The sequence below is a fragment of the Apium graveolens genome, unplaced genomic scaffold (genome assembly GCF_009905375.1).
Source record: "Apium graveolens cultivar Ventura unplaced genomic scaffold, ASM990537v1 ctg577, whole genome shotgun sequence".
NCBI classification, from domain to species: Eukaryota; Viridiplantae; Streptophyta; class Magnoliopsida; order Apiales; family Apiaceae; genus Apium; species Apium graveolens.
The window spans coordinates 1-116,043 of record NW_027419089.1 but is presented as its reverse complement, the minus strand read 5'-3'; the positions used below and the strand labels follow the sequence as shown (position 1 = coordinate 116,043).

At 35.2% G+C, this 116,043-nt stretch overlaps 4 protein-coding genes and 1 non-coding gene across 7 annotated transcripts; 3 read left to right on the top strand and 2 right to left on the bottom strand.

Moving 5' to 3' along the window:
• Positions 1 to 33,525: 33,525 nt before the first annotated feature.
• Positions 33,526 to 34,508, top strand: LOC141702822 (protein FAR1-RELATED SEQUENCE 5-like). The gene is made up of 5 exons (XM_074506431.1): positions 33,526 to 33,630; positions 33,825 to 33,880; positions 33,993 to 34,078; positions 34,154 to 34,269; positions 34,350 to 34,508. Exons 1-5 carry the CDS (start codon positions 33,526 to 33,528, stop codon positions 34,506 to 34,508), a joined length of 522 nt encoding a protein of 173 aa, XP_074362532.1.
• A 23,171-nt stretch (positions 34,509 to 57,679) lies between these two features.
• On the top strand, positions 57,680 to 63,097 carry LOC141702821 (uncharacterized). The gene is made up of 7 exons (XM_074506430.1): positions 57,680 to 58,805; positions 58,906 to 59,095; positions 60,583 to 60,686; positions 60,783 to 60,885; positions 60,971 to 61,269; positions 61,893 to 62,198; positions 62,333 to 63,097. Exons 1-7 carry the CDS (start codon positions 57,783 to 57,785, stop codon positions 62,690 to 62,692), a joined length of 2,385 nt encoding a protein of 794 aa, XP_074362531.1. The 5' UTR covers positions 57,680 to 57,782; the 3' UTR covers positions 62,693 to 63,097.
• A 1,068-nt stretch (positions 63,098 to 64,165) lies between these two features.
• On the top strand, positions 64,166 to 71,876 carry LOC141702823 (protein DETOXIFICATION 45, chloroplastic-like). 2 transcript variants are annotated; one of them, XM_074506433.1, is made up of 14 exons: positions 64,166 to 64,504; positions 64,601 to 64,713; positions 65,553 to 65,696; positions 65,801 to 65,925; positions 66,059 to 66,194; positions 67,287 to 67,383; positions 67,497 to 67,594; positions 69,084 to 69,247; positions 69,763 to 69,834; positions 70,069 to 70,185; positions 70,262 to 70,357; positions 70,451 to 70,526; positions 71,360 to 71,414; positions 71,549 to 71,876. In XM_074506433.1, the coding sequence occupies exons 2-14, from the start codon at positions 64,686 to 64,688 to the stop codon at positions 71,574 to 71,576; spliced, it is 1,236 nt and encodes a 411-aa protein (XP_074362534.1). In that variant the 5' UTR covers positions 64,166 to 64,504; positions 64,601 to 64,685; the 3' UTR covers positions 71,577 to 71,876. The 2 variants fall into 2 exon arrangements, with proteins under 2 accessions (XP_074362534.1, XP_074362533.1); XM_074506432.1 differs by having other exon boundaries at positions 64,169 to 64,504; positions 70,451 to 70,572.
• A 777-nt stretch (positions 71,877 to 72,653) lies between these two features.
• On the bottom strand, positions 72,654 to 90,075 carry LOC141702820 (protein GRIP). Of its 2 annotated transcripts, none has more exons than XM_074506428.1 (22): positions 89,835 to 90,075; positions 88,409 to 89,136; positions 88,184 to 88,299; positions 85,478 to 85,647; positions 84,111 to 84,204; positions 82,187 to 82,273; positions 81,985 to 82,065; positions 81,626 to 81,751; positions 81,045 to 81,153; positions 80,893 to 80,972; positions 76,543 to 76,701; positions 76,377 to 76,477; positions 76,004 to 76,137; positions 75,797 to 75,894; positions 75,610 to 75,729; positions 75,435 to 75,462; positions 75,235 to 75,293; positions 74,300 to 74,371; positions 74,192 to 74,239; positions 73,724 to 73,829; positions 73,544 to 73,602; positions 72,654 to 73,041 (listed from the first exon to the last, which is right to left on the bottom strand). In XM_074506428.1, the coding sequence occupies exons 2-22, from the start codon at positions 89,043 to 89,045 to the stop codon at positions 72,931 to 72,933; spliced, it is 2,595 nt and encodes an 864-aa protein (XP_074362529.1). In that variant the 5' UTR covers positions 89,046 to 89,136; positions 89,835 to 90,075; the 3' UTR covers positions 72,654 to 72,930. The 2 variants fall into 2 exon arrangements, with proteins under 2 accessions (XP_074362529.1, XP_074362530.1); XM_074506429.1 differs by having other exon boundaries at positions 76,573 to 76,701; positions 89,835 to 90,073.
• Positions 90,076 to 93,367: 3,292 nt separating this feature from the next.
• On the bottom strand, positions 93,368 to 93,474 carry LOC141702825 (small nucleolar RNA R71). Its single transcript, XR_012567271.1, has one exon. It is a non-coding gene; the product is annotated as a small nucleolar RNA R71 (small nucleolar RNA).
• Positions 93,475 to 116,043: the final 22,569 nt, after the last annotated feature.

The window sequence follows — 116,043 nt, the reverse complement described above, 5'->3', positions numbered from 1 at the left end:
TTATTGATCTTATGGGATATTATTAGTACTCTATGTGGTATATAAGTGTATGTAAAGATCGTCAGAATCCAATTCCGAACACTTTGATTTTTCCCGGAAATCCACAAGATACGGAGAGAATTGAGTATAAGGTAACAGGATAAAAAGGATTTAAATTAAAGGATTATAGGAGAGGATCATAAAAGGAATATAATATATTGAGAAAGGTTAAGGGAACCTAAGTAATAAGATCCCGGGTATGATCCCTTAAACGATAAACGAGAACGAAAGATAAGCGAACCGTAAAACAAATAAGTGACCAAGAGACAAGCTTGTACAAGAAGCCAGGGATTGTGACATCATCAAACCACAAGGTGTGGACAAGTGGGAGCATTATGACATGTGCAAGGTGACACAAGCATGACATGGGAAGGAAGGAGGTGTGGTGGCTTTTTAACCACACAAATTCAAGGGCAACAAGGTAATTAACTAAATCAAACACAAAAACAAGCCAACCAAGCCAAGCAAAATCATTTTCATCAAAATCAAAAAGAAACCAAGGCATGGTTCATCATGCTCTCGGCTTTTTACTATTGCAAATGGGCAAGAATTCAAAAACTCAAGATCCAAGCCTCCTAAATTGGTGAGTTAATTCCCTAATCATCTTCATGCTTAGTTAGGGCTATATCATGAGTTTAAGCCATCAATTCCTTCTCCATCTTCTTCATTTAATCAAAGAAGAAGACTATGAATAGTGTTTTCAAGTTTTTAACTTGAAGTTTTTCTTGTTTTTCTTGAAGATCCAAGCATTCTTAAGACTTCTCAAAGCTTCTTAAGGCTTCCTAGCTCCTCCCACCACTCAAAGGAAGGTATACCATCTCCAAACCCTAGATTCCTATATATTATAAGATGATTTTGATTAGTAGGGTGCTATTGTAGCTTGTTGTTGTGATTTAGAGTTTGGGATTTGAAATGGTAGTGAAATGGAATGGTGAATATTGTGGTTTTGATTAAAAGGACTTAAGTATGATTAAAGTTAAGCTTAGGCATAAGTATGAATGATTAAATTGAATTGGTTGGGGTTGTTATGATGTGATAAAGATGGATGTTGGTTGTATGTTGGATTTGAGGTTGAATTGGAATGGGTTTGAATGGTTTAAAATATTGGAAATCGCGTAAACATAGCTGTCGTAACGTCCAATTTTCTTTGGACTGTTTTTGTGCATAACATTAGGACCCGAGAACCCCCTGCTAGATTATTACCACTACCATGTTTAGATAGCTCATGTTACGAGCTTCGTTTTGATATGTAGTTCGTTCGATTCCGATGCACGGTTTAGGAGAAACGACCGTTTCAAGTAACGGCGTTTCGCGAACGAAACTTTTCCCCTCGCCTTACTTTGAAACATAGGTTAAAGACCAAAAAGGGTTAATTAATGTATGAAACATTTATGGTAAGTGTGCTAGGCAGTTAGTAAGACACTCGCGAAGGAATCGCCTTAAAACTCGTAAAGGTTAAATTATTAAAAATGGTGGAGCCGAGGGTACCCGAGTGACTTAAGCGAATCAGTGAGCGCAAAACAAGCGTTAGAGTCTAAGTTAGTTAAAGTATAGATTTACAAGTGACTTTGGTTTAATTCCAACTTACTTGTTGTTTATAGGTTACCAGACTCGTCCCGAGCCATTCGTAACCCCAGTCGCTCAGGCAAGTTTTCTACCCGTTATAACTGTTGTTGTGATGTAAATATATGTATATGCATTATCTTGTGATAAGTGCATGATTGTTATTAGCAAATTTTGCGATATATTGGAGCATGCTGATATGGTATATATGCATGTCTGTTTCGTAATCTGGTTATCTATCTGTTGATTTCGATGCTTATAGTTGCATAATACCTATGCTAGAGATAAGCAGTAGTTGCGTGTACCCTTAGTATAGGGACCCAAAGGTGAAAACATTTTCTAAAACCGGGAGTCGAGGATCCCGAGTAGATTTATATATATATATATATATATATATATATATATATATATTTATATATATATATGGTTATAGTTTTCAAAACTATTAATCGAATAAGGTTTATTCGATAACTTTATATTATTTATTGAATATTATCTTGAATATTCATTCGAGGACTTATGACTCCTTTATATTATTTATTGAATATTACTTGAATATTCATCCGAGGACTTATGACTCCTTTTATTTTATTAATCGAATATTATTTCGAATATTCATTCGAGGGCTTATGACTCAGTTTATTTTATTATTTGAATATTATTTGAATATTCATTCGAGGACTTATGACTCATTTTATTTTATTATTTGAATATTCATTCGAGGGCTTATGACTCGGTTTATTTTATTATTTGAATATCATTTGAGTATTCATTCGAGGGCTTATGACTCAGTTTATATTATTTAATGAATATTATTTGAATATTCATTTGAGGATCTATGACTCCGATTATTTACTAAGATATATTCTTATTTTATTAAAGAATAAGGTGTCAATAATCAAACTTATTTTTGATTATTCAAATAAAGATATTACTTTCGTATAAGTATATCCTTGATTAATTGCTATTCATTCAAGTATAAGTTTTCCAACTTCTACCTCAATTATTCTTTATGGGAATATTATTTAAATAATAATATTCAGATATTTCTTTCATATTGGGACTGATTTATTTTATTAAATCAGCATTACTCCAAACATTCTTAAAAATGTTTTCGAGTCTTCAAAATGAATTTAAAAGGTAGAGAGGATCCCAAAACTTGTTTCCAAATTCAAGATCTTCCATTTTAAGGGGACTTGAATACTCGCTCAAAAATCTAAGGGATCCGGCTCTGTGGTGTATTTTATATTCGAAACAAGGTTGCTGTTTTGATGAATGAATTGATTACTTGCCCAATGTTCGGGAAGTAAGCCCATCTAATTGAGTCGGCATAAGCGACAGGCCGGGGTACGGTCTATCAAAGTGTAAGTGGCTGGGTGGCAGTTCATCAACGCGTGAGTGGCCGGGTAACGGTCTAGCGCGAGGTCCTAATGCGGCCAGGGTGATGACCGGTGAGGAATTCATCCATCTACAGTAGAAAAGGTTACTTATTGGTATCTTTGCCTGATCAGCAAGATATCTGGTTTATGCCAAAATTCTCTTCCTTCCAAATTCATTGGATATTGCAACTCTGTTCATACTTTACATGACAGAGGTTTTCAGGAAATGTATGGGAGATATATATGAATATATTTATATATCGGGACTTAATGAAGTATCTCGTAACTTCATTATTTATAATGATATTCAAAGATTGAATCTATTCAAATCTTGTCTTGTAGTCTCATCTATATGATGAACCTTTGAAACTGATTATAACTTGAACGGGGGTAGTTCAAGTAGTATTTGGGAAAGATATAAGTATATTGGAGTACCTTATAACTTCATCTTTTAAACTTATATCTAGTAAATGATTATCTTATGCATGACAAAGATTTTCAGAAAAATGTTGAGACAAGGTTAGATATATGAGATCACCTTGCAACGATATTTTTATACAGTTATACACTGGAACTCTGTGTATATTATGCATGGAAGAGGACTTCCCATATTTTGAAAAGTATATATGTATATATACTGAATATTTTGTGACTTTATCGCATTAAGATATCAACTTGGTTCATTTCTTTTGACCAAGACTTTCATGAGTGCTATGAGAAGGCTCATATATTGTTAATCTTTATACATATTATTTTGGTGGGCTTGCTGCTCACCCTTGCTTTCTTCTTTCATCACACAACAACAGTTAGGAAAGATGGCCAGACTCCAGCAGACCCAGCGCAAGCGCGTGGGAAGCGTTCCGCGTCTTCCCGTTGATGTTGTAGCTGCTATAGCTGCAGAGGTAGACCTATTGTAGATCAGACCATCTACTTTTGAGAATTAATTATGTATAATTATAACTTGTGGCAGATAATGGCAATTAACTGTAAATTTATCAAGTAATCATTTTGGGTTGTAATAACTTTTAAATTGTGGATTCAAAGACTTGTACTTATTTAAATTTCATCTCTGAGACTATAACGGGTTGTGGTGTGTGTTAGTGTGGGGTCACAGCATAAGGTTATTTATTATTAATTAAGTGAAGTGATATTGTGGAAAGAAAGACCGTGACGACCTGGATCCCCGACCCCGGATCTGGGGGTGTTACAGAAATGGTATCAGAGCTAAGCGTTATAAACCTCAGAGATGATGGGACGTTAAGATAATAAGTTAACTAAGATAATAAGAACTCTTGCCAAGTTCATAGTCGGGCTACCTAACGTAGTACTAACAGTTAAAACCCTTATGGGAACCCTTATAAATATCGTGATAGGAGCGTAGTTCGTTATCGTATATGGTAGCGGGACTCCGAACCCTGAGGTTGAGGAGCAACATCGCGATGATATTTTATTACTAATTGGAGATCGGATTGTGGATCCGATAGAGTGTCCTAATGCAGGACCGGATGATGTTGATATTGAGGATTTAGCGGTTGAGGATGTTGTCCTAGAAGGGATAGTTGTTGAGGAGGATCCCATGGAGGATCCTGACAGGATTGGATAAAGGACCACTGATGAATTGATGACCATGGTTTGGTCGACTACCAGAGGTAGGATTGGCCGGTCACTACCGGAGGTTCGTTCAAGTTGTAAAGATAGTAGCCCCTTTAACGCGGCTTACTCGTAAGACTGAGAAGTTCGAATGGACAGAGAAATGCGAGAACAGCTTTCAAAAACTGAAGCAGAGGTTGGTGATGGCCCCTATGCTGGCGTTGCCGGATGGAAAAGGAGATTTTGTGAAGTGTAGTGACGCTTCGCACAAGGGCTTAGGGTGCGTGCTTATGCAGCACGGTAAGGTAATCGCGTACATGTCAAGACAATTAAGGTAGTATGAAATTCGATATCCCCGCTCATGAGCTTAGGCTCGTGGCAATAGTTTACCCTAAAGATTGGAGGCACTACTTGTATGGAGAGAAGTGCGAGAATTACCTAAGCCATAAGTGCTCTAGTACATTTTCACGTAGAAAGAGCTCAACATATGCCAGAGGAGGCAGTTAGAGCTAATCAAGAATAATGATTGGGAGATTCTTTATCATTCGGGGAAAGCCAATATGGTGGCTGATGCCCTTAGTAAAAAGGAGAGACTCAAGATGATAATGTCTTTTGGAGAGTTTATAAGAGATTTTGAGAAAATGGAAATAGAAGTGAAGGTAACCGGAGCCGGTACCGAAAAGCTGTTTGAGATTGCAATACAGCCCGAATTCTTGGAAAAGATCATATTGTGCCAGAAAAAGTTATGAATGAAGGCAGAGAGCCAATAATTAGATAAAAGATTAATATCGAGAAAGATGATAAGGGAATAATGAGGTATTCCTATAGAATTTGGGTTCCGAAAGTTCAAGAGCGTAAGGATGAGAACTTAGATGAGAGCCATAGTTTAAGGAATAAGATTTAGAGCAAACCCTGAACGTGATAGTCAGGGAGGTCGCCATCAAGATAGAAGGAACCCATGACATAATGGAGTGGAAAATGAGGATTTTAAATTAAAAGATGACCCCAATTATGGGGAGTAGGATGAAACATTTCATACTAAGGAAACAGAAAGTCGAGTAAGGAAAGGAGACCCGAGACGGTACTCCTATACGGCAATTCATGGACCTGTCTAAAAAGAACTTAGACTATTATCCCCAACCACCACCCTGAGGAGACAGTGCGGTGAGAAATTCTTTCAGGACCTTTAAGTTGCTAAGCTCTCAGAGTTCCATGGAACAAGCTGACCCAGCCGAGGCAAGAGCCTGGCTAAAGGAAATATAGGAATTATTTGAGATTCTAAATGATTGACGAATCACAAAAGACTGTTTTTGTCACTTACCCTCCTAAGAGAGAGACCACCCACTGGTGAAAGACCAAGAAAGGCACGGAGCCAGAGGTTAGAATAAACTGATTTAAGTTCAGCCAATTGTTTTCGGGAAAGTAATTCCCAAGGTTATGGAATAGTGTAAAAGCTTTAGAGCCAGAACAAAGGCAGACGAGTATGATGAATTATGAATCTAAGTTGTAAAAGTTGTCAAGATTCGTTCTGAGGACACGAATCCAGAATGACGGGATGTTTGAAATCAATGTTTATGTTGTGTTGGTCCATGAAATAACGATAAGAGAAAGGAAAATAAAAAGAAACTGAAGTGGAAAGGAATATAAAGGCAATAGAGTTTGAGGAATGATAAAGGAATTGGGTATGAGGAAACCCTAAAGACTCGTAGCAATAGAAATAGAAAAAGTATGTAATCGTCAGGATGAGGGTGATTCACCATGAGTTAAAATTGTTGGGTGAAGGCATAAGAGATACATATATTTTATCCCCTGTAAGTTGGGAGGATTTGAGGAAAACTTGAGATAGTTCGAAGGTTAAATATGAGACGTGGATAGACTGAGGAGACAAGGAAGTAAGAAATTAGGAAAATTGGATGAAGGAAGTGACCTTCAAGAATGTGAAGTGTAAGACCGGTGGCTTGATACCCAGAAAGGGAGACGCCAGGTATGAGAGATATCCCAACATTGAGGTGACTGTTGAGAAACAACAAAAGTAAATAAGGAATTATTAAGAAGAAGTTCACGTTGAACACGACCAATATCTTCCAGAACATCCTTGTTATCGTTACCGAATTAGGCAAGACAAGCGGATAACCGTTGTTATCTTTTGGAGGCCATATGGATTGACCTCAATATGAATAAGGATGCTATTATGAAGTTAGGTATAGACTATCGAGGTGGGAATGATGAATATGATAATCTATCAGGGATATATGACTTTATTTATCCATGGAAGGATGCTTGTACCTTTTTAAAGGTGGAATTAAGGATAGAACATCGGTAACTTAAAACGAATCCTAGGGGAATGCATAAAGGTTGGCATTTCACCCTTAATAGGGATAGTATGAGTTTTGACAGTATGAATTGGAAAGGATTAAGGTAATAATAACCTTTAAGGATCAGTGGAGAAATTTTTCAGAAGTATATAGACAATGGTTCTAGTATTAGTAAATGGTATTTTGATATGCCCTGTATATAGGGAATACAGGAGGAACGATTGAACGATAACCTTAGAGGTTTTACAAGGAGAAAGGAAATATTCGAAATTCTCAAGAATAAAAATGTTGATAAAAGAAATATGACATAATTATAATGATGCCAAGTGGGGCACGTGTTAAACCACGAGAAAGTATGGATCGAACCAGTAAAGGTCGAAATTGTTCAGGGCAAGTAGGACCTAAGATAAAAGATGTTCTAAGTATGATTGAGAGTCAGTCGTGACAGTGATTAACCTCTAAAGATTGAGGCAATAACTTATGGAAAAATGGTGATATTTTTTTTTACTCATCAGATTTTAAGGAATACATCTTCACATAAGCTGTGATTGAAATGAGGTAGAAAATTTAGTTGAAGGTGGTTAAAAGACATTGACTGTAAGGAACTATTACTATCAGGAAAGGCCAAAGAGGTGGCCGACACTTTAACGGTAAAAGGAAAAATTATAGGCGCGTGTGCCAAAAGAATACAGTGATGATGGTTAAAAATGTGAAGGTTGAATTATGGTTTGGAAGATTGACATTCCTTCTGATGACTGTGCAATACCCAACCGTAATAGTAGTTGGTAAAGGTTTAATTCGTGTAATCGCCATGAACGGGCTATCTATCTTAGAAGGTTCTATCTTGAGATAAGCCAGGACCATGTTTCAAAAAGGACTAGACGAACCTTTGAGTTAAGTCTTCTATTTAAGGCATATGATTAAGAATGGTATTAACCTGCTATCGTTGCTTTGATTGAAACTCTTCTGCAATTTTATCTACTTCATGTCATGAAAGTACGTCAGAGTTTGGAGTGTTCTTCATGAATTGTGATTGGTGGTTATGTTAACTCCTTAGGAGAATTAGATACGAGATGTATGGACTCCGTATGGTTAGCTATTAAGACTTCATGGAAAATAAATGACGACAGTAGGTCAGTGGTGGACCATAGTAAGGCAGCAATGATTCTGCGAGTATTGAGCTGATTACAACCGTGAGAGTTGTATTGGAATGGGTGTTGAGATTGAGTACCACTAATCGGGTCGTGGTAGTGTATAAGTTATCATTGATAGACTAATTAAGTAGAGTATCTACCTAGTGAATAATTATTCTTTCTTATCAATAGAGAGTCGTACTATTATACGAGGAAGGTTGCGGTGCAAGCATAGAATTCTAGTAACGATGATGTATAGAATGAGATCCCAGATTCGATTTTTTCGATGTCGAGGGAGTTTCAAAGGTGATTATGTATAAGCTCGAGGAAGAGTGTGGGTCCATAGAATGATGGACGGGATAGCGAAAATATTTAGGCATGGGAAATACGAGGCTATAATGCTTGATGCTGATATAAATACGTATATGTTTTGTTCTCCTATGACAAACCTCTATAGTTCAGAGGTAGGTTCCAAGCCAGATATTTTGTGGCAGTATTTTTTTTTTCATATATACAATTCTCTTCAGTTCGTTCTTTTCTCTCCTTTTCATTTTGTATAAGCCGAGAAGAACAACCCTTCCAGAAGGGGAGGTATTGCCGAATGACTATCTATCTTTGTGATAGAAGCCTAGTAGGATACCACATGTTGTTTAATTGCTTGTCAAGTACTAAAGGCTGGCCACCTTCTGTACTAACTATGCGATATAACAAGTGTTCATGATCATAGTGATCTCTCAACAAATTCCTTTACTTCTATATGATTAATCAAACTTTGGAAAATAGAAATAACTGAAAAAGGAGTAATAAAGTGGTGGTAGTATGCGGAATGGAAACACATTCGTGATACTAAGGTTGACGTGGTTATTAAAAGGTTATAGAACGCTAACGAGCAAAAGTATAACCAGTATAATATTAGGAACGGAAGGTAGTAGCGATTACGAACTGGAAAAGAATGGGTATTGAGAAGCAAGAGTTCGAATGATTAGGAGCTATGATGAGAGTCTGTGTAATAGACTTGAAAGAATTTGGAATGATCACTTAATTCGGATTGAGTTATCTTACGACAATAGATCATATGTCATTATCGAAATGTCGCCTTATGAGATCCTTGAGGGAGGACAATGTCGATCTCCCTTATGTTAGGATGAAGTTGTAGAGCGCAAGATGCTCGGACCCGCAGTAGTCCAAAGGACCAAGGATATGATAGATCTAATCAGAGGACAGCTGGTAGTAGCCCAAGATGGACATGATAAGTATGTTGATTTGACACGAAAGGATAAAGAGTATGAAATAGGGGACCTAGTAATGTTATAGGTATCCCTTGGAAAGGATTGATGAGGTTCGGAAAGAAAGGAAAGCTAAGTCTACAATTTGTTGGACCCTTGGATATATTAAGACGTTTGGGAAGTTAGCATATGAGCTAGCCCTAACCCAGAACATGTAGCGAGTCATAACGCGTTTCACGTATCAATGTTAAGGAAGTGTAATTCAGATGCCAGATAAATATAGGCATATGAGCGCATAGAAATGCAACCAGACTTAACCTATATGGAGCAACCAGGAAGGGTATAGATTAAGAAGGAACGAGTGTTTAGGAGAAGGGTTATCAAACTAGTAAGAGTTTGATGGTAGAACCACAATGTGGGAAAATTGACTTGAGAGTTAGAAAGTGCAATATTAAGAAGGTATCCCTATTCATTTCTATCTGATTCCGGGACGGAATCCTTTTAAGGAGGGGAGACTGTAATAACCCCAATTTTTGAGAAATTTTGAAACCCTTATGAATAGTGTTTTTGCTGAACGAGAAAACTTTTCATGCCACGCTATGTAGGGGTTCTGTTATTGATCTTATGGGATATTATTAGTACTCTATGTGGTATATAAGTATATGTAAAGATCGTCAGAATCCAATTCCGAACACTTTGATTTTTCCCGGAAATCCACAAGATACGGAGAGAATTGAGTATAAGGTAACAGGATAAAAAGGATTTAAATTAAAGGATTATAGGAGAGGATCATAAAAGGAATATAATATATTGAGAAAGGTTAAGGGAACCTAAGTAATAAGATCCCGGGTATGATCCCTCAAACGATAAACGAGAACGAAAGATAAGCGAACCGTAAAACAAATAAGTGACCAAGAGACAAGCTTGTACAAGAAGCCAAGGATTGTGACATCATCAAACCACAAGGTGTGGACAAGTGGGAGCATTATGACATGTGCAAGGTGACACAAGCATGACATGGGAAGGAAGGAGGTGTGGTGGCTTTTTAACCACACAAATTCAAGGGCAACAAGGTAATTAACTAAATCAAACACAAAAACAAGCCAACCAAGCCAAGCAAAATCATTTTCATCAAAATCAAAAAGAAACCAAGGCATGGTTCATCATGCTCTCGGCTTTTTACTATTGCAAATGGGCAAGAATTCAAAAACTCAAGATCCAAGCCTCCTAAATTGGTGAGTTAATTCCCTAATCATCTTCATGCTTAGTTAGGGCTATATCATGAGTTTAAGCCATCAATTCCTTCTCCATCTTCTTCATTTAATCAAAGAAGAAGACTATGAATAGTGTTTTCAAGTTTTTAACTTGAAGTTTTTCTTGTTTTTCTTGAAGATCCAAGCATTCTTAAGACTTCTCAAAGCTTCTTAAGGCTTCCTAGCTCCTCCCACCACTCAAAGGAAGGTATACCATCTCCAAACCCTAGATTCCTATATATTATAAGATGATTTTGATTAGTAGGGTGCTATTGTAGCTTGTTGTTGTGATTTAGAGTTTGGGATTTGAAATGGTAGTGAAATGGAATGGTGAATGTTGTGGTTTTGATTAAAAGGACTTAAGTATGATTAAAGTTAAGCTTAGGCATAAGTATGAATGATTAAATTGAATTGGTTGGGGTTGTTATGATGTGATAAGGATGGATGTTGGTTGTATGTTGGATTTGAGGTTGAATTGGAATGGGTTTGAATGGTTTAAAATATTGGAAATCGCGTAAACATAGCTGTCGTAACGTCCAATTTTCTTTGGACTGTTTTTGTGCATAACATTAGGACCCGAGAACCCCCTGCTAGATTATGACCACTGCCATGTTTAGATAGCTCATGTTACGAGCTTCGTTTTGATATGTAGTTCGTTCGATTCCGATGCACGGTTTAGGAGAAACGACCGTTTCAAGTAACGGCGTTTCGCGAACGAAACTTTTCCCCTCGCCTTACTTTGAAACATAGGTTAAAGACCAAAAAGGGTTAATTAATGTATGAAACATTTATGGTAAGTGTGCTAGGCAGTTAGTAAGACACTCGCGAAGGAATCGCCTTAAAACTCGTAAAGGTTAAATTATTAAAAATGGTGGAGCCGAGGGTACCCGAGTGACTTAAGCGAATCAGTGAGCGCAAAACAAGCGTTAGAGTCTAAGTTAGTTAAAGTATAGATTTACAAGTGACTTTGGTTTAATTCCAACTTACTTGTTGTTTATAGGTTACCAGACTCGTCCCGAGCCATTCGTAACCCCAGTCGCTCAGGCAAGTTTTCTACCCGTTATAACTGTTGTTGTGATGTAAATATATGTATATGCATTATCTTGTGATAAGTGCATGATTGTTATTAGCAAATTTTGCGATATATTGGAGCATGCTGATATGGTATATATGCATGTCTGTTTCGTAATCTGGTTATCTATCTGTTGATTTCGATGCTTATAGTTGCATAATACCTATGCTAGAGATAAGCAGTAGTTGCGTGTACCCTTAGTATAGGGACCCAAAGGTGAAAACATTTTCTAAAACCGGGAGTCGAGGATCCCGAGTAGATTTTATATATATATATATATATATATATATATATATATGGTTATAGTTTTCAAAACTATTAATCGAATAAGGTTTATTCGATAACTTTATATTATTTATTGAATATTATCTTGAATATTCATTCGAGGACTTATGACTCCTTTATATTATTTATTGAATATTACTTGAATATTCATCCGAGGACTTATGACTCCTTTTATTTTATTAATCGAATATTATTTCGAATATTCATTCGAGGGCTTATGACTCAGTTTATTTTATTATTTGAATATTATTTGAATATTCATTCGAGGACTTATGACTCATTTTATTTTATTATTTGAATATTCATTCGAGGGCTTATGACTCAGTTTATTTTATTATTTGAATATCATTTGAGTATTCATTCGAGGGCTTATGACTCAGTTTATATTATTTAATGAATATTATTTGAATATTCATTTGAGGATCTATGACTCCGATTATTTACTAAGATATATTCTTTATTTTATTAAAGAATAAGGTGTCAATAATCAAACTTATTTTTGATTATTCAAATAAAGATATTACTTTCGTATAAGTATATCCTTGATTAATTGCTATTCATTCAAGTATAAGTTTTCCAACTTCTACCTCAATTATTCTTTATGGGAATATTATTTAAATAATAATATTCAGATATTTCTTTCATATTGGGACTGATTTATTTTATTAAATCAGCATTACTCCAAACATTCTTAAAAATGTTTTCGAGTCTTCAAAATGAATTTAAAAGGTAGAGAGGATCCCAAAACTTGTTTCCAAATTCAAGATCTTCCATTTTAAGGGGACTTGAATACTCGCTCAAAAATCTAAGGGATCCGGCTCTGTGGTGTATTTTATATTCGAAACAAGGTTGCTGTTTTGATGAATGAATTGATTACTTGCCCAATGTTCGGGAAGTAAGCCCATCTAATTGAGTCGGCATAAGCGACAGGCCGGGGTACGGTCTATCAAAGTGTAAGTGGCTGGGTGGCAGTCCATCAACGCGTGAGTGGCTGGGTAACGGTCTAGCGCGAGGTCCTAATGCGGCCAGGGTGATGACCGGTGAGGAATTCATCCATCTACAGTAGAAAAGGTTACTTATTGGTATCTTTGCCTGATCAGCAAGATATCTGGTTTATGCCAAAATTCTTTTCCTTCCAAATTCATTGGATATTGCAACTCTGTTCATACTTTACATGACAGAGGTTTTCAGGAAATGTATGGGAGATATATATGAATATATTTATATATCGGGACTTAATGAAGTATCTCGTAACTTCATTATTTATAATGATATTCAAAGATTGAATCTATTCAAATCTTGTCTTGTAGTCTCATCTATGTGATGAACCTTTGAAACTGATTATAACTTGAACGGGGGTAGTTCAAGTAGTATTTGGGAAAGATATAAGTATATTGGAGTACCTTATAACTTCATCTTTTAAACTTATATCTAGTAAATGATTATCTTATGCATGACAAAGATTTTCAGAAAAACGTTGAGACAAGGTTAGATATATGAGATCACCTTGCAACGATATTTTTATACAGTTATACACTGGAACTCTGTGTATATTATGCATGGAAGAGGACTTCCCATATTTTGAAAAGTATATATGTATATATATATACTGAATATTTTGCGACTTCATCGCATTAAGATATCAACTTGGTTCATTTCTTTTGACCAAGACTTTCATGAGTGCTATGAGAAGGCTCATATATTGTTAATCTTTATACATATTATTTTGGTGGGCTTGCTGCTCACCCTTGCTTTCTTCTTTCATCACACAACAACAGTTAGGAAAGATGGCCAGACTCCAGCAGACCCAGCGCAAGCGCGTGGGAAGCGTTCCGCGTCTTCCCGTTGATGTTGTAGCTGCTATAGCTGCAGAGGTAGACCTATTGTAGATCAGACCATCTACTTTTGAGAATTAATTATGTATAATTATAACTTGTGGCAGATAATGGCAATTAACTGTAAATTTATCAAGTAATCATTTTGGGTTGTAATAACTTTTAAATTGTGGATTCAAAGACTTGTACTTATTTAAATTTCATCTCTGAGACTATAACGGGTTGTGGTGTGTGTTAGTGTGGGGTCACAGCATAAGGTTATTTATTATTAATTAAGTGAAGTGATATTGTGGAAAGAAAGACCGTGACGACCCGGATCCCCGACCCCGGATCTGGGGGTGTTACACATTTGAAAGACAGTAAACTTTTTGTGAGCAGCATAAGCCAAAAATATCCTTATGGCTTCTAACCTAGCAACTGGTGCAAATGTTTCATCATAATCAATTCCCTCCTGTTGAGAATATCCTTTTGCAACTAGCCTTGCCTTATTCCTTGTAATTATGCTATCACTGTCAGTTTTGTTTCTGAACACCCACTTTGTACCAACAACAGATCTATTCTTTGGTCTTGGCACTAGGGTCCAGAACTTGTTTCTTTCAAATTCATTTAACTCTTCCTGCATTGCTTGCACCCAATCAGCATCTTGAAGAGCTTCTTCCACTTTCTTTGGCTCAGTCTGAGAAAGAAAAGAATTGTAAAGACATTCATTTGAAGTACCTGTTCTAGTTCTGACACCTGCATCAGGATTTCCAATTATCAAATCAGGTGTATGTGACTTTGTCCACTTCCTTGCAGATGGAAGGTTTTCTCTAGAACTGGATGCTCCCCCATGATCCATGCTATCTTCATCTTCATTTTCTGATGCTCCCCCTGAAACTATGCTCTCTGAGTTGGATTCTTCAGAATTTAGATTTTCAGCACTATCAGAATTTGGCTTATCAGAACTTGACGAATCAGAACTTGAAGAGCCAGATGTATGTTCTGATGTTTCTTGAGATGTGGTAGGATCTTGAGTATGCTACCCCTGCATAGGTGCATCTTCCTTTGACGTAGTCACCACAGTTTCAATAACATCAGAGTCTAATCCATCAGAGTTTACAGTATCAGGACTTAGACTGTCAGGATTTTCAGTATCAGAATTTGAGTCTTCATTTTCAAATCTCAGCTGATCATGGTCAATGAAATCTTCAAGACCAGTAATCTTCTTGTCATCAAAAGAGACATTGATAGATTCCATGACCACTTTTGTTCTCAAATTATAGACTCTGAAGGCTTTTGTGGAAAGTGGATATCCAACAAAGATTCCTTCATCAGCTTTTAGATCAAACTTGGATAGTTGTTCAGGATGAGTCTTGAGAACAAAACACTTGCATCCAAATACATGAAAGTACTTCAGATTTGGCTTCTTTTTCTTCACCATCTCATATGATGTTTTTCCATGCTTGTTAATAATTGTTGCATTTTGAGTAAAACAAGCAGTCTGCACAACTTCAGCCCAGAAATAGGTTGGAAGCTTTGCTTCTTCAAGCATTGTACGTGCAGCTTCAATGAGAGTTCTATTCTTCCTTTCAACAACTCCATTTTACTGTGGAGTTCCAGGAGCAGAAAATTCCTGCTTTATTCCATGGTTTTTGCAGAACTCTTCCATCATCAAATTCTTGAACTCAGTGCCATTATCACTCCTTAAGATTTTCACAAAATCTTTGACCAATTTATCCAGATGTTTGATATGTTCAATCAAGATAGATGCAGTTTTACTTTTTGTGTGCAAGAAATACACCCATGTGTATCTGGTGAACTCATCCACTATGACCAACGCATACTTCTTCTTTGCAATAGACATGACATTCACTGGACCAAATAGATCAACATGTAGTAGATGATAAGGCTCAAGAATTGATGATTCAATCTTGCTCTTGAATAAAGATTTTATTTGTTTGGCCTTCTGACATGAATCACAAAGACCATCAGGAGCAAATACTGACTTTGGCAATCCTCTCACAAGATCTTTCTTGACCAGTTCATTCATATTATTGAAATTTAAATGAGAGAGTTTCTTGTGCCAATTCCAGCTTTCTTCAATTGATGCTCTACTCATCAGACAGATTGCAGAACCATCAGTACTTGTTGAAATCTTAGCTTCATAAATGTTACCGCGCCTGTATCCTTTCAGAACAACTTTGCCTTTAGATTTACTCACAATTTCACAGTGTTCTTCAAAGAAATTAACATGATAACCTCTGTCACAGATTTGACTTATACTCAGCAGATTATGTTTAAGTCCTCAGACCAGAGCTACTTCTTTAATTATGACATTTCCAAGATTGATATTTCCATATCTCAATGTTTTTCCAATGTTGCCATCTCCATAGGAAACACTTGGGCCAGCTTTCTCCACAAAGTCTGATTGCAGGGCCTTATTTCCAGTCATATGTCCTGAACATCCACTGTCCAGAACTAGAATATTTTTCCTTTTGCCCTGCAATCACAAAGACCACTAATTATTAGTTTTTTAAGGACCCAGACTTGCTTGGATCCTTTGGCCTTATTAAGTTTGTTAACATTTGCAGCGGATTTAACATCAGAGTTTATGTTAACATTTTTCTTATCAGAACTTACACTATCAGACTTTGAATCAGAATTTACACTAGAAGGAACAATGGAAACTTTCTTCAAAGAAGGTTTTATTTGATAATAATCATAGTACAAACTATGATATTCCTTACAAGTATAAATGGAATGCCATAAACTACCACAATGAAAACAAGGATTTTGTGGTTTGTATCTAACAGACTGACTCTTAACTCCTGATTTGGAAGGTAAGGAGTTAATATTTTTATTCTTCCTGCAAAAAGAAGCCAGATGGTTAGAACTTCCACAGTTATGACATGTTTTCCTAGGAGCATCAGGAACAGGTTTATAATCATTGCTTTTATTCACACCTTCCTTTCCATTCCTATTTTTCCTAGGTGATTTTACCTTGTTTGCATTCTTAACATCTTTCAGCTTATGCTTAAGCTGCTTCTTTGTCATTAAGCCTATGTTTACTTCAGCTGTCTTTTCCAGTTTTAGTTTGTCAGAAGTTAATTCCTCTTTATCTTCTGATTTCTCATTTTCAGACTTTACAGTTACAAACTTAACAGGTTTTAACTTTGGCTTTTGCTTAACAACAGGCTTAATTTTTACAGTTCCTTTATCATTCTTATCTTCTCCATAACCTAAGCCCTCTTTCCAGTTTCCACTACTTAGCAAATTTTGAGTTGTTTTGCTAGAGTTAGTCCAAGTCCTGATAATCTCTCTTTCCTTTTCTAACTCGGTTTTTAGAGATTCATTCATTTTTAGCACTTCATCCCTAACATAAAAAGCATCATCTCTATCCTTCTGAGTTTGATGGAACATGACTAACTCTTTTTCTAAGAAATCATTTCTTTTCTTAAAAGCAAGATTTTCATAAGTTAATCTTTCACATGTTAAACTTTGATCTCTATAACTAACAAACATGGTTTTAAGATATCTTCTCAACTCATTAATATCATCAGTATGAAAAGCATAAGTAGTCTGAGGTACCTTTGTTTCAGCAGCTTCAGAACTGCTCTCAGCACTTTATTTATCAGCATTTGCCATCAATGCATAGTTCTCCTCACTTTCAGAGTCTGAGGTGTCTGTCCAGCTTTTCTGCTTTGTAACAAGAGCCTTGCCTTTGTCACCCTTTGCCTTCTTGCAATCAGGAGATATGTGGCCTTTCTCACCACAGTTATAGCATTTAACATTGGTATAATCTCCTTTGTCAGACTTTCCTCCTCTGCCTTCAGATCTTCTGAAATTCTTTTTATCAGAACTTATGCCTTTCCTGGAAAACTTCTTTCCCTTCCTGAACTTCCTGTATGTAATCTTTGTGATTCCTTTCACCATAAGAGCACACAGCTTCATCATCTCCTCATCAGCATCAGTCTCAGGCAAGCTTTCAGAATCTGAGTCATCATCACTTTCAGAACTTGATGACTCAGTTTCAGACTTTATGAAAAGAGCTTTACCCTTGTCTTTCCTTGAGGAAACTGCTTTGGGGGATTCTTCTTCAGCCTTAAGAGCAACTGTCCTTGACTTTCCTCCTTTCCTCTTGCTTCTTTGTTCCATCTCAAGTTCATGAGTCTTGAGCATTCCATAGATTTCATCAAGAGTTGTTTCATCAAGATTGTAGTTGTCTCTTATTGTCGTTGCCTTCAAATCCCAGCATTTAGGAAGAGCTAACAGGAATTTAAGGTTTGAATCCTCAAGATCATACTCTTTATCAACCAATGACAAATCATTCAAAAGTTTGACAAATCTATCATATAAATCATTCAATGACTCATTAGTCTTTGAGTCAAAATGTTCATACTCTTGAGTGAGTATTGTCTTCCTGTTCTTCTTAATTTTGTCAGTTCCCTGACACCTTATTTCCAGAGCATCCCATATCTCCTTAGTAGTCTTGCAGTTGATTACCCTGTTTGACATTACATTATCAATGGCACTATGCAGTAAGTGTCGTACCTTAACATCCTTAGCAATTGATGCTATATCTTCAGCAGTATAATCACTATTCTCCTTTGGTACGGTCTTTGCTGCTTCACCTGCAACTGCAACAGCGAGCTTGGTTGGTTTGTGAGGCCCTTCCTTGATTCTATCAAGGTATTCTGGATCTGTTGCTTCCAGGAATATGGTCATCCTTACCTTCCATATGGGATATTCAGATGGTCTCAGTATGGGAACTCTGATAGTCTCATACCGACTTTGAATTTGTGTCTTTGGAGGTTCTTCAGTTTTGGTAGGCTTAGTTGGAGTTTCTGTGTCAGACATGATTGTGTTTGGATCTTTAAATGTATGTGTGTTAACAGATTAGCTCTGATACCACTTGTTAGGTCACACACACTGTAGAGGGGGGTGAATATAGTATATAATACAATCAAATCGAACTTTAATATATTAAGTAACAGAAAACAAACTTTATTGAAATAATAAACTCTGTTATAGTATGGAACTGTTACCTCTCAGTGATGAACAGATATCACGAGAGCTGCTAGGGTTACAATAAATAATCTTCTCGAATATGATAACACTTATAGTGTAAACCCTATGTCTGTGTTTATATCCTACACAGTTACAAGATAATCGCTAATTGATATGGAATATAATTCTGCTTCCTAAAATATATCAATCAGATATCTTTTCTTCCAAGTATTCCATTCTTCACGGAACTCCTTCTTCATGCATATCTCTTCTTATGTTTATCTCAATCTTATTTCCTTTAATCAGCTATTGTCCTTATCTGAACGTCCTTCAGCACTTAAGTTCTGATATCTAACTTCTGATGATTATCTCCTGATAATATAAGTACTGATATCCTTAAGTCCCGACTTCCAGTATAAGTACTGATTAATGGTTAAGTACTGACTTGTCCTGTTAAGTAAGATCTGAAATCTAAACATAAATTATATTAGCCATGACATTATCAAATATATCTAACAGATTATATAAAGAATGGGCACATTTAGCATATCCTGAAATTTGGATCAGAAGTTTATAAAGTTTGTACTTGGTGATTTAAGATCAAGTTGCACCCTACTTAGTAACAAGAGAATTAATCTTGGTTTTTAAGCTTTAAGTACTTAGCAATACCTTGATCACAGTCCAATTGTCATATGCACCAGGTGACCACAGATTTGGGCTGAAAATTCATCGGGGAATCCCTTTTGGAACACTTCCACTGGGTATATAGGAAATAGCTGTCCAAACTAAAACCATGAGTGGCACACCATAGTCTGCAATAAGACTTCCGATCCAACCTGTATCAAAATCCAAAAATGGCAGTTGAAAAGTGATCTGGATAATATATAACAAAAGTAGTAGGATCATAATGTAATTATTGATACAAAAAAGGTAAATAATTAATAACTTTTTGTGATTGCTTACCAGATCCATAACGCCATGACCTTGCTTTTCTGCTGCGTAATAAACTACAAATGTACTTACTTTGACAGCTTGTTGCATGAAAAATATAGCAATCGGCAAGCAAAATAATTCACCAGCCACACGTGTAAACCTGTTAATGATGGAACAAGCTCTCAAGATAGCTAAGAAGAACATCAAAACTGTTGTCCAAATGCATACCCTGAAGAATCGGATAATTTGGCAAATATCAATATTAGTAGATGAAAACATAAGTAGGAATGTCTAATGGAGATGCCACGGTCAGAAAGGTGGAAGCTTTATAAATTACCAGCCAGTCCATGCAAGAAAGAGCTTATGACCCAACTCTGGTCTCTATTTAGAAAAGTCATACAAGAAAGTGTACATTATCACTGTTGGTTCTGCAACACCTAATATAAGCAATGGGTGACCTCCGACGACTGAATGTATAATACCACACATGGCAGTAGATGCGAGGGTTTGAACGGCTGTCAGTGCTCCATCTGCAAGATAAATTAATATAAATTCCAACCATAAAAAATAATCAGTCCTTTTAATAGTATGGCATTGCTCTTTATGTTTTCACAACTACCAATATGAAAAACTCAAAATCATTATTCCAAAATTTTCATTGATCGCACAAATGTATGAGACTTGATATATGCTCCTGACTTCCAATATTTTAATGAGTCTTTTTGCGCAATGGAGTGTGGAAAAAAATTGTTTTATAGTGCACTGAACAGCGCTAAAATGGTAAGCATGAAAACTGATAGATGTCTATTTACATAACACTAAATTGCAGTAATATTAATAACACTCGTGCTAGTTTTTACCTGTGCTTCTTTCAAGTTGCTCCCCTTTACGCGTGCAGTATGTACTAAAGGTTTTAATAAGCTTTGATGTTTCGTTCTAAAATGATTCACCATTCGCTTCTGAATTAGTACCATCAACGAAGAACTTGAAATAGATTTCTGGAACCTGGGAACCCATGGTTGCAGTTTCAGAACAGTGGAAAATGCACATGTCATGTTTTAAAAAAAAAGATGCAACAAAATAAACACAATCAAGGGCATTTACCTTTAATGAGTTTTGCATCTCAGACAACATATTTGTAAACATTTCTATTTCCTTCGTGCCATTCTTACTTGTTGCTTTGTGACTGATTGATTTTCCAACAAGGTCATCAATCTGCAATTCAAAAATATCAATCATATGGGCATCTGTTACTGGATACATATTATAACTAATAACTTCTACATCCAAAAAGTACAATATGTTGCTAATCTATTGTATAGCTAGAAAAATGGGCATTTCAATGTGTACACCTGAAAATGGGTATTTCAATGTGCATACCAATTCCTTATGCGTAACTTAAATTCAGTTGGTTCTACAGACTAGAAAATTAAATTCAGTTGACTTAATCTGCTTTCCCCGGGAGGCAGAGAGCTAGAAACTTATAATAACCAATCAACAATTTAACGTATACATGAGTACCATCGAAAAACAAGAACAAATCTATAATATTTCAACAAAATTGAACTTCAAATTATTGATAAGTTTCCACGTAGAAAATACAAAAGCATACAAAAAAACTCAAATTTGTCTCTAAACTGTTTGACCTTCTCTTGCAAAGAACAATACATACGACTACACATAGTCACTTTCCAGAGTCGATAATTTCACAGTTATAGTGTTGACCTTCTCCAGAGTCGATAATTTCACTGAAGCATACTCAAATTAACACAATATAATCCAATAATCAACAAACACAATTAATCCAAAATTAAATACAAAAACAATCAAAGCATGATTTTCCCAAAACCAAATCTTCTACTCGTAACCCAAAACTCTTAAACCTCTTGATTTAAACCAGAATTGGATAATCAAATTTATTGATTGAAAAAATTTTGAACCCTAATTGAACTACTTGTCCCGTGAGGGAGAGAGAAAAAGAGAGAGAGAGAGAGAGAGAGAGAGAGAGAGATTAGAGAGATAGATAAGGGAGAATGAGATCTAGGGAGAATAAATTGAATTTTCCCCTTTTCCTTTTCCAAAAATTTGTCTTCCCGCTGTGTCCGATTTAAACCGCCCAGCTCAAAATTTCAGCCCAGCAAATTTCATTTACCTTACCATCTTTTTCCTTTATAATTTTTTAAATATTTAAATAATTTTTAATTAGACACATTATAATATTTACAATAAATTTATTACTTTAATTTAATTTCTAAAAATTCAGAAATAATATAGGCTCTCATTTTCTATACAAAAATGTGTTATATTTTTAGTCAAAACTTTTACCTTTGTTATAATTAATTATAAAAAAATTGTTTAATTTGATATCCTAATAAAATATTTTAATATTTATAAAATGAAAGTAAACATTTATTAGATATACTTTTAAATTCTAAGATAAATTGATGACTTATTTTATCCAAATTAGTAATTTTTTAAGATATATTTAGTTTATGATTAAAATTAAAATTTATTTATTCAGCGGTCTATGGCAACATGGCCTTATGGGTTGCAATATGGAAGCCATCTATGTCAACACTGAGCTATAGCAACATGTCTCTATGCGTATAGTGACACAAAAATCGGGGTGTTGTGATAGGGTCATAATCTCATACCAACTGCAACATTTTCTAAGGCAACACCATACAAAAGTGTGCAAATAGGCCATATATGGCGTAGTTCGAGTAATGATCATAGATTTTCAATTAAAAGACAACAGGGATTCCATCTGTAACCCTTTTCATATCCAACCCATGATAAAACTAAAATAAATATAAGTTTAATAACAAACTTGAAACAAATTAACTAAATCACCATGTCAAAAGAAAATATAGAGAGAAACGTTCTCCCATTTTTTACTCCTATACGAGAAAAGTTTAATAATATGAAAGTGGTTGAACTTAAAAATTAGTTATAAGAATGGATGGTACAAATTTGTTTTTAGTTTATATTTTAATTCTAGTTTTTATTTAATTATGAGCATATTTATAAAGGGGAATGATCAAATAGAAACCCAAATTAAAATAAAAACTAGAAACCAATCCTGGTTGTCCAATCCTTACTTCAGCTTTTAATCTGAGCCATCCAATTAATTTAATCAAAAAATATATAAAAAGACAAAAATTATATCAATTTAATATCATAACTGATTTCACTTCCTCTCTCATAAGCTATTATCTCTCCTCTGCTCTCTCTCTTTAATCGTTCTCTCTCTTCAATCGTTCTCGTCTCTCTCGATCGATTGCATCTGTTTTTCCGATTGAATATTGATATCATCTGTTCATGTGTGTGATATTTCACTTTGATTGATTGTTCTATCTTAGTTTTTCAGCTTATCGTTAAATTCTGTTACTTGATTAATGCTCGGAGATGATTATATCTGATTTAAATAAAATTAGAGACAATCAAGGTAAATAATCTCATTTTGAGCTTTTTTCAGCTAAAATTAGCTCTTGATATTATGTTTTATATGTTCATTTATTTACCTTTATTCTGATGAACTTTTTATCGACTATTATTGTTGTAAATTTATTTTTTGTTTTGTTTTACATTTGGTTTATGTGTTTTAGTAGATTTTGTATATGAATTTGTAAAATTTATATATTTTTATAGAGTGTTCAATTTTTCCGTTTGTTTGTGTACATTATTTGAATTATAGTTTAATTTCTGGTTTAGATTTTGTTCTAATTTTGTATTAGAGATTAGTATTGGATTTTGTCTAATTTTGTATTTTTTGTGTTTATTTTAGTGATCGTCTTTTAAACAATTAGTGGTTTTATTTGTTATTCTAATGTTACTTGTCTTTTATTTGTGTATTAAAATAATTGTTTTGTTATTAGTTAGTGAGAATTATTGATAATTACATTTTCGATATCTTACGTTGTTTGTCTGTCATAAATATGTTTATTTTTAGGTTCTACTTGTGGTGATTCGTCTCGGATTAGCAGTGATATTGGTACTGAAGTTATTAATGAAGTGACTTCAATTGAAAGTGAAAGTAGTGTAAGCATAACTCCCGGTGGTAGTTTGAATTACATACCTTGTTTTGTTGGTGATACTAGTATACCCATTACCAATCAGATTTTTGATTCTCTAGATAAAGGCTACAAGTTTTACAAGAATTATGGTCGATTAGGTAGTTTTACGGTACGTAAGACAACTGAGAATACAGATGATGATGGACGTATCCTGCTAAAGCATTTTATTTATAGTTATGAAGGTTTTAATGATCTTAAGGATTATGCAAATCCAGCAGTTAAGAAAAGGAGGATAGTTTCGAGGAGATGTGGACGCAAAGTGATGATGGTTTTGAAGTATATGTGATAGGGAAGAAAATAAGGCCTGGGTATCTAATTAATGTTGCATTAATCATATCATAATTGGGCCAACAGCTAGGCCCATTTGAGAATGCCCAAAACCCTGAATATTAATTAATTTCGTAATTAATTAATAAGGGATAAGTCAGCTGATAAGATGAGTCCTAGTGGAGAAATAAATCCTTGTAGATTGGCCTCCAAGAAACCTGGTGGGATAAGGAATCAGCTTCCTACTTCTTAGGACTCCAAAGTCCATTCTAATCCTGAGACTTGACCACCAAGTCTCCTAACCCAAGTCCAATTCAAGGACTCTCAACATCTATATAAGGGGCCTCACCCCACAAATCAGAACTACGTTTTTTGACTTGATCTTTGGCAATCAGCAAGGTACGTAGGCATCTTGTTAGGGCAGATTGAGTCACGAAACACAAGAGCAGTCAAATCAAGCCTCGAAGCTCACGAATCTTAGTAATAAATACAGCAGTTATATACCTTAGTTTTTAATCCATAACATTTGGCGCCGCCTGTAGGAAAGCACAACCACAACCATGGTGAGAACACAGAGAACAATCAGGGCCATTGAAGGGGGAACACCCGCGGGGACAACCCAAACGATTTCATCAACCGTGGAGGTACCTCCTCATTCAACCTATGCCACCGCCCAAGGAGGAGCCCAGGTAGGGATAACTGAACCTCAGCCCCAAGGGACGATTCCCTCGGCTACCCAAGGTACGAATCACCAACTTCAACAACTACATGCACATGTGAATTCTCGACCCATTGGGTATGAGTATTCAACTATTGTGATAACTAACCCCCCATATGGGATGCCCCTTTACCCCGAGGTAGGACGAAGTAGACATGCTGGATGGAGTGAAGCACGAGGGCGATCGCCCCCCTATATACAAGGTTTGGCTCCTATCCCTGAGGATCAGGAATTTTCTGGTCCTTACACTGAGAGAGGCTCTAAATTTTCAGATGATGAAGTGGCCCCAAGAAGGAGGCGTGCTGGTAAAGAGCCAATGGCTGATGGTCGCCAACGTCCTAGGAGCACCCAAGGGACGAATTCCCAAGAAGTGCAGGAAAGGATCAGGGCTCATGAGGCTGAGATTCAAAGGCTGAAGCGCGACCTGGAGGTGCACCAGAACACCAGATCCCCACTACCTCCAAGGGGGAGGAATCATCCCCCTATCATAGACCTGGATGGTCCAATACAGAAAAGGGCTGATGCCCCAAGGGCTGATCCGAGCAATCTTCTTCCCCTTGGATATCCTGATGATCCTACCCCACCATTCACTGAAGAAATAATGAATGCCCATATCTCAAGGAAGTTTAAGATGCCCATTATCAAAGCTTATGATGGCACTGGAGATCCCGCCAATCATGTCAGGACATTTTCTAATGCACTGTTGCTGCAGCCCATGAATGACGCTATTAAGTGTCGGGCCTTTCCTCAAACCCTGTCGGGTATGGCTCAAAGATGGTATAGTCGTTTGCCCCCGAACTCTATTGGGTCCTTCAGAGAATTAAGTCAGCCTTTTATTAAGCAGTTCATCGGTAGGAGAGTGCATGAGAAAAGTTTAGCATCCCTCATGAGCATTGTGCAGGGAGCGAAGGAATCCTTAAGAGACTACCTGAATCATTTCACGAAAGAAACTTTAAAAGTCCCGGACCTTGATGACAAGGTAGCCATGATAGCACTACAACAGGGAACTAGGGATGAGTTCTTCAAGATGTCCTTGGCCAAGCGCCCCCTTGAGAGCATGTTGCAGCTCTAAGATAGGGTCGGGAAGTACATCAAGGTGGAAGAGAGCATGAGGAAGACTGTAGTGAGCAACGAGCCCGCTGGAGGCAAGAAGCGGAAAACTGATCTAGAGTATATCGATAAGGACAAGTATCCTAGAACTGAGCAAAACCCTGATTCAACCCCTAAGAAGGGAGGACCTGGACAAAAATTCGCTGAATACGCTAAGTTGAACACTCCTAGAAGCCAGATCTTGATGGAAATCAAGAAAGACCAAGATATTCGTTGGCCTAAACCCTTGAAGGCAGATCCAACCAAGCTAGACAAGAGCAAATATTGTAGATTTCACAAAGATGTTGGTCATGACACCGATGAGTGTAGGCAACTGAAAGATGAAATAGAGTTCCTCATTCGGAAAGGAAGATCGAACAAGTACACTGAGGAAGGAAGAGATAGGAATAACAATGGGAGAAAGAACTTCGAAGATCGTAGGAGGGACCAGGATGATCAGGGGCGGAATCCCCAACCTAGGGGACCGGTGATAAATACAATCTTTGGAGGACCACGACCCCGAGGACCTGTGATAAACACGATTTTTGGAGGACCGACTGCTGCTGGACTATCCAATAACTCCAGGAAAGCATATGCCAGGGAGGTTATGTATATTATTGGAGAAGCCCCGTAGAGGGCCAGGATAGGAGTAACAATGGCTTTTGATGATTCTGACCTAGAGGGTGTGAAATTTCCTCATGACGACCCGTTGGTCATAACACCTATAATAGGAAACAGCCCAGTTAAGAGGGTCCTTGTGGATAATGGTGCTTCAGTGGATATCTTGCTCCATGACACCTTTTTAAGGATGGGATATAATGACTCCCAATTGACCCCAATCGACATGCCGATATATGGATTTGCGGGAGTGGAATGCCCCGTGGAAGGGATAATCAAGTTGCCAACAACTATAGGACATGAACCAAGGCAAGCAACACAGATGTTAGACTTTGTGGTGGTAAAAGCCAGTTCAACTTATAACACTATCATGGGAAGAACAGGGATACATGCCTTCAAAGCAGTCCCTTCTTCCTATCATTCAGTTATGAAGTTTCCCACTCGGAACGGTATTGGAGAAGAAAGAGGAGATCAAAAAATGGCTAGAAGTTGCTATATGGCCTCACTGAGGGCAGATAGAGTTGGGGGGGAAGTTCTGCCTATTGAAGATCTGGATATTTGAGAGAATGATGAGAAAAGAGGGAAGCCATCTGAAGACTTGGTTTCGATTCCTTTAGCTCCTGAGGATCCTGAGAAAGTTACTTTCGTTGGAGCCACACTAGAGGAGCCCCTTAGAGGGAAGTTAGTGAAATTTTTGCAAGAAACTAGTGATGTGTTTGCATGGTTGACGGCTGATATGCCAGGCATAGACCCAGAACTAATTACTCACAAGCTGAATGTGGATCCGAGTCGGAAGACGGTGAAGCAAAAGAAAAGAAGTTTTGCCCTAGAGAGGCAAGAAGCTATAAAACAGGAAGTAGAGAAGCTCTTAGAGGTTGGATTCATTGAGGAGATAAAATTTCCAGAATGGTTAGCAAACCTTATAATGGTGAAGAAGGCCAATGAGAAATGGAGGATGTGTGTGGACTTCACTGATCTGAATGACGCATGCCCTACGGACTGTTTCTCGTTGCCAAGGATAGATACTTTGATAGATGCCACTGCTGGACATGAGATGTTGAGCTTCATGGATGGATTTAGTGGATACAATCAGATCAAGATGCACAAGGACGACATCCCAAAGGTATCATTCATCACTGACTCTGGTGTTTATTGTTATCTTGTTATGGCATTTGGTCTCAAGAATGCAGGAGCCACCTATCAAAGGTTGGTAAATAAAATTTTTAAGGATCTTATTGGCAAGACCATGGAAGTTTATGTTGATGACATGTTAATCAAAAGTCTAGTGAAGACTGACCATATAACCCATTTGAGGGAAGCTTTTGAGGTCCTGAGATACCACAAGATGATGTTAAATCCTACAAAGTGTGCTTTCGGAGTAGGATCCGGAAAGTTTTTGGGATTGATGGTCTCCAAGAGAGGAATCGAGGCAAATCCCGATAAAATAAAGGCATGGAGCCCCCAAATACTATCAAAGATGTTCAAAAGCTCACTGGAAGGGTTGCACTTGAGTCAGCCGCCGGCGCCCGACAGCGTCTTGACCCCTATCCGATTTTTGGGCTGCATTGGGATGATTCATCTCAAAATCTGGAGACAAGTGTTTGTCGTTCTTCAAGTCTTTAAAGAAAGTTAAGGATTTTGTATGGAGTGAAGAAAGCCATAAGGCATTCGAGGAATTAAAGAAATATATGGCTTAGGCCCCGTTGCTGGCCAAGCCAGCTTCGAATGAAGTTTTATACTTATAGTTGGCCGTTTCAGAGAGTGCCTTAAGCGCTGTATTAGTTAAGGAGGAACTAAAAATCCAGAAACCCGTGTACTATGTCAGTAAAATTCTGCATGGAGCTGAGTTGAATTATTCAACTACTGAGAAGTTTGTTTTAGCCTTGGTAATGACTTCGAGAAAGTTGTGTCCTTACTTTCAGGCTCATAAGATTGAGGTGCTAACAAATCAACCCCTGAGAAATATCATTCATAGTCCCAAGGCTAGTGGGAGGTTGATCAAGTGGGCAATAGAGCTGGGAGAATTCGATATTAAGTATAAGCCACGAACGGCAATAAAAGCCCAAGCATTGGCTGACTTTATGGTGGAATGTACCATACCCAACCAAGAAATTGGGGGCAGGAGGATACCATACCTCAAGAAAAGGAAGTTGATAAGGGGGACAAGGAACATGATGATATAGAGAAAGAATATTGGGTTCTCTATTTTGATGGAGCATCAAAAACAAATTCAAGTGGAGCAGGTTTGGTTTTATAAAGCCCCGATGAGTTCTTTATTGAGTATGCCATGAAGTTAGACTTCCCGACCACAAACAATGAGGCAGAATATGAAGCTCTAATAGCTGGCCTCGGCCTAGCAGGAACACTGAGAGTCAAGAACTTGAAGGTCTGTGGAGACTCGAAGTTGGTTATATCCCAGGTGAAGGGAGAGTTTGAGGCAAGGGATGATACGATGGCTAAATATGTCCGCCTAGTAAGGGTTGTGATGACCCAATTCGATGAATGCCATGTTGAGCACATTCCAAGGGAGGAAAATGCTAAGGCAGATGCCTTATTAAAGTTTGCTTCATCTGAGATAGAGGAAAGTTCAGGAAGTGTATACTTCCGCATCCTGAAGACGCAGAGTATTGATGTTAAGCTTGTAGCTCCTATAGGTCTGGGGACGTCATGGATAGATCCCATTAAGACTCAAATTCAAACCGGTTGGTTTCCTAATGATGCTACTGAAGCGCGGAAGTTGGCTGTTCGAGCATTAAGATACTCCTTGATAGATGGGATTTTGTATAAAAGATCTTATGTAGTTCCTTACTTAAGATGTCTCGAGCCCGATGAGGCATGCTTGGCTCTTGAAGAAGTGCATGAAGGTATATGTGGGCAACACTTGGAGGCAGAGCGCTAGCTCATAAGATAACCCGTTTAGGCTTCTATTGGCCGGAAATGATGGCTGATGCCAAAGAGTATGTGAAGAAGTGTGACCGCTGTCATAAGCATGCACCTGTCATTAGGCAACCCCCCGAGATGCTGACCTCCATCAACTCACCCACCCCCTTTGCTATGTGGGGAATGGATATACTTGGGCCTTTCCCCATGGCCACATCACAAAGGAAGTTCCTGATTATAACCATTGATTATTTTACTAAATGGATTGAAGCCAAGCCTTTGGCCAAAATCACAACTAAGCAGGTTGCACAATTCCTGAGGGAAAATATCATGTGCCAGTATGGAATTCCCCGCATCCTAGTCACCGATAATGGAACACAGTTCAACAATGAGGAATTCAAGAAGTATTCTGAGGAGAATGAAATTGAATTACGATTCACCTCAGTGTCTCACCCGCAAGCCAATGGGCAAGTGGAAGTGGCGAATCAAATAATCCTGGATGGACTAAAGAAGCGGATCGAGAGGTCGAGGAATAATTGGATAGATGAAATACTCCCAATACTATGGGCCTATAGGACTACCTGTAGAGTCACGATTGGAGCAACTCCCTTCATGTTAGCATATGGGGCAGAAGCAGTTGTTCATGTGGAGATATCACATTCCTCCCCCAGGATTCAAGCTTTCATTGCTGAGGAAAACGAGGAAGGGCAAAGGTTAACCCTGGATCTAATTGATGAAGTGCGAGATGAGGCACATGTGAAGATAGTGGAATATCAGAAAAAGGCTTCGTTCTACTACAATCTAAGGGTTAAAGAAAGGTTCTTCAAACAGTGTGACTTAGTCTTGAGGAAGGTGAAAGCTTCTGGTGTATGGCAGAAAGGGAAACTTACCCCAAATTGGGAAGGGCCATACAAGGTCAAGAGTGTTCAAGGTAGAGGAACCTACAAGCTCGAGACTATGGATGGCTTTGAAGTCCCGAGAACTTGGCATGCACAAAACCTGAAGATTTACTATGTGTAAATTGGGTGAGCGTGATTCTCACTTGTCAAGATGACAATTAGGTTGAAAAGCACCTTGAAGTTTTGCTTGCTTAGGACTATATGTTCTAGTTTTATTTTGATGATTATTAAGACTTATGTAAGGGATGAATCCCAACAGTTTAAGAAATTTGTAAAGTTTTCGAAATATGTTGGCATGGCAAGTACACTAAGTGCACAAGATGAAAGCATAAAGTTCAACAAACAAAGATATAAGGCAAGTGAATGCTACAAGTAAAAAAAGAGAGAAGGCCCAACCCAAATTTTGCTAGGCATGGGATTATAAGAGCCCAATAAAAGATCCACGTCTGAAAAAATAATCAAGCCCAGTTAAGGGCCCAGTTTGAAAAAATAATCAAGCCCAGTTAAGGGCCCAAATGTTTGAAAGGCCCAGCAAAAAGGCCCAAGTTAGAAAATGTAAAGAAAAGCCCAGGAAATAAATGGCCCCCCTCCCAAAGAAAAAGAGAAATTATTCCTGACCCAATTCGATCAGGATTCATGCTATATTCCTGATCAAATATTCTTGGTCAAAAAAACCACGACCAGGAACAAAAGAAGTGGATAATTTGGTCAAAAACGTAATTCCTGGCCGAAAAGGTCAGAATTCTTGTCGAAAAATCGTGACCCTGAAGGAAGCCCAACACTAGGACCCAAAATATGAAAGATAACAAAATTCCTGGATGAATTGAATATTCAGGTATGTCATGGATCTTGGGCTTTGGAGCCCATAAATAAGAGCCCAGTAAGAGGTTTGACCAGAAGAAAGCCCAGTGAAAGGTTTGACCCAAAATAAAAACCCAGTTCAGGAAAAATAATGAAATTAAATATTGTTGGGCCTAAAAAATATATCAAGCCCAGATAAGGGCCCAAATATTCAAATCAAAACCTTGCACCAGGGTCCAAAATCTGGAAGAGTCTAGAAATTCCAGAATATTCTGGAAGCCCGGCTTAAAGATTAAGGCCCAACCTAAGTTTAATGGACTTGGGATGTTAAAAACCCTGTAAAGGCCCATGAAAGAAAATGTATCAAGCCTAGGGAAGGGCCCAAATGTTTGAATTGAAGGATAAAGGCCTATTTAGGTCAGGGAAAAGCCCAGCTTGAGGCCCAAATATTTTTCAAAATATAAGCCTAGAAAAAGGCCCGGCTAACCAAGAGAGAGCCCAATAAAGATAAGCCCAGAAATATAAGGGGCCCGAGACATTGTTTATTTTAAATAATATATAAAAAATAATAATAATCCTGATCCCATTCGATCAGAATTCTTATTGAATTTCTGGTCGAAAGGATGAGGTCAAAAATGCCTTCGACTAGGGCTGAAATAAAGGGATAATTCGACCAGGTTCTGACCCAATTCGACCAAGATCTACATCTAATTTCTGATCGAAATTAATGAGATCGAAAGAGTCTCGACCAGGGCTGAAAAGAGTGGTTAAATCAGTCAAAACAAAAATTCTGACTAAAAATTCCTGCTAAAAAAAAAGTGAAAATCCTGGCCGAAATTCGACCAGGATTCCTGCTCGAATTGGTCTTGCTCGAAAGAGCTTCGATCAGGGCAATTAGAAGCCTAATTCGACCAGATATTAATTCGGCAATCAATTGAACTAGTATGACAAACAGATTGTCATACTAGTTCAAACAGATTGTCATACCGATAGTCATACTAGTTCAAGCAGATTGTCATACTAGTTCAAACAGATTGTCATGCTGAAAGTCATACTAGTTCAAATAGATTGTCATACTAGTTCAAACAGATTGTCATACTGATTGTCATACTAGTTCAAACAGATTGTCATACTAATTCAAACAGATTGTCATACCGATTATCATACTAGTTCAAACAGATTGTCATACCAAAATTCATGCTAGTTCAAACAGATTGTCATACCGAAAGTCATGCTAGTTCAAATGGATTAGTTATGGAATTGTCGTGCCATTTCAAGGTAAATTGATTAGAGACATAAAGAACTAACGGAAAAATTCCTGAAATTAAGGAAAAATCCCAGAATTAAGGGAAAAATCCTGGAAATTAAGGAAAAATTCCAGGAAATTAAGGAAAAAATTCCTAAAAATTAAGGAAAAATTCTAGAATTAAGGGAAAAATTCCTAAAAATTAAGGAAAAATCCCAGAATTAAGGGAAAAATTCCTAGAAATTAAGGAAAAATCCCAGAATTAAGGGAAAAATTCTTGGAAATTAAGGAAAAATTCCAGAATTAAGGGAAAAATTCCTAAAAATTAAGGAAAAATCCCAGAATTAAGGAAAAAATTCCTGGAAATTAAGGAAAAATCTGAGAAATAAGGAAAAATTCCTGGAAATTAAGGAATTAAGGGAAAAATTCCTGGAAATTAAGGAAAAATCCCAAAATTAGGGGAAATATTCTTGGAAATTAAGGAAAAATCCCAGAATTAGGGGAAATATTCCTGGAAATAAAGGAAAAGTCCCAGAAATTCAGGGAAAATGCCCGGAAATTAAGATAATTCCTAAATAACAGGGATAAAAGCAAATCGTTATAAATGTGTAGGTCGCTCCACACCTTACGCAAAAATGATACCCTGTAAGGGAATGAATGAACTTAACTTCTGCAAAACCTAGTCACTGTTTCCCAAAAGTTGGGGGCAAATGATAGGGAAGAAAATAAGGCCTGGGTATGTAATTAATGTTGCATTAATCATATCAGAATTGGGCCAACAGCTAGGCCCATTTGAGAAGGCCCAAAACCCTATCTATTAATTAATTTCATAATTAATTAATAAGGGATAAGTCAGCTGATAAGATGAGTCCTAGTGGAGAAATAAATCCTTGTAGATTGGCCTCCAAGTAACCTGGTGGGATAAGAAATCAGCTTCCTACTTCTTAGGACTCCAAAGTCCATTCTAATCCTGAGACTTGACCACCAAGTCTCCTAACCCAAGTCCAATTCAAGGACTCTCAACATCTATATAAGGGGCCTCATCCCACAAATCAGAACTACGTTTTTTGACTTGATCCTTGGCAATCAGCAAGGTACGTAGGCATCTTATTAGGGCAGATTGAGTCACGAAACACAAGAGCAGTCAAAACGACCCTCGAAGCTCACATTCCTTAGTAATAAATACAGCAGTTATATACCTTAGTTTTTAATCCATAACAATATGTTTCCTGATAAGTATATTGTTAAGACTTTTGTTGAGCTACATAATCATCCTGTTAGCTAATAAAAATGGTCATCAGTTTTTGAGGTCTAATAGGGAGATGGATATTAGTTTAAGAAATCTTTGTTATAATGGTGCAAAAGTTAATATTGGTTCCATCAAGATGTTTAGCTTTGCTAAAGAAATATATGGTAGATATGCAAATGTAGGTGCGAACTTGCGAGATTTTTGAAATTTCAGTAGGGATCTGAAATTATTCATTGGAGATAATGATGCGCAAATGATTATTGATTAATTCAAACATATTCAGCAGAATTCTTAAGGCTTCTATTTTGCTTTTGATGTTGATTCTTCTGGACACCTAACCAAGTTATTTTGGTATGATGTTATTGGTCGAAGGACTTTGAGTTGTATGGTGATGCAGTGTCATTTGATGCAACCTTTGATACCAATAGGTAATTTTAATATTTTATATGCCAAAAATATTTTAACATCTGTATTGTTGATATAAGTTTTTAATACTCTGATTTTTATTGTATTATTTATTGTGATATTTTTTTAAAACAGGTATAATATGATTTTTGTGCCTTTCACTGGTGTGGATAAGCATTATAGATGTGTGACTTTTACGGCTTGTCTTTTATCACATGAGAGTATTGTTGATTATAGTTGGGCTTTTGATCATTTAGTGAAGGCAATGAGATGAAATCCGGTTGTCATTATTACAGATCAATGCCCTGCTATGAAAGTAGCTGTCCGTGATGTTTTTTCTGATGTGAATGGTTTAGTTGCTACTAAACACCGTTTATGCATGTGGCATATTATGGAAAAATTTCCAGTAAAGGTATGATTTTCATTTTTTTATAGTCTAGTATTAATACATTATATTATATAATTATTTTATTTGTTGTGTAACCTTTGCAGCTTGGTAATCAATTATGCAAAGAAACAAATTTTATGGAAAAGATGAAAATGTACATATGGTCACCTGTTATAAAAATTGAGGAGTTTGAGAGAGGATGGGAAACAGTTCTCAAGGAATTTAACTTAGAAATAAGTGGCTGGAAGATTTGTATGCTTTGAGGGCATCATGGATTCCAGCTTTTTTTAAAAATGAAGCAATATTTGGGTTAATGAGGACTACATCGAGATCTGAAAGTGAAAATTGTTTTTTTGCTCAATTTCACAAACAAGGAGATACATCATCTGCGTTTTGGTTATAATTTGAGAGTGCTATGGATAGACAAAGGAGTGAGGCTGCTAGATTGGATGAGGAATCAAAGTCAAGTGTTCCTACTACATTTTCCACATGGTTCATTGAAGATGATGCTGCTCGTTTATTCATACGTACTATTTTTTACCACGTTCAAGAGAAAATTTTTGCATCTTGTGTGGATATGCAAATTAAGCGTATGAGCAATAAAGTTGATGGTGTTACTTGTTTTGATATCAAGGATGTGAAAGTCAATGACAAACTTTTTAAGGTACTATTTTTAAATATTATTATTTTTATTCCCCCTGTCTACTATTCAAAATAATTTGCAAGCACTTTTGATATATTATTCAAATGATCAATTTCATAATTTTTCATATTATGTAATTGCAAAGAATGCAATTGTATTTCTTTTATGAATTTTTACTTTAATTGTATTACTTTCTGATTTATTAAATAGTTATTTATATTTTTTACACGTATTCTTTTAATGATTGGTAGATGATTTTTTTGTGATTGGTCCTACATATATTTATGATTTTTATTATGTATTTTTGTAATGTATGTTTTTTTCAGGTTTCTATGAGTATGAATCATGTTGTGTGTTCTTTCAAGAAATTTGTTATGTATGGTATTGTATGCAGATATTCATTTTGTGGGTTGAAACAAATTGGTGTAATAAAGTTCCCTAAAAGTCTCGTTCTTAATCGTTGGATGATAAATGCTGAGAGTAGAACTTCATCAAATTTAGATTTGGTAACCAATGCTTGTTTTAAGTTGGAGCGGGTATCTTTGAAACTAACAAATATCTGGTTTGCTTTTTGTCAAGCTGTTGACAAGGCTGGAGTTAATATGGACAAGTTGGATCATGTACACTCAAATATAAAGCAATTGAATACTGATCTTGATGATCAAGATGAATCTGTTGTTGCTTTTACCAAAAAAGATCACATGGCTGCTATGGTTGGTCAGCAACCTTCAGAAGAAGTAACTATTCTTGCCCCTAATATTTGCAAGAATAAAGGAAATTATTTTAAGAGGCTGATGAGTGATAGGAAAAAAGCAGTGATCAAATCAAAAAATGGATTCGGAAAGTGTGCACTATGTCAGGCAACAACTCATGATGCCGTAAAATGTGAAAAAAGGAAGAATGGGAAGGCCAAACAAAAAGTAAAAAATTAAAGAAGATGCTGAAAGAGCTTATTATGTTGCCTGTTAAGTCGTGATTCTAGAATTTGTTTCAATAGAATAAAGTAGTAGTTGTTGATGCAAACAAAGCTAGATGGCTATTTTTGATGATATTACTTTTTAATTTTCATATATTTTTTAAATTTTTGGTAATTTTACTGTTTGAATATTATGGTACATTTCAAGTGACTAGTTCTCCGATATTGTTTGTTATAATTGTTTTTTTATACTGATTGTCGTCTTTAAATTTCGAAGTTGCTATTATTGTTTTTCTGGTTTTAATTTTTAATATCGATTGTTATTTTATTATGATTTTTAGGAGAGATGGACCAAAATGTCACTATTTCAGTAAAAAATGCCCAAATTTTCACTTTTTAAAATTATGGCCCAAAATGTCACTTTATAACTGGGTATTGTGTAGCATTTTGAAAACAGGGAAAAACAATACACAAATATCGTTTTGCTATTTTTTTACATTCCAAGGTGGAAACCGTTAGATGAACTAATGTTTTGTGTGTATGTCTTTTTTTCTTTTTCTTTTTTCAATTTTTGATGTTACAAGTTACTTGAAGTAACGTTTTGGGTTTTTGTGTCTTTATTCTTATTTTTAAGTTTCTTTTGATGTATTGTTTAGGGGTCTGGAAACATCAATTAATATTACGTTTTCAATATTTATTTTTATTTAATATTTTTAAAATTTAAGATTATACCGTAATTTAACAATTTTTAATATTTAGGGTTCACCAATCCCCTTTTGGGTTTTAAAAATATTAAAAAAGAAATTAATAAATATTACACCGATTTAGGGTTTAGGGTTTAGGGTTTAGGGCCTACCTAAACCCTAGGAACCAAAAATATAAATTTTAAAATTTAAAATATAATTTTTCTATTGTAAAAATGTTATTTTTGATTTATATCAGGAGTAACAAGTGATACTTACGTTATATTTTAGTGATATGTTCTTTGAATGCTAGTGATTGACACGCGGTATGTTAGTGATCATTGTAGTTTATTTTAGTGATCATTGTAGTTTATTGTACTATACTTAAAAATTGACTTGTATTTTTGTAAAAAAAATCAGGTTTCTGTGACTAACAATCATAATGTATGTTCTTGCAAGAAGTTTATTATTTTTTGGACTCATCTAACATTATAAACATTATAATTATTTTGTTCAACCAATTCCAAATTAATGAACCTCTCTTTAAAAAAATCATTATAAAAATCTTTAAGACTGATACTTTACTTTTCAGAGCTTCTTTAGACATTAAACAACTAAACAGATATGTAATGCAATTGGAATCATGTGTAATTCGAAAAGAAGTGGCTTAAAATTTAAGTTATCAGAAATGTAATGCCATTGTAATTAAAGGATTAATTTCCAGAAGTAGCAAAAGAATAATCCATTTGAAGTATCACACCGATGGCTAACAATCATAATATCCAATTAAAAATAAGCATAATATTTCAATTATGCAATAATCATGTACTTCTCCAAAGTCACTACTAATATCAGTTGAAATTCCCAACTAAATCAGTTAAAGATTAATTTAATTATCCAGCTTCATTGAAAGGAGTCGTCAAATTCTGTACAAACGTGACACTCTTCCTTTTTGCAGATTGATCTTGTCTATATTCTGTATTTTTATCTTCTTGAGAGGATTTGGATGATTGGATCGCCAAATTCAGAATTTTTCTTGACGCAGCTTCAATGTAAAGCTATTTGCCTTCTTTCATTGTTTCTCTCCTTTTTTTATTGAGTTCTGAAGAAAGAATAACACTGTTATATTTGACTCTGAGGGTTGTAATCTATTTTTTTTTGCCGTTCTGCAAAGAAGATTTTGAACAAAAATTATTGATATCATATTCACAATGAATTGGTTATCCAACATAACTTTATAATTAATCTGGTAAGGAATATTTGTTTACCACTTCTTCTTTAAATCCGGCATTCCAATTCTTAACATCACCATTATAATTTTCCATGTGTCTACTGAGGAAGATTCCACAATCAATTGAGTTATTTTTTGTCTTCCATTTCATCTTCATGTAATGAGGCTTCAAGTTCTTCATTTTGCTTGACAGATTGTGATAGCCTTTTGCTTTCAAGTACTTTACAAAGTGAGAGTGTTGCAAACAAATTGATTAGTTTAACATTAAATAATTATAAAACAAATACTTAGTGATTGAACTACTGATAATGTGTGATTCATACCAATATTTTTGGTTTCTGCCCATATCATATCTTTGCATCGATTTCTCTGTCTGTGTTATCAATTATCTCATATGTTGGGTTTCGCATATTGTAGCAAATCAAGTAAAAATGCTCATATGCAATGGTGGGGAAAAAACCTAAAAAATTTAAAATATTAAACATAACAATTACATATATTTGGATTTGTCAAGATAATAAGTATATTTATTACCATGTCAATATTTTCAAGTTTTTCCCTATTGAACCTGTTGAGCATCTCATCCATATTTTCAACAAATAATGGATAGGTCAGAGTAACACTCTTCGAAGTATCCAAAGTTGGGTACTGTAAAGGATAGATTTTATAAATATTAGAAATTTTGAAGATAATATAAAAAATGGAGATTGAAGCAATTATTAAGATTGATATATTACCACAGAACCAATGGTACAAAATAGGCGCATATGAGACTCATCTGCCTTGTATTTCTCGTTGTCATTCAAGATAATCACCCATGTGTCTATAAGAGAAGTGGATATATTTTGGTTGACTTCTAATATCTGCATATCCTCCCTTAAGCAAAAGAAGCCTGTCCATTTGAATAATTGTTCCCTATCGATAACAAGTATATATATTTTTACTGTTAATATATAGTTTAATGTAAAATTAAATCAACAAAGTTGTAAATACTATACTTACAATGGATCTCTTTTTTGTATCATGAATCTCCAAAGTCATGTTTCTTGACTTGTAAAATAGCTGCCATTTATGTCTATAATTCTTTCCATGTATGGGGATTTCCCAAATCGAACCAATTTCAGAATTCTTGTACTTTTCTCTCTCAGTCCTGGTTTTGGAGTTACAAATCATCTTTTTCCGTTATTTCTTCAATCTGACCATATATGTCTTTATCTATTACAAGCGAGAAGGAAGGAATTACTTCATTAACATTAGGATCAAAGATGGTAGATATGTCAATATTATTCTGTACTAAGTGCAGATAATCAATAATGTCAATTTGATCAATGTCTTCAGGTGTCAACTGAAAATCATCCTCGAACACTGAGACATTTTCTGAAGTTGTTCATTGGCTTTCCTGCGAGTATTTTTTCATTTTGTTTTTGATTAAAAAATTCATTGATAGTTTCTTTAACCATTAGCAACTATGCATTTTGTGGATCTTCCTGCAATGCCAGTTTGAGGTATGTATCAAACAACATCTTTGTTTCAATTAAGTCATGTTCTCTGTCTAGCAATTCTTCCATTTTGTTATGTATAATAAATTTTGATTTATTATGAGAAATTTTGTAAGTGAAATGTTATACATTAGTGATCAGAGTTTTTGACAGTAGTGATCAAAATCATTTAAATTAGTGCTCAAAGTGTTTAATATAATAAAATAAGAGTGTCTTACTTTTGTTTTTATTGTTTTTTGTGCTTCATCTTGCATTTTCCCTGTTCCAATAGGATTATGTTCCTCTCGTTCAGCTTTATTTGTTGTTTCCACTTCATTTTGTCTTTGTGATTGTCTTTGTTCTTATTCAGGTTTATTTTGTCTCCCTATCTATTGTTCATTCCACAAACCTTTTTCCTGCTCCCAATCATTAACAATGGTCTCATTTTCTTGATCACATGAATGCCAATCAGTGGTGTTATAATTACCATGTTCATTGTCATTATTGTCTTGAGTGTACCTTTCTTGCTCCTTGACTGTTATTCCCTAACAATACAACAAGAATTACAGAAGAGGGGTTGAATGTAATTCTGGCTTCTTTTTCAAGATTTAAAAATAGTTCTTAACTCAACAGATATATATGTGTTTTGATTTGCAAAGTGCAGAATGAAAGGATTAAATAAATCAAACACAAAGTAATGAAAACACAAGTCTTTAAAAATTTCTGGTGGATCTGAATGTATCCACCATATATATATATATATATATATATATCGATTTGAGAACTCTGTGAAGCTCAAATTGGCTCACAGCTGCTTTACAAGTTGAATAAACAAACTACAGAGAAATTCTTGACAAGTACAATTTTTTCTATTTCTCTCCTAAAATGTGTTTGCTTAGTTGTTTCTTCTACTAGCTACACTTGGTTTATATATCACCAAGTTTACATGGAAATAAGACAGGATAATAAAACAAAACCTATCAAGTCTAACTCCATGCTGCTTTATTATTCTATTCCACCATCTTTGAAAATCTTCATAACTTGCATAGAAATGGTAATGCTTCTTTGTTCTCAATTTCCTGCTAAACAAGCAGCCACATTCCTTTTGCAAACACCCAACACATGTGACTGTGTTATCACTGTCAACAGATATTTGAATTGATCATTCGTCGGGTACATGCTTGTTATCCATCAGGTAGCTTGTTGATCATCCGTCGGGTAGCTTTATTGATCATCCGTCGGGTAGCTATTTCACACGAATCCATTTCACTTATGCAGAATTACAAGACATCTTATATTTATAATTAATCAACCTAATCTGCATATCTACTAGTAGTCAACATGACTCATAAGCTCCTACCGAATCTACACAAAGTTGTTTGCAGAAATGTTCTACAATACTTATTATTACATAAGCTACTCATTCGATGGATGTCAAATCATCATCCGTCGGGACTATATTGAATCATCCATCGGGACTATATTTGATCATCCATCGAGTGCTACAAAATTCACTAAGTTAAATCTACTAAGGTGTTTTGTATAATTTATCATCAAGTTCACAACACATTCCTAACAATCTCCCCCAATTTATGTCTACTGGAATTGTAGCCATAAATTAAGAGAAACTTGATGATAACAAAACACTTTAAGAATACAGATTGAAAATAGTAGATAACACTGAAAAGTGCTGTAATATTTACTGAAAATTGAACAATGCAAAGTATACAAAAAAATTGCTCACAATTATTATCAAGGTGCTCCTCTAGTCTGAGCAGATAAGTCTATTTCCTTGATTGTCTAGGTTTCTTCCCAAGCCTCCTGTTGTTCTCTTCTATCTGGTTTTGGAGTTGTCTGTGGAATTCAAGTTCATCAGATTCTGAGAGATCTAGCATTCCTTGCATTTCCAATAGAGTCTCATTGCTAGAGATACTCAACTGGTCCTCCAATCTGAAAAATCTTCTAACTCCCTTTTCATCCCTGAATTCCATCAACCAATAAGGCCTCAAATGCACTCTCTTTCCTGTGAAGGGAATTGATAAAGTTTTTGGAAGTGCATCTTTGGCTCTATTACTCCTTAGCTCCTCAATCTTCTTTAGAACTAATCTTCTAGCAGTCACATGGTACCCAAAGTTCTTTTTGAATGATGAGTAGATCTTTATTATAACAGATTGGCTTTCTAGAAGGATCCTGTGAAGTGGCCATATGATCTCTTTTCCTCCCTTGTATTTGAATACCAGTCTTTCAGGAAGATGTCTGTGAGCATCAATTCCTCTAACTTCTTTCAATTAATCTAAGTAGAGGTTAATCTCAGAAAACTCTTTGATGTCACAGATGTACAACATATCTCCTTTGTTGATTGTGGATTGAGATTTGACTAGGGTCTTGGATTTGAGAGTCATTGGTTTCACTTTCTTGCTAGCTCTAATCTTTGTCTTCTTTGGCTTGAAGATAGGAAAGTTCAGCTCAAGAATAGGCAAACTATCCCAGTCCACTGGCTCATCCTTTGGAATTATGGGCTCACCATGAATATTCCTAGTTGGATCCACCACTTTGAATTCTTCAAATACCACTGAGGGTTTTGATGTTTGAGTTGTAGTTGTGGACTTTTTAGGAGTATAGTCTTCCATTTCTTCATCATTAAAGTCCAATTTTCTCTTGGAATGGAGCATGTATCTGAATTTTCTTTTCTACTATGGTTCTTCTTGCACTTTCTGATCCTTAGGTTCAGCAATTACAGTTGGTTGTGCAGGAATTTTAGTTGTGGTTTTTACAGCTTGAAGCTTGGCCAAGATAACAGCTTGCTTCTTCTTTTGTTTAAGCTTTTTAGCATCCAGAGCAGCTTGCTTCTTTTCTTGCCTAATTCTTTCTTTCTCTTCCTTTTTAGCTTCCACAAACATGGGGTGTCCAGACACCACACAAATTTCCTTACCATTTCTGTAAATCTTGGCTAATCTTCTTTTGAGTGCTGAATCAGCTGGATCTTTGTAAAAGGCAATTGACCTAGCCAACAGCTTCTTCTTATCTGGCCTAGGTGTCTCATACACAGTATCCATAGGATTCTTGTCTGAAAATTTTGAGTAGTTTCTTTTAGGCTTCATGATGAAATCTGCTTTTGGAGATTTGATGCAAGATGTTTGGCCTTTTTCCAGATAATTCTTCTCATTTCATTCACAAAAATGTTCTTAACTTGAGAGTGATGAATGAATGTTTTGTTTGGCTTCTGAATTGGCCCAAATTTTTGTTGAATTTATGCATCTATCTTTCTCCATTTTTCTTTTAACTCCTTCTCAGCTGCTGCTACATCAATCTTTAGCAGTTGTCATCTGTGTTTAGTTTTGCTACTGCCAGATTTATGATGTCAATGTTGTCCATGACTAGTGGCTTTGTGAAAGTAATTATTGGCATAATCACTTTGCTGACTTGTATGTTGAGCTGTTTCTCCCCCTCACTTGAGCCTTCCTCCCCCTTACTTGAGCCTTTATCCCCCTTTTTGTTAGCATCAAGTTGTTGAGTGGGAGGGAGTTGAGCTGCCACCAATTGTTGGAGTAGAGCAGTATGAGTTTCTTGATTAGTGAGTATCTTGGCCATTGACTTCACTACATAAGATAATCTTGAGTCCATGGCCTCAACTTTTCTATTGAGATCAGCCTCTTTCCTTAGCTTGTGAGCTATTTCAGTCATGGTGGTTCCAGGAATTCTAGCATCCAACCTTGCTATGAAATCCTGTTTTACTTCAGAAATTTCTTGCTTGATTTCATCCACACTCTAACTGTGTTGGAGGGCTTGAATTTTGTGCAGTTGGAGTGCTTCAAGGTAAGCTGTGAGTAGCTTCTTTGTGCTGGCATTAGTAGATGCTTGAATGGCTGTTTGGGTGTCATGGATCAGCTTGAATAGTGTTGATTGGAGATGTGAGTAGGAACATTCTTTTGTTAGCATCCAGGTAGGAACATCTGCATCTCCCCTATGCTCATACTGTCTTCCTCATCATCCCCACTAACATCCCCAAATGAATCTTCAGTCAGTTCAAAATCACTGCTAGTGGTGGAAGGCATAGCAGTGATTACATCCTTTGCTCTTTGAAGAGATTATGTAGTGTGCACCAAATTTAGCATCCTTTCGGCCTCCTCATTGCCCTGCATAGCTAGAGTTTGGTAAGTTGTGACAGGATTAGTAAATGTCTCAGCATCCAGGGAAATAAAATCTATGACAGCTTGATATTTTTACTAAAATAACCTTTCCCTGTCTGCATCATTGACACTCATTGACTCACTTCCAACGGATTTCATCCTTATCACTCCTGTACCTGCTTTTCTCTCATGATCTCTCTCTTTTTGCATTAAGAGCTCCCCTTGGCTTACCACCCTCACACCCTCACCTTCACCATCTAAGGTGGGACTCCTCTCACTCACTTTTGTCAGTCCTGAAGAAATGGAATGCATGGATTCACTCTTATTCTCTCCTTTTGCCTGGGAGCAACCCAACCTCTCACTCAATTCACTCCCTTCCCTCAGCCCTAAGAGTGACTGTACTACTACTAAGTCTTCTGCACTTGTGAAAATTGAAGAAATTTGAAGTTGTGCAGAGACACCCGACGGATGAGGAATATCCATGGGGATAGTAGTTTGGCTATCCAACGGATGACTGCTGTTAGGCTTATCCGTCGGGATACAATCACTACTCGACGGATGATGAATATCCATCGGGATAGAAGAAATGAATGAGTTTGGAGTGGAGACTATTGTAGACTCTGTGCAGATTGATAAAATTTTTGGCACAGATGTCTCAACAGACTCATAAAGAAATGGTAAATGAGCCAATAAATCATCTAAAAGATGATACTCACTTGCTTGGATTTTTGGCTTTTCCACAAGAGTTAAAGATGGAGAATTTGGAAGTGATGTATTTATCATGTCAACACTCAGTGAGTGTGTGGGAGAATTTGGTGTATCAGGTGCTTCAATTATTAGAGATTTTGGCTGTGACTCCACATTTATTGGAGCCATATCAATCTGACTTTGAGATGGTGCAGTGACTGGGTCTTTAGCACCAGTTTGCACTGTGTGTGTGTGCCCTGTGCATCCCAATGGGTTTTTGATCTTTTCTTTCTAGCATAAGTTTGTGGTGAGATGGTATCTCTACCCCTCTTGGCCTGTGCTCCTGGTTGGGAGCTTGTTTTAATAGTAACATCCTTTTGGGAGGATGAAACTAGAGTTGAACTTATTTCCTTATTAACAACCACAGATAGTTGGCAAACTGTGGTGTGGCTAGGTTTGGTTACACTCTTCTCACCAGCCTTATCCTTAGGGTTTCTTTGATTTTTATCCTGTCCCTCACCTTGCTTACCCTCCTTCACACCCCCTATTTGGTTTTAGTGAATTTTGCAAATGATTTCTTTTGAAAGAAACCAGAGGGGGCTTTCTTAGACTTGGATTTTGAAGTTTGTGGTTTAGTAGCTTGGGTAGGCATCTGTTGGGTCATTGACACATATATCATTGCTACATTTGAAGGCAAAGAAGAGTGTGAGGTTGGAAGAGTGGAGACAGTAGAACTTACCTCACTTACCTGAGGTCCCTCCATGATTGGAAAATAAAAGAGAGGCACCTCTTTGTGGTGGTTTGTCCTATTGAGATCTGCAATAATCCTTCTTTCTTAAACCCAACAATTTAGCTTGTTGGTTGGGTTCTCAATCACAATGTTCTCAATGAGATGGTTAGCAAGCATCATAAAGAATCTAGCATAATAGACACATTTACCTCTCTTATTGAGTTCTCCTAACTTAAAGCCTAACTTAAACAAGACCAAGTCACTGAAATTAAAGTAATTATCAGTAACTAGCATGTATAGCATGTTAAGCACATAAATGTTAACAGAATCAAAGTTACTAATCTTACTAGAGAATACCTTAGTTACCACATCACACAAAAAGCTCCATTCATTTCTAAGACCTAACCTCCTAATTTCACTTAACTTAGAGGTAGTAAGTGCATATCCCATGGAATTTATCATGTTAACTATGTCAGTGTCTCTGTGTGGAGCAGTAGCAGTATTTTCAGGAATTCTAAAGCATGCTTTGATAATGTCACTGTTTATGCAAAACTGCTTACCTTTTAGAGTGAATGTAATGATCTTGTCAGTTGAGTTGTACACTGTAGTTGTCCATATCACTTCTACAACCTCACAGTAGATAGTGGGAGATTCCAGCATAGCATAGCTGAGTTTACAGCCTTTCACAAAATCCATCATTTTGTGGTAGTCTTCCGACTGTTAAATCTCCCTGTTCACTAGAGCTGTGAAGTTGTTCTTTTCGTAGATGTATCCAGTTTGAGACATGATTTTGACAACTGGTGCCATTATTAGAGATTGGGAAATTTACAGAGAAAGTATTTGCTTTTGAGAAGAAAGAAGTTAGAGTAGTTGAATCTTGAGAATGATAAAAGAGAAGAATAAAAATGAATTTTGCTTTTATACTATCTCAGAAATAAACTATCAAAAATAATAAAGTGAAATAAAGTAACCAATAAAAATTTCCCAAAGTAGCCGTTTAAAAAAAATAAACTGTAAAAATTCCTTCAATTATCTGTCGTGTTATGCTTACAAACTGTAAGTATACCCGATGGATAATGTTCAGAGTTTTAAAGGCTAGGAATAAGACAATTAGACGGATGAGGATAAATCAGTTATCCGTCGAGTTATAAAATACTCCAGAAAAATAATTGATTTTTATTAACAATTAATATTCCGACGGATGATCAAACTCGATGGATAATGAGCATCCGTCGGGATGTAAATTTTGACTTAGCCAAAATTTCATCCAAAACAGAAAAACCAATTAAATTTCTGGCTGCATTAAAACTTGCAAAAAAATATCCGAAATGATTCAGGAATAATTAAGCATACCTCCTAACTCACTTACAAACCTTGAAAAGGTGGATTCATCAAGTGGCTTGGTAAAGATATCTGCAAGCTATTTTTCACTTGGAACAAAATGCAGTTCCACAGTACCATTCATCACATGTTCCCTTATGAAGTGGTACTTGATGTCTATGTGCTTTATTCTTGAATGCTGCACTGGATTTTCAGTGATGGCAATTGCACTTGTGTTATTATGGGAAATAGGAATTCTATTCACTTGTAGACCATAGTCCAATAATTGGTTTTTCATCCATAAAATCTGTGCACAACAACTACCAGCAGCAATATATTCAGCTTCAGTTATAGAAGTAGAAACTGAATTTTGCTTTTTACTGAACCAGGACACAAGCTTGTTCCCTAGAAATTGACAGGTTCTTGATGTACTTTTTCTGTCTATTCTACAACCTGCATAATCTGCATCTAAATAACCAGTTAGATGAAAACTAGAATCTCTAGGTACCAGATGCCAAGTTTTGGTGTTCCCTTGAGATATCTGAAAATTCTCTTAATAGCTACTAGGTGAGATTCTCTAGGATCAGCCTGAAATCTAGTATAAAGACAAGTAGCAAACATTATATCTGGCCTACTAGCTGTTAAGTACAGAAGTGAGCCAACCATGCCCCTAAAGCTTGAAATATCCACAGACTTTTCAGTAGTGTTTAATTCAAGTTTGGTTGCAGTGGTCATGGGAGTTTTTGCAAATGTGCAATCCATTAGATCAAACTTCTTTAAAAGATCATGAATGTATTTGGTTTGATTAATGAATATTCCATCACTAACTTGCTTAACTTGCAAACCAAGAAAGTAAGTTAGTTCTCCCATCATGCTCATTTCATACTTACTTTGTATCAATTTGGAAAACTTTTTGCAAACTTTTTCATCTATAGAGCCAAATATAATATCATCTACATAAATTTGAACAAGTATGCTAGAGCCATTAACATTTCTAAAGAATAAAGTTTTATCAATAGTACATCTTGTGAAGTGATTTTCCAAAAGAAACTTTGATAAAGTGTCATACCAGGCTCTAGGTGCTTGCTTCAGTCCATAAAGTGCTTTCAAATGATAGTAGACATGATTTTTGAAATTTGGATCTTCAAAACTAGGAGGCTGACTAACATAGACTTCCTCCAAATCTCCATTCATAAAAGCACTTTTGATATCCATCTGATAGACCTTGAATTTGGCATAAGCTGCATAGGCTAAGAAGATTCTGATGGCTTCAAGTCTTACAACAGGAGCAAATGTTTCATCAAAATCTATTCCATCTTGTTGACAGTAGCCCTTAGCAACCAATCTAGCTTTATTCCTGATTACTATGCCATTTTCATCCATCTTGTTTCTGAATACCCACTTGGTGTCAATTGAATACTTTCCTTTAGGTTTGGGTACCAGCTTCCATACTTTATTCTTTTCAAATTGGTTTGGCTCCTGTTGCATAGCTAAAATCTAATCAGGATCCAACAAAGCTTCTTCTCCCTTCTTTGGTTCTTCCTTAGATAGGAAGCTTCTATATAGACATTCTTCTTGAGTTGCTTTCCTTGTTTGAACTCTAGAAGATGCATCACCAACGATGAGCTCAAAGGGGTGATCCTTAGTCCATTTTCTTTGTTGAGGTAGATTAGCTCTAGATGAAGAGGCCTCATTGTTGTCTTGATGTGTGACTGAGTTTTGATTATTTGAAACTCCCCCTGAGTTTGTTAATTTTTGATTTGAGAAAGGAGAACTTTATGTGAGTGACCTATTCTGACTTTCAGCTTCTTTTAATGACCCGACGGATGATGCACTTTGTGTCCCGATGGATGAAGTTGATTGTCTCTCGATGGATAAGGCAGATTATCTCCCGACGGATGAAACATTTTGCAACTCAACAGATGTTAAATCATGTGCTTCATTAGTTGTAGATTTTTCTGCATTATCCTTATTCACTGTTTCTTGATCACTTTCATCATCACTGTCACCACTAACCATCTCCACATTATCAAACTTGAGACTTTCATGGAAATCTCCATCTTGCAGTCCTTCAATCTTTTTGTCATCAAACACAACATGTATTGATTCCATAACAATGTTGGTTCTTAGATTGTAGACCCTATATGCCTTTCTCACAGCATATCCAACAAAAATTCCTTCATCTGCTTTAGCATCAAACTTCCCATGTTGATCAGTTTGATTCCTCAAGATAAAACATTTACAGCCAAAGACATGAAGAAAATTCAGAGTTGGTTTCTTGTTCTTGAACAATAGGTAGGGTGTCATACGCTTTGCTTGATTAATCAAAGAAATATTGTGAGTGCAGCAGGAAGTATTCATAGCTTCAGCCCAAAAATATGTTGGTAACTTTGATTCTTCAAGCATTGTCCTTGCAGCTTCAATAAGAGATCTTTTATTTCTTTTCACTACTCCATTTCTTTGTGGAGTTCTTGTTACAGAAAACTCATGCATAATCCCATTCTCTTCACAAAATAATCTCATCACAGAATTCATGAACTCAGTTCCATTGTCACTCCTGATTCTTCTTACCTTGAAATTAGGATGATTGTTGACTTGCCTTATGTGATTGATGATGATTTCACTAGCTTCATTTTTGGACTTAAGGAAATATGTCCAAGAGAACTTTGAAAAATCATCTATAATAACTAGGCAATATCTTTTCCTTGAAATGGACAATACATTGATTGGTTCAAATAAATCCATGTGTAGCAATTGCAAAGGTTCTTCAATTGTTGAATCAAGCTTCTTTCTGAATGATGCTTTAATCTGCTTTCCTTTCTGACAGGCATCACACAATCCATCCTTAGAAAAATCCACTTGAGGAATGCCTCTAACCAGTTCTTTCTTGACAAGCTCATTTATGGTCTTGAAGTTTAGATGGGACAGCTTCTTGTGTCATAGCCAACTTTCATCTTGACTTGCTTTACTGAGAAGATAAGTGATAGATTCTGCATTAGATGAGTTGAAGTTAGCTAGATACATATTTCCTTTTCTCACACCCATGAGAACCATTTTGTTGCTTCTTATGTTTGTCACAATATAGGCTTCTGAATTGAAGGTTACAGAATTGCCCTTATCACAAAGCTGGCTGATACTCAACAAATTATACTTGAGACCATCCACTAGGGCAACTTCTTCAATGATGACATTGTCTTTTGAAATCAAGCCATATCCCACAGTATAACCCTTGTTGTCATCTCCAAAAGTAATACTTGGGCCAGCTCTTTCCTTGAACTCTGTGAGTAAGGTAGAATCTCCAGTTATGTGCCTTGAACAACCATTATCTAGGTACCAAAGATTATTTATGTTTCCCTGCACACATCAAAACAAATCAAGTTAATTTTGGTACCCAAGTTTCCTTGGGTCCTGCCTTGTTAGCTTTCTTCTTTGGTTTCTTAGGTTTGATGTCATTTGACTTGGGAATTTCTGATTCATCCTTAGTCATTTGAGTTGGACCTTTGAAACCAGTCATTAAAACAGAATTATCATGCACATTTTGATTAGAAGGAAAAGGCATGTTGTTTGCAAACATGTTATTCCAGTAAGGCATGATAAATGGCATTTGAGGCATACTAAATGTTGCATAATAAGGATTAGGTGCAAATGGCATATTAGCAAATTATGCATTCATATTCTGAATAGACATAACATTCATAGGCATGGTAGGCATAACAGTCATGTTGGGAAAAGGGGGAGGCACAGACATAAGAGTAGGCATGGCAAGTTTGCAATTAACAGACAGGTGATTAACACTACCACACTTAACACAGATTTTTCTTGGTGCATATTTATCAGGTGTATAGTTGTTATGCTTGTTAATTCCTACTTTCCCATTTCTATTTTTTTTTTAGTTTCTGTTTTAACCTCAATCTTTTCTAATCTGTCATTCAATTGCTTGATGGACAGATGACCAACATTAACTTTCTTCTCCTTCTTAACTTGACTTGATTCTCCTGAAACAAAGTTTTTAGAAACTGATCCATATTTTTCATTCAGCTTGGCAAGCTTAGCTTTGCTCACAGGTTTACTCACAGCCGACGGATGTGGCTCTTTGTCACTCGACGGATAATCCTTTTGGTTATCTGACGGATGATTCTCATCATCCGTCGAGTCCACATCTGTCAACAATCCTTCAACTAAGTTGGATTCCAGTGTCTCCTTACTCTTTTTCCAGGCTGCATCACAAAAGGACTCAATACCTTGAACTTTGGTGATTTGAGCATGGACATCTCTGGATGATTTCCATGCTTTAATCACCTCGTGTTCTCGTTCAAGCTGCTTCTTTAAAATCTCTTCTTTCTTCAAGGACTCAGTTAATTCATCCTTAGCAATCTTACACTCAATTCTCAATTTTTCAAATTCAATAAACTGAGACTCTAGCACATTGTTCCTCTCACTTAAAAATAAATTGTTTTCTTTAATTTTAGCATTTTCCTTAGTGAGGGACTTAAGTGTAACACGCAAGTGATATAATTCTGTAGACATGTCATTGATTGCATCATTACACTCAGCTTTAGATAAATGTGCTAGGTTAGTGGTGATTACCTGATTACTTGAAGAACTTGTTTCTGTTTCATCAGACTTGGCCATCAGAGCTAGACTGACATAGCTTACATCTTCATCTTCATCTTCATCCAATCCATCAGCTACCCAGTCATTTTCTTGTGTAATGAAAGCCTTTTCCTTTTTCTTGAGCAACTCAAAATATTTATGTTTGTAATCAACAGGCTCAAACTTCTTTTTGCTGGAATCTGACTTTCTACACTCACTGGCAAAATTCCCTGCCAAACCATATTTGAAACATTTGAATTTGGATTTATCCATCATGTTTCTACTTGGCTTGGCTGCTCCAAAGTTCTTTTTGAACTTGAGCTTGGCAAATCTTCTGGAAAGGAATGCTAAATACGCATCAATATCATCCATGTCATCTTGGCTCAAATGATCTTCATTTCAGCTACCAGCCCTTTACCCTTGTTCTCACAGACCTTTGAAGTAGACTCAACAGCTTCTACCTTCATCTCTTTCTCCTTCTCTAACTCAGCAACCAGTGCTATGGACCCTCATTTCTTCCTTCCTTTATCCATCCTCTGATCTTGCTCTATTTCAAGCTCATAAGTTTTCAGGATGCCATACAGTCTCTCCTAGATAAACTCCTTGTAATCCTGAGAATTTCTCAATGAGACTGTCATTGGTTTCCACTCCTTTGGAAGAGATCTTAGGAACTTGAGGTTGGAGTCTTTTGTCTGATAGACTCTTTCATGCAACTTCAGAGCATTTAGTAGTTTTTGAAATCTACTAAAGATATTAGTGAGAGACTCACTATCTTCACAATGGACGTGCTCATATTGCTGAATTAGCAGTTGCATTTTATTCTCCCTTACTTGCTCAGTACCATCACAAATAATCTAGATAGTGTCCCAAACCTCCTTGGTTGTTTTGCAGTTAATGATGTTATCAAACATATCACCATCAACTCCATTGAACAATATATTCATGGCCTTCTTGTCTTTCCTGACTTGCTCAATATCAGGATCTGAACAGTCATGCCTAGGCTTGGGAACAGATGGTTCATTGCCTGTTGCAGCTCTCATTGGTACATGAGGACCTCTCTCTATGCAATCCACATAGGCCTCATCTTGAGAAAGAAGATGTAGATACATTTTCACCTTCCAGTGGTGATAATTGTCTTTGTCCAGAAAAGGAATTTTAACTCCAACATCCTTCTTGTTCATCTTGTTGTTTGTTGTGATCTTTACACTCTTTGTACTTCAAGAGCGTGCTCTGATACCAATTATTATTCCCTAACAATACAACAAGGATTATAGAAGGGGGGTTGAATGTAATTCTGGCTTCTTTTTCAAGATTTAAAAACAGTTTTTAACTCAACAGATATATATGTATTTTGATTTGCAAAGTGCGGAATGAAAGGATTACATAAATCAAACATAAAGTAATAAAAACACAAGTCTTTAAAATTTTCTAGTGGATTTGAATGTATCCACCGAATATATATATATATATATATATTGATTTGAGAACTCTGTGAAGCTCAAATTGGCTCACAGCTGCTTTACAAGTTGAACAAACAAACTATAGAGAAATTCTTGACAAGTACAGCTTTTTCTATTTCTCTCCTAAAATATGTTTGCTTAGTTGTTTGTTCTACTAACTACACTTGGTTTATATATCACCAAGTTTACATGGAAATAAGACAGGATAATAAAATAAAACCTATCAAGTCTAACTCCATGCTGCTTCATTACTCTATTCCAACATCTTTGAAAATCTTCATAACTTGCATAGAAATGGTAATGCTTCTTTGTTCTCAATTTCCTGCTAAACATGCTGCCATATTCCTTTTGCAAACACCCAACGCATGTGACTGTGTTGTCACTGTCAACAGATATTTGAATTGATCATCCGCCGGATACATAGTTGTTATCCGTCGGGTAGCTTTTTGATCATCCATCGGGTAACTTTGTTGATCATCCGTCGGGTAGCTATTTGACACTTGACTCCATTTCACTTATATAGAATTACAAGACATCTCATATTTATAATTAATCAACCTAATCTGCATATCTACTAGTAGTCAACATGACCTATAAGCTCTTGCAGAATCTACACAAAATTGTTTGCAGAAATGTGCTACAATACTTATTATTACATAAGCTACTCACTCGATGGATGTCAAATCATCATTCGTCGGTACTATATTGAATCATCCGTCGGGATTATATTTGATCATCCGTCGAGTGCTACAAAATTTACTAAGTTAAATCTACTAAGGTGTTTTGTATAATTTATCATCAAGTTCACAACACATTCCTAACATTGACATCCTTGTAGTTAAAGTTATAACAAGAATGTTATGTATAATCATTTTACATAATATGTTTTTAAATAAATTTAAAAGGTACTGAATTCATACATTTTTCACAATTTGTTTTGACAAATAATCTCTTAGTGGCATTTGAACAGCACCAACTCCAAAAACTCCATTTACCACTTCAATTGTTTGTCTTTGTTTCAAAATATCTTCACTCCAACCCTTGTAAGATGGAAACTTTCTATCTACCAATTTGATTCATGTTGGACTCGATCAAAGTATAACATCTGCGTATAAGTGACACAAGAATTTAATTAATGACTTATTTTTCTAGTAGAACTGCAAATAAGAAAAGTATCAATTTATGAAATTTAAAGTAATTGAATGGAGTTTACTTACAACAAGAAAGATCAATGAGCCTATGAAGAAAACTGATGCTGTGTTGTTCCAACTTTCGGTTGCAGCTACTAGGTAGTTTAACATATATCCTGGCCAATTATATTTGTAGCATTCATCAAGTTTACCATGTAATCTTAGTAGTTGTCTGTCAACATAGGAGTTTGTGGGTGTTCCACATAGAACATTTGACAGCAAAATTAAGAAATTGAGTTTTAAAATTTGTAGTCAAGTCTTGACCCTTCATAACCTGCACCACCATTCCAGTTGTAATCTGCTCCCATTTGTCAGCTGGGAATTATTGTAACCATTCATCTATTCTACTTTTGTACATGTCAATTGGTCCTAATATTATTGACTCTCCCCCAAATGGTAGGCCAAACACATCAAAAACATCTTCTTTTGTGATCTGTATATCCTTGTGTTTTAGTTTTAGACATACACTGTTGACGTCAAAAATTTGAAAGATGTTATAAGCCAACTTCGACGGAATCATCTCCAAAGAAATCTAGGAGTGGTTGAAATCCAGAATCTTCAACCCAATTCCTCTGATCTTGTGTAAGATAGTAAAGCATTTCACTCAACAACCTAGGAGAATTTCTATTTTGTATTTCTTGTTTTGGTTTGTTAATATGTTTGGCAAGTTCAATTTTCTTGATCAATTTAAAAATATATATTACAAATTATTCAGGACGGTATCATATATATGTTTTATTACACATACAAACAAGAGTATGATATGTTACCTCAGCCTGGAATTTTATAATTTTCTTTGTTGCAAATCTGACATTTGGCTTTTTTTTATCATTATTTCCTTATTTTCATTATTATCTTATTTGAAATAAAAAAATACATTCAACAAATAAGAAAAGACATTAAAAAGGAGCTAATATACCTAAAGTCCATTAAATATATTATGTATATTTGAATTTTACATTCAAATATAGAGAATACAATTTTAAAATGAAACAAATGAAATATTAAAAATATATGCCAGATAAGTATATAACAGTAAGTGACTGGTACGTATGATTTTAGTAAATAGGCATACATTTCTTAGTGATTATTGTATATTTATACCTGTTGAAATGCCTTCCGCTTTCACTTTGTAGTTTTTTATTTTTTGCTAGGTCCTTCCTCTTCAAATGGTCTTTCTTCTTCTTGAAAATAATCATCCACCATTTCATTTATTTGCTCTTCTTGATTTGTATTTTCTTGTTCTTCTTGAGGATGATCAACCTCCATTTCATGTGTTTCCTTGTTTCTTGATTGCTCTTCAACTGTTTCATCTTCTTTCTATTTGGAAAAAAAATCTTTAATACATATATTTATTAAGATATCTAGATTATGTCACTAATGGAGTACATACGTCATAATCATGTGGTTTTCCTGCAGTTTTTTTGAATTTGTTGTTTGCTCTTATATAGACCTTTCTAGAAATTGATCTTGGAGGAGTGTTTGGAGAAGTTCTTGTATGTTGTCCTGCATCGTCTTAAAATAGATAAAATAATTATTATGTCAGCAAAGAAGAAAAAAGTTTTTATCATTATACCTTATTTCATAGCGTTGTCACTAGAATCGTCTAAATTAATAAACTCAGGTGTGAGAGCCTTGTTTCTTATTTTTAGCTGACTTAATTGTTTAAGTCTTGAACTGCATATTGGTGTTACTGAAGATAATCCTGTAATATTTCAAAATAACAGAACATACCAGATAACAGAACAGGGCAACTAGTACTGATCAATTCATCGAAGATGCATAGAAACTTAGAGAATAAAGCTTAACTTAATCCTTGTTAATCCCAAACCATAGTGAATAAACAAGTTGCAATAACGCCTCTTATACTCACAAGCCCCATCTAATTAGTAATTCATAAATGGTTCATTTTTTATTAAACAAAGATGAGAATAGAAACATACAAACAATATTTATCCAAAATATAATAATCTCATTAAATTTAATATCCAGTAATACCAACAATACAAAATAACCAAGCAATTAATCCGGATACCTTACATTGTCTTACTACAAATTGTTTAAATTATTAGGACTAAATAATTTATATATCGAATAAAACTGATCCAGACATCTCCAAATTTTTAGCCCAACTACAGTTTGACCTCACAAAAACACAAGACACTCACTTAAACACTTTTTACTATCACATCTCCTTCCCAATTGATACATAACTAGCACCTAAATCATTCATAACACATCAATTAGATATTACTTCAAACCAAACAGTTATTTACACAGCAAAATCTTCACATATGTCTAGCATTTATACTATACTAATTCTCAACAAACACAACTACTAATCCCCATCATTTTAATCTAAATGAAGCTACAACTACTAATCCCGATGAAGTAATCAGGTTACCAAACATTATTACCCATCTTGACAAGGACACAAGACACTCAGTTCGTTCAACTCTTTTCAGTATCACACCTTCATTACCATTTTATACAAAACTAGCACGTAAATACTTTACATATAGCAACCAAACATTTCCGCAAAAAAAATAGTCGATCCAAAAATACTAGATAATCACCTGACTTAGTTATAAAAGAAATATCCAATACCAAAGTGCAAACTGACGACACGAAATTCAATATCTCAACATTATTTTTAATCATAAAATTACATTTGAATTTTCAAATACAAACACGTTGAGAATTAGTTTATAATAATATGTGATTGGTAAATATGATTTTAGGAAATATGAATACAAATTTTAGTGATTGTTTTAATTTTTATCCGTGATACCCTATCAATTGTGCATACATTTGATCAGCGGTGCTGATGCGAAATACTGTACAAGTTAGCGAGACTAACATTTATATTAAAATTCCTCGACAACTAAAAACTGTTAGCGTAACATGCTTAAAGACAAAATTATAACGTAACATGGTTAAATTATGCTTAAAGACTAAAAACCGATAGCGTAATCATTAAAATAGGCACAAAACTAAAAAATATATAAAAAACATCAAAATTGCAAAAAAAAATTACATAGGCATAAATATACAATTGACATTTGTAAAATAAATGAAATCATTAAAATTTCAACAAATTTTATCAGAAAAATCTAAAACCTTAAGTTCACATACCTCCACTAGTCCTAGCCATTTTATCTCTTCAGTAATGATAAAATTGCTAATTAAAAGCTGTGTGAAGAACATATGAAAATTATTAGTAAGTACCTAAACAGTAATTAGTAAAAAACACTAAAAACATGAAAATATCAACATGTATTAGTTAAACTATGTGTATATGTAACAATAAATTCGATTATAAGTAAAATATCACTACATTAACAAAAAAATACATTAATTTACCTTTTATGGTGTTTTTTGTTGTTTCCGTACACGATGAGTACACAATTTGAATAAACCTTGATCTCCTCTTCGTTTAGTAACAATCACTGGAATCTATATGTTTGTCAATTCGATTTGTGCTTAGAAATTTAGAAATGCTTTTCGATTTGGGCAGTTTAGAGAGATGAATTCGTTATAACTATTTTGTGTGTAATATGTATGTATAATTGCATTTCTTCTCACTTTTAAGACAAATTAATTACTCAACCGTTGCATGGAGCAGTTATATGGGCTGAATGTGTTTTATTTTGGTTTGGGCTGTTTTTATTTGGGCTAGACGTTAGGTTTCTAGTTTTTATTTTAAAAAGATTTCTATTAGAGTAGCCTCATATATATATATATATAATATTAAACACTTTAACCACTTATATCATCATGTACTATTTACAGATGTACACTAGGATTATACATTCTATTGCAATATAAAATATTATAAGTCACAAGTCTACTAACTCAAAGAATAGTTTATTTAAAATAAAAAATATCCCCTCCTTCAAAATTGCATTTTTTTAAAATTATTCATGAAATCAAATATAGATAAATTATACTACCTCCGTCCCATTTATTTTTCTACGTGTGCTTTTTGCACGCATTTCAATATTTAAATATCATATAGTTGCATAATATTTTTTTGAATTTTTATTTTTTCTGAATAAAATTTTAATGTTTAAATTTTTATTGAGAAAAAAAAATTTAAAAAAAATATTATGCAACTAACTATATGATATATGAATATTGAATTACGTGCAAAAAATAGACGTAGAGAAATGAATAGGGACTCGGGGAGTAATATTTTAACGGAACTAAGTGCTTGGTCCGGTTATGGTGGGTTTCATTAGAAAGGCGTGTTTTCAAAGAGACAAGGTGAAAGGGGCCTAGGTAAGTTCTTTAGGAGTACGAGAGCGGCCCAATCCAATTAAAGTATTATAAGTATTGTTTTCGAAATCGAATAGTCGAGGAGTCAACAATATAATATTTAAAGTTGGACACACTTGACCAAAAAAAAAACAAACAGGAAATCGTAAATAGAGATTTGGGGGTTTAGGGTTGGATCTCAAAAAACAAAATAATCAAATGGGGCGTCGTCATTACAGAAGCAGCGATTCTTCAAGTGATGACGATGATAAGATTATTAATAATAAGAAGAGAGGCAGAGATGAACAACAACATGTCGAAGTTGATTCCGATTCGAAATTAACTAAGAAGAATGTATCAGTGAGAGATGAAGATGATAAGGTTGTTGAGAGGGATCGAAAGCGAGATGAGGATGATGAGGAGATTGATAGGAGAGGAAAATCAACGAGAGGAGATAGGTATCGAGATAGAGATAGAGATCGAAAACGTGTTTATGGCCGCGATGGTCGTCGCTATGATGAGGATAGGTTTCGGAGTAGTAGGGGGGAAGATGATAAGAATGGACGACATAGAAGTAGTAGAAGAAGAGATGAATTTGATGGTAGAGACGGTGGACGGAGTAGGTATTCGGATGGTGATGAGCTGGAGGAAGGTCAGATTCGAAAGACGAGTGAGGAGGAGGATGATCGGAGGAGTGAATTACGGAATAAGAGGGATAGGAGAGATAAGGATGATGTTAGGAGTTTTACTAAAGATAAGGGAGCTGATTATTCCAAAGACGATGGAAGACTAGGGAAAGGAGGAGGGGCTACTAATGTCGAAGCTCCTCTTCCTCCTCCTCCCCCTCCTCCTCAGGATAATTTAAGTGTAGGGAGGACGGGCGGGGTTTATATTCCGCCTTTTAAGTTAGCGAGAATGCTCAAGCAAGTTGAGGATAAGAGTAGTGTGGAGTACCAGAGATTGACATGGGATGCTTTGAGGAAGAGTATTAATGGACTTGTCAATAAGGTTAATGCTACCAACATCAAGAATATCATTCCTGAGCTGTTTGCGGAGAATCTCATTAGAGGCAGAGGCTTGTTTTGTCGTTCTTGTATCAAGTCTCAGATGGCTTCTCCCGGGTTCACTGATGTCTTTGCTGCACTTGTGGCTGTTGTCAACACTAAGTTCCCCCAAGTTGGTGATCTTCTTTTGAGGAGAATTGTTCTTCAATTACAGCGAGCATACAAAAGGAATGACAAGGTACCTTAATTGATTCTCCCCTCTCCTTGTTTGTTTCACATACATGATTTACTACGTTTTATTGCAAACTCATTACTTTTTCTTTTTGTCTTGTTTCTAGCCCCAATTACTAGCTGCTGTCAAATTCATAGCACATCTTGTCAATCAACAAATAGTTCATGAGCTTGTAGCTCTCGAACTACTCACAACATTGTTGGAGAATCCTACCGACGATAGTGTCGAGGTTGCTGTTGGCTTTGTTACCCAATGCGGGTCAATCCTACAAGACCTCTGTCCCCGAGGTTTGCATGGTTAGTATCTATTTACCCTTCCCCTTCCCCTTCCTTTCACTATGTTGTAAATTATAAATAGTACATCAGGTTTCTGCTTCATCAATTATTTTCATAGATTTTTCATCCAATTTTTTTAGGTCAACTTTTAAATTAAAATTACATGATACGTCAGAGTCTTTTTGAATCTAATTTGTAGTGCTAATACAATCAACAGATAAATAAACAAATTATAGTGTGTAAATTTTGTAGAGTTTATTTTGGGCCTACCATACCACCTTAGTTTTGGGGAATTTGAGTAAAACTTGTGTAAGGATATCAGTTGATATTTGCTGAAATTAACTTAATTTTTTTTTATATCATTTGAGGTTTATATGATAGCCTTGTACCAGACAAAGAGAACTGAATTGGGGTAGATTTACTTTCAGAAGCTCTTTTACTTTAGTTTGATATCAGTTGATATTTGCTGGAATAGATTATATGAAATCAGCGAAGCTTATGATTTTTAAAATTAGTCAACTACAAATAGATTATATGAATTAAAAGCACCATAAATAGGGGTATTCTGAAAAGAGGAGAAGCATATTTTGGAATAAAAAAAGGACTTTAGAACCACAGTTAAAACAAAATAGAGAAAGTTTTGTGATATAGGATGAGATATTGGAACAAATTTTTGGAATGGGAAATTGATAATTTCTTTTCAAGCTCTAGTATAGTTGAAGAAAATAGGTTGTAGTGCACGAGGTTTAGTGTATCAACACATGATGAGTTAAATGTTGTGTTTGATATTAAAGTTGATGTGAACAAGAAGATTAACAAAGACATTGTGGCATGTTGGGACTTGGGAAGTATTTATAAATCTTCTTCCTTTGAGATTTGCCTCCAACGATATCTCTCATGGAGATGAACCTGGTTGCAAATTTTGCCACTTATCATTGTTAAGTTTAGTTTCCAAAGGATTATCTTTCCTTTATTAGCTTATTTCTCATCTTCAGAATTTTACTTGATTAGATATTGGGATTTTACAGATGTAAAAGTATATGTAATTTTTTTTTATCAATTTAAGACTTCGATTATAAGAAGTGAGGTTGTTCTCTGATGAAGGGCTGTGATCTAAACAAATTTCTTTATTGTTCTGTTGAGAAATTCTAGAAGAGCGGCTGTAATCAACACAAATATATATTTTTATTGTTTTACTTTGTATCAATTATTTTCCTGCATTTATTATACTCTTGACAATGTTACGTTACGGGTTATACTCTCCTCCTGGTTATAACATTTTTTTTTGTTTTAGGATGTTACCTGGCTTGGGTGTCCTCTTCCCCTTCTGCTTCAGTTGTGTTTTTTCGAGTTATTTTTTTTTTTTTAATTTTTTTTTGTAGATTAAGATTTCGATATACTCATTTACACATTGAGGGAAAGATGGCAGTTTTCTATAAAACTGCAACACTGTATTTTTCTCATTTACCGTGTAGGTTTATAATATATTTTTCATGAATTTTATGTAGGTATTTTTGAACGTTTCCGTGGGATTCTTCATGAAGGAGAGATTGACAAGCGGGTTCAATTTTTAATTGAAGGTTTATTTGCCATACGAAAAGCCAAATTTCAGGTGCAATTTAATTAACTGCAATCCGTTGTGTGATGTCTTCTAATGGTTATATGCTGGTCATTAATTGATACGGGCAAGTCTTTCTTATAATTGCAGGGTTACCCAGCTATTCGTCCGGAGCTAGACCTGGTGGAGCAAGAAGATCAATTGACCCATGAAATATCGCTTTTAGATCAAATAGATCCTGAGATTGCGCTGGGTAACCACCTGTATTTTAGTTTCAGCTGTTTCGTGGACCTAATTTTTTATACAGAACTCTTAGACTTCTTTTTCGTGCACCTCAGATATTTTTAAGCCAGATCCCCAGTTTGTTGAAAACGAACAACGTTATGAGGAACTGAAGAAAACTCTGCTTGGAGAAGAGTCTGAAGATGAAGCAGACTCAGATGCAGCAACGGATAATGAAGATGATGAAGAGGGTGAAGATGATGAATCTGATGAAGAGCAGATGAGAATAAGAGATGAAACAGAAACAAATCTTGTGAATCTTCGGAGGACGATTTACCTAACAATCATGTCTAGTGTTGATTTTGAAGAAGCTGGTCACAAGCTTATGAAAATCAAGCTAGAGCCCGGACAAGAGGTATATTTATTAGTTATCATCATCGTCTTAGTTTAGTTGAAGTTGCCTTATTATGCAAATATGATCAAATGTGCTTAGCCCAAATGTTATTACTGATTTATCAACATGTAATTAGCAACCTAAAAATGGGTACTGGTGAACGTTTGTATGCCATTAAATTTTTGCTTTTGGGTTGTCCAAATAATGCCTCAAGGTTTTTTATAAAAAAGTTGGAACAAATACCTGAAGTTGGTTTGTGTGTGTGTGTTGAGCTGTTTAATTTGTATAAAATATAGTTTAGGTTTGTACTTTAAATGCTTAGCAACCTGCAAGTTTTTTCATAGAATTCTTTTTGGTTATGGGAGAATAACATCCATAAACTTTAAACTATTAGGAACAAAACAGAGAACAAAGAGAAGATAGTAGGAAATAAAATTAATAATTTGTCCTAGTTGCATAACAAATATGCCATTTGACTCAAAAAAATTTCAATACCAGGTTATGTCTTCAGTTTTCTTTTTGAGTGCATGCTTCTCTTGCTCTTTGCTTGTGTTTCTTTGGTTTGTTCTTTATGATCCAATTTTATACCATTTCTTTGGTGTTTGTAACTTGTAAATTTATTAAGTGTTACGTTACTTGTGCAGATGGAGCTCTGCATTATGTTGTTAGAATGCTGCAGCCAAGAAAGAACTTATCTACGTTATTACGGTCTTTTGGGTCAAAGATTTTGCCTAATAAACAAGATTCATCAAGAGAATTTCGAAAAATGCTTTGTGCAGCAATATTCAATGATTCATCGGCTCGAAACAAATAAGTTACGTAATGTGGCAAAGTTTTTTGCGCATCTTCTTGGCACTGATGCTCTACCTTGGGGTGCTCTAGCTTACATACGGCTGACTGAAGAGCATACTACTTCCTCGTCTCGTATTTTCATCAAAATTCTTTTCCAGGTAAATACAGAAATTTGTAACCTTCGACAGTCTCCATCAATTTCCTGATTTAAATGTTTATAAGAAGGCAATTCTCTCATCTACATGGTTTGCAGTATTTCTTGGCACAGAATAATATTTTTAATGCGTTTCAGGAATTATCGGAACACCTAGGGATTCGCCTTCTGAATGAGAGGCTCAGCGATCCCACAATGCAGGACACGTTCGAGTCAATTTTCCCAAGAGACAATCCCAAGAACACGAGATTCTCAATCAACTTTTTCACGTCCATTGGGCTTGGTGGCATCACTGAAAATTTGAGAGAGTACTTGAAGAATATGCCCCGCCTTATCATGCAACAGCAAAAGCCAGTTTCTGAATCTGAAGATGACTCTGACAGCACTAGTAGTGCTGATTCAGATGCATCTGGTTCTGATTCAGAATCAGGTTCATCGAGCTCCAGTGAAAGCGAAAGCGAAAGTGATGACAGGAAGAAGAAGCGAAGGAGACGATAAAGAGCAAGACTACGTTTTCTGAATATGAAATGGAATACTGAGGTGATTGATAACTGTTTTAACCCTGGTCCTTGTTAAATCCTTTGCAAAACTGAGCCATCTTATTGCACCTTGGAGAGTGATCTCATTAAGTGGAGAATTAGATGAAAGAAGTGTACATCCTCAGTTTCTGGTTTTGAGTAACTTGTATGATGTGGTATGCCCTCCATAGCATCAGCATTCCGAAGTAAGATGCTCTCCTATGGAACCCCCCCCCCCCCCCACCAGTTTAATGTGATTTTCCCTTTTTAATCAGAGTTGCTTTATTTCTGAACTCCTTTTGGAATATGTGATCTGCTATATTTTTTAAAACTCTTTTTGGAATGTCCAGGTTTTTCGAATGAGTTGTTTATGACGGTTAACAACTGAGAACTTTGTTTCATAGTCATTTTATCTGCAGACTGCCCACTAGCTTTATGTGATCCTGGTACATAGTTTTGGTGGATAGGATCTACCCCAGTAGCCGTACATCAGGATCCTCATACATAGTGGTGAATTGAACATTGTACTGGACTTGTGAGTTGAAAATGAGAACATGGAACTGTAATATTTGGGTCGATGTCATTATAATCCATATAACAATTACACCAATCTTAGAAAGATTATTCGACGGAAGCACAAAACCAAGATAAAAAATGAATTGACCAACCAGGAAACGGGCATAAAAATTCCGAATAATTTATTAACGAGCATATGTTTTGGTTGTCTAGAAGTAAATCATTTAGATGGGGGGTATAATTTTTGTCTCCCAAACAGGCAGCGTAGGCCGTGGCTGTGCACCAAAACGTTATTTAAAAACGATGAAATATCTGTTGGTGTGATTGAGCAGGGAGGGGTTCACACAGCCACACCTGACACCACACAAATGCAGGGCAGTAAACAAATGGGAAACATGTCTTACCCGAACTTGCTTGACCGAAATAGATCTTATATTTTCAATTTCAGCTCCATATTTCTAATATAGGCGATTACAAAGATTTTTTCATATAAATATTAAGCTCCATATTCCTAATCTTGGCGACTACAAAAGTTTTTTCTCGAGGTATATTTATAATTTAGATTAAAATATTATAAATCTATCATTGTAACTTAAAAGGGCATTTTTCTCCTTCAGTTCTGTACTCACAAACAATAACCAACTATAGTGGGGGCGTTAAACATTTTAAAATAGGAAATAATTGTATTTGGGGGTAGATATAAATCATGTTAACTTGCAAGTGGAAAAGTAGCGAGACATGAATAATTAAAATATTAGTAGTGTATATAATATATTCAAACCAAAAAAATTATCTAACTAGTTGCATATTGATTGTTCCACATTTTTATAAATACTTTCAGACAATAGTAAACTCGCCAAAAAAACATAAAAAAAGTAATATATTTGATAAATTCTCGAAATTTAATAAATATAAAAAAAAAAAAAAACAGTATGCAGAAATTGAGGTGTTCACCAAACAAACTTGTCCAACTACCCTTCTCACTCACTCTGGTTTCTTGTATTTCATGTCTGAACAGTACTACTACGAACCCCCCCATTGCAAAATGGAAGCCACCGCCGCAGCTCATACTTACTGCTCACTATCTACTAATGCAGCAACAAAAACATTTGCATCACCAAGACGGTCCCGAAAATATAATCAAATTTATACATCATGCTCACCAACATTTATCACCAACAACTGTGGTTTAACTAGTCATCACCACCATTCTTTAAACTTCCAACTCCTGTTTGAGCAAACGCAGATCTGTTAAATGTTCTGGCCAAGGAACCATGTAGATAATCCCTCTACTACCCATTTAATTTTCATCTTTGTGATTAGCTTATTACCAACTTATGCCTCATTTCATAAGGTGATTTTGTGTTTTCAGTGCAATACCGAGTGTCCAAACCGAGCTTATAAGGCTATCTATACCAGCTATTGCAGGCCAAGCTATTGAACCTTTGGCACAACTCATGGAGACTGCTTATATTGGTAGACTAGGTCAGTCTTATTTATGTGCTCCGAGAATATTAACATTACAATTTTAAGTCTTGTAATATCTATTCAATACTCTTACTTGCCTGGAGCAGCTCTACTTTCATTTTTCTTTAACAATTTCATTATGTCATAAGGGTTCGTGCCATTTTACATGTTTTAGCCCTTTGTAACTTTATTGAAATGAATGCTACTTTGTGCAACGATTCTGTACAATATAGTGTTAAAGATAAATTTCTAGACCTTAAGTATATTAAAATGAGATAAGAGAACAATAATTACCTTTTTAGTTCTTTATGGTCAATTGTAGCCATCTAAATGTTAAATACTCACACCAACATACCCCAACGGAGGCTGGAAACCTCAACCTTTTGTTCCCGAGAGAAGAGGGGTATCCGCTAGACTAGCCAGGAATATACAAATTATTTTCATTTGCCAAAAAATTGCTACACTAACAGAGTTCAAAATTGAAGAACAAGATTCATGCTACATGACATTGTATACTTTATCTTTATAGTGCTCTATATGTCACGTCTTGATAGAGGTTTTTGAATTTTGATAACCATAATGGAAGAGAGAACTCAATATCCCGGGAACTATTCAAGCTACGTCACATAGGAACTTCTGCTTTTCCTAATCACCCCTTTTTAGAAACTAACTCGTTGCTAAGTGGCACGTATCTTATCGAAACACATTGGCAATAGCCGTGGAAGTTTGCTTCAAATTTTGTTTGGTCAAGACTTAGCTTCTATATTTCATTTTTTTTTCCTCGTACATTTTATATTATCGTCCAATTTGTTGTACACTGCTTGAGGGGTTCTTATGTTGATGATTTCTGATTATAGGTTCCCTGGAGTTGGCGTCAGCTGGTGTTTCCATATCTATTTTTAACATAATTTCAAAGGTATTCAACATTCCTCTTCTTAGTGTTACAACTTCATTCGTAGCGGAAGACATCTCTAAGCATTCAACCGAAGGTTTTAGCTCAGGTAAAAGTACTTCAGTCTTTTCAGAAAATTTTGCTATACACTAGAGGGATACATGTTACTACTGTATGAAGGGGAAAACAATATGACATGAAGTTGTTTCACAGCTGAGAGAATGCAGTTGCCCTCAGTTTCTACTGCATTAGTGTTATCTATTGGAATTGGTATTCTTGAGGCCACAGCATTATATTTAGGATCTGGAATGTTTCTTAGCATCATGGGCATATCAACTGTAAGTAGTAATTTCAAAGAATAGTGGTTATAATCAATCTATGTTTACTTTGGCCTTGCTTGTCTTCTGCAACTTTTTATGTGATTAGAGGATGTCATATGTTATCATCAATTGACCTTGATGCTCTTGACAGGCATCACCGATGCGCACTTCAGCACATCACTTTCTTCAACTTAGAGCACTTGGTTGCCCAGCTGTTGTACTTTCTTTGGCTATTCAAGGCATCTTTCGTGGTTTCAAAGACACTGAGACTCCTGTAAAATGTCTTGGCAAGTATTTGTTTGATATAATTTACCCAATATATGATTTACACCTCATTTTTTTTACAACACATTTTAACAACTTATCAGCCCATATATTTATCTTACCTGAGTTGTTTCCAATTCTTTTGTATAATTTATCTTTGTACAACCACGAATGTAGAGTAAATTCCATTTGATAATATTAAAAAAACAAAAGGTTTCAGACGATTGCATAATAGTTAAATTTCACATTTTTGAGTTCCATCAAGCCAATGGTAATACCTTAACGAATGAATTTATTAATTCTTGAGATGATGTAGACCATTATATCAGCCCATTACCTTAGCATTTCGATTTCATCACTGTATCATACTTGGGGCTTCAGTTCGTTATTCTTTTTAAGAGCTTATTCTCTCTTTTGCAAGACACATAAGTCTCATATACAAACAGTACAAGTTCTGCCGCTGGTCTCTGATTTTATTGCCGATTTCTCTCTTTCCAAATTAAATATATATAGATTTATAGAGTCCTCTCTAAAGAGAACTGAGAACCAGTGATTTGTTTGAGTGAATTTGGATGCAAATCACTACTGATTTATGTGATGATAAGTAGTGATTGGTATAAACTGCGACTATCATTTTGCATCTAATTCACCAGTTTAAGTTACACAAATCACCAGTTCTAATAATATATTTTTAATATTTTCGGAATCATGTACTCTGGCATTTAAACTGCATAAGATAAATAAATATGCTACTTCTTTCAAATATGAAACAATCACTTGATGATAGAATCGAGACCAACAGTTTTGGCTGGTACAACCACTCTATTATCCGCTGGTTTTATTGACTGCAAGCAAAATATAGGTGCTTTAGGTGTCTATCAGCAAGTGTTACAATGAATCCTTCGGTAAAAGAGTTAAACATACAGTTAATCCGTGGAAAAGGTTGGGGAATATATGGGGTATATTTTAATTTAAATCTCTGGATGTTCAAGTATATTATTTCAGGCTGTTCAGTAAAGATATATTGGGCCTTTTGTTTATATATATCTGCTTTTCGAGTAGTATTAAATTTTAATTGACAGCACTTATTACTGAAGCAAAAAGTTATTGTGCAGCACTTGGAAATACGGCAGCAGTATTCCTTTTCCCTGCACTTATGTATGTATTCCACTTAGGAGTAACTGGTGCAGCCATTTCCTCAATAATATCACAGTAAGTGCTCTAATAGTTACTCAATTATACATTTATACTAATACAACCCTGAGTACTTTTACAAAGTTGATGTACCTGCAATTTTTAATGACATTATCTATAAATTTTCTCAGATATACAGTGACACTTTCCATGATATGGCATCTTAATAAGCGAACTATACTGGTACCAGATTTTGAAAAATTACAGTTCGGTGGCTATCTAAAATCGGGTAAGTGTTTGTAAATAAATTTTTACTTATTATTGGCCAAGACTAATTTGTATAATGGTATACAAAGGTATCACGACATTGTATTTTCGCAGCCACTGCTTTTTTCATGTTGTTTAGTGTTAAGCTTGTATTGATTAGTCTTTTAATGGTAGGTTCCTATGGATCCTTTTTTTTTCATTTCACATCTTAAAACATGCCTTACAATTAAAATTCTTATATGACACGAAAAGGTTGACCCGGAACCATGTTATATGATCAATTCTTTCAAAACCTCAAAGTGTAAGGAGTACAATCTAACAGTATATCATATGCATTTCATGACTATATATCTGAGACAGGTTTCCATTTTGATTTAAGTTATAATTCTGGCCTGGACAATTATCACGATGATGTTAACTAATATCGTGGTCCAATACTTCACCCATGTCCTCTCTCCTTAGCAAGAGGGTGAGAGGCACACAAATCACAATAGCAAATATTTGGTAAAGGTAAAATCTATCTCCACACTTCATCGAACACTTCAAGACTCGACTAAATTACATGATCTAGAGCGTTAAGTTACCATATCTTAATATTCCCTCACTCGATCTTTTGGGGAAATATTTTCGTTAGTGTCCAAATTAAATAATCGAGAATATTGGGGTAAAAGGATTTAAACTCGTGACATCTCTTGAGCTCTGATACGATGTTAACTTACCAACTCTCCCCAAATGTCAAAGTGGTAGGAGGACATGGTTGGATCATATATTGTCTCAACTTTAGCTGATATTGCAAGGAACTACAGTTATAGTTTGAAATTTAACTAAAACAAGAGAACAATAGGTAATATTATTTTCAAAAAGTGTATATATGCATAACGTGGCATGCAACCATTTGGATCCAAAAAGATATAAATTCAATATTGTTGCATAATACATGTTCCATTTAATGCTTCCTTCTAACACCTTGTGTTGTGTTTGGTTGGGGATAATGAAATGGAATGTGTAAAATTAATGGGAAACAATGGAGTTTGGAGAGAAGATTTGTAAAAAAAAATTAGTGAGCGCAAACTTGTTTTGATAGAAATTGTGAAGAAAATGGGTATGGGAAGGAATGGAGCATTTCTTCTCAAATGGGTGCTTGAGCTCTAGGTTATATTGATATGAATGGAATGGGGGAAAGAATGAAAAATATGAACAATCATTTGTATTATGGTTCAAATTTCATTTCATTTCTTCCATTTTCATTCATCCCAACCAAACACAACGTTAAGGTTTTATATGAGTTGGTTGCTTAACGTGATACCATAGTAGTATAGTTCTTTATGTGCGAGGATCCCCCAGGAAGCATAATTACGCTTCAAATTAGTATGTAGTATTCTTCCAATAAAAAGAACAGATTGTTTAGTTATTATGTCCCACGTAGTTATCCTCGTCACTATATGAATTGCAATGGTCCCCACCTTCATACCAATAACGTGGCCACATCTTCTTACAAATTTTATTTTCAGGTGGTTTTCTTCTTGGAAGAACTCTTGCTGCTGTTATGACTGTGACTTTAAGTACGTCAATGGCTGCTCGTCAAGGACCATTGTCCATGGCTGCCCATCAGATTATCCTGCAAGTATGGTTGTCTACGTCTCTCCTTGCGGATGCCCAATCTTCATCTAGTCAGGTAGTAATTTGATAATACTGAATTCTCGTCAAAGTATATATTACAGAGTGTAGCATGCTACCATTCCATTCATTTTGTTACTTTTCTAAGATACGGAGATCAAGATAGGCTTACAGTTACAGCTCTGACCACCTCTGATCTTTGTAATTAATGCTTGTATATCAAGAACCAACATACACTCTAAACAAGGAATATAATGAAATTTTATTGATTCTATGCGAATAACCTGTAGTGTCCTTGTCAACATAGCAAGAGATGAATTTAATATAGTATTAGATTTATCTTAAAAGCCGAGATATGCAGTCCCTAGAATATATACCCTTAACCTGTAGTGTCTTTAGTATTTATTGTAACCCAGATATCTCCAAGAAGATTTTACAGAAGCTTCCAGTTTTTAAGTTCATGCCATGACATGTCAATTTATACAGTCAATTCAAAAAAAAACAAAGTTGTTTATATATAAAGTGTTTCTTATTTTATCCAATTTTCACTTTCACATTTCATTGTACTTTTAGGCTCTTATTGCAAGTTCATTTGCAAAAGGAGACTACAACAGAGTAAGAGAGATCACTTACATTAGCATTAAGGTAAATCAATTTCCTATTCCATTTTGTTCAGTCTCTTTTGTCATTTTTTTCTAATCTAAATTCTAAACTTCCTTTTATCGTAAAATGAATTCTTCTTGGGGGAACATCAGGATGTGTATCAGTCTCATTTTTCGTCCAAGTTAAAAAAACAAGACATTCTTTTGTGTTCTTGTATCTTTCTGTGCAGTTCTATGCTAATGGTTATACTTTTAACTGATTTTGATTTTGACCCAGGCAGGACTATTTACTGGCATCTTGCTAGCTATAATATTGAGTTTGTCTTTCGGTTCGTTAGCTACTTTGTTCACCAAGGATGTGGAAGTGCTAAACATTGTTAGATCCGGGTTACTTGTAAGTATGCATATACTGCATGTGTAGGGTCCATTGTGAAAATCTACTTGATTGTGTTGCATCTATGTTTTCGCAGTTTATCAGTGCCAGTCAGCCTATTACTGCTCTTGCTTATATTTTTGACGGCCTCCACTATGGTATTTCAGATTTCATGTTTGCTGCTTGCTCAATGGTAAATTTCTTCTCTCAAGGTAGCAGTCAATTCTGAGTTTGCCGTGCTACACTGCATACTAACCTCTAATTGATAAATAATGTTTTTCTATAGATGGTGGTCGGGGCATTGGCATCGGCATTTCTGCTATGGGCTCCTCCACTAATAGGTCTTTCAGGAGTTTGGTCAGGTTTGACTCTCTTCATGGCATTGCGTACTGTGGCAGGATTGATGAGGTATTATAAAGTAACATGTTAAAATTTTTATCTGAAACCTTGCGTGGACATATATATATGCATCCCATGAATCTCCTTTATTTATCTTTTAATCTAAATGGCGAGAACATTTTAAAACTATATATTTTTATAATTTAACCGAATTGGATTAATTTTGGTATTTCACTAATTTTTCGTGCTCTTGGAATCAAACCCAGACGTCATAGAACCTCAATCAACTCTACTATCAGAAACTACAAAATTTCTGAACTGATGTTTTTCTCTCCTATACTCTTTTTCTTTAGCCTGATTTTTTTTTTTGCTATATCTGTGATTGAGCTTTACTCTCTTTTCTTTGTTTTTTCCTTGCAATGTGAGAGAATATAATATTAATACAACAAGCGATGAAGTTGAATGAGTATATGAAATGAGGTAGTTTGTTTTGTAGATGCTAGAACTGCTCAATTTAACTGCAGTAAGACAATACCTTTGAAAAACCTTTGCATGATGAAAACAATTGTGGTTGCATTTTTAACTTGATTTGAGGTATACATATGTTCTAGTGTTAAAACATGTACATTTTGGAGTTGTTTCCCCCCACCAATATGTCCTTTCCGAAAATGTGTTCTTCCTAACATGTTCAGGTTTTAGAAGAGCCGGCAACGTAACACATAGATTATGTCAAATTAATTCCTGTTTCTTTGTATATGTTGTTTTTACCAAAAAGAATGAGTAGAATAACCCACGTTTTGTTCATTTTGATCTATGAATATGAGTTTCTGTTTTTCATAAGATCATTTCTTGTCAGACTGTCTTCAAAGAATGGCCCCTGGTGGTTCTTGCAGGACATTCAGGGAACTGAGGTTTGTTTTATGGTGTTCTGTATAGGGCAAGAATAACATTCTGCTAGTTTGCTTGATCCTCTTGCTCCACTTAATGCACAGCGTACGAGCACGCATATAAATCTGTCTAATATGTGATCAACTCTTGCTTGCAGGTTGCTGTTTGACATAAGATATGGTTGATTCCGTCGTTCAAGAGGACGAGTTTTGGTGAATAGAATGAACCCGTGTATATTAATATGAGTACCACCAATAAAAATATGACCGTGTAATTAAGGAATGCTTTAGTAATCCATTTGGAACCTTAACATTGCTCTATAGGATATCTCCAATGGATATCTCCCAACAGTGATCTAAATATCTAAATTTGGGGTAAATTATTCCAAATTTTCCTCCAACAATATCCAAATGATGATCCAGATTTGGATCAATCACAACGTTGACTGATCCAAATTTACTTTAATATAAAATTATGATTTATTACTTTTATAATTTTAGTTTATTAGATTTAATATTAATTTGTGATTAATTAAAGAATGTTAATGATATTTTAGATATTAATTAATGAAATTAATATATTTTTAGCTAATTTAGTCTATAATTTTAATATTTTTTTAGTATAGTAAAAGAAATTATTTTTTATTTCATTAATTTATTAGATCCAGTATAAATAGTTATTCATGTTTAAACATAAAATTTAAGAATAAAGAGTTTAATATGATATTTGTGTATTATAATATGTAAAAAGTAATTTTGATCACGCCGTTTAGAGTTTATCAGAAATTTGGATCAGAGTTTAGATAAATTGGTAATCCAAATTTGAATTTTTGAATCAAAAGTGTTGGAGATGGTCTCAGTAGGCATATTTGTTGTCTCAGGATTCCATTTACAATCCTAATTCCTAATTCGACAATTACACAAAAAAACACAAGTAATTTCTCATTATAGAATTCGTCTTTGCACCTTTTTAAAAATTAATCTTAAAACAACATTAATTAATTAGTTCGAAACGATCAATCACTTACACTATATATAATTATAAAAGAAATGAAGAAATAATATTGGAATGAACCAATGAGTTGAAATTCGAATATATTAGACTTGATATTCGTGGTATATAGATGATAATACATTCTCATAATTTTTAATTCAACTCCTTTTATCTTTGTAGGTGATTTTAGAAATTAATTATTTCTTCAACTTTGCCTCGTCTCCTTTTATAAACATCAATTCATTAAAAGAACAAATTTCATTTGAACATCTTGATAAAAACAAGGTAAATTATCATTTTTGTATATATTTGGAACAAGCAAAATACAAAATTCCGGTGCTGGTGTCAGTCCTCTGTTAGACACCAGCACAATATCTTCTGTTTTGTGAACTTCTATGATTAACTCAACATTATGTTGTAAAACGAATGTCCTTTTTTACACAAGATACAAGTAACGGGAATTGTTTTTGGCCTGATGCATCAGCAATCAGACTCAAGTCTAAGGCTATTGCAGCTGGTCCTATGGATGAAAATGCACTTTGAGTATCACGAAAATGAGAATCGTGAAAAAAGTGAGAGGCCAGAACCTGTAGCATCAGTTGCTGGGGTTGATTGGGCTTCGGTCGAAGATCGGTACGCTTGTTGACACTTTTGCATCTGTAGTTGAAATTAAAAAAAAACAACATTTAGTATTTATTTCTAAACAAAGTTAGGGTTTATGTACTCTTTAAGATAACAAATGTTTACTACTTCCCGACTCTCCAAACGTTATTAATCATATTTCAGAGAGGATATCAGCTTGTAAATCAGTACAAGTCTACAACTGTCCAAATAAGGTTTCTTCTTCTGAACAAATTTCAGTTTGGATTTAAATTAAATAGCCTATTCTCAACTAAGGTCACATGCTACTAAGTTATGAACTGGCAGATGGTAAATTAATACTCCACTCTCTCTAAAGAGAACAGGTTTAAGGACAAAATACTTATTAACATGCTTCTAACATGCAGGCCCCATGCACGTTTCAGTTGCGAGTTGACGAGGTCACACTACATACTTTTGTTGAGCTAGAGTTCGCTACTCCCAATAGACAAACAGGCTGTCATATCCAATAGTTATCATATACGTGCAATAAAATAAAGGGTATTAGTAAGTAATGCACCTCTTCTGGACTAAACTGAAGGAGCATTGCAACCACAGGTAGCAGAGCACCCACCTCACCTGTGAACAGAACAGTTTTGATTAAAAATTATACATAGGCAATCACCAGATTCTTTGTTTTTTTACTTCATTAAACTTTTAATCGACCATTTTATAAGACTTTAGCATGTTACAGTCCTACCTGTTTCGAGAAGCTTTAAGATAACATTTTTAAGGTATGTCATATCTACTCCTCCCCTCTTCTGCATTCTTTCCATGTTTCGCACTTCTTCTTTTAACATAGTTTCCTGCACTCATGGAAAATTAAGTCCAAAGAAAATATAAGAGTAGATAAGTACATGGTAAAACGCTTAAACATATAGTAAGATGAGTTTTATGAAATTATTATTTTTGTTATTTATGCAACTGAGTACTATGTTTTCTATAGAATTTGGACTGCTGTAGATGGATTCCTTATGCAAGAGAACTAGGCAGCATCCAATGATTGTAACTGCAAGTGAGATCGTACTTTGCAAGATTGAAGCAGTATATGCTGGTGGGTGATGGCAAAACTGCTTAAAATTACTATGCTAAAGTTGAGATACATTAAATTGCAGCAGAAATTCCCCTACCCAGGTAAGGAATAAGAGATATCCGAACTCATACATACCTGTTGGCTGTGCAAACGATTTTCTCGTTCAAGCTCCTCGATTTCCTCCTATTGAAAAATTAAATTAGTACCTGCCAAATAGATAAAACTATAATAAGTATCAGTTACCTGAAGTACAAGAATGTGCCTTTGGGATTGAGCAAGCTCCTCCTCCCTCTGAGCTTGTTGCCGTGCCAAAATCTGTTAATGTAAATAAATAAAAGTGTAAATTTGACTCTCAACCTGTGGCTTCTCAGCCATAACTTGCAAGCTGCATGTAGGACTTCGGCACTAAACTAGAGGAATTTATAGCAACAAGAAGGTACTATGAAAATTAAGTTTATACAGCCCAATAAAACAACCACCAGATAGCACAACTCCTTCAGCGCTGCAACAAGCCAACAAAATCGTAAAACACTATTTGTCAGACCGAAGGGCCAGACAGGTCATCTTTCCACATAAATAACTTTTTTTGTTGATTAGTATAACAGACAACTGGATTGAAAAAGCAAACAAAACAACTGAACGACTAGAAACCAGGCATACAAGTTGGCACATGCGCAAGGACAAAATCCAGTGATTAAGTATTCAGCATAGATGCTGATTCTCGGTAATTCTTACTAGCAGTAGTTATTGACTTGGTCACCTTTTTTCATTTACATTATTAGCATCTTAAGCTCTGAACCAAACAAAAACAATTATTTTGAGAATATCAAGTTCACACCATCCCATTCCTAGTTTGACAAATAACCTGGAGTAATAATGTAATATATAACTAAAGCTGACTGAAGCTCATTTTAACTGATTGAATTGATGAATTTCAATTGATCAACCAGGCGGGTATTGAATTGCTGAACCAAGAACCTCCAGGTCCAATTTCAATAAGATAGTGGTGATACCCCAAATGTGCCCTTTGTATTATAAAACTGAAAAAGGGTAATAAGAGATGCTTCTCGTGTTGTTTGCGTCACAGGTATTTGGACTTGACTATGCCATGAACTAAAACACAAATCTCAAGGATATAATAGGCCTTCAGGGTATATAGAAGATATGTACTGGCTTACCAGAATCTGATGTTCTTCAGCTGAGGTGCTCAAATTTGGTACATCCAGTTTCTGCAGAACTGTAATATCCATAATGTAAAAGAGAATCAGTAATACAACAAAGGACATTTCTTGTAAACTTTTTAACCATCACACAAGACTATGAACCTTCAAGTACCATACCACTGAAAAAGTTAGGGTGATATAAAGAGAGCTCATACCTGTGTTCTGGTTATCAATGCTATTGACCTATAAATTTTAGCAAATAGTCAGGTCATTTCTATCTTCATGAAGAAAGCCAGTGCCTATGTAAAACCATAGGTAAAAATACCTCTATACGAATTCAGCACATATTTATTCATTTGCACGTAAACAAGAGAGTGAGAAGATATATACCAATGTATTAGAAGACAGTGACTGATGAAGGTTCTTGTTATCGTTCAAAAGCCTAGATATTTCTGTGTCTTTCTCTTCAATCATTTTATCGGCGAGATCACGAAATGCATCATGTTCTTCCTACAAGTAACAAAGCCTGTTAACATACAAAGAAAACAATACTGACAATCAAATTTAACCTTCATACTTTCAATTTTTTATAATGCAACTTAAGGCTCTCCATTTCTTTCTGAGGATTTTCAATAGAGGCCAGCTGGTTTTGAGCCTTCAATGCTTCATATCTCGCTGTAAAAAAATTGTATCATCAAATTACGAGCTTTCTGTTTAAACACTATGCACCTGCATATGAACAAATGGGAAGGAAAAAATATGAATAGAACACATTCATAAGTACATCTCCAAGTTTCTTCAAGATTTTGTTGGTTCTTCTCCCAAGTATCTTTTTCTGATGCATGGGAAGAAAGGAGAGAATTCAGCTTTTTTTCCATGTTCTTGATCTGCTGCTCTGCCTTGGATAAGGCTAAATCTCTAGGAAATTATGTAATTTAACTTTATTAGAAAGCTTATGAAACCAATCAGAGTAAAATAAGCCTAAAGTGGAATAAGCACATGTACAACAAAATACAGATAAACGCAAAGAATATATTATGCATCACAGAAAGAAAATATTTTGAGTTACAAACACGCAAGAAAGCAAATCGTATTACATAAACTTTATTAAATCGAACTTTCTGCCTGACTGAAGACATTTCTAATGACAATATTACCTTGTAGAAATTTCCTTATCATGATCATCCAGAGCATTCTTTAGATCTTGAAGTGCCTTATCCCTCTCAGCAGATGCCAATGTGATTTCTTTCTCTGCTTCCTACAACAAAACAGAATAGTAAGTATGATATGGTTACAAAACCCCAGAAAACCAAGCTAGCTTACATATAAAAAGATGGATGCCTCGATAATTACTTTCATTGCTTCTTCCTGATCTCTAAGTAAATCATTATTTTTTGCAGCCTCCACCTCCGCATCTTTTCTCTGAAGAAGTGCATGTGCGCGCACCTTATAAGATGCAAATTCACTATCCAACCGTGTGATCTGCAAGTTAAAATCATAAGACTATTTACAAATAAGGAGGCTAGAAAAGTATACATCGCATCAAGATACTGTGCATAGCTGATCCTATTAGCACATGGAAGTACCTGTACCCAAATGGAAATTGAGGATAAGGGGCCAGATCTCAGCGGCTTGCATATAAACTACCAATTCAATTTCTTAGCAAGTGGGACTACTTATTTTTTCAGGTGGAGCTTGATAGGTTTGTTGGAAAATGCTAAAAGGTCACTTCTTGGAACTATTTCACACATAGTATACCATTCTCAACTGAGATACTGACTAGTAGCGAAGCAGATTGTCCGGATACGTTTTACAGTATATGGATGAATACTGTCACTTGAACGAATCATTGGAAGGTGCATGAAGGGTAGAGCTAGCTAGAGCAACATGTATGTCTTGCATTTAGAGCCTGTTGTCTCGGCTTAAAACCATGAGCTTAAAGTGATTTTGACTTTAAGCTGAAAATGTGTTTCTGTGTAATAAGCTAAAAGGCGACTTAAAGTTGAAAAACAGCTTAAAGCCAAAATATGGTAGGATGTACGTCTCAACTTCTTTTTTTTGTAATTTTATTTGACAAAAGTTAATATTCTTACCCGTGCGTAATTTATAATATTAATTATTTTATATTTTTAGTAACTCATAAATTATTACATCCTTATTATATAATATGCATAAGGGAATGTTATCCAAATTTTTGGTAGTTATGGTTCCTGTACTACCAATTTAATATGGATCGTTAGATCTTCAAACAAATATTCTATAACCAACGATAAGTAGGTACTCTAAATTGAATATAATATCTTATCCTTTTAAGAATTTAAACAAAAAAGAAGTAGGTATTTTAAAACGAATAGAATAATAATGCAAAATTCGTAACAAATTACTTTCTTCAAATTCTAGATAATATTTTTTGGACAATTTTTAAACCATATTGAATTAATCATTACTTCGTGAGCTTCGCGTGGGTTGTAAAATTGTCAAAATATGATTTAGAGAAGTGAAGGTACATCCGAAATAAAATCAAACGAAACTCAGTAATTTTTTTGTTTGTTTGAACTTTAATTTGATTTTTTTAACTATTTAAAATTAATAAATATTAGTTGAATAAAACATTCGTGCATTGAACGCCGAAATATTAAAAATTTGGTAGTCGGTTAGTTTGTATAGTACTTGAGTTTATATAATACACAGGATTGCGTTTGTATCTATGTTATTCATGATACTTTTTTCAAAACTTAAATAGAGATAATTCATTCGTTGGTTATGACATTGAAATAAGACAAAATAATACACACTATTCATCTTGACTAAAAAAAATTATACTATTGGTCGAGATTAAAATATTTAAAATCAAAGTAAGTCTGATCAGTTGAATTTAATTGGTATAATGGATTTCGAGTTAAAACAAAATTATAACTACTATTGATTCGCCTAAAAAAAATTACATTATTGAATTGATAATTTGTCGATCGGAATAATAGCATCGGGTTAAAACAAAATAATATTTATAATTCATCTAGGCTAAAAATTTATAAAGCTAATCCACGGTAAAACATTAATAAAATCAAAATAAAATTCGACCAGTTAAAACAAAATAATTTATATAATTCATCTAAGTTAAACAAAAGTATATATTTACCCGACATTAAACAAAATTAAAATGAAACTAAATTTAATTATTGGATTTGATAAGTATAATGGGTCTCGGGAGAAAAAAATTTAAAATAATACTATATGTGATTCATATACAGTACTATTGAACCGGGATACGATTTATCGTTTAAATTAAAAAATAATTATATTTCCTAAACACACATATAAATAACAATAATACTATAATTTTCAATTAGTAATATTATTTTTCAAATTTAAATACCTCTAAATAAAAAATATCAAATAATATCCTTATTATATAATATGCATAAGAAAAATCTTATCCAAATTTTTGATAGTTATGGTCCATGTACTACTAATTTAATATGAACCGTTAAATCATTTTGCAGATATATGTGTATATCAAGGTTCTAAAAATCGGCGTTTTTTCCGATTAATCGGCCAACTAATCGCTAATCGGAGAGTCGCCGTTCTGATAACGTAACATCGTCGGAAAAAAACGTTTTTCCGGTCAAATGAGTCAAAATCGGTGATAATCGGGTCAACACCGGAAAAATCGGAGAAGTTGATTGTGTGATTCAACAAAAAATGGAAGAAAGACGTGTGGGTTGGAAGAAGAGAAGAAATCGAAACGAAAAACTCAGGAAGCAATAGGCAGCAAATAGTATGAGACGGGGGGAGGAAGAAGATAATGAAACAGACCTTAAATTCGTGGTCTATGATGAAAGATGCATATAATAATAAATTTATTATATTTGAGTTGTGTAGTACAACTGTACAACGCAGTACATGCACAATTATAGTAATATGGGCCTTTTTTTGCAAGTCCGATGGATCATAACCACATCAGGCCCAACTACAATTATGTGAGACTTCTTGTTACTAGAATTGGCCCACTAAGAAATCCCATTGAAATTAATCAGCTTAACTTATACATATTTTTTACGAGTAAGAAGGTAAACATTATTTATATAAAATTAAAAATTAAATATATATATATATATCCGATTTTGCTCTGATTAATCCTTCCGATTAATCCCCCATTCACCAATTAATCGCTAATGGGTACCTCTACTGATAAGTACCGATTTTTTATTTTTACAACCATGGTGTATATGTATAATTATTATCAAATCATATCATATAAAAATTTTGAATTAACAAATTTCACATATTAAAAGTTGCAATTCAATTTTTATTAAAAAATAATATAATATTGAAAAAAAATCGTGCATTGCACGTGTTCTAAACCAGTACAATATAATAAACTTACTCAAACGCATTCTAACTTAAAAATTTGACTTTTAACTTTTCACTTGCAACTTTAAATCACAAGAATTTTTTTTAATCTTAGCCAAACGGGCTCTTAAATATATAGGCATATATCAAATAGAAACCAAATTTAAAATAGAAACTAGAAACTAATCTAAACCTCTAGATCAATCTAATCTAATGACCCCCTAAAAGCACCACACCTAACTAATCTGCACCCTCCCACACACAATCTCACACAATCTCAGCTTTTCCCCTCCGTTTTATAATTTAATTTTTCCCGTCAAACGGTAAGTTTTTTTTTTAGATCCGACTTCACTGTATTTTTCTTAATCTCTTAACAATCGATTTGCATACCATATGTGTTATATTTCAAAGTAATTTAAAAAAAAATATTTGGTTTATAGTTTTTATTCTAAAATTGGTCTATATTAGAGTAGCCCCCCCTATATATATTATTTTCTTTTTTTCTTGGATCTTCTTTTCCTCTTTAATCTTAAGGAATCAAATACTATCAGACATACACATGTATTTATTGTTATCATGTACAATATATATGTGTATTTTTGTCATATATAGAAGTAGTCAAGCTATTAAATTTTATAAGTTTCAAGTGTTAATATTATGACAACAGATCCGTAAGTTGCGTTTAAGCATTTCAATTGGATTTATCGATTAATTGTGTAATTTTGTAATCCATTAAATATTTGCAACTGCGTGAATTGCTTCCACAAGGAGCTTAGGCTCCACGAGAATCTTGCGCCTCCGTGCACCCTTAGCTAATGATAGCAGTAATTGATACATTTATTTACTTAGTTCTTCGACAAGAAAGTATAACAATGGGTATATTAAAATTTGAATTAAAATTTTAAGTTCATTCCAGATAGATTATAATTTTAAAATAGGATCATACACAACACATAATAACATCAATATATACTACTTGTCAATCCTTAAGGTATAAATCCTTTTGGTTTATAATTACAAGTGTCTGAATATTTAGTATTAGTATACCCAACCTAGCTGTCTAGCATAAACCCTTACATGCAAGTAATTTATATAGGTAGACCTCATATCATAAGTCCCATCCCAAGTATTGGGGGCAGGAGATTCACACATCCTTTTCAGACAACCCCGCTACTTCCCAATCTATAAGTTTAAAAAGATGTGATGTGTCATTTAAAAGGGAAAGCAAAAAGTTATAACATAATTGGCTACAACTAAATGAACATAGCTACCATATTGCAGTCAGCATCAGCAAGTATAATATCTAAAATAGTTGGATACCTCCTCTTTTGCAGTCAATAATTCAGCGTCTCTCATGTTTAGCAGCCGAGTCTTGGCAGACAACTCTGATTCCAGCTGACCTGTCAAAGAAAAAGATTACGCATCAGTTTCACTCCAAGAAATTGTGCAAAATATTTAGTAAGATATAATACTTTTCATTTTAGCTGCTTCAATTTCAGCACGAATGCAGTTGCTCTCTGCAACCTCCAGCTTCAAATTGAGTGACAGCAAGGCGGACTGCCAACTCTCTTTTTCTTTATCCTGAATATATAAAATTAATGAATTAAGTACATTTGAATGATGTAACATTCTTTAATTATAATTATTCAAAGAATATGCTTCACCATTAAATCATTTAAAGCTTCATCAGATAACAACATTTGGTTGAAAACAGTATTTTATTATCACTCCCTCTGTTCAAGTAATATGATGGGTATGTACTTAAAAATTTTCAAATTTTTACGTTAAGGTTTTACATACTATTAGTTTTGTACTTCATTTTTTAATTTCTGTATTTATATAATTAGCATTATCACCCAGAAACGGACAGCATGTCACAAGGGGTACCATGCTCTGATTTCTTTCATCTGCAACTTATAATCCATAAACAGAAAGTATGCCAGCATGAATTAGGTTGGCAATGGCATTATCAAACTAAAAGAACATATGACAGCATTAAGAGCTATAGTAAAATAAAATCTGTCAACTAGTACTTGAATACTTCATAACATACATGCTCTTGATTAAGTTGAATAAGTTCTCCCTTCACAGTTTCCATAGCAGCTTTAAGCCGAGCTACTTCACCACTTGAAGCTACATCCATATCTGCTATTTTTGACTCCCTCTCTGCAACCATTTTCTGGATGATGAAGAAGTGTTTCCATTAAGATTAACTTAATTAACTCAGAATTCCGAATCACTCAACATCTTACACGGATACACTACAAACCCATCATGCACTATGTAAAGAATGTAACTAATATCTAAGCAAAAAGGTAATGAGCCTTCTGGTGTGTGTTCATGTTACCACTTCGCTTTCCACTTATTTCTAAAGCAATATAATGAAACTAATGAGGTAATTACAGCATATACCTGCAAAGTAGAGATAGTTTCGGTTGCTTTGCTTCTTTCTGACATCATATCAGCAAGTTGAGCTTCATAACTTTCTATATGCTGAAAAGCCAAAACAGGATAAGGCATATATAAAGATTTAAGTGGATTTCTGGTATAAAAGCATGGAAATCATACAGTCTAAGCAGCCAAATTCCACATATATAAGTAATTGACCATTTACCTTTCGGTGTTTAGAAGAGAGTTCAGCCATTGAAGTTTGTCTTTTCTCTTCAGCTGCTTTTAGTAGCTCTTGCATATTTTCCAAAAGCTGAGGATGATTAAGGTTAGAAAATTCCTTAAGTTATTAAAATTCATACCAAAGATGTGCTTTGTATGTATGATACTATTTATACCAACTTAGTTCCGTAATATTCACCGTTGTAAAAGAAAATTGATTTATATTTATTTAGATTTCAATACATATTTAGAATTTAAGATTTTATGTTCATATCTCACTTTTATCAAAATAACTAATGTAATTTATAACTTTTATCATATTTATTTCTCAGTCCACGGAATCTTATTTGAATTAGACATGCTTAATTGTAACAATTTTAATCTAGTATACTTTTTAGCTTACTACATTGTGTAAGATACTACTTATTCACATACTCGGAATAATGTACAATATTATCTTTAAGTAGAGCTCGAATAAGTAAATTAGTATATCATAGATATTAGCTCATAATATTTCTACTCTTACGCTGTCAACGATGTACAAGTGAAATTTGATAAATAATAGTCGTAATTTTTATTGGAAATCATTATAGAAAAGTTATTGCAATTGTTTTATAATAAATATAAGGAGATATTAAAAAATGTGTAAATAATATTGAAACATACATTTTAGTAAAAAAAATTATGAATGAGAGAGGTTGAAGAGATTGAATTGGGATATCATGTTTAATTAGTATGGAAACTCTGCTGATATGTTGAATCAACTCACCGCACGTCACTCCCATCTCTCCTCTCATCTTCCTTCAATTATATCGAAGAAACCCTAACATCATTCTTTGGGTTAGGGGCTGTCATCAGTCTTTTGGTTGATGATGAGCCCCACATTATTTTAAAACATTCTTAATTTTGTTTATTTCTTAATGAATATCTCTTTGCGGAGTGTTCTTCTACCCTACCCATTTATTGGGTTTTTATTCTCTCTTCGTGAAAGTCCCGCTCATGCTCGAGATCATATATCTCCTGGATTACTGTTATATTGGCTCATTGATAAGATTTGTATGGGATCGCAACTATGGCGAATTGTTCAAATACGTTCTGAGAAATCAAAAACATACATTCTTCAAAAATCGTTAGATTGTCTTTAAAAAAGCCGTATGTTTCAACAATACAAGCAAAGGATACTCCATTGCAAGATCTACTCGCTGATCATAGGTTTGAAAAAGGAAAACTTGATATGATCTAATTTATAATGTGTTTGTTTTTTTCGATCATTAAATAGATATGGTACGGCCTTTTATCAATGAATTGATTTACAATAAAATATGCTTAGTCAATATGGAGAGTTTTTTTTTGAGAGTATGATATTAACTTTTAATTTGTAAATAACCATTGTTAATATCTGAATCAATGGAAAATAATCTTAAATTTTGTACCTATATGTTTTTTAATTTTAAATGGGGATTTTGTTAATTTTAGGGCAAGAATGTATAGTCTTTAATGCACTAGGTGTTAAAGTAGTGAAGTTAATAGCTCTAATATATTATTTAGCTACACACAGGCTATGAATGCATTATTTAAACCAAAAAAAATCAAAATATGATTACTTTTCTAATGGAAATATGGAATGAAAATATGTAAAAGAATACAATGATTCTAGCAAAAAAAATTAACTTAAAAATGAGTAAATAGATTGAAAAGTCGTGGCTAAAAGATATGAGAAAAAAACAAAGATAATATATTTTTTGGAGTAATAGTTTGTTATATAATGTAAAAATTATATTTTACATATTCATATTCATATCAGGAAACACACTGATCCATATGCATATAAAACAACATAGAGAGTAAGCTTTTGATATGCCATGGCAAGTACATTAGGATTTTCAAATTGCTTATCCTAATCTAAAAAGTACAGAGTGTTATATTACCTGTTCTTTTTCAATGACTGAATTTTGTAAAGTTCCAATAACATCTTCTTTGGGTTGAAGAGAACGACGCAACTCTTCAAGATTATCTCGAAGCCTGTACATCAAGATTTTTTAAAATGCACATCGGAAAAACAACCCTAAAAGAGAAATATTAACTGGAAACAAATTAATCGCTATTGGTTTCCGTTTAAAACTCTTTTCACACTGATGATATGATTCAAGTTTTTAGAGTCCTGCCTAATAATAGAAAATCTCCATGGCAAAAAATTTCTGTGATTTCCTAAACAATATGATGCATGAAAACTTAAACAGCACAGACCAGAGCAATAGACTTCCAATAGAGGTTACAAACAGGAGGTACCACCAGAATTATGCTTAATTCAGCTATTATTATTAGTTATCAAATATAAAATGTCAGGTTAAGTACAAGGATAACTCTGCATTCACATAAGTTCACACACGTTCACACACAGGTTATGTATATATAATATACCTCTAGCTTTGTCCAACACTTAATTTTACGAAATTCTGACTATTGTCAGCAGGGGCATTAAAGGTCATCTATGCAGGGAGGTATGGCTGAGCACGGTTCAGTTTGGACGGTTTTGGAGGTCCAAACTGAACCAAACCGACATTTTCGGTTTAGAAAATTTTAAAATCGAATCCAAACAAAATGGTATAAAAACCGAACCAAATGGAATCAATTCTTAACGGATTGGTTGGGTTTGGTTTAGGGTTTAATAACGAAACATATAAAAATATTGTGCTGTTCCTTAAGTAAAAATAAATAGTGTTAGTTGCTAACTATGTGTGTTACTTGACAAAACAAAATGCTTCGATAAAAAATAAAGATGAAATTTGCATGACTGTCCGACATAAATTATTCTAGATGCCATCCTTATTTATGCACCATGTAACTCATTTTAATTTAAAAAGTAAAACAATTAGTTTCATTTAATTATTAATTAGGAGTAAATAAAATAACGAAGGAGAATAATTTCAAAAGTGAGAAACAACTAGATTAATGGTCATCACTTATATATAAATTAAATTATAAAAATATTATTTATCAAATATATGTGATAACGGTTCAGTTTGGTTATTTCGGTTGGTTTGAAAGTAAAAAACGGAACCCAAACCGAAAATTCGGTTTTTTATTTTCAAAACTGAAACCAAACCAAACCGTTAAAAAACCGAAAAATTCGGTTTGGATCGTTTTTGGATAATTATGCTCAGCCCTACTGAGAGGGATGCATGCCTTTAAAATTAATAAAATAGATACAGGTGTTATAGTCATGCAGAAATGTAACCATATAATCGCTTATGCAAATATTTAATCAAAAAGTGATAGCATCTAGAATTAGTACTTATTATTTGCGCTTCTCAATTGTTGCCTCTCAATATCCATAACTTTCAGCGTCTCATTAGCTTGTTGGCGTGTGCGCTCCAGTTCCTCCTGCAAAGTAGACTGTTGCAACAATGCCCGCTCAGACTTTTCATTGACATCGCAAAACTGAGCTTCAAGATCTTCTTTTTCCTGGACGGACAACTTCAAATTTAAATAGGGAGCAAATGATACTATTTTCACCTTTAAATGATACAAACGCAAATAAAAAACGGAAGAGAATAGGAAAATAAAGCTAAGGGGCCCAGGTGTCGAGACATGTGCAATAGCAGCTATAAAATATCTCAACTGAAATATTTTGGTATCACAACACAAAGCTGAAGCAGAAAAGAAAAGATGAGAAGGTCAATCTAAAATAGGGGATTGGGTATTTATCAAACTACGTCCCCGGCTGCCCGGTTGTAAAGATCCCTTTTTTCTGGCAAAGGTCAATACAAAAATTTATGCACTCACAACAAAATGCCTCAAACTGACAATCGAACCCTCGACCTCTTGTTAACCAACCACTAGACTATAATGCTCGGCATAGTTGTATAGCAAGGCGTTAAAATTTGAAAAGGTGTCCACATCATCTAGGATTTAGTAGTCTAGGCAACAATTAGGCAATGACAAGGCATCCATTGAACTTAACAAATTCTTGCTTCCTTTATCTAATCTTGGTGTCACAAATAGCTCATACAGATACACAATACAAATTTTTGTTACTATATTCACAAAAAATATTCTCCTATATTTTTGATATTTTCTGTGCTCTTTAATTAAACCTTTTAGAATCTTTTTTGATTTCTTTCCTCGTTGCTTTTACATTCCTTTGGGCTCACAAATGACTCTATATACATATATGTTATTACTCCATGAAAACACTCTCTAATAAAGAAAAATAAAGAATACCATAAAATCTTACATAAAACTGCATTTAGATTATAATTTTTACACCAAAAAGGTTTTTTTATCAATAAAAATAAAATCCAACAGAAAATTAGGATAAAATATAACATGATACATATAATTTCTTTCTAACAAAAATATCTATAACTTAGGTTCTATACCGGATTCTTGTTACATTTGATTTTTAAAATTTTTTATGTTTGATTCAATATGTTGGGTTCAATTGTTGTTAAATTTTGTGATTCTAATCTTTAAAAAAAACAATATTGATGAAAAATAAAGTGTTAAGATGGTGTTCTTCCGTGTTATTTATGTAAGGGCGTTCTTCAGGAATGCTACCCCATATGTAGTATAGCTTTCTGCACAATGATATAATTGCATATAATACTAATATATATTTATATATATATATATATATATATATTTGTTGAGGAGAAAAATGTTATTTTTTATTGAATGCCTGATTCGTCTAAGTTGTTTAGAATTTACCAACTCAGATCTTCCTTCTCTAAAGTACACACTAGTTTTCACGTGTCTCAGCTAAACAAACATATAGGAACACCTATAGCTCATACTCAGCTTTGTTAAGTGAAGGCTTCACGTGTTTCTATCATAAGTCCCATAATGGTAATTTTTGTTAGATGAAAAAATTCAGAAGCTAAAACAGGTGAACAAGCATTTGATACAGCATAAGGTATGCAAAATGCAATCAGTTTAAGTGGAAGAAAGAGAAATATTAGGATAATGAGGAGTTACTTATAGCCGATCTTCCAAAATTCATTTTGGCCTCTGGAGTAAATTTATCCATGTGCAGGAGAAAGTGATGACTAGTTCTATATGACCGGGTGCTGGCTTATGACAGTTTAGTATAAGACTTGCTGCTTATGATTTTTTTTTTCAAGGAGGTAGAATATAATATGTACTCTGTAATTGTCATCGAGCAATCATATTAGAAAACTGGACTAGGAGCTGATCCAGTTTTTATTTTTCCTCTCGAACTTCTATCTACACTTAACAATCATATAGAACGATGTTTTCTACTAGTCCCCACAATATTCTACAATTAACTACAGCCAATATACCTGCTCCAGCAATTTATGTCTTCTAAAATTGGTTAATTTTTTTAATGTTGCTCTTTGTTATACAAGAATTCAATGTATTACAATAAAGATCGCATGTTGTTAAATATGAGAGATCTATTTAGTGGCTTCTCCCAAAAACTGAAGGCTTATATGGGCTGATCATCTTGCCTGGTACCACGGCTGAAGCAGAAAAATCATGTTTAAGGCTTCTACCCACAAATTCCCAAAACTTTAAATTCGATGCTATGTAGTTAAATTCCCAAAAGATGGGATCCTCTAGATCCACTATTAAAACCTAAAATAGGGTTCTAACTATTAAGCAAGGGGGATTTTTAAAGATATAATAATATCAATTTAGTGGCTTCTCAGAACCCTTAGGTTTTGGAAGAGTTGAGCATCTAACAAAATTGATACATACACACACATACACAGACACACACAAACACATCCAAACAGTGTCTTCAGAGTAGCAGTACCATCAGAGGCATTCAATTTAACGTTTCTCCCTTTCTTCTGAAAAATATAAGACTAAAGATCCAACTATGGTACAAACAATCTGGCGATCTTTGATTTTATGGTACAAAGGTTAGGATGCATAAAAGGAAAGAAGAACAGCGTATACATTGAGATATACAAGAACACATTGCATCTATACAACTTACAGCACACATTACAAGAAAGCCTAGAGATTGATTTACCTTTTGAACCTCTTGAATACGCTGTTTAGCTCGTTTGTGAAGCCTACTAAATTTGGAATCAAGGTCAGAGTACTTTATATCTCGCTCTTTTAGTTGTTCATCCATCTTCAATTGAGCTAGACAAATGAAACAAAATATAATTTATGTTTGAAAGAATATAATATAGACTCGCAAACAAATGGAAACTGGGCCTGTGACTGTAATCTAGAAAGAGGGATGTAAAACCTTCAGCAAGTTTAGCAGAAAGCTCTTGCGACTTTGCATCTGCTTCTATATAAACAGCTCGAAGATGCTTCAGAGCCTCCTCAGCAGCACCTCGTGTTTGTCTTTCTTCAAGAAGTTCTTTACTTAAAGTATCTAACTTAGCATTTAGTGTCTTCACATCCTCGTATGCCCCCTCATCCTGAAGAATTCCTCTCTCTAATTGGTAATGACCACCAAAATCCGATTGGAGACTATTCAACTCCTTAAAGTGAGATTTCATGTAATCGATCTGAAAAGAAAGTTCTAAAACCATTTCCAGAAGTGGATCTTGTGTGTTGATATCATGTGGTTTGGTATCTTGTAATCCATTCTCCTTGGATAGATCTGCATCATTCTTTTGATTCATGGAAATTGGGTCTTTTTCCGTTTTTGTATCATCTTCTACAACATGTTGGTTCTCCGTGGGTAGACCAGCATCATTCTCACAACTAGAACCGGTAAATTCTTTGTCACCTTCTATAATATCTTCCACTTGAGTTTCATTCTTTAAGGGAAAATGTTCAACATTTTCATTATTTACGTCAACAGAATCAGAGTCTAAGGATCCTTGTAAAGGCACTTCCAGCACCACACCATCTTCAAGGTTCCCTGACGACATTTTTGCAGTCTCTAAACTAAAGAGATGACTGCATGTTATCTTCCCCGCGTTTTTTCATCAACTAAAAACTGTAACCAACTCACAAGTATAACTGAAAAGATAAAAAAATTGACAAGTCCACTGTGAGAAAAAACAAGTTTATTAGTAGCTACTAATTAAGTGAACAGTATGAGTTAACCTTGACGACAAGTTCAAAACTTTAGATGCACCTTAGTTTTATCTTTTTTTTGGTTAAAAATGCAAAAATGGCCACTACAAGACTAAAAAAAAGCAATAAAAACAGCAATTCTTCATCATCAGTGACATAGTAGTACATTAAAAAATTCAAGTTTAGAACAGTGCTGGAGGGGGGACGAGGAAGCCCGCGCAAAATGATTTAGGGGTAAAGATTAATAAGGTATAGTTAATTATGCATAAAGTTAGGAAGCAAGATTAATAAATTTTGAATCATCAGATACTAGTACTTATCTCGGAAAAGTGATGTGAATGTGCAAGCGATTATTAAGGTATAGTTGATACTAGTACATTTAATTGACAGGAGCTGGAATGCTATTAGCACCTATAGTTTGAGTTAAGTTAAATAGCAGAAAGAAGCGAAAACAGGAGAGGAATGATGGATGAATTCTAGTAATAATATGCAGTAAAGTAAAAAAAAAAAAAACTGGAAAAGGAAACATGAGTACATTGTAAACCAGAAATTGAAAGGCACAACAAATCAGATCAACAATTAGCATAAATATGAAGTGGGGGAGTTGATAATTAATTAAAAGAGAGAATAGAAGGAGGAACCTTATATTAATTGGGGAATCAGTACAAGTAGATGGAAATTGAGAGTGAATAAAAGATAACAGAGTGTTAAAGATTTGAGTTTAAAGGCTTGATTCAGGAGGACTTGCCCAAAGCCGCAGATCTATCTAGCATATATTATGTATATATGTATATGTATATGTATATGTTAGAGATCGCGAGCGGGAGCTGTGGGTTTCTCTGCCCCCCTTGTGTTTTTTTAACCGGGTGTAAAGAGGGAGGGGGTTAATGCCCAAACTGCTGCACAATTTGGGATTTGTCACTTTACCCCACCATCAACTTCATATATCGCTTACTTTTTCATTTAAACTTTTATTCAGAAAACTAAATTTTTTAAAAAAATTAAAAAACTATACTTTTTCTACATCTTAAAATACATGTCGGGTACTCTCCCAGAAACGATAACAATTGGGAGTAACGGAGGGAGTATTTTGTTTCACAAGAATCTTAATTACCATTTTCAAAACTTCAATCCCCGTACATGCTTGTGTATATCGGAAATCGGAGGTAATCATTTAGAATAGCGATTACTGAATTATCGGTAAATTGGGAATACGATAAATCAAAATGAAAATTAGATATATTTTAATGTTTTATTAAGATTTAATATAATAACTTTATTGTTAATATGATTTATCATTTAAAAATGATTTATAATAATAAAGTCGACCCGGTCAATTTTTTTAAGGATAAGTAAAAAAATTATCAGCGATTCTTGAAAAATCGAACAATATATAAAATAAAGCTGATACTATTTTAAAAAGTATTTAACCATTTCTCAATTTTCTCAAACAAATTACAAAGTTTGATATTTCACTCAAATGCAATTGTTATTTAAGAATACATTGTAGTTGATTTTCTAATTATTTATAATTATAATATAGTATCATTTTTAGGGCTGTAATTGGAGTCAGGCGGCTCGCAAGCTCGCCCGGCTCGAACTCGTTTAAGGGGGTTCGAGTTCGGACAGAGGTACTGACTCGTTTAATTACTCGAGCTGGCTCGGCTCGACTCATGAAATTAAACGACCAGAGTTCGGGTAGAAATTTAGGCTCGATTACGTGTAAAATTAAACGAGCCGGCTCGACTCGACTCGTGAAATTAAACGAGTCGAGTTCGGGCAGAGGTTTAGGCTCGTTTAACTAAACGAGCCGGATCAGCTCGACTCGATTAATTTAGGCTCGAATTACGCCCGGCTCGAACTCGGCTCGCTCGGCCCGAATTACAGCCCTAATCATTTTTAATATTTAAAAGTTCATATATTTAAAAATATAACACATCTCGCAATCTTCTAAGTTTTATGTCTCGTCAAATGACACGTTATTAGCCAAATCTTATTTTATCATTTAAGCAATAAAATCCGAGCCTTAATATTGTGAGTAGTGATGGGTGTTGAGTGGCATTTATGACACTTTATAATGCTCCATTAAATTTTGAATTGGTGTTTTTGTACTCAAGTTATTGGTGTTTTAATGTGTATTCTAGTGTTTTTGCATTTTAGGCATTAATCCGGGATTCAGGTGAATTAACATTGATTTGATGCTAATATGGTGTTAGGATGGTGTCCAAGAAATAAAGCTCGTGAAGACCAACTCATTGCAGCAAGAAAAGAAGGAAAAAAGAATTTTCTCCAGAAGGTCGGCGCTCCCGCACTATCATAGCGCGCGCCCGCGCCCAAAGTACAGAGACACAGTGCGCCTGCGTTGATCAAGCGTGCGGCCGCGCCAGGTCGGGATCCCAGAATCCTGTTTCTTATGGACTTTGATTGGAGGACTTCTACTATGCATGGGCTGCTATATATACCTAAATAAAGGTCATTTTTCACAAGGATATGTACCAGAGCACAAGGAGAAGGCGTAAGAAGACCGTTTTAGCACAATTCAACGAAGGCGAAGAAGATCTAGTTTATACTTGTGATTCTTTGTTCTAAGTTGTAACTTTGGATGCTAGTTTTCTTATTCGTGAACCTATACTCGTGTTTCGTACTTGGTTTATTATTTATTCAGTATAAAGACTACGTTTATTATACCATGCTTTCATCGAAACCCACGTTGATGATGAGTCCGATTATGGGCTAATCGTTATCGTGGGGTTCCAGCGGATTTATTTATGGATTTCTTTAGTTAATTTGTTTCGATGTCTTAGTGTGTGGTGATTGTATGATAACCTAGTATTGATGGTGCTTATTCGTTTTATGAGCGTCGCGAACTTATAAGATAGTGCGTTAATCTTTAATGAAGCGACAGTGAATTTAAGGATTTAGAACTTGCCATGCTAGCATAGGTTCATGTGTTACTGTTATACATGATTCGTAAGTAATTTTAACCATCTTACTTGCCCTATGTAATCACAATAGATAACTTGTGCATTAAACCGTTATGTTGTCAAATTCTATAGACATATATGGTCTCAATATAATTGGTGTCTGTTCAGCTTCTATCTCTTTTGTGGATGTCTGGAAGTATGTTATTTGTACAAAGAAAGTTGGCGTTTATCAGTTTCGTATTATTTGATTAGTGTCATCACCATTACCTGCTAAGGCTACGAACGAAAAGGCTATTGAAGGAAGTATTTAATAAAGTTAGAATCTCATGTTTGTGTCATATATTAGTCAACTCTCTTTAATCTCTTAGTTAATGTTCTCCAGTATAATTCTCAATAGTTAATCGTAGTATAATCAAAACCCAAATTGTTATTCGTCTTAGCATTGAATAATAGTCATATCATTCTTGCATAAGTGCATAAATCACAAAGTTAATCTAACCAGTATCTGTGGGAACGAACTAGAAATAATTCGCGTATACTTGCGTGAATTATTAGCGCGTGCTTAGCGACTAACAAGTTTTTGGCGCCGCTGCCGGGGACTCGGTGTTAACTTTTTGTTTATGTGTTTGTCATCGGTGATCGTTAAAGTTCATTGACTCGGATATTATTACTTACCTACTCTTTTCCTTGTCGTGTTTCAGGTACTCTAGTGAGCGTGTATGCATACGCGTTCGTGGGCTCGTAAGAGAATTCTGGATCAAGCCGAGGAAGAAGCTATAGTGGTTCGAAGGAAAGTTTTTGAGGATGAAGAGAAAGTAGAAGAAGAAGAAGAAGAAGAAGAAGAAGAAGAAGAAGAGAAAGTCGAGGAACCAGCTTTAATAGAGATGGGCGATCAAGACTATTCTCAGCCTAAGTTCAATGATATTCAGTCAAGCATCATCAGACCAACCATCTCGGCTAACACTTTTGAGATCAAGTCGGGCACGATTCAGATGATACAGAACTTAGTTCAGTTTGGGGGTTATCCTACAGAAGACCCCAACATGCACATCAGGGATTTCATCGAGATCTGCGACACTTTCAAGTTCAATGGGGTGGCTGAAGATGCTATCAAGCTGAGACTCTTCCCATTCTCGCTGAGGGATAAAGCAAAGTGCTGGTTACATTCTCTACCACCAGGGTCTATCACCAAATGGGAGGATCTTGCTCAAAAGTTTCTCACTAAATTCTTTTATATGGCGAAGACTGCTGCAATCAGGAATGCTCTTACTTAGTTTGTGTAGCAAACTGGAGAATCTTTGTGTGAGATATGTGATCGATATAAGGAGATGTTAAGGAAGTGCCCACATCATAGCATGCCTGATTGGATGATTATAAACTGTTTCTATAATGGTTTGGGCACTCAGTCTAGACCTATGCTCGATGTAGCATCTGGTGGAGCCTGTTAGGCATTCGAGCATAAAAATGCAACGAAAAAACAAAATTTTTGAATCCCTGTCGTAGGATCTATGTATAATGAACGGATAATTATGGAGAATGGATATTTTACCTTAAAGAGATTTACGATTATGATTGTCAAAACCACGTATCCCGCCTTGACGATCTACGCCGTAGAGGTATCCACACGAAAGCTGGTACGGAGGAGGCATGTACTAGCACCAAGAACAGACCTGTTTTCCCCTCTCTCTCTCTCACTTTAGCTGCTAGGGTTTTATATTTTTATCTAATAAAAATGTAACCCTAATTTTAGCCTTAAGGATGTTTATATAGAAAGGCCAAAAACAGTCCTAACCCTAATCCAAGTTAGAGTTTATTAAAATCTGAAATTCTATTTATTTAATAATTAAGTTTAACTCAATTACTAAATAACAACTGAATTTCAGATTTAATAATATACAAATTCGAAATTCATTTATCCCATTAATTAAGTTCAACTTAATTAATAATAAATGATTCAAATTTCCCCTTTTTTAATTCAAATCTGAATTTGAATTAAATTTTCCTCCATGCTTTCTTTGTGCGACCCTATAGGTTATTATTACGTTGACAATAATTTAAATATCTCATATTTAAATTATAAACAATGAGTTGCATCTAGTAATACATCATTGCTACCCAAGTAATAATAATTAAATCGGTGATCGATTAAACCTTTCGTGAATAATGTACAATGTAATATAATCCCTTTAGCCTTATATTATAGATCAAACTTGAGGAATGCATTGTATCATCCTCTGTTAACGTTTAATCCTTCTTTCCTTGATCAATGAGTAAACATTAAACAAATCAGTATTTGAGCACGACCATGCATTTTATAGTCTTACTCAATCAAGAGGCAAATAATATCACTCCTTTAATAAAGGAGGGCTAAATACCATCTAGATCATTCATATTTCTCATACGATTCATAATGTACCCAATGTCTACTTTTATTATTACACGGTCAAGGATAACTTTCAATAGTATCAAAGTATATTAATTCTCGTATAGAAATATAATGATTTCAGGTCAAAGGACCAATACATCATTATCACTGTGAGATTAACTTATGGCACTTTAAACTTGTAGTATCTCACAATGGGTCAATCTAGTACCATGTATTTAATACATGTGCTTGTGTTTTGACTTTATTATCACCATACCTATGATCAATGAGATGTGATCATCAGCCAACAAATACATTAGTCTCAATGTATTTATTATCATCCCTTAACAATAATACTTGACTAGGGACATTTAGGAATATCAATACTATTCTCATAATCTCATTTCTAAGTCACGTACTTAGAGATATAGATTTTCATATCATATTCCAAGGACATTTATTAATCTAACATCTTATCGCTGAAAATAAAGATATAATAAATTAATAAAGAATAATTCATATAATCATAATTAATAATCCAAATGTTTCATAATATAAACATAATAGTGTTATCTTTAGGGAACAAACACTAACAGAGCCTTATGGGCCAAAAGTTATAATGAAGCTTATGAGTTGATTGAGCTTATGGCAACTAATGGATACCAGAATCCTACGCAAAGAATGTTGCAAGGCAAGGTCACAGGAATTCTGGAAGTGGATACAGCTACTGCTATAACTGCTCAACTTCAACCTTTGACGATGAAATTGGACTCTTTGGCTAATTATGGAGTTAATCAAATCACTAGTGTTTGTGAACTTTTTGCGGGGGCACATGAAACTGAGCTGTGTGCTATTTCTAGTGAATCAGCTCGATTTGTAAACAATTTTCAGAGATCGCAGCAGCAAGCTCCAACCACTTATCATCCCAATAACCGCAATCATCCTAATTTTAGTTGGAGCAACAATCAGAATACGGTGCAACAACCTTATTAGCCATACACAGCAAAGCAGTATAACCCTCCTGGTTTTCAACAATCGCAATATGCCCCTAGGCAACAACTTCAACTTCAGCAGTTACCACAAGCTAATGAAAAATCTGAATTGAAGGAGTTGAGGCTCATGTGCAAGAGCCAAGCTATTTCTATCAAGACCTTGGAGAATCAGATTGGCCAGATTGCTAATGTATTACTGAATCGTCAACCTGGCACGCTTCTAAGCGATACTGAAGTGTCGGGCAAGAAGGAAGCTAAGGAGCATGTTAAGGCAATCACATTGAGGTCTGGTAAGGTTACAAATCCTGAAAAAGCTAAAACTCCAGGATCTGAAGTTGAGGATGAAGAAGAAGAAGTGCAGAAGGAAGTAGAAATGGAACCAAGGAAGACTACTGTTGAGCACACTCCTCCTGAGGGTAATACAGGGGAGAAATAGATCTATCCTCCACCTCCTTTTCCTAAGAGGCTGCAGAAGAAAAAGCTGGATAAGCAGTTTGAGGAGTTTCTGGAGGTGTTCAAGAAACTTCACATCAACATACCTTTAGCTGAAGCTCTTGAACAAATTTCTAGTTATACGAAGTTTATGAAAGGTATTCTCTCTCGGAAGGTCAAGCTTGATGACTTAGAGACCGTTGCTCTCACGGAGGAATGCAGTGTTGTGCTGCAACAGAAGTTGCCTCCGAAGCTTAAAGATCCTGGAAGCTTCACTATTCCATGCACAATTGGTAAGGTGTCTTTTGACAAGTGTTTATGTGACTTGGGAGCTAGAATCAATCTAATGCCCTTGTCAATCTTCAAGAAGTTGGACTTTCCTGATCCAAAGCCTACTTATATGACTTTGCAGTTGGCCGAGCGTTCTATTACATATCTGTGAGGTATTGTGGAGGATGTCTTGGTCAAGGTGGATAAACTCATCTTCCCTACTGATTTTGTAATTCTTGATTTCGAGGAGGATAAGAAGATTCCCATAATCTTGGGAAGACCTTTCTTGGCTACTGGCTGAACCTTGATAGATGTGCAGAAAGGTGTACTCACCATGTGAGTGATGGATCAGGATGTAACTTTTAATGTATTCAATTCCATAAAATTCCCTACAGAAAATGAGGAGTATTTTAAGGTGGAGATGGTCGATTCCGTGGTCAATTCTGAACTCGATCGATTGCTAAGGTCCGATGCCTTAGAAAAAGCCTCGTTGGGGAATTCCGATAGTGAAGATGATGAAGGTGAAGAGCACTTGCAATATTTGAATGTTTCTCCCTGGAAGCGGAAGATGGATATGCCTTTTGAATCTCTTGGAATGGAGGGGCTGACAAAAGCTCCTAAGCGCCTCAAACCATCTATTAAGGAAGCTCCCACTCTTGAGCTTAAGCCTTTACCTGAATATTTGAGGTATGCATTTTTAGGTGATGCATCTACTTTGCCTGTTATTATTGCATCTGACCTTTCAGGTAGTGATGAGGAAAAACTCTTGAGAATTCTGAGAGAATTCAAATGGGCAATTGGATGGATGATAACAGATATCAAGGGAATCAGCCCTTCTTATTGTATGCATAAAATTCTGCTAGAGGAAGGTAGCAAGCCTACTGTTGAGCAACAAAGAAGGTTAAACCCTATCATGAAGGAAGTCGTGAAGAAGGAAATTCTTAAGTGGCCGGATGCAGGGATCATCTATCCCATTTCTGACAGTTCTTGGGTGAGTCCAGTTCAGTGTGTACCAAAAAAAGGAGGTATCACAGTCGTTGCTAATGAGAAGAATGAGCTCATTCCTACTCGAACAATCACTGGGTGGAGAGTTTGCATGGATTACAGAAAGCTGAACAAGGCCATGAGAAAAGATCACTTCCCTCTGCCGTTTATTGATCAGATGCTTGACAGATTGGCTGGGCATGAGTACTACTATCTTCTGGATGGCTATTCGGGCTATAATCAAATTTGCATTGCTTCAGAAGATCATGAGAAGACTACTTTCACTTGTCCATTTGGTACTTTCGCCTTTAGAAGGGTTTCTTTTGGGTTATGTGGAGCACCAACCACATTTCAGAGATGCATGATGGCTATTTTCTCTGATATGATTAGTTAGAATGTGGAGGTGTTCATGGATGATTTCTCTGTGTTTGGCAATTCATTTGATGAGTGCTTGTAAAATCTAGGTGATGTTCCCAAGAGGTGTGTTGAGACCAATCTGGTTCTTAATTAGGAGAAATGTCACTTTATGGTGCGATAGGGCATTATTCTTGGGCACAAGGTCTCTAGTAAGGATTTTGAGGTGGACAAAGCCAAAGTGGGGGTCATCGAAAATCTTTCCCCACCAATATCTGTTAAGGGAATTCGCAGTTTTCTTGGTAATGCGGGCTTTTACAGGCGGTTCATCAAGGACTTCTCAAAAATTTCTAAACCTTTATGCAATCTTCTGGAGAAGGATGTCCCGTTTAAGTTTGATGACGAGTGCTTGGCTACTTTTGAGTTCTTAAAGAAGAGTTTAATCACGGCACCTGTCATAACTACACCTAATTGGAGTGAACCTTTTGAGATGATGTGCGATACACGTGACTATGCAGTTGGAGCAGTTCTTGGGCAGAGAAAGAACAACATATTACATGTGGTCTACTATACTAGTAAGACCCTAAATGGTGCTCAACTGAATTGTACTACTATGGAGAAACAAATTTTGGCTATTGTCTATAGTTTTGAGAAATTTTGATCTTATCTGCTAGGGACGAAGGTGACACTTTTCACTGATCACACTGTAATTCGATATCTCGTCTCATAGAAGGAATTGAAGCCTAAGTTGATCAGATGGGTTCTTTTGCTTCAAGAATTTGAGCTAGAGATCAAGGACAGGAAAGGTACCGAGAATCAAGTTGCTGATCATCTCTCTCGTTTAGAGGATCCAAGTGCAACTTCACTGGATAAGACATTAATAAATGAGTCTTTTCCCGATGAGCAGCTGTTTGGAGTGTAAGAGGAAGAACCGTGATTTGCAGATATTGTGAACTACCTTGTGAGTACTATCATGCCTCCCGACTTGTCATACGCTCAAAGGAAGAAGTTTTTGCATGAAGTGAAGTGGTATATGTGGGATGAACCATTTCTTTTTTGACAAGGAGCTGACCAGATCATCAGGAGATGTATTCTCTATAGAGAAATGGGGGGGGGGATCTTGCGAGATTGCCACTCAACGACTTACAGAGGACATTATGGTGGAGAAAAGACAACAACTCGTATTCTTCAAACAGGTTTCTTTTGGCCGACTTTGTTTAAAGATGCTCATCAGTTCGTTTTGAAATGTGATTGATGTCAACGTGTGGGTAATATGTCCAAAAGGGATGGGATGCCTCTTAATGTGCTTCTCGAGGCTGAAGTCTTCGATGTTTGGGGAATTGACTTCATGGGGCCATTTGTCTCATCTTATAACAATTAGTATATCTTGTTGGCGGTTGATTATATCTCGAAATGGGTTGAAGTTAAGGCGTTGCCAACAAATGATGCGAAGGTAGTACTTAATTTTCTTCGCAAGTAGATATTCACAAGATTTGGAACTCCAAAAGTCATAATCAGTGATGAGGGGTCGCATTTCTGCAATCATAAGTTCACTGCTATGATGCAAAGATATAATGTGAATCATCGCATTGCTACGACTTATCATCCTCAGACGAATGGTCAAGCTGAGGCATCTAACAGAGAGACCAAGCACATTTTAGAGAAGGTTGTGTGTCCATCAAGGAAAGATTGGTCTTTGAAGCTTGATGAAGCTGTTTGGGCGTATAGAACAACATACAACACTCCATTGAAAATGCCACTGTTTCAGTTGGTTTATGGTAAGGGGTGTCATCTGCCGGTGGAGCTCGAGCATAAAGCGTATTGGGCTTTGAAGAAGTTGAATCTTGACTTGGATGCAGTTGGAAAGAAGAGGATGCTTCAATTGAATGAACTCGATGAGTTTCGACTTTAAGCATATGAAAACAACAAAAATGTATAAGGAGAAAGTCAAGAGGTGGCACGATAGGGGTCTAGTGCTCAAATTATTTGTTCCGGGGCAACAAATTCTTTTGTTTAACTCTCGTCTCCATCTTTTTCCTGGGAAGTTGAAGTCAAGGTGGTCATGGCCGTTTGTTGTCAAAACTATGTTTCCACATGGAGCGGTGGAGATTTTTGAGAATGATCCGGGCCAAGCATTCAAGGTAAATGGTCAGAGGTTGAAGCATTACTATGGTGAAATGGCAAACCGCGAGGTGGTTTGTGCCGTTTTATTGTCCGTTCTATCTCGTATTTCTACGTCAAGCTAACGACGTAAAGCAAGCGCTTCTTGGGAGGCAACCAAAGTTTGTTGTACATTAGTAGATAGAGGAAGAAGAAAGAAAGGAGAAAAACACACAAAAAAAATCGGGGCCAAGTACAATGGCACGGCGTGCCCACGTTGAGGAAGCGGGGCGGCCGCGCCAATTCTCCAGACACAGAGCGCGCCCAAACTGCCTAGTGGGGCGGCCGCGCTGAAAAGACAGAAGCACGGCGCGGCCGCGCTGAAGTAGTGCGCGGCCGCGCTGCCCCCTGATTCCGAAAAAGAAAATAAAAGACAGAAAAAGAAGAAAAAATCGGGGACTTTACTACAAAATCAAATTCTACCCGATTTTTACTCTTCCACATCCCAAATTTCCCTCTCCAAATCAAACCCATTATTCCCACTATTCCCATAATCAATTCCCACTTCTATTCCATATCTAATTCTCTCCTCACCTCCTATATATACATACACTTATACACAAACTTCTCCATCACTTCTCAAATTAATGGCACGGCGCGCCCGCGTTGAGGAAGCGGGGCGGCCACGCCAATTCTCCAGAGACAGAGCGCGCCCACTTCCGAAAAAAGAAAATAAAAGACAGAAAAAGGAGAGAAAATCAGGGACTTTACTACAAAATCAAATTCTACCCGATTTTTACTCTTCCACATCCCAAATTTCCCTCTCCAAATCAATCCCATTATTCCCACTATTCCCATAATCAATTCTCACTTCTATTCCATATCTAATTCTCTCCTCACCTCCTATATATACATACACTTATATACAAACTTCTCCATCACTTCTCAAATTCTCAAACACAATTCTCTCTCAAACACTTATCTCTTATTCTCTCTTATTCAATCCCAATGGCACCAAAGAGACAGAGAACTCAAGTAAGCAGCAACATCACTGATTCTTCGAGTGCAGGTGGTGTGAGGCCAAGGTTTTCAACTCCCGAGCTGAAGCGAAGTATACGAGGCTTCTATCGAAGCCTATAGCCAAGGAGCGTGGTTTTCTGCCATCAGGGAAAGATGGTAAGTTGTTGGAGATGATCTTGGAGATGGGATGAGTTGCTTTTTGCGAGGCACCCGCTGTTGTGCCCATGAGTGTGGTTCATGAGTTTTATGCTAATGCAAAGGCGGAGAAGAATGGTTTCACTGTGGTTAGGGGGATGACGGTGGAGTACAGTGCTAAGGCAATAAGGAGGGTGATTGAGCAGCCCGCGAGGAAGCCCAATCAGGATACTTGGAATGAGAAGACTCCGGAGGAGTTTGATTTGGATTTGATAGTAGCTACTATGTGTGTACCTGAGACTCACTGGAAGTTCAAGAGGGGCACGACTGATTATGCCACATTCCCTGCTTCGTGTATGAACAGGTTTGCTCATGCATGAAGTGCGTTTATTTGTGATAACTTCATTCCATCTTCTTATGTGCATGATGTGACTGTGGAGCGTGCGCGATTGTTGTGAGGGATTCTTCAGGGTGATTATGTGGACCTTGGGATGGTGATTTACCAGGGTATTCTGAGATTTTTGCGAGGGAATACTACGGGTTCTATACCCTATGCGTCCGCTGTGACAAAGCTGTGTGTGGCAGTTGGTGTTCAGTGGCCAACACACGAGCAGCTCCAGATTCCGAGTGCTCCGATTGACAGCACCACTTTATCGAAGATGCAAGAGTGGGATAGAGGCAAGCCTGATTTGAGAGGACTTGGCTATTCTTTTGACCATATGCCTTGTGGGAGGCCAGCTGCTGGGGCAGCTCAGTCGAGCAGAACAACATGGAGATCTCAGTTGGGAGAGGAGGCTGGTCCATCGCAGAAGGAGCAGGACGAAGCAAGAGCAGATGTTGGAGTTGGTATGAGCATGATGCAGTATATGCATCTAGCGAGGAGGATGGATGCGATGCATGACATTTATAGTCGGTTTCTCATGATCTCACCCAGGCACTAGGGACTGCTTTCAGGGCCATAAGTGTTGACATCCAGTGGCCAGTATTTGGTGAGGATTTCGTGTATCCACCTCTAAACACGCCTGACACTCCCCCCGTTGGGGGTGAGGATCCTGATTTCGAGTAGGTATGCCTGATTCCTTACTATTACCTTTGTTAGGTCCCAATGTGTTTGTAGAAGGGGGGGTTGAATACAAATATACCGTTTAATCGAATTTAATGCGGAATAAAAAAGTAAAACAAAATTCAAGTTAAATAAAACTATTATTAAACTTGAAAGGTGTTACAACAACGGTATCGTTTACAAGGGATTAATCTCAAATTAATTATCACAAATCTAGAATAAATTCGACATGAACTTTTTCTATTTTTGCAATAAAAAGATCAAATGCTAAAAGCAATTTGAGATTATGTTGTAGGGATTTTGATCCGCTAGATAGTTATACAAGAACAAGAGAACGATTTCTAGTGGTTTGTATTTAACTTTAAAAGCTAGAAATATATGATCTTGAATTACAGTTTGAGAGATGAGATGTTTTGTTCTGTTCTTGAGTGATTGAATAAAAATGAATGTCTTCTGCTGCTTGTCTTTAATAATTCACTTCAACAGAATCAATTGAACTGGCAAGACAATCTGTGAATTGGCATGACTTTCGGTGAGACAATCTCCTGAACTAGCATGACAATCGGTATGACTATCTCCTGAACTAGCATGGCAATCGGTATGACTATCTCCTGAACTAGCAAGACAATCCCATAGCTAGTAGAACTTTCGGTATGACATTCAATTTGAACTAGCATGACTTTCGGTATGACAATCTGATTGTCATACCGGTTCAATTGATTGTCATGCTGAATTAATATTAAATATAAATTCAAAATCAATTCTGAAAATTCATAATATTAATTCAGAATTAATTAATCAATCAATTAATTCAATTAATAAATAAATTAATCTTTGCAGATATAATTTATTTTCTAAATTAAACTATATGACTTAATTAATTAATAGAGAATTAATACTACTCTTGAACAACAACCACTCTTCTGAATATCTTTTGAAAATCACTGAAAATTATGAATCAATTCCACCACTTCAATGTTGACACTCGATGTACTGTCTGGTTCATGAGTGACTAACTTCCTTGAAGTTTCTTCATGTCTTGACTTTGATAACTTGATTTTCTTCAGATTAAATCCCTGTAATTATCTGATACCCTGACAAGATCTCTGACACTTGATTAAATCCATAATCTTGATTTATATCACTGAGGCTTGATCAATTTCTTGAACTTCTTCTAGTGAATTAATTCCTCAAGTCTGTAGATGAACAATGTTTCTTAATCCTTTGACAGATGTTACTTTGAGAGATCTCTTTGACGATAGAACCACTATTTACTTGTTACATTCTTATTTGAGTTGAGTTAAATCCTCGAATAAACAAATAGGCTATGACATATGCCTTTCAATCTCCCCTATTTATTTGTTAGATAATAATAACAAATACCTAGAGGATAACTCAACTAACAAATAAGAAAAAGATATAAACATAAATGCAAAGTAAATAGCAGAAAAGTTCTGGATAATATTTAACATTTTCCAGATTCCAAATAGATGTTCCTCTAGACTGAACATATCTTCAAGTAGTTTCATCTTCTTTTGTACAACCACATTTCCTGTTGAGAAGCGCATATCTCTCTTGCTTCTCCCCCTATGAGAATCAACTGCTTAAAGAAGATCACCTTGTGTTTACCACCTCTCCCGTACAATAGGATCCGTAGTTATAAACAACAATGGTGTGGTGTAGTGTATATATGCTTCAGCTTTTTCTTTTTCTTTCCTCCCTGCTATTTCTCCCCCTTAGTTGAGAAATCCTCCAAACTATTATTTAAGCTTTTATCTCCCCCTTAGAGAAGGAATGTATGCCGTTGTCTGAAGGAGTTCTCATATTCCACTTGGTTAGAAAAGAAATAACAAGTAGTTTCTCTTTCTTCCTTACTGTGAGTGTGTGATTTTGTTTAGTGTACCTCATATGTGTTTCACTCTTCTCTCCACTCGTGTTTACACTCATTCTCACAAGTGTATCACTCCTCTCATAGCTCCAAAATTGAACTATACCTGCAAGGAAAATCACCTTAGCCGTCCTTAAGGAGGTCACAGGTGGTGTAATGGGAGTTCGCAAATCCCCGTCCTTGTTAAACTCGTCAGATGAATCTGAGTCATAATCTACAAGTTGCTAGTTTCCCTTTTAGGGTTCCAGATTTGAATTCTGGGAAGGTAAACAATGATCCAACGAATTTAGCATAAAGATCAAAGTTCCCTTCTAATGTCTGTGAAGACATTTCCTTGTGACTCATCAGGTAATATCTGAATCATTGTCAACAAGTTGCCGATCTGCACCTACGTCAGATCCACTATCCACAGATGCATCCAGGGGATTTAAGCCTGGGGAGGTAGACACTGACCACTGACATATGGCTATTGGATCAATATCCTCTCCTAACACCTGTAAAGGCAATTGGTCCATTAAAGAACCTTGAACAATCGAATCTGACCTTAAAATGGTCGAAACTCTTGTTTCCGTCAACTCCTCCTTTGTGTGTGTAACCTTTCCTTGTGCATCAAGAATTATTTGTGTTTGAGGTGGAGACACTACATCGGATACCCTGGCCGACAGGCAAATTTTAATAGATGCACCCTGTTGAGAGAATGAATCTAGTAACTGTTTTTGTGCCTTTTCAGCCATTACATCTTTTTGAGAAGATGTATGGGGGCTAACAGTTGTCTCGGTTTAAATACTACTCATCTTTGTAGGAGACAGAACTGCTGGGTTGACTTCAGAACCTTCCTTATGTGGTGCACTAAGGCACTATCTCCCTCACGCTCATTCATACTTCATTTTAGTGGTAAGAGAGTGTTGGTTGGTTCTGTTTCTGTATTTGTCTTTACAATCTGGGATAGAAGTTGTGGGTTTTCAACCTCATGACTGTCAATGAAAGAAAGCCATTGGAGACTGAACCTGTATCACAGAACATAAGGCAATATAGAGATAAAATGTACTTAAGATCTATAATGAATGAAAATTATACATTTAATCTTTTGAGAGAGATGATGTACAATAGTGACATCAAAAGATTTTAAATGAAATAAGAAATCACTAATGTTGAAAGAAGTTTGAGTTCAATGATAACATTACCAGCTTGCAAACAGCCATATCCCTCAGTTAAACCTTTGTTGTTATCTCCAAAGGTAACCACTGGGTCAGCTTTCTCAACCACATTTGATAGCAGGGCTCTATCTCCGGTCATATATCTTGACGATCCACTGTCAAGAATCCACACTACCGGTTCCACCTATTTAATGCCCTGCAATATAAATGGATTAAACCTTCTTCAGAACCCAAACTTGGTTGGGCCCGGCATACTTGTAGAATTGACCTTTGTCAGGAAAAACAACATTCTTAACTTTAATGTTCTCAACTTTCTCAATGACTGGACATTTGACCTTGTAAACAGCCTTAACAAATTTCTATTTAGGCTTAGGCACAAATGTCTCCTTTCTAGCCTTAGGAGGACTAGCAGTCGTAGACCTATCATGCTTCCTATTATTCACATGCCGACGAGGAGTAGTCTTATCACTAGAAACATGTTTACCATTAAAATAAGCATACATCAAATTAAAAGCACAAGACATACAATTAGGAACACCACATGCTTTATGAGAGGGATTAACAACAGGAAAATTATACATGGTAGACATGGCATTTTTGTTATCCAACTCATGTGTGTCTGAGTTGGTCTTAGTTGCTTTCACAACTTTGACTGGAGCTTTCGACACACTTGGCTTGGAAACAACCTTCTCATTAGCACGATCTTCAGCACGTATTTCTTCTTGAATAATAAAGGAGGACTCATCAAATGGTTCAGCAATTGATCCTTTATAGAGGGGTTTATCAACACCCTTAAGCACATGTGGTACTTCCCTACCTTTAACACAGATATGATGAGGGGAGTTTATGCCTAATTCTCCAATAGCAGCATTGTAATCAAAACCTATTCCAGATGTTTGATTAACAACTTGCTTACTGTAGAACTCTTAAGCCTTCGAACAAGAATTAGAGTAAGCTTTAACCTTAGTCTCAAGACCGGTGATCTTGTCTTTGAGAATAGTTTCGAGTTATCTATAACAGTTAACTCTATTCTCTAGAAAAGATACTTGTTCTTTTAATTTGTCTTGATTAATGTGCACAAGTCTTAATTCATTGACCTCTTTCTCAAGGTCTTTGATCTGCTGACTTAACATTTCATTATCACGACGAGCACAATCTAAGGAACCTCCTAGATGATAAACTAATTCAGCATCAGTAAATTTTACCTCTTTTCTTGACGATGAAGTATTTCCATCAATAGCCATAAGAGCAAGATTCCCAACTTCTTCATCTTCACTATCAGTATCATCCCAGCTTCTTCCCTTTGCCAGATCAGCCCTTTCAGAGTTACTCTTCTGATTTAAATCATAAGAGTTCTTCCTTACTTAGTTTGGCTTCCTGCATTCTGTGGCAAAGTGTCCGAACTCATTGTAGTTAAAGCATCGAATGATGCTCCGATCAACCATCCCTGTTTTGTATCCACCACTGCTGGTGTTAGAGGATGAAGATCCACCTTTCTGGAATCTGTTGTAGTTGGACTTGTACTTGAACTTGGGATTTCTCTTGAATCTGACATTGGAGAATCTTTTGACAATCTGGGCCATTGACTCATCTTCTAATTGCTCCAAGTCTTCCAAGGAGTAAAAATCATCACCGGATTGATTTGTAGTAGGAGGATCATATTCTGCTACTAACACATTTTCCTCAGCCTTGGAAGACTGTACCATTCTCTCTGACTGTTGAGATTGTTGTTGTTGTTGACCTTCAGCTACTAGAGCAGTAGACGTGCTGACCACTCTACCTTTCCCGTAGACTTCCTTCTGCTGAATCTGCTCCAACTCATAGGTATTTAACACACCACATAGTCTATCCAAAGAAATCTCACTCAGATCTCTAGCTTCTCTTATGGCAGTGATTCTATGTTCAAGATGAGTTGGCAGTGTTAAAAGGAACTTTTTGTTGATCTCCCTGATTGAATAATATTTTCCATTTATGTTCAGGTTGTTGATCAATGCATTGTACCTCTCGAACACTTCAGTAATTCCTTCTCCTGGATTGGATTTAAAATGTTCATATTCAGAGGTTAGGATCTCTAACTTGTTATTCCAAATGTGTTTGGAATTTTTACAGTTCATCACATGTCTGTTCATCAAGGGATCGAGGGAATCAACTAAAATTAACTGAAGGCTGACATCTAAGGAGGCTTCTTCCTGCTCAGCAGGAGTAAAATCCCGAGGATCTTTTGCAAAGGTTCTAGCTTTGGTAATTACAACATTATCTACTATAACCTCTGTTTCAACAACCATCGGAATTTTTGGACCCTTCTTTAACAAGTTCAGATATTTGGGATTTGCCACTTGTAAAAACAAGAGCATCTTCTTCTTCCACATAATATAATTTTCTTTATCAAATAGTGGAATTTTAACGGTTCCAACTTTTTGTGAAGTCATTATGAATTTTTGAATAAATAAAAATTCAAGGAGTTGAAAAATCACAAAAGTCAAGGATCTTGATTTGTTCGTTAATCAGAAGGCTCTGATACCAATTGTTAGGTCCCAATGTGTTTGTAGAAGGGGGGTTGAATACAAACTATACGTTTAATCGAATTTAATGCGGAATAAAAAAGTGAAACACAATTCAAGTTAAATAAAACTATTATTAAACTTGAAAGGTGGTACAACAACTGTATCATTTACAAGGGATTAATCTTAATTTAATTATCACAAATCTAGAATAAATTCGACATGAACTTTTTCTATTTTTGCAATAAAAGATCAAATGCTAAAAGCAATTTGAGATTAAGTTCTAGGGATTTTGATCCGTTAGATAGTTACACAAGAACAAGAGAATGATTTCTAGTGGTTTGGATTTAACTTTAAAAGCTAGAAATATATGATCTTGAATTGCAGTTTGAGAGATGAGATGTTTTGTTATGCGGCTCCTCTGTTCTATTCTTGAGTGATTGAATAAAAATGAATGTCTTCTGCTGCTTGTCTTTAATAATTCACTTCAACAGAATCAATTGAACTGGCAAGATAATCTGTGAATTGGCATGACTTTCGGTGAGACAATCTCCTGAACAAGCATGACAATCGGTATGACTATCTCCTGAACTAGCAAGACAATCCAATAGCTAGTAGAACTTTCGATATGACAATCAATTTGAACTAGCATGACTTTCGGTATGACAATCTGATTGTCATACCAGTTCAATTGATTGTCATGCTGAATTAATATTGAATATAAATTTAAAATCAATTCTGAAAATTCATAATATTAATTCAGAATTAATTAATCAATTAATTCAATTAATAAATAAATTAATCTTTGCAGATATAATTTATTTTCTTAATTAAACTATATGACTTAATTAATTAATAGAGAATTAATACTACTCTTGAACAACAACCACTCTTCTGAATATCTTCTGAAAATCACTGAAAATTATGAATCAATTCCACCACTTCAATATTGACCCTCGATGTACTGTCTGGTTCATGAGTGACTAACTTTCGTGATGTTTCTTCATGTCTTGACTTTGATAACTTGATTTTCTTCAGATTAAATCCCTGTAATTATCTGATACCCTGACAAGATCTCTGACACTTGATTAAATCCACAATCTTGATTTATATCACTGAGGCTTGATCAATTTCTTGAACTTCTTCTAGTGAATTAATTCCTCAAGTCTGTAGATGAACAATGTTTCTTAATCCTTTGACATATGTTACTTTGAGAGATCTTTTTGACGATAGAACCACTATTTACTTGTTACATTCTTATTTGAGTTGATTTAAATCCTCGAATAAACAAATAGGCTATGACATATGCCTTTCAACCTTCACTGAGGATAGTGAAAATTTTAAGTTTGGGGGTAGTAGTTGAAGGAATATATTTTGTGTGAGTCACATATAGTTTGCATATTCATGATAGTTTAGTGCATATAGTTTGCATATTCATGATAGTTTAATGCATATAGTTGCATTTACCATGTAGTAGTTTTTTTATTTTTGTAGTTTTTTATGATAGTTTGTTCATATAGTTCATGCATTTGCATAATAACATGATCCCTTAGATGATTTTTCCGATTGATTTGTGATATTGATGCTAGTGTAGTGATGTCGTATTTAGTGAGGTTAAGTCTTGTCGAATTGATTTGCATGCTACAGACACTTGTATTTCACTAAGTCTTATAGGTTTCTTGAGTGCTAGATCATGATCATGGTTTATGTGTTTATCGAGGTTTAATCGCTTGTTTATATTTAGAATTTAGGATATTCTCTTAATAATAAAATAGCATGGATATTTAAAAATTGGAGAAATTGGATTTCATTGCTAGTTGTTGTGGCTAGGTGTCAAATGGCTAGTAGCTAGCTCATATTTATATGAGTAGTCTAGGGTTGAACGAGATGGAGCGAAACGAACTCGTTCAGAAATTTATGAAAAAAAAGAAAAGATAAAAAGGAAAAAAAGGAGAAAAATAAATGTTATGTATAATTGATCATGAGTGTGCTCTTTAGTACTCGAGTTATTTAGTTCTTAGAGGACTTTATGCCTATTGACCTAAGGCTTTTACAGTCTGGGATCCGCTAACCTGACGCTTGCTACATGGGTACTATTGTATAAGTCTTTTGTGGACCTCACTCATTGCACGGTCAAATAAGCATATTTGTGTTATTTATGTGTTGAGTATAAAAGCGTGAATTCATATAAAACTATAATATAAGAATTGAAGTGTTATAAGTTATTTTAAGTCTAGCTTTTATTTTATTTATAACCTTGCGATTGCTTTGATGAGTAGTGAGTCCTGATTATTGATCTAGTTGTGATGGTATATCTGTAAGCATTTACACACACGCATGTCTCTGGTTTGTAAGTTGATTTGTAAGGTTTGATTGATCTTTATGAGAATAACTGCATTTGTTAAGATGTTGCTTGTTGATTGGTCTAGTTATTCTATGGGGATCGTTGTATTCATATAGTTTGCATGCATACATTTTTATTTCTTGTTCTTTGAGTCTGTTTATGCTTGAGGACAAACATCGATTCAAGTTTGGGGGTATGTTGAGTGGCATTTATGACATTTTATAACGCTCCATTAAGCTTTGAATTGGTGTTTTTGTACTCAAGTTATTGGTATTTTAATGTGTTTTATAGTATTTTTGCATTTCAGGCATTAATTCGGGATTCAGGTGAATTAGCATTGATTTGATGCTAATATGGTGTTAGAATGGTGTCCAAGGAATAAAGCTCGTGAAGACCAACTCATTGCAGCAAGAAAAGAAGGAAAAAAAATTTCTCCAGAAGGTCGGCGCGCCCAGGCTGTCATAGCGCGCGCCCGCGCCCAAAGTACAGAGACACAGCGTGCCCGCGCTGATCAAGCGCGCGTGTAACGACCGAGAAATTTCGCTTGTATTATATCTTAATAAAGATAATTTGTGTATATTATTATGTGATTAAGTGTGTTGAGTCATAAAACCCTAATTGCTATGTGCTATGCGTTGTATGTTTTGATCGGAATGTGTTTCGGGTATTTATTGAGTGTTTTATTATAAGTTATAGGTTTTATATCAAAATCCGTACAGCTCAAACAGTGTTTTAAAAGCTCATATTTCAAACAAAATCATTGGCCCTATTTTGCCAAATACGGCCTATACCACATCGATATTCTGAACATCTAGACGTTTTACAAATTTACCTTTTTCGTGAAAAACGACTTTTCCAGGCCCCTTCGGGTGTCAAAAACCCCACAAAAATCACATTTTTATTTTTATATGATCTTAAAATTATCAAACATCATTTTTCTCTCCATTTTTGTATTATTCACAATTTTTGGGAATTTTTGCCATATATTTTGTATTTATTGGATTTTTAAAAATTCATAATTAATAACCAAAAATTATAAAAATTGGGGCCAAATATTTTTATTAAATGGGTAATTGGACCCTTAATTTTATTTAGGGGTATTATTTTGATTAATATAAATAGCTGAATTACTATTAATTATTAGTTAATTAATCATAAAAAAATCAGAAAATTCAGGAAAATCCCCAATTCTCTGAAATTAGGGTTTGGAGTTCTTGGAATCAAACCGAAGTTTGAACGTGATTTTGTGCACCGATTTGATCATGTAAGTACTCGTTGTGAAGCTCTTTCAATCCTCTATTAATTTATGTTATCAATTTCATCCGTTGATTACTCGATTTTTATTTTGTAATTTCGGGTTTAATTCTTGAATTCGGGTTGTTCGATTCGTTGTTTGTTAGATTATTATGATGATATAGATGAATAGTTCGTGTAATGCTGTGTTGATTCGTGCCGGTTTCGTCGATGTTGGCTTCGATTTCGTGCTCGCCGGATAACGCCGCCGACGCTGTGTTCTTCGTTTTTCCGGCGTCGTTACCAACGAAGGAGGGAGGAGGAAGGAGGCAACGTTGTTGTGGTATTATTATTGATTGAAAACAATGAAGAAACGAGATGATTTTGTGATTTTGCAGCCGGAGTGGTAGCCGGAACCTGGGTTCATCGCCGAGTTTTAGAACCGGCCGGCGACCCGGTTCGTTCTTGAAGACCCGGGGTCGACCCGGTTTCCAACCCGGAAATCGACTCGGGTTTGATCCTCAAAACCCTGATCCCTATCCCTGATTTTTGTTTCTGTATTTTTAGTTATTTAATTATATTTTTATAAAACAGAAAATTAGTTTGTAAATTCTAAAAATCTATTAAAAATCAGATTTAAAATCTGAATTATTTTATAAATAATTTCTAAATTATTTTAGTAATTTGGAAATATGAAATTAATTAATTATTTAATTATTTATCTAATTAATTATTTATTATTTAATAATTAAGTAATTATGTAATAAATAAGATTAAATAATAAGATTGAATACTCGATTAATGACTCGATAATTAATTAATAAATGCGAGTAACCCGTAATTATTCGAGTTGTGTTTTGATAATTCGAGAATGGCATTCGAGTGTCGATTTGATTGTTTATGCGATCTGATTTAGTTATAATTATTCGTGTCATATAATTAATCATAAGTAAGCGATTTAATCAAATAATTAGTAATTAATTGTAATTAATTTTATAAATTAGGGAATAATTATTTTAAAATATAATAATTCTTAATTAATTATTTAAAAATATAATTAAGGTTTAATTAGGATTAATTAATTATAATTGATTTATAATTGATTAAATTTTGTTTAATGCGTAATAATTAAACCGTTAATCCGATTTAAGTGAAACGAAGACCCTTAGACTCATAAAAATGAACCGATTCCATTAAAAATAATTAAAAATCATAATTTCTTTCGAAAGGGAGTCGGCATATGATAAATAATTGTTTATAGACCCTATTAGTGATAAAAACGAGTCTAATAAATCCTGAAAAATTAGGAATCCAACCAGCTCGTGTTTGGTAACGCCAATATAAGTCTAGTATCGATTCTAAAAAAATAATTATAAGTCTAAAATTAATTACGTGCCTTATGTGCTATGTGCTTTACGTGATTATGTGAACCCTATGTGTTATATAGTTATATGCGAGTCGGATAAAATCGTATGGGTAAACAATTAGGGCTACGTGGTATCAACCTGAGATTTCGTATAAAGTAAGTCATCTAAACGCATATCTTTCCCTGATAGATTCAATACCAGCAAGGCAAATCAAGCATGAGGCAGAAGGCCGTGAATCATACGAGGTGAAGTGCGCACCAGGCAAGTTTTTCCCCTATTCTAAGTTCAGAATAGTGAAATATATCCAACTTTCCATATCAATTACACCTTGATAACTCTTGTTCACATATACTAATACACAATTATTGATCCTTGTTTCTATTTCATTTCGATTCTTGATTTCTCATAATTTATTGAATCCTCTATTCATATTACAATACTTATACCCTTACTTATATATACTCTGATATATCCTGATCTTGGGATACATTGAAAGTATACCGATTGTTCCGGATGCTAAGTTATGGACTGGATGGTTACGATGCGGGCCGGGTATTAACCGGACCCTTGATTATTAGGCCATAGTTGCCTGGGTACCCCATATGTTGGTTGGGTCTATGCAATTGGGTATAGATCCGCACAGTATCCTGACTGATCAGCAGGTTATAGTGCACATGTTGGTTCATGTTTCCAGTCTTGTTCATTTGGCATTCGCCATCAATTGCAATTATTATTCTTTAAAAAAAAGATGTTGTTTAAACCAGCAGAGTACCGGTTCATTGATTCTTCTCTCTTTACACCATATATATATATATATATATTATTGCAGGCTTGTTGAGCAATTTTGGCTCACCCCCTTTTATTGTTGTTCACCTTATTTTTCAGTTAAGGTTGAGAATAAAACCCATCAGAACCCCAATAGTCAAGAAGCGGGTCAAGCAGCGGGACCCTCTAATTCCAAGAGTGTTCATCCCTATCCCAGAAGAGAGCTTTGACTTGCCAAAGCAGGTGTAGCAGGATAAGTGATAGTGTAAATTGAATAAAAGATGTTTAGTTCAGAACTTGAATATAATAATGGTTTGTAATGAAGAGAGTTCTTGAGATAGTTGGTTTAGAATGGTTTGTAATAAAGTTGGTTTGTCGTTCTTATTTTCAATCCTTAACCTTAAAAAGATCCTGAGTAGTAGTTCGGGGTATTTATTTATTTATTATATGCTTGTACAGGTTCAATAAGTAGTTAGTGTTAATAATGCCCCAAATCTATACCCCGAATTTGGAGGGTGTTATAGTTGACATCAGAGCTTAGGTTTTGGCCTTTGAAAAAAAGAACATTAGAGTTAAGATAAGATAGGAAGATCACATGAGATAGGAGTAATGGTATTAGAACTGTTAGTTTCTGTTATTCCTAGTGGACTAACAATGAGATTTACAGAAGGGGGGTTGAATGTAAATCTCAAAACTTTTTCAAGTTTTGAGCAGTTTATGAAAGTTGTGTGTTCAAGAAGAACAAGTGTGTGAATTGCTTTAAGCTAATACAGACAGATATATATTCAAGCACAAATGTAAAGAACACAACAGACCTTAAAAACTTTTCTGGTGGATTTGTTGTTCCACCAGAGATGGTATTTTAGAAAATCTGTGATTAAACAATGTTGATCACAGCTGCATCCTAGTACAAACTAGATGAATTTTCTCTCAATATTTTTCTAAACAGCTCTGGAAAATCTCTCATCTAATTACTAGCTTCTACTTGGTTTATATATTACCAAGTGTACAAGTGAAGAACAATATAAAATACAGTAATAAAATAAGATCTTCACTTGCTTCTTTTCCTGTTCACTCCAGTACTTTGTTGACTATTGCATCTTTGTACTAGAGAAGAACGGCTGCTTTTTCTGTTGTTCCTGAAATTCGGCTACCACATCTCAGTTGTCTCTATCAACCCATGTGCCTCTGTTTGTAGGTACAACTACCCCTTATCAACGGCTAATCATCAGAACATCCGTTGAAGCTTTCATCCGTTGATGCACTCATCCGTTGAAGGATGTTATCCGTTGAAGCTTTCATCCGTTGATGCACTCATCCGTTGAAGGATGTTATCCGTTGATGACTTTATCCGTTGAAGCTTTAGAGACATCCGTTGAAGCTTAGCTTCTCATCCGTTGAAGGTCGTTAAGTCATCCGTTGATACCACTTCACTTATACAAAATTACAAGGCATGAAGTATTTACAATTGGCCTTCCTATCTGCATATCATCTAGTAGTCAACATGACTCATAGTTTCTCTCAACTTCCAAGAATTACATTTTAAATACAGAGACTGAAATATGCTACAACACTAGACTTATTTCTAAGTAAAGCTACACCATCAACGGATAGCCAAAGTGGTCTTATCCTTTGAGGCTACAGACACTAAATTTCTACTTAAGTATTTTGTTAAACATATCATCAAACTAATGCACATACATTCCTAACAATCTCCCCTTATTTATGTCTATAAGAATTGTAGGCATAAATTCAGGGTTAACTTGATGATAACAAAACACTTAACAGATATATGAATTGAAACTAAGTAGAAATTTAAAAATGCTGCAAAAGTGTATGTACTAGGAGATAATTGAAGATTTACAGTGTTTCCAAGGACACTCCTTTAGTCTGAGCAAATCATCTTTTTCTTCTTTGTTCCCTGGTTTTCTTTCCTAGCCTTTTGTCATTTTCCTCAATTTGGAGTTGGAGTTGTCTGAAGAATTCAGCTTCATCTTCAACACTGACATCCAACTTAGATTGCATTTCTTTGAGAGTTTCATTGCTGGCAATCTTGAGTTGGTCTTCAAGTCTGAAAAATCTTCTGACTCCTTTATCATCTCTAAATTCCATCAACCAATGAGGTGATTTGAGAATTTTCATTTCCCTTTCTTGAATGAGTAAAGTCCTGGGTAAAGCATTGGGCTCCCTCCAAGTTTTCCTTATATTGGCTATCTTGTTGAGAATTTCAGTCTTGGCAGTTCTGGTAAAGCCAGAATCCTTTTGTATAGCTGAATAGACTCTAATCAAGGTAGAGTAGCCTTCATCCAGAATCCTGTGGAGAGGCCATGTTCTTTCCCCAGCTCCTTTATATCTGAACACTAATCTCTCTGGTAACTGTCTGTAGGCAGCTATTCCCCTTACATCCTCCAGCTCATCCAGATAGAGTTCAATGTCTGAAATTTCTTTTATGTCACAGATGTGAACATAATCATCTTTAGAAATGGGTGACTTAGGCTTAGGTTTTTGTTTTTGAGTGAATTTCTTAGAGGTTATGGGAGGTGTAGATTTTGGTTTTCTTTTCTGTTTCTTTGGTAGTGGAAGAGTGGTTAGAAAGGTAGGCAATTTGATAGTGTCCCAATCAATAGGTTCCTCTTTTGGAATGATTGGTTCACCATGGATGTTTATTGTGGGATCAGCAACAAGGGGTTCAGGTATGGAAGGTAGTGGTTTAGATATAGATTTGGTTACTTCAGTGTTATCTCCACTCCTTCTATGTGCCTTGGCCTTTCTTCTGTTTCCCTTCTGCCATTCCTCTCTTTCTTCCACACTCTCACCAAATATACTCCCTAAAACCTCATCTAGGTTTGTAGTCTTGTCTTCACCCCTGACTTCAATCCCTTTTTCTTTTTCAACTAGACTTGACTTTAGCTGTTGTTCAAGCTTTGCTTGTGCTCTTTTGTCAGCCTTTAATTGC

Excerpts from the sequence above, each read along its gene's own strand:
- LOC141702822 (XM_074506431.1), top strand. The coding sequence starts at position 33,526 with ATGGATATTAGTTTAAGAAATCTTTGTTATAATGGTGCAAAAGTTAAT. Across the intron at positions 33,631-33,824 it reads TATATGGTAGATATGCAAAT|GACTTTGAGTTGTATGGTGA; the intron begins GTAGGTGCGAAC and ends TATTGGTCGAAG. Across the intron at positions 34,079-34,153 it reads TTGTCTTTTATCACATGAGA|ATCAATGCCCTGCTATGAAA; the intron begins GTATTGTTGATT and ends TCATTATTACAG.
- LOC141702821 (XM_074506430.1), top strand. The coding sequence starts at position 57,783 with ATGGGGCGTCGTCATTACAGAAGCAGCGATTCTTCAAGTGATGACGAT. Across the intron at positions 60,687-60,782 it reads TACGAAAAGCCAAATTTCAG|GGTTACCCAGCTATTCGTCC; the intron begins GTGCAATTTAAT and ends TTATAATTGCAG. Across the intron at positions 61,270-61,892 it reads AGCTAGAGCCCGGACAAGAG|ATGGAGCTCTGCATTATGTT; the intron begins GTATATTTATTA and ends TTACTTGTGCAG.
- LOC141702823 (XM_074506432.1), top strand. The coding sequence starts at position 64,686 with ATGGAGACTGCTTATATTGGTAGACTAG. Across the intron at positions 67,384-67,496 it reads ATTTCCTCAATAATATCACA|ATATACAGTGACACTTTCCA; the intron begins GTAAGTGCTCTA and ends AAATTTTCTCAG. Across the intron at positions 70,573-71,359 it reads ACTGTGGCAGGATTGATGAG|ACTGTCTTCAAAGAATGGCC; the intron begins GTATTATAAAGT and ends ATTTCTTGTCAG.
- LOC141702820 (XM_074506428.1), bottom strand. The coding sequence starts at position 89,045 with ATGTCGTCAGGGAACCTTGAAGATGGTGTGGTGCTGGAAGTGCCTTTA. Across the intron at positions 81,154-81,625 it reads TTCAACTTAATCAAGAGCAT|GATAAAGAAAAAGAGAGTTG; the intron begins GTATGTTATGAA and ends TTATATATTCAG. Across the intron at positions 73,603-73,723 it reads CTTAAAGCTTCTCGAAACAG|GTGAGGTGGGTGCTCTGCTA; the intron begins GTAGGACTGTAA and ends TTCTGTTCACAG.